At 44.2% G+C, this 144,179-nt stretch overlaps 1 protein-coding gene across 1 annotated transcript; it reads right to left on the bottom strand.

Moving 5' to 3' along the window:
- Positions 1-7,583: 7,583 nt before the first annotated feature.
- KCNC4 (potassium voltage-gated channel subfamily C member 4) lies at positions 7,584-116,026 on the bottom strand. The gene is made up of 3 exons (XM_069756317.1): positions 114,449-116,026; positions 108,015-108,945; positions 7,584-8,053 (listed from the first exon to the last, which is right to left on the bottom strand). The coding sequence occupies exons 1-3, from the start codon at positions 115,055-115,057 to the stop codon at positions 7,803-7,805; spliced, it is 1,791 nt and encodes a 596-aa protein (XP_069612418.1). The 5' UTR covers positions 115,058-116,026; the 3' UTR covers positions 7,584-7,802.
- Between the last annotated feature and the right edge of the window lie 28,153 nt (positions 116,027-144,179).

Below are 144,179 nucleotides of genomic sequence, written 5' to 3' on the forward strand. Positions count from 1 at the left end.
TGCATAGGCTGCGGATGCATACTCAGCTTCTGTAGATGACAAAGCAACAGACACTTGTTTTCTACTAGACCAGGAGATTGAACTTTCTCCAAGTTTAAATACATATCCGCTTGTGGATTTACGATCTTGCGAATCACCAGCCCAATCTGAGTCAACATAACCGGTGAGTTTTAGATTTCCTGCTGCAGATATTTTTAAATTTACACCTTGTGCCCCTTTTAAATATTGGAGAACTGTTTTAACGGCATTCCAGTGCTTTTCGCGCGGTTTCTCCACATATCTGCACAATATTCCAACTGTTGTTGTAATATCCGGTCGAGTCGTATTTGATATATATAGAAGTGCCCCCACTGCCTGTCGATATTTCTCATTGTTAGGCAACAGGTCATCATCTTCCAGTTTCAGATAGGATGATTCCATTGGCGTTGATACAGCTTTGGCTTCCGTCATTCCGAACTGATCCAAAATTGAATTAATCTTTGCACTTTGATTTAAAAGAAAACTTCCATCTTCCTCTCTCTGGATGTGGATTCCTAGATAATATGTCACATTTCCTAGGTCTTTCGTTTCAAAATGCTTGTTCAAAATTTTAGTAATTTTCCCAATTTCAGCTTCTTCTTGATGAACTACAATTACATCGTCCACATATAAGAGAATATACATCCATTTTCCATCTGTATATCTCGTGTACAGGCATGGATCCGCTTGACCTCTTTTAGATCCTTCTTCTAACAAGACTTTGTTCATTTTAGAGTTACATGCTCTCGCCGATTGCTTAAGACCATAAAGAGATTTTTGTAGTTTGCAAACAAGATTCTGTTCACCTTCCTTTACATAACCTTCAGGTTGAGTTATGTATAAGTCCTCCTCAATGTCACCATTTAAAAATGCAGTTTTGATATCCAAATGTCTGATAAACATCCTTTGCACTGCAGCTACCGCCAAGAATGCTCAAAATGTTGTCTGCTTAGCGACCGGGGAAAAAGTAGCATCATAGTCTTCGCCATATTTTTGAGAATATCCTTTTGCGACCAACCTTGCTTTAAATCTGTGGACTTTACCTTCAGAATCATATTTGGTTTTAAATACCCATTTACACTTAATTGCCTTTTTATCCTGTGGTAACTCAGTGAGCTTCCAAGTTTGAAGTTGATGAAGCGAGTTCATTTCTTCATTCGCGGCATTGATCCACTTTGTTCTTTCATGGGTGGGTAGTTTCTGCATTTCATCCCATGACTGTGGTTCTGACTCAGGCAGTGTCTTCACAATATAGCATAAACGTCTAGCTTGTATTCCTTTGTTTGATCTTGACGACCGTCTAATTTCAGGTTCACTTAGGCCTTTTGTTGTTCCTTCAGTGGTTGAAGAGTCCAGCCAGACTTCTACATTCTTTTCTTCGTTGTCTTGTAATTGTGATTGAGATTGTTGTTGTTGTTTCATCTGGACTACTGGCATAATGCCATAAAACTTGGGTGACACGAAGTTTTCATCAAACACTACATCTTTACTTATTGTGACCTTGTTTGTCTCTGGGTGTAAAATTCTATATCCTTTTTGGGTTTCACTGTAGCCTACAAGGATGCCTTCCTTGGCATGAGATTCCCACTTAGTTTGTTTTTCTTTGGGAACATGTGCAAATGCTTTACTTCCGAAAATCCTTATGTGTTGTAGTTTTGGTTTTGTACCATTCCATTGCTCAAATGGAGTTTTCTCTGTCGCTTTACTTGGTAGTCTGTTCTGAAGATAACAAGCCGTCATAATAGCTTTGCCCCAATATACTGTAGGCAAATTAGCATCAAATAACATACTCCTTGCGCTTTCACAGAGTGTCCGGTTCCTTCTTTCTGCTACACCATTTTGCTCAGGGTTGTATGGTACAGTAGTTTGAAATATGATTCCATTTTTCTTTAAAATGCTCTGTGTTTCATTACTTGTATTCTCAGTTCCATTATCTGCACGTAAAGTTTTTGGCATTCTTCCAAACTTGTTGTGTACTTCAGCTAGATATATTCCAAGTTTCTCTGGAACTTCATTTTTGCTGTGAAGTAAATAGACAACTGTATATCTTGAATTGTCATCAATAAATGTAAGAAAATATCTCTTCTTTCCAGGGGTCTGAGTACGCATTGGACCACAGATATCCGTGTGTACTAAATCTAGTGGTTGTTCTGTTCTTGTAGTACTTTTCTTAGGAAAGGCCTTTCTGGACATTTTCCCTTTGATACAGCATTCAGCTTTTAAATGACCTGGCTTCTTGCATACAAAACATTCACGTGTCTCTTTAGGGTGGTTTCTGCTGGTGGGCACATCATGTGTTTGTAAAGCAGTTTCCTTGTTACATATCTTGCTGCTCACATTTTCTGCCTTTCTCTTATATTCATCTACAAGCTTTCCTCTGACGTACTCCAATGTCAGCTCATCATCTGGGCGTGCATCTAGTGCAGTTACCAGAGTGTCATAGCTTTCTGGGAGACCACTAAGTAATAGTGCTGCTACATGGAAGTCCTTCATATCTTCCCAAATGCCCCGCAGGCGCTCTACGGTCTCCAGAATATTTCTAATGTAGTCCTGCATGTCCTGGTCATTGTGTAGCTTAGACTGATACAGCTTTCTCATTAGATAGAGTTTATTACTTAAATTTATTCTCTCATGTACTTTCTGCAACTGCTCCCACATTTCCTTTGCAGATTCACACTTACACACATGCACAATCTGATCATCCTCTATACTGAGTGATATGGTGCTCTGTGCTTTCTGATCCATTTCTAGCCATTCCTGTGGTACTGGGTCAGGCTTAGGGTCCTGAGTGTATTTCCACGTACCTTCTCTTATCAGCAGCATCTTCAACTTGAATTTCCAGGATTGGTAGTTCTGGTTTTTCAGGCTTGGCACTGTAAACTTTGTGGAGTTGCTGCTGGTGGCCATTTTACTTCTTCTCAGTTTGCTGTTGTCTTTCTATCTCTGTGCTCTGGAGGTTTGGGATTGCTTTGACTCCTGGGCCCATAACCTGTTAGCAGCGGGTTAATCAGCGTGATGTCCACAACGAGCAACAGAGAATGTTCATTTATTAAGAATTAAGAATATCCAGCTTAAAACATGAGAACAGGATCAATCTGGTTTCTGAGAGAGAGAGAGATCTGCTGTGAGTCCTTCTTATTTCAGCTCCACACAAGAAATGTGCTCACAGGGAAGGGGAGGAGGAACATCCTGTCTGTAAATGAGGACTTTTTTTTTTACCTTTGTTGACATGTGAACAATATGCATGCAGATATATAAATCACATCATATTAAGCAAACAATAGTTGTTACAATACATACAGATCAATATGCATTAGGCCAACAGAAAATGTACAATTAAGTAAGACAAGCAAAGAAATGGGAATAAAAGGAAAAACCACAAACATTGAAAATCCAGAAATAATGTAATAACAAAAATACTTCTATCTCAGAAACTTTATGAGATAGAGCAAAACTAAGCATATTTTTGAAATCAGCACATCAAACTCCATAACACAAATATATTACCTTTACTGATTATTTTTTTTGTTGACCAGTGTTAGAGGAATTCCAGTGAGACAATTCCTGAGAATACGTCATATCTGCTCAGACGATGATCTTTTTGAGAAACAAAGTAAAGACCTAAGCAAAAAATTCAAAGAACGGGGATATTCATCCTTAAATATAACACAGGGATATTCGCAAGCTAAGAGGATGAATCGTTCCAAGGCACTTAATAAACTGAAACCTCAACCACAGCCTTGGACAAGGTATGATACATCCACTCGTTCTAGATGGCGTGAGGCCAGTGAAATTTTGTCTGGACACTGAAAAGTGTTACAATTAGATCCAGTCCTTTTTGAATATTTACCACCTAAACCCACCATCACTTATAGAAGATCCCAGAACTTTTGTAATGTTTTAGTAAACACCCACTATAAGAAGAATGCTGAGTACTTATTCGAATTACGGGATCCAAAGTGGGGTTGTCGCCTGTGCGGGTCATGTGTTGCTTGTCTAAATATAGTGAGATGCACTACTTTCTCCAGTGCTGATGAGTCAGTGCTGAAGGTTAGGGGTATTGACTATTTTGAATGCTAGAGGTGGGGACCTTAAAGGGACTCTGTCACCTGAATTTGGCGGGACTGGTTTTGGGTCATATGGGCGGAGTTTTCGGGTGTTTGATTCACCCTTTCCTTACCCGCTGGCTGTATGCTGGCTGCAATATTGGATTGAAGTTCATTCTCTGTCCTCCATAGTACACGCCTGCGCAAAGCAATCTTGCCTTGTGCAGGCGTGTACTATGGAGGACAGAGAATGAACTTCAATCCAATATTGCAGCCAGCATGCAGCCAGCGGGTAAGGAAAGGGTGAATCAGACACCCGAAAACTCCGCCCATATGACCCAAAAGCAGTCCCGCCAAATTCAGGTGACAGGTTCCCTTTAAGAAACATTTTGCCCAAATTGAGGCAAGCTGGATCTTTAGGTTGGACACTCTAGCACCCAAAGGCCTCAACGAACAAATTTCTTACAGTGTATTTTTATGATTTTATTATTTGTTGTTTTTATCTTCTTTTTGTTTTGTCGTTTAGCTTCATCCTTGTCATCAAGCCTTCAAACAAAGCATTTCCATCCCATCCATACTTAATACATTTACATTTCGGTCTTCTCTAAATGTTTGTCCTTTGGTATACTTATACTTGTATTTACCTGTTCGGTGTATATATATGAATTTGCACTTTTCATTTATCTATGGTATTTATTACTTTTATTATTGTATTTTAATATATATGGATGGTATTGTCTTTTTTCTTTCCTTTCTATTGCTTTTCCTATTTTTAATTATTGATGCAAGATAACATTGCTTCTATTTTATTAATGTTTTCTTTTGCCAGTACAGTAATTGTTTCCAACTGTATCCCATTATAATCTTTAGTATTTCCTTATGGAAGATTATCATTTTAGCACTATACTTGTCTCTTCATTCATGTTCCTTCAGTTTGCGCAGTCCTCCAACCAATCATGTTATTTGTTTTTACCTCTTTGTCATAGTATTCCACGGGTTTTGTACGTTCCACCCTGGAGCACATGACCGCGGCATGTCACTTCCATTTCCCGGTGTGTTTTGGGTTGCGTGCGCTCCAGTGTGGAGTGCTCGCTACCAACTCCCAGCTGTATTTTTTCCTTCACCTCCTTTGAGTATTCCACACTCATCTCTACATGTCACTTCCTCTTCCTGGCGTGTCTGTCTGTGGCGTGCGTTCCATGGTGGAACTCATATACCACTTGAGTTTTTTTTTTCAAGGTTTTTATGGCTCAAATTGCTTATACTGCAGTGGAACACATGCTGCAGACAGACACCCCGGGAAGCGAAAGTGGCATGTAGACACGATGCGCTCCAGCATGGAACGCTCAAAGGAGGTGAAGGAAAAAATACAGCCGGGAGTTGGTAGCGAGCACTCCATGCTGGAGCACACGCAACCCAGAACACACCCGGAAACGGAAGTGACATACCGCAGCCATACTATATCCCTTGTCTATGCTCTTTATGCACTTTACCTCTAGACATGTATGTCTATTAGACTTTTGCACTATGCAGATTATTTAAAGGGAACCTGTCACCCCGAAAATCGTGAGTGAGGTAAGCCCACCGGCATCAGGGGCTTATCTACAGTATTCTGTAATGCTGTAGATAAGCCCCCAATGTTACCTGAAAGAGGAGAAAAAGACGTTAGATTATACTCACCCAGGGGTGGTCCCGCTGCTGGTCAGGTCAGATGGGCGTCTCTGGTCCGCTGCGGTGCCTCCCATCTTCATTCCAAGATGTCCTCTTCTGATCTTCAGCCACGGCTCCGGCGCAGGCGTACTTTGCCCTGTTGAGGGCAGAGCAAAGTACTGCAGTGCACAGGCGCCGGGCCTCTCTGACCTTTCCGGCGCCTGCGCACTGCAGTACTTTGTTCTGCCCTCAACAGGGCAGACAAAGTACGCCTGCGCCGGAGCCGTGGCTGAAGATCAGAAGAGGACGTCTTGGAATGAAGATGGGAGGCGCAGCAGCGGACCAGAGACACCCATCCGACCGGACCAGCAGCGGGACCACCCCTGGGTGAGTATAATCTAACGTCTTTTTCTCCTCTTTCAGGTAACATCGGGGGCTTATCTACAGCATTACAGAATGCTGTAGATAAGCCCCTGATGCCGGTGGGCTTACCTCACCGGTGATTTTCGGGGTGACAGGTTCCCTTTAAATGGGATTCTTTTATGCCTAATTATGTTATTTGGTCAGTATTCCCAATAATGAAATATCTCTATGCTGTGGTTTCTGTCTTTGTTCTTTGGTTCCCCTATTTTTTATGCTTTATTATGATTGAATAAAATTATAAATTTTATCTTTGATTTTTCTGGTTCATTCACTTATTCTGAGTACCGTAGGTTAAATATATTTTTTTTGCCTAAAATAAAAAGGAAATGTGTCATCTTTAACTTTAAATCTTTTAGAGATCATTTCGTCTTCAACTTGCTTAACTCTTCACAAAAATGACCAGTTGTGCCCAAACTTTTACATGCCACTGTAAGTAAGTAGAAGCAACTATCTCCTCCAAATGATATGGGGATTTCCTTTATGTCCTGCAGGTCCCTAGACCACGACAATGGAGGGTGTCCAGATACTCACAACCTAACAATAGCCTTATGACCTTAATCTCCCCATCCGTTTCCTCAAAGCTGATTCATCAGGGGACTAGATATGACTATCATCACAGTTCAAGCAAATAAAATAAACATCTCCATCAATGGTAAAATCCATATTGACCCTCCTAATCTAGTCATAGTATTGTTATTGTAATTGGAAAACATCATATCCGGACACTAAGGGTGTGCTGGAAAACACTGAGTATGCGAGACATCACTTCCGGGTGTCCTGTGGAATGCATCCTTGGACTGCATGAATGTCATTACCGGGTGCCATTAATTAATTATGTGCATTGTAGGCAGGAAAGGCTTTCACTTTGATTTTATTCATCAGTTACTACTGTATGTGGACCCGCTTCTTTTTAACTTACCTGCGATGTCTCATTCCATTGTTTGTTATTGTTGTTTTATATATTTAATAAAATTCAATTGCTTCATTATTATTGGCTTGCATTTTTGTTCCTATTATTGGTGTTCCGTGAAGAAATCGATATTCTTCTTCTTCTTTTTCTTGTTTGTTTTTGTTTTTATATTAAATGCTTGTATTTTTTTTAGTGTATATATCTGATCGAAACATTAACTTGTACAGTATGTACATAATTTACTGATTCAAAGCATTGCATAATTTTTACTTTGTGTGACAGATTTCTTGTTGAAAATATATGTTTATGGTAAATGTTATCTTAGTGGAACGGCCATGATCACAAAATATTAAGTAAATGGTATTGCTATCAATATAGTTCAAAGCGCCAAAAGCTGATGAACAGGAACTTAGTAAAGTGTTTGGTGAGCGGCTCGGCTATCGGACAAACGCTATGGTATGATGCTCTCAGCTGACATCTAAAAAGATAAAGTGGTAGCTACAAATCTAAGAATTTCAATAGAAAACAAAAGTCTTACTAAGAAATCTTTTATTTTCTTACACAGACTAAACTTTATTCAGAGATCCTCCAGACAAAGATGAAAGATACAAATAAGAAACATTTTACCACACAGGTGACCAGAGACAAACTGTAACACTTCACCTATGTAGTTTTCATCAGTTTTCTATAGGAAGACTATGAAATTGAGAGTTAATAGTATACATCGAGGTCAAAATTTCTATGGAATATGCATTTTATGAGGGACCTAGTAGAACCTGTGAGTCCATCTCTATGTCTATGTCTCGTATACCTTTCTTTATTCCTCCATCGGCAGCACAAGAATATTCTCCAGAACTCAGCCGAAAGCAGGAGGCCCCTGACTTGTTTTTGTCTTTGGCACTGGCTCGTCGTATGATTCTCTTGTCTTCAAGTTGTTGGAATGTAGTTGGGTCTTCGTGATCCTCATCTGACATTACCGTGTTGGCATCGCCATTTTGCTTCGAATCTGGGGAAAACATATTTCCTTTAGAATACGAATATTGCAATGCAAAAAGTAACTTTTTCTTTCTTCCAATCCTACTACATATATTAATGGAAATACAACATAATCAAAATGTAATTTTCTATGTAAATATCAAATTCGTTATCAGTAGCAAAAATACATTTAAACTCTATTTTCACTCTATTTTCACAGTGATATAACATTTTCCTATCTAAAGTATCTATTAAAAGCACCTAAATGAAAGGTATAGAAGAACCTAACAGAAGGCAATTCATGACTTGTATTAGAATCTTTTCCTCCATTGACCTTAACGATAAAAATAACAAGAACTTCAGGTTAACTATATTTTACCAGTGTAACAGACCGCTAACTATGCCTCAGCCAACATTCATCTGTAACAAGACAAAAATAGAAGGAATATGTTGACTTTTTGACATGAGTCATTTCTCTCTACAAAATATATATATTATATATATTATTCCTTTGAGAAATGGTCTCACCTTTGGTCTTGCAAACAACAATTTAGTTTCTTATCATTGAAGCATTTGAAATTGGGGAAGGTGCTTTTGTATTAACCCTTTTACTGTAAGGTTTATAATATTAATCTCTGGCAAACATAACGTTTTCCCGTCACTGCAATCAGAATTCTATGAAATCACTCTGTGCTACTGACTAATACAGAGAGGATGTTGGAGAGGGCAAAATTCCCCATTGGACATTGATGGCACTGGATGTAATGAGCCAAATTTCTGGCTCCCTGTCAAATGCTCCAACAATGATGATTAGCACGTAGTAATTCAATACTTCCTGTGTCCATGTCCTGGTGATATCACTTGCTTGGACTAATATACTGTACACCATTGATATGATTGGTAAATGCAGAAACTGCTTAACACTCTTATAGGAACATGTAGCCAGCTGGAAAGGATATGGAGGGATGTGACTGGTTGCCATTCTTATGGGCGCATGTGTCTGTCTTTGTCATATCTATGCAAATTGCCTCTTCAGTGAGGATGAGGACTTCTAGTGCCACCTATTGGAAATAGCAATTCTAAAAATTACCATTGACCCTTTTACAAGCCTTACCACATGACTTAGGATAAAAGCCAAACCAGAATCTCAACTATTTAACTCTAGTGCCACCTATTGGAACAAGAGCACTGCATGGCTTATAAGCCTCCTTACACTGGCATGTCACTCTCCACAAATAGAAATATTACCCCTTAGATCTGTGTTATATGTAACTATAAATTATTTTCATGATCAAAGAACATAATGAAACTAGAATTTTGGCTTTTCAAAATTCTGTAAACAGCACTGAATTCTGATATCTGAACCGACTCCGGAGTCCATAGCATTCAATAAGATTCACGATCATTGTTGTACATAGTGTCTTATGTGCTTGTACCCTTCTTCCATTGCTTTACCCAAAGCTTATATTTTCTTATTTATTGTTAAATATCAAATGAATAATTGCTGAAACATATTTATCACTGTTATCTCTAAGTAAAACATCTAAAAGGTCCCTGAAGCAAAAAAAAAAAATGTATAAAACCTAATGCAAAGAAAAACTGATTTGAGCAGTAATTTTCCTAAGCTTCGACGGTGAAAGTGTGAGTTGTGCCCCTGGCCATTTATACAAATTGTTCAGTAATCATTTTGTATCATACATTACCATGTATGATACAATAGCTGAGTAATAAGTGTGTTCCCCTTAAGGTTTACTTTAAGTGATACATGTTTTACTGGAGAAAGTATCTCTAAATATACGTTATTATTCACATTATATATTTGAAGATGTACAGTAGTGGCCAAAAGTTTCGTAGAGTGTCACAAATTTTGGAGTTCACAAAGTTTGGTCAGATGTTCCTATGGTTATTAAAGTACAATTATAAGCGTTTCATACATTTTTAGACTTTTATTGATAAATACATCAAATTTATGTAAAGACTTAATTTTTCCAATGTTGACCCTTATTTTTCAAGACTTCTGCCCTTCATCCTAGCAGTTGGATATCTGCTTCTGGGCCAAATCTTGACTGATGGCAACCTATTCTTGCTTAATCAGTGTTTGAAGTTTATCACAATTTCTGCGTTTTCGATTGCCTACTTGATTTTTCAGCATTCACCACAGGTTCACAATGGGATTTTGGTAACTTCAAAGATCAGAGTATTTTAAAAGCAATAAAATATTTTTTTAAATTTAAGATTTGTATAGTCATTACCGTATTGACCTGAAAAAAAAACAAGTTACCAGATAATTTTTACTGCACAATGAACAGGAGTGGATTAAGGGTAGCCAGGGCCCCGGGCTGTTCAGACACTGTGGCCCCCCCCGGTCATGTGACGGGGTCATGCGACGGTGTCGTCATATACCTGAACCAGATTATTCCAGAAAAATAGTTGCTGTGTGAAACTATAACCTGTCAAACATCCATTGATCTAGTCAATTTACCCTTCAGTTCAGTATATAGTATACAGTATATAGTGTCAGGGTATAGGTCACACTGACTCACCAGTGATGTCTCTAGGTGAAGTCCTTCATCTTTCATTCAGCACAGACCGCCATCACTTCATCCAGCCAGGACTCGTCTCTGCAGGAAATAACATAGTTATCTTGAACTCCGCTTGCAGAACACATTACTTAATTTTTCCCAACTTCTACATTACACCACATGAAGAAAAAGAGGCAACATAGTGTCACTCTACACAGTAACAGGCCCATCACTTTAGTAATAATATCCCTTAATTAGCCTGTTGTGAATTCTGTTGTCGAATTACCTCCTGTGGTCGTGAATGGTACTTCGGCGAGTTCTGTCCATGGACTCCCTCTGGTGGCTCTGAGTGAAGCTGCTGCTTCTGAGGTTCCTTACACAGGTGACGTGGTTTATCCTTTGGTTGGCTGCTCTATTTAACTCCACTCAGATCGTTACTCCATGCCAGCTGTCAATGTTCCTGCATTGGTTCAGTTCGCTCTTGGATCTTTCTGGTGACCTGTCTTCTCCAGCAGAAGCTAAGTTCCTGATAGTTATTATTTGTTCATTGTTTCCTTGTCCAGCTGGTTATCATGATTTTGTCTTGCTAGCTGGAAGCTCTGGGATGCAGAGTGGCACCGTGAGTCGGTGCGGAGGTCTTTTTGCACACTCTGCGTGGTCTTTTGTAGTTTTTGTGCTGACTGCAAAGATACCTTTCCTATCCTCTGTCTGTTTAGTAAGTCTGGCCTCCCTTTGCTGAAACCTGTTTCATTTCTGCGTTTGTGACTTTCATCTTTACTCACAGTCAATATATGTGGGGGGCTACCTTTTCCTTTGGGGAATTTCTCTGAGGCAAGGTAGGCTATATTTTCTATCTCTAGGGCTAGCTAGCTCTTAGGCTGTGAAGAGGCGTCTAGGGAGTGTCAGGAACGCTCCACGGCTATTTCTAGTTGTTGTGATAGGATTAGGGCTTGCGGTCAGCAGAGCTCCCACATCCCAGAGCTTGTCCTGTGTGAGTTTAACTATCAGGTCGTGCCGGGTGCTCCTAACCACCAGGTCCATAACATTAGCCCCTATGGTAACAATAATATCCCCCATCCTGGCCCCGTCTATCTCATTCCTGGCTTTAGCCATATGTTCTCCCATCCTGCCCTCATGAGTATCCATCCTGCCCCATATGACCTCCCCATCCTACCCCATCAGTCTCCATCGTATCCATCCTGCCCCATGATCCTGCACGATCTGTCTCCAATCCTGCCCCATGTCTTTCATTCTGCCCCATGTCTCCAATCATGCCCCGTATCTACATTCTGCCCATGTCTCCAGTCCTGGCCTCTGTGTGTCCAGCATCTCTGCCCCCCAGTGTTGTGTGATAGGATTAGGGCTTGCGGTCAGCAGAGCTCCCACATCCCAGAGCTTGTCCTGTGTGAGTTTAACTATCAGGTCGTGCCGTGTGCTCCTAACCACCATGTCCATAACAGTACAGCTGGCCCAAAGTATTAATGCATCTCAATAGAGGGATAAGAGAAGTTCTGAGACCATTTTTTTTTCTTTGCACTGTGTTTTGTCTTTCTTTTCCCCTAAACCTTTGGGTGGTTCAGTACACAGGTGTAGATATGGAAATTCAATGTCTGTCCTCTTGTGTGGATCATCTCACTGCAAGGGTACAAAACATTCAAGATTTTGTGGTTCAGAATCCTATGTTAGAGCCTAGAATTCCTATTCCTGATTTATTTTCTGGGGATAGATCTAAGTTCTTGAATTTCAAAAATAATTGTAAACTGTTTCTAGCTTTGAAACCCTGCTCCTCTGGTGACCCCGTTCAACAAGTAAAAATCATTATTTCTTTGTTGCGTGGTGACCCTCAAGACTGGGCATTTTCCCTTGCGCCAGGAGATCCTGCATTGCGTGATGTTGATGCGTTTTTTCTGGCGCTTGGATTGCTTTATGATGAACCAAATTCAGTGGATCAGGCAGAGAAAATCTTGCTGGCTTTGTGTCAGGGTCAGGATGAAGCGGAGGTGTACTGTCAGAAGTTTAGAAAGTGGTCTGTGCTTACTCAGTGGAATGAGTGTGCCCTGGCGGCAATTTTCAGAAAGGGTCTTTCTGAAGCCCTTAAGGATGTCATGGTGGGATTTCCCACGCCTGCTGGTCTGAATGAGTCTATGTCCTTGGCCATTCAGATCGATCAGCGCTTGCGTGAGCGCAAAGCTGTGCACCATCTGGCGGTATTCTCTGAGCATAGGCCTGAGCCTATGCAGTGTGATAGGACTTTGACCAGAGCTGAACGGCAAGAACACAGACGTCAGAATGGGCTGTGTTTTTACTGTGGTGAATCCACTCATGCTATCTCCGATTGTCCTAAGCGCACTAAGCGGTTCGCTAGGTCTGCCACCATTGGTACGGTACAGTCTAAATTTCTTTTGTCCGTTACTCTGATTTGCTCTCTGTCATCCTATTCTGTTATGGCATTTGTGGATTCAGGCGCTGCCCTGAATTTGATGGACTTGGAGTTTGCCAGGCGCTGTGGTTTTTTCTTGGAGCCCTTGCAGTATCCTATTCCATTGAGAGGAATTGATGCTACGCCTTTGGCCAAGAATAAGCCTCAGTACTGGACTCAATTGACCATGTGTATGGCTCCTGCACATCAGGAGGATATTCGCTTTTTGGTGTTGCATAATCTGCATGATGTGGTCGTTTTGGGGTTGCCATGGCTACAGGTCCATAATCCAGTGTTGGATTGGAGATCTATGTCTGTGTCCGGCTGGGGTTTTCAGGGGGTACATGGTGATGTTCCATTGTTGTCAATTTCGCCTTCCACTCCTTCTGAAGTCCCTGAGTTTTTATCAGATTACCGGGATGTATTTGAAGAGCCCAAATCCGGTGCCCTACCTCCTCATAGGGATTGCGATTGTGCTATTAATTTGATTCCTGGTAGTAAGTTTCCTAAGGGCCGTCTGTTTAATTTATCTGTGCCAGAGCACGCCGCTATGCGGAGTTATGTAAAGGAATCCTTGGAGAAGGGTCATATTCGCCCGTCGTCGTCACCATTGGAAGCAGGGTTCTTTTTTGTGGCCAAGAAGGATGGCTCTTTGAGACCTTGTATTGATTACCGCCTTCTTAATAAGATCACAGTCAAATTTCAGTATCCTTTGCCGCTGCTGTCTGATTTGTTTGCTCGGATTAAGGGGGCTAGTTGGTTCACCAAGATAGATCTTCGAGGGGCGTATAATCTTGTGCGAATTAAACAGGGCGATGAATGGAAAACAGCATTTAATACGCCCAAGGGCCATTTTGAGTACCTGGTTATGCCATTCGGGCTTTCTAATGCTCCATCTGTGTTTCAGTCCTTTATGCATGACATCTTCCGAGAGTACCTGGATAGATTCATGATTGTATATTTGGATGACATTTTGGTCTTTTCGGATGATTGGGAGTCTCATGTGAAGCAGGTCAGAATGGTGTTCCAGGTCCTTCGTGCGAATTCCTTGTTTGTAAAGGGGTCAAAGTGTCTCTTTGGAGTTCAGAAGGTTTCATTTTTGGGTTTCATTTTTTCCCCTTCTACTATCGAGATGGACCCGGTTAAAGTTCAGGCCATTTATGATTGGACTCAGCCGACATCTGTGAAGAGCCTGCAGAAGTTCCTGGGCTTTGCTAATTTTTACCGTCGCTTCATCGCTAATTTTTCTAGTATTGCTAAACCGTTGACTGATTTGACCAAGAAAGGTGCTGATGTGGTCAATTGGTCCTCTGCGGCTGTAGAGGCTTTTCAGGAGTTGAAGCGTCATTTTTCTTCTGCCCCTGTGTTGTGCCAGCCAGATGTTTCGCTCCCGTTTCAGGTCGAGGTTGATGCTTCTGAGATTGGAGCAGGGCCTGTTTTGTCGCAAAGAAGTTCTGATGGCTCGGTGATGAAACCATGTGCCTTCTTTTCTAGAAAATTCTCGCCTGCTGAGCGCAATTATGATGTTGGCAATCGAGAGTTGTTGGCCATGAAGTGGGCATTTGAGGAGTGGCGACATTGGCTTGAAGGAGCTAAACATCGCGTGGTGGTCTTGACGGATCACAAGAATTTGACTTATCTCGAGTCTGCCAAACGGTTGAATCCTAGACAGGCTCGATGGTCGCTATTTTTCTCCCATTTTGATTTTGTGGTTTCATACCTTCCGGGATCTAGGAATGTGAAGGCTGATGCCCTGTCAAGGAGTTTTGTGCCTGATTCTCCGGGTGTTCCAGAGCCGGCGGGTATTCTTAAAGAGGGGGTAATTTTGTCTGCCATCTCCCCTGATTTGCGGCGCGTGCTGCAGAAGTTTCAGGCTGATAGACCTGACCGTTGTCCTACAGAGAAACTGTTTGTCCCTGATAGATGGACTAGTAGAGTTATCTCTGAGGTTCATTGTTCGGTGTTGGCTGGTCATCCTGGAATCTTTGGTACCAGAGATTTGGTGGCTAGATCCTTTTGGTGGCCTTCTTTGTCACGGGATGTGCGTTCTTTTGTGCAGTCCTGTGGGACTTGTGCTCGGGCTAAGCCCTGCTGTTCTCGTGCCAGTTGGTTGCTTTTGCCCTTGCCGGTCCCGAAGAGGCCCTGGACGCATATTTCCATGGATTTTATTTCTGATCTCCCTGTTTCTCAAAGGATGTCGGTCATTTGGGTGGTTTGTGATCGCTTCTCTAAGCTGGTCCATTTGGTACCCTTGTCTAAATTGCCTTCCTCCTCTGATTTGGTGCCATTGTTTTTCGAGCATGTGGTTTGTTTGCATGGCATTCCAGAGAACATTGTCTCGGACAGAGGTTCCCAGTTTGTTTCGAGGTTTTGGCGGTCCTTATGTGCTAAGATGGGCATTGATTTGTCTTTTTCTTCGGCTTTCCATCCTCAGACTAATGGCCAAACCGAACGAACTAATCAGACTTTGGAAACATATCTGAGATGCTTTGTTTCTGCTGATCAGGATGATTGGGTGTCCTTCTTGCCTTTGGCTGAGTTCGCCCTTAATAATCGGGCCAGCTCAGCTACTTTAGTTTCTCCTTTTTTCTGTAATTCTGGTTTCCATCCTCGTTTCTCTTCAGGGCAGGTTGAGCCTTCGGACTGTCCTGGTGTGGATACGGTGGTGGACAGGTTGCAGCAGATTTGGACTCATGTGGTGGACAATTTGACATTGTCCCAGGAGAAGGCTCAACGTTTCGCTAACCGCCGGCGCTGTGTTCGTCCTCGACTTCGTGTTGGGGATTTGGTTTGGTTGTCATCTCGTCATGTTCCTATGAAGGTTTCCTCTCCTAAGTTTAAGCCTCGTTTCATTGGGCCATATAAGATTTCTGAAGTTCTTAATCCTGTGTCATTTCGTTTGGACCTTCCAGCTTCTTTTGCCATCCATAATGTGTTCCATAGGTCGTTGTTGCGGAGATACGTGGCGCCTATGGTTCCCTCCGTTGATCCTCCTGCCCCGGTGTTGGTCGAGGGGGAGTTGGAGTATGTGGTGGAGAAGATTTTGGATTCTCATGTTTCGAGACAGAAACTCCAGTACCTGGTCAAGTGGAAGGGTTATGGTCAGGAAGATAATTCCTGGGTTTTTGCCTCTGATGTTCATGCTGCCGATCTAGTTCGTGCTTTTCATTTGGCTCATCCTGATCGGCCTGGGGGCTCTGGTGAGGGTTCGGTGACCCCTCCTCAAGGGGGGGGGTACTGTTGTGAATTCTGTTGTCGAACTACCTCCTGTGGTCGTGAATGGTACTTCGGCGAGTTCTGTCCATGGACTCCCTCTGGTGGCTGTGAGTGAAGCTGCTGCTTCTGAGGTTCCTTACACAGGTGACGTGGTTTATCCTTTGGTTGGCTGCTCTATTTAACTCCACTCAGATCGTTACTCCATGCCAGCTGTCAATGTTCCTGCATTGGTTCAGTTCACTCTTGGATCTTTCTGGTGACCTGTCTTCTCCAGCAGAAGCTAAGTTCCTGATAGTTATTATTTGTTCATTGTTTCCTTGTCCAGCTGGTTATCATGATTTTGTCTTGCTAGCTGGAAGCTCTGGGATGCAGAGTGGCACCTCCGCACCGTGAGTCGGTGCGGAGGTCTTTTTGCACACTCTGCGTGGTCTTTTGTAGTTTTTGTGCTGACCGCAAAGATACCTTTCCTATCCTCTGTCTGTTTAGTAAGTCTGGCCTCCCTTTGCTGAAACCTGTTTCATTTCTGCGTTTGTGACTTTCATCTTTACTCACAGTCAATATATGTGGGGGGCTACCTTTTCCTTTGAGGAATTTCTCTGAGGCAAGGTAGGCTATATTTTCTATCTCTAGGGCTAGCTAGCTCTTAGGCTGTGAAGAGGCGTCTAGGGAGTGTCAGGAACGCTCCACGGCTATTTCTAGTTGTTGTGATAGGATTAGGGCTTGCGGTCAGCAGAGCTCCCACATCCCAGAGCTTGTCCTGTGTGAGTTTAACTATCAGGTCGTGCCGGGTGCTCCTAACCACCAGGTCCATAACATTAGCACCTATGGTAACAATAATATCCCCCATCCTGGCCCCGTCTATCTCATTCCTGGCTTTAGCCATATGTTCTCCCATCCTGCCCTCATGAGTATCCATCCTGCCCCATATGACCTCCCCATCCTACCCCATCAGTCTCCATCGTATCCATCCTGCCCCATGATCCTGCACGATCTGTCTCCAATCCTGCCCCATGTCTTTCATTCTGCCCCAAGTCTCCAATCATGCCCCGTATCTACATTCTGCCCATGTCTCCAGTCCTGGTCTCTGTGTGTCCAGCATCTCTGCCCCCCAGTGTCCAGCATCTCTGCCCCCAGTGTCCAGCATCTCTGCCCCCAGTGCCCAGCATCTCTGCCCCCAGTGTCCAGCATCTCTGCCCCCCAGTGTCCAGCATCTCTGCCCCCAGTGTCCAGCATCTCTGCCCCCAATGTGTCCAGCATCTCTGCCCCTAATGTGTCCAGCATCCTGCTCCCAATGTGTCCAGCATCCTGCCCCCAATGTGTCCAGCATCCTGCCCCAATGTGTCCAGCATCCTGCCCCAATGTGTCCAGCATCCTGCCCCCAGTGTGTCCAGCATCTTGCCCCCAGTGTGTCCAGCATCCTGCCCCCAGTGTGTCCAGCATCCTGCCCCCAGTGTGTCCAGCATATTACCCCCAGTATGTCCAGCAATCTGCCCCAGCATGTCCAGCATATTACCCCCAGTGTGTCCAGCAATTGGCCCCAGTCTCTGACTCCAGCATTGCCCCCAGTGTGTCCAGCAATTTGCCCCAGTGTCTCCAATCATGCCCCATGTCTTTCATTCTGCCCCATGTCTCCAATCATGCCCCAATATGTACATTCTGCCCATGTCTCCAGTCCTGCCCTCAGTGTGTCCAGCATCTCTGCCCCCAGTGTCCGGCATCTCTGCCCCCAGTGTCCAGCATCTCTGCCCCCAGTGTCCAGCATCTCTGCCCCTAGTGTCCAGCATCTCTGCCCCCAATGTGTCCAGCATCTCTGCCCCCAATGTGTCCAGCATCCTACTCCCAATGTGTCCAGCATCCTGCCCCCAATGTGTCCAGCATCCTGCCCCCAATGTGTCCAGCATCCTGCCCCCAATGTGTCCAGCATCCTGCCCCCAGTGTGTCCAGCATCCTGCCCCCAGTGTGTCCAGCAATCTGCCGTAGTGTGTCCAGCATATTACCCCCAGTGTGTCCAGCAATCTGCCCCAGTATGTCCAGCATGTTGCCCCAGTGTGTCCAGCAATTGGCCCCAGTGTCTGACTCCAGCATTGCCCCCAGTGTGTCCAGCAATTTGCCCCAGTGTCTCCAGAATTGCCCCCAGTGTGTCCAGCAATCTGCCCCAGTGTGTCCAGCATTGCCCCCAATGTTTCCAGCAATCTGCCCCAGTGTCTCCAGCATTGCCCCCAGTGTGTCCAGCAATCTGCCCCAGTGTGTCCAGCATATTACCCCCAGTGTGTCCAGCAATCTACCCCAGTGTGTCCAGCATATTACCCCCAGTGTGTCCAGCAATCTGCCCCAGTATGTCCAGCATATTGCCCCAGTGTCTCCAGCAATCTGCCCGTGTCTGACTCCATCATATTGCCCCCAGTGTGTCCAGCAATCTGCCCCAGTGTGTCCAGGATTGCCCCCAGTGTGTCCCGCAATCTGCCCCAGTGTGTCTAGCATTACCCCCAGACAATGTGTCCAGCAATCTGCCCCAGTATGTCCAGCATATTGCCCCAGTGTGTCAAGCAATCTGTCCCAGTGTCTGACTCCAGCATATTGCCCCCAGTGTGTCCAGCAATCTGCCCCAGTGTGTCCAGCATATTGCCCACAGACTGTTTCCAGCATTCCGGCCCGCCCGGGCCCCTGGATTGGCGTTCGCAAAAAAAAAGCAAAAAAAAAACGAGTTCCCCTCACCTGACCTGCGCTCCAGCGGCGAGCTCCCTCCAGCAGCGCGCATTCGCAAGCGACTCACAATGACGTCAGACGTGGCGATGTGTGCGCTGTGCCTGCGGCCGACTTCAGCTGCCAGCCTCCAATTGGCTGGCGGCGGTTGTTAACTATTGACGTGCGGGCGCGTGCCCGCACGTCAATAGGTGAAACTGCCGCAGCCCCCTCTGCCCACCGGGCCCTTATGCCAGTCAGGGCAGTAATGCCCTGATAGCGGCAGGCAATCTGAGCGGTAGCCCAGGGCCCCCCAAACCACTGGGCCCTGGGCTACCGCCCAGATTGACCCTATTATAATCCGAACAATGAATACATAAGAACCCCAAAAACAATTACACAATTGTGGGGTATTTCATTATCATTTCACCTAATCATTTTAGAATTATTTTCCTTTTATTCCTGTTTGATACTGACCTAAAAAATCATGATACCAAAAAAGTTTTACTGAAAAATGAATGGCATAAAACAAAATTCCAAAAAAATGGCCGAATGTGTTTTTTTCACTTTTCTTCCTATTTTTCAGTGCGTTATATGGCAAAGATTATGGTGTCATTCAAAACTACAACTCCTGCAGCCAAAAATATGTCTTCTTACAAAACATAGTCTGCATGTATGGGCTCATACTCATTTGCGAGAAAAACGGACGAGTGCAATCCGATAAAAAAATCGGATTGCACTCTGACCAATGTTGTTCAATGGGTTACATTTCATCTTTGATTTTTTTTAGCTAAAATCGGACTGAGAAAAAAATTTCAGCATGCTGTGATTTGCAGCATATCTTGGACTAGACTTGCCAATGTAAGTTAATGGATGCGAGAAAAAAAATCGCACAGCACTAGCACCATGCGAGTTCTGTCCGATTTTTACACACCAATCGCATTTGAAAAGCCGGTAATTCATATACAGCTGCTGTAAAATCACACTGTCATTTTCCCATGGTCCAAAAGTCAACGCAGTTCGGGCTGTGAGGGATCGCAGCTTCAGTGACGTCACCGCTAGTCACTGAAGCTGCTCTCGCAGCATCCCATTCACTAGTGGTTTTCAGCCAGGACGGTCGCATCTTGACACCGTCTAGGTTGAAAACTGTATGTTCCCCAGATATGGATTACTGCATTGGACACAACAATGGACAGGTATGGGTATATTGTCGGTTTGTTATTTTACTTACTTGAGCCGTGCCTACTGGGGTCCTTTCACGGTGACGCCAGGCTCCAACGTGCCACAGGTAAATATGGGCAAAGTCCATGAAATTCAATGCCCTCCAGTTCTGCTCTGTGTCTTATAGCCCACAAAAGCCCCGGATTTTCTGCGCACTGACGCTGTGGAGGCCTTCCTAGTCCCCTCCTGGAGTCCTGTATCTCCACTGTGCTCCGTCCCTGTCTGTCCTCGCACACAGACTGTCTGTACTAACTGAACTAACTCTGCCTCCAAATCAGGGTATTTATCCAGAGAAGCTGCCCTAAAACAGGCTTTTGAGCTCCCCCTCCAGGCCTGGATTTGGAAGGTGTTGTGTGTGTAATAACCTACCAAAGGGATTCTCACTTGTCTCCAGACATAGCACTACCCTCCCCGAGAGGAAGGAAGCACTACTGTGGTTCCCAAACTCCTACGGTGCCACACATGCACATTTGTGGCCTGCTGGAGGCCATTTTGCAGGGCTCTGGCAGTGCTCCTCCTTTTCCTCCTTGCACAAAGGCTGAGGTAGCGGTCCTGCTTCTGGGTTGTTGCCCTCCTATGACCCCCTTCACGCCTCCTGGTGTACTGGCCTGTCTCCTGGTAGCACCTCCAGCCTCTGGACACTATGGTAGCACCTCCAGCCTCTGGACACTACGCTGACAGACACAGCAAACCTTCTTGCCACAGCTCGCATTGATGAGCCATCCTTGATGAGCTGCACTACCTGAGCCACTTGTATGGGATGTAGAATCTGTCTCATGCTACCACGAGTGTGAAAGCACAGCCAACAGTCAAAATTGACCAAAACATCAGCCAGAAAGCATTGGTACTGAGATGTGGCCTGTGGTCCCCATCTGCAGAACCACTCCTTTATTGAGTGTGTCTTGATAATTGGCAATAATTTCCATCTGTTGTCTATTCCATTAGCACAACAGTATGTGAAATTGATTGTCAAACAGTGTTGCATCCTAAGTGGACAGTTTGATTTCACAGAAGTTTGATTTACTTGGAGTTATATTCTGTTGTTTAAGTGTTCCCTTTATTTTTTTGAGCAGTGTATATGTTTTGACGAATATTTCCTTTGAAAACGATGAGTAACTGACATAGAGAACTGCTGCATTTAAAAGCTCATGTTAAAATAACATTGCAATCGGATAGCAATCGCAATGCACTTGGATGTAAATTGGATGCTAGGTGTGAAAATTGCATAGTACTCACATGACACTCGCATGTCACTCGTCCGTTTTTCGGTCCCGATATCGGACCGTTTTTTTCTCACATATGAGTATGAGCCCTATGGAGGAGGCTCAGGAGCTGCCTTCACATATGGCTGATGTTGGCTATATTACATAGCCAACATCTGTCTCTAGTAGCCATGGCCGGAGCTTAGTATATTAATATTATATCAATAAAGCAAAATGAATGGTGTTATTTAAAACTACAGATTGTCTTGCATAAAAGTCCTCATATGTCTATCGATAGAAAACAAAAAAGTTATATTTCTTGGAGAGAGACAAGGAAAAATGGAAGAACAAAAATGAAAAGTTCCCCTGCACTTATAGAATTAAGCTTTGTTTATAGAAAAAAAAATGTAAGGATTTAAATGGGTTTTCTCCTTTCATCTCCTTTCAATAAACTTATACCTGCAAGCTCAGTTCATTGTAACAAAAAAAAATTCTGCGCTTTACTTACCACCCAATAGCGGTGGCAACAACTGTGATGTCATACTGAAACTGTTGCAACTTACGCTGAGCTCAGTGGCTCGTGCCATTTACATCAGCAGAGCTGCTGAGCTAAGTCAGTAGCTGCAAAATGGCTAAGTAGGTGGCATTACGATGCATTGACGCAGTCTTAGAAGGGCATAGCTCTCAACTTATGAAAGGAAAGGAGAGACATATGTTTTGTAGCACTTACACAGTAATTGCGTCCCTACTGAAGCCCCTTAAAGTTCTGACCCACTATGAAACCCCTTTCGTGTCGACCATATTATATGATGCCCCTAAAAATGCTTCCCCAATAAAGAATTATGTCCTCCATAGTTAACCCACACACATTATGAAGCCCTCACAACAACCCTCACACAGTATGATGCCTCCAAAAAACAGTATGATGGCCCTCACAGCCCACCATACAGTATGATGCCTTTACAGTCTTTCTACACAGTATGATGCCCCCATAGCATTCCCACACAGTATGATGGCCCTCCCAGTCCTCCCACACAGTATAATGTTCCCATGGCCCATCACTCAAAATGTGACCCACACACAGTATGATGGCACCCACATAGTAGGATGGCATCCAAAGTCCCTCCCACAGCTTCCACACATTGTATGTTGACCCCAAAACTTTATAATGACTCACACAGTATGATAGTTCCTATAGCCCCTCACATCTCACACAGTATGATGGGCCCCACATAGTATGATAATCTCAACATATAGTATGATAGCCCCCACAGCCTTGCCCACACAGTATGATGGTATGATGGCCGCCACCCTCCCACACAAAGTATGAGTATGAAGACCTCGACAGTATGATACTCCTAAAGCACTCTACACAGTATGATGCTTACTCAGCCTACAGCACAGTATGAAGTCCCTCACACTTTCTCCTTCAACAAGTACTGACTGGCAAAAAATATTATGCACCTTGCCCTGTTCCCTCGATGTGTTGCTCCAGTCTGTGTTGTGCGTGGACTGAGGCTCTGCACATCAGGCACAAGTTACTGGTGATATCACTCCTGTGGTCCTTTGTTCTATCATTGTTTGCGACTCTATCTACACACAGAGGATGCAGATACCATTGAAACTGAGCGTACGGGGCAGGGAGAGTGGCTGTTTCCATTCGGAACCAGACACCTCAACTCATGTGCCTCATAGTGTGGATGTGTGGTCTGCCACTATTTGCACTGTAAAAAAGGAGCTAAATGTGGTTTATCTGCAGGTAGGCAATGAAGATTCAAATTATCCAAAGTATAATAATGGAAAATAATGGATTTTTTATTTCAAGTTCTTTTAGTCAACGCAAGTCAAGACTGAAAAACCTGAATTAAAAAATCAGTTATTATACTTCCATTTGGCTCTTCATTACCTACCAGCAGCACGGATAAACCACATTTGGCTCCTTTTTTTCTCTTCTCTGGTTGGAAGAGCCATGGATCTGCAGCAGATGTGTTCATGTATACTATATGCAGTAGGCCACTTACAGGGCTTACATGGCAGCTTTGGTTTTGGCACAGATCATGCAGCTGAAGATTGGTATGTGCCGATGCCAGGGTTCCATGGCCATAATAAATCGCAAAGAGTCAGTCAAACCAAGTGTCAATGCAACCCTATTCACCTGTATAATGCTGAAACACATAGTGATCTATGGCTGTGCAACCTGTCACGGCCAAAATCTCCATGTAGCCTCGGATAAATCAATTCTGGAGCTTGCAAATTTATTTAGATCTTCACATTATCCACATAATTTGTTTTTTTGGCTTCTGTATTTACACATTTTTATTTTATTGCTAATTGCTTGGTTTTTTTTTGCTGTATGATTTTTTTTGTTTGTGTTATTTTATTTGTCAATTTGGCTTGTGCGCTGCACAGTATTAATTATGCGGAAAAGGGTTAAAAAACTAGACTGAGACAGGAGATGATGTCATTTGATTGACAGGTGCAGACAGGAGGACATCATTTAGAGAGAAAAAAGAAATTGCGCAGGCTGATTACAGAGGAAATAACTGTAATCATGCTACATAGTGTTAGATCTATTAAGCAAGTAATGTGCTGTTTTGTTACTGAATTTAGGTTTGACACATCTAAAAAGTACAGTTCCCTCCACTTTTTATTTTTCTACTTTTTATAGCACAAAGAAACACACTGGACTAAAGTTACAAAAACTGTCTAATAAAAAAATTGCCTTCTTGCCAGTAACAACCAATCAGATCTCTGCTTTTATGAGAATGTCCAATTGATTAAGCTGTACTAAATCTGAATATTGTAACTGCACTCATCAAAGTGACCAACGACCTCCTGACAGCAAAATGTAACGGTGACCACTCTCTGCTCATTCTTCTCGATCTTTCTGCAGCTTTCAACACTGTTCACCACCATCTCCTACTCTCTAGGCTCCAGTCACTTGGCATTAAGGACACTGCTCTCTCCTGGTTCTCCTATCTTTCTGACCGCTCCTTCAGTGTCCTGTTCTCTGGCTCCACTTCATCTCCTCTTCCTCTCACTGTCGGGGTACCTCAGGGCTCAGTCCTTGGCCCCCTTGTCTTCTCCCTCTCCACGGCCCCAATTACACAGGCCATCAGCAGATTTGGCTTTCAGTTCCATCTTTATGCTGATGACACACAACTATACACGTCATCCCCTGACCTTACCCTCGCTGTACTACAGAACGCCACTGACTGTCTGTCTGCAGTCTCCAACATCAGGTCCGCTCTCTATCTGAAACTCAACCTCTCCAAAACTGAACTTCTTCTGCTCCCGCCTTCTACTAACCTCCCTAAACCTGACGTTTCCCTCTCCGTGGGTGGCACCATAATAACACCCCGGCAGCAGGCACGCTGTCTGGGTGTTATGTTTGACTCCGATCTCTCCTTCACCTCCCATATACAATCTCTTGCCCACTCATGCCGCTTACACCTAAAGAACATCTCTAGAATCCGCCCTTTTCTCACCATAGAAACAACAAAAACCCTCACTGTTGCCCTGATCCACTCCCGCCTGCACTACTGCAACGCTCTATTAATTGGCCTCCCCCTTACTCGACTTTCCCCTCTCCAGTCAATCCTTAATGCAGCAGCCAGGGTCGTCCATCTGGCTAATCGTTACTCAGATGCATCCGCTCTTCACCAGTCATTACACTGGCTGCCCATTCATTACAGGATACAATTCAAAGTACTTGTTCTCACCCACAAAGCTCTCCACAGTGTGGCACCCCCTTACATCTCCTCCCTCATTTCTGTCTATCGGCCTAACCGACCTCTTCGCTCTGCAAATGACTTTCGACTAACCTCTGCACTAATCTGTACCTCCCACTCCCGACTACAATACTTCTCCCGTGCTGCGCCAATCCTCTGGAATGCTCTACCCCAAGAAAATAGGACCATCCACAATTTGCATAGTTTTAGGCGCTCCCTCAAAACACATTTGTTCAGAGCGGCCTATCATGTTCCCGAAACAGTTATTTTGTTTGTGTGTAGCCCATTCACTACTTCCATCTATCCCCCACTCCCTGAAGATGGCTGGACCATCATTGTAAATACATCATTGTAAATACACACCTTTACTTTGTATTTCCCCACCTTATTGTAGATTGTAAGCTCTCACGAGCAGGGTCATCTTATTTCGCTTTAATTATTGTATTGTTAACATTGTTACTTATGACTGTTGTGTTTGAAGCTGTTAAACTGTAAAGCGCTGCGGAATATGTTGGCGCTATATAAATAAAGATTATTATTATTATTTGTAGAATATCTCTTTATTAACAAATACTGTTTCTTTCCCCTAAAATGTAATTTATTAACAGGAACCTGTCACCTCCAAAAATGCTATTTTTGCAGATTTTGGGGTAATTTCTATGTAAATAGCGTTAAAATAATGTCTGTATGCCATACTTGAAGCATGTTGTTAGAGGAGAAAAGAGCCGAACGAGTGGTCTAAAAAGGTACAGAGGCATTACTTTAGAAAAGTGAAAAATGTATTTTATTGGACAAACAAGGTAAAAGTGGCACTATATATTTTCTATATTTATCGCCTGTGGTTTATAGGGAGTTATGATTAAGATGTACGATACACCAGGTAACCCGAGCGGCCTCTGGGTGTAAAGTGTCAACAGTATGCAAATTCCGCAATATGTGCCATATCTACTATATAATTGTCTAAGGGTCACTTCTGTCTGTCTGTCACAGTTATTCATTCGCTGATTGGTCTCACCAGCTGCCTGTCATGGCTGCCGCGACCAATCAGCGACGGGCACAGTCCGAAAAAAAAATGGCCGCTCCTTACAGTGCCTGTCGCCCACATACTCCCCTCCGGTCACCGCTAACACAGGGTTAATGCCGGCGGTAACGTACCGCTTTATGCCGCGGGTAACGCACTCCGTTACCACCGCTATTAACCCTGTGTGTCCCCAACTTTTTACTATTGACGCTGCCTATGAGGAATCAATAGTAAAAAATGTAATGTTAAAAATAATAATAATAATAAAAAAAAAACTGCTATACTCACCCTCCGTACTTGCTCGCGCCGACCGCCATCTTCCATTGCAGGTTCCGGTGGCAAAGATGGTATGGCTGAAGGACCTGCCATGACGTCACGGTCATGTGACCGCGACATCATCACAGGCCCTGCGCGCCTGCGCTAGAAAGACCTGCCATTACGTCACGGTCATGTGACAGCGACGTCATCATAGGTCCTGCGCTCAAACCTACCCTGGGACCTGAAGCTGCCGTGGACTACAAGGGGCCCTCGGAAAGGTGAGTATATGTTTATTTTTTATTTTTTAACCTGTGACAAACCTGGCTGGGCAATATACTACGTAGCTGGGCAATATACTACGTGACTGGCCAATATACTACGTGGCTCTGTGCTGTATACTACGTCGCTGTGCGATATACTTTGTGGCTGGGCAATATACCACGTGGCTCTGTGCTGTATACTACATCACTGGACAATATACTACATGGCTCTGTGCTGTATACTACGTAACTGGGCAATATACTACGTGGCTCTGTGCTGTATACTACATCGCTGTGCAATATACTATGTGGCTGGGCAATATATTACGTGGCTCTGTGCTGTATACTACTTCACTGGGCAATATACTACGTCACCGCGCAATAAACTACGTCATTAGGCAATATATTACGTATCTGGGCAATATACTACGTGGCTGCGCAATATACTACGTCACTAGGCAATATACTACGTAATTGGGCAATATAATACGTGGCTGGGCAATATACTACGTGGTTGGGCAATATATTACGTGGCTGGGCAATATACTACGTGGCTCTGTGCTGTATACTACGTCACTGGGCAATATACTACGTCACTGGGCAATATACTACGTGGCTGCGCAGTATACTACGTCACTAGGCAATATACTACGTAACTGGGCAATATACTATGTGGCTGCGCAGTATACTACGTCACTAGGCAATATACTACGTAACTGGGCAATACAATATGTGGCTGGGCAATATACTACGTCACTGGGCAATATACTACGTGGTTGGGCAATATATTACACGGCTGGGCAATATACTACGTGGTTGGTCAATATACTAAGTCACTGGGCAATATACTACGTAGCTGGGCAATATACTACGTGTCTTGGCAATATACTACGTCACTGGTTAATATACTACGTGGCTGGGCAATATACTACGTGGCTGGGCAATATACTACGTGGGCTGTGCAATATACTACGTGGACATGCATATTCTAGAATACCCGATGCTTTAGAATCGGGCCACCGTGTAGTGTAATATATTAGGGTTAGATAGTTAAATGCACAAATCAATGGATAACCTGTGCGGTATGTAAGTCTACAACAGCAACATACATGGAACACAATATGCTCCCCTTAAATATACACAATAGCCTCTAAGGGTAAATGACGATGGAACACCCATAATATTTCCGGAGGAGGTATAATGAGTATAAATTCAAGGATTATCAAAAGACAGATGACTCTTGCTTAACCCCTTAGTGACAGAGCCAATTTGGTACTTAATGACCGGGCCAATTTTTGCAATTCTGACCACTGTCACTTTATGACGTTATAACTGTGGAACGCTTCAACGGATCCTGCTGATTCTGAAATTGTTTTTTCGTGACATATTGTACTTCATGTTAGTGGTAACATTTCTTCGATATTACTTGCGATTATTTATGAAAAAAACAGAAATATGGTGAAAATTTTTAAAATTTTGCAATTTTCAAACTTTGTATTTTTATGCCCTTAAATCAGAGAGATATGTCACGAAAAATCTATATATATAATTGCCTAAGGGTTTTTCCGTCTGTCTGTCTTTCTGTCTGTCTGTCTGTCTTTCTGTCTGTCTGTCCTGGAAATCCCACGTCTCTGATTGGTCGAGGCCAGGCCTCGACCAATCAGCGATGAGCACAGCGACGAGCACAGCGACGATGATGTCATAAAGGACGTAGATATCCCGCGTCTCTGATTGGTCGAGGCCGCCAGGCCTCGACCAATCAGCAACGGGCACAGCGACGATGATGTCATAAAGGACGTAGAAATCCCATGTTTCTGATTCAGCGACGGGCACAGTATCGACGTAGATGTCATAATGGTTGCCATGGCGACGATGATGTCATAAAAGTTGCCTCGACCAATCAGCGATGGGCACAGCGACGATGATGTCATAAAGGACATAGAAATCCCGCGTTTCTGATTCAGCTACGGGCACAGTATCGACGTAGATGTCACTCATAATGGTTGCCTCGACCAATCAGCGACGGGCACAATCTGCCGCGAATTCTGGAATCATCATTGTCCATATACTACGGGGACATGCATATTCTAGAATACCCGATGCGTTAGAATCGGGCCACAATCTAGTAGTTAATAAATAACATTTCCCACATGTCTACTTTACATCAGCACAATTTTGGAAACAAATTTTTTTTTTTGTTAGGGAGTTATAAGGGTTAAAAGTTGACCAGCAATTTCTCATTTTTACAACACCATTTTTTTTAGGGACCACATCACATTTGAAGTCATTTTGAGGGGTCTATATGATAATAATGAAAATAATGAAGTGTGACACCATTCTAAAAACTACACCCCTCAAGGTTCTCAAAACCACATTCAAGAAGTTTATTAACCCTTTACGTGCTTCACAGGAACTGAAACAATGTGGAAGGAAAAAATGAACATATAACTTTTTTTTGCAAACATCTTAATTCAGAACCATTTTTTTATTTTCACAAGTGTAAAAACAGAAATGTAACCATAAATTTTGTTATGCAATTTCTCCTGAATACACCAATACCCCATATGTGGGGGTAAACCACTTTTTGGGCGCACCACAGAACTTAGAAGTGAAGGAGCGCCGTTTGACTTTTTCAATGCAGAATTGGCTGGAATTGAGATCGGACGCCATGTCACGTTTGGAGAGCCCCTGATGTGCCTAAACAGTAGAAACTCCCCACAAGTGACACCATTTTGGAAACTAGACCCCTTAAGGAACTTATCTAGATGTGTGGTGAGCACTTTGAACCCCCAAGTGCTTCACAGAAGTTTATAACGTAGAGCCGTGAAAATAAAAAATCGCTTTTGTTTACACAAAAATGATCATTTCGCCCACAAATTCTTATTTTCACAAGGGTAACAGGAGAAATTAGACCACAAAAGTTGTTGTGCGATTTCTCCTGAATATGTCGATACCCCATATGTGAGGGTAAACCACTGTTTGGGCGCACCGCAGAGCTTGGAAGTGAAGGAGCGCCGTTTTACTTTTTCAATGTAGAATTGGCTGGAATTGAGATTGGACACCATGTCGCGTTTGGAGAGCCCCTGATGTGCCTAAACAGTGAAAACCCCCCACAAGTGACCCCATTTTGGAAAATAGACCCCTTAAGGAACTTATCTAGATGTGTGGTGAGCACTTTGATCCCCCATGTGCTTCACAGAAGTTTATAACGTAGAGCCGTGAAAAAAAAAATCGCATTTTTTCTACAAAAATGATCTTTTTGCCCACAAATTTTTATTTTCACAAGGGTAACAGGAGAAATTAGACCACTAAGGTTGTTGTGCAATTTCTCCTGAGTACGTCGATACCCAATATGTGGGGGTAAACCACTGTTTGGGCGCACCGCAGAGCTTGGAAGAGAAAGAGTGGCGTTTTACTTTTTCAATGTAGAATTGGCTGGAATTGAGATCGGACGCCATGTCACGTTTGGAGAGCCCCTGATGTGCCCAAACAGTAGAAATCCCCCACAAGTGACCCCATTTTGGAAACTAGACCCCCATGGAACTTATCTAGATGTGTGGTGAGAACTTTGAATGCCCAAGTGCTTCACAGAAGTTTATAATGCAGAGTCGTGAAAATAAAAAATATTTTTTTTTCCACAAAAAAGATATTGTAGCCCCCAAGTTTTTATTTTCACAAGGGTAACAGGAGAAATTAGACTGCAATAGTTGTCCAATTTATCCCGAGTACGCTGATGCGCCATATGTGGGGGTAAACGACTGTTTGGGCGCACGGCAGAGCTCGGAAGGGAAGGAGCGCCTTTTTGGAATGCAGACTTTGATAGAATGGTCTGTGGGCATTATGTTGCGATTGCAGAGCCCCTGATGTACCCAAACTGTAGTAACCCCCCACAAGTGACCCCATTTTGGAAACTAGACCCCCCAAGAAACTTATCTAGATGTGTGGTGAGAACTTTGAATGTCCAAGTGCTTCACAGAAGTTTATAATGCAGAGTCATAAAAAAATTAAAAAAAATATTTTTCAACAAAAAAGATTTTGTAGCCCCCAAGTTTTTATTTTCACAAGGGTAACAAGAGAAATTGGACCCCAGAAGTTGTTGTCCAATTTATCCCGAGTACGCTGATGCCCCATATGTGGGGGTAACCCACTGTTTGGGCGCACGGCAGAGCTCAGAAGGGAGGGAGCACCATTTGACTTTTTGAGCGCAAAATTGGCTGTCGTGTTTGGAGACCCCCTGATGTACCTAAACAGTGGAAACCCCCCAATTCTAGCTCCAACCCTAACCCCAACACACCCCTAACCCTAATCCCAACCTGATCCATAATCCTAATCACTAACCCTAACCATAATCACAACCCTTACCCCAAAACAACCCTAATGTCAACCCTAACCATAACCCTAATCAAAACCCTAAATCCAACACACCCCTAATCCTAATCTCAACCCTAACCTCAAACCTAACCCTAATCCCAATACACCCCTAATCACAACCCTAACCTTAACCCTAATCCCAAACCTAACCCTAATCCCAAGCATAACCCTAATGCCAACCCTAACCCTAATACCAACCCTAATCCAAACCCTAACCCTAATCCCAACTCTAACCCTAACTTTAGCCCCAACCCTAGCCCTAACTTTAGCCCCAACCCTAACCCTAGCCCTAAGGCTACTTTCACACTTGCGTCGTTTGGCATTCCGTCGCAATCCGTCGTTTTGGACAAGAAACGTATCCTGCAAATGTGCCCGCAGGATGCGTTTTTTGCCCATAGACTTGTATTGCCGACGGATCGTGACGGATGGCCACACGTCGCGTCCGTCGTGCACTGGATCAGTTGTGTTTTGGCGGACCGTCGGCACAAAAAACGTTCAATGAAACATTTTTTTGTACGTCGCACCCGCCATTTCTGACCGCGCATGCGTGGCCGTAACTCCGCCCCCTCCTCCCCAGGACATAGATTGGGCAGCGGATGCGTTGAAAAACTACAGCCGCTGCCCACGTTGTGCACAATTTTCACAACGTGCGTCGGTATGTCGGGCCGACGCATTGCGACGGCCCCGTACCGACGTAAGTGTGAAAGAAGCCTAACCCCAACTTAGAAACTTAACCTCAAATTTAGCCCCAACCCTAACCCTAAATTTAACCCCAACTCTAACCCTAAATTTAGCCCCAACCCTAGCCCTAACCCTAACCCTAACTTTAACCCTAGCTCTAACCCTAGCCCTAACCCTAACCCTAGCCCTAACCCTAGCCCTAACCCTAGCCCTAACCCTAACCCTAGCCCTAACCCTAACCCTAACCCTAGCTCTAACCCTAACCCTAGCCCTAACCCTAACCCTAACCCTAGCCCTAACCCTAATTTTAGCCCCAACTGCTGTTCTCCTGCCAGCCAGCAGATGGAGACAGATGGCGGGCGCACTGCGCATGCGCCCGCCATTTTCTTTTGCCGGCGGCCAGGAGGAGCAGCAGGAGGATCCAGGGACACAGGTGAGTATGATAGGGTCCCCGAATACCCCTATTTCTCTGTCCTCTGATGTGCGATCACATCAGAGGACAGAGAATTACACTTTACTTTTTTTTTTTTTTTTTTTTTGCGGTCGCCGGTAAACAGTTAATTACCGGCGATCGCAAAACAGGGGTCGGTAAAACCGACCCTGATCATGCTCTTTGGGGTCTCAGCTACCCCCGGCAGCCGAGACCCCAAAGATTCTCGCGGGGCTGGCCGGCGGGCGCACTGCTTTTGAAGATGGAGGCGCCCACCGGGAGCCACAAGGTGCACCGGGGGAGACAGGTAAGTATTGGGGGGCTACCTGGGACCCCTTTTCTCTGTCCTCCGATGTGCGATCACATCGGAGGACAGAGAAATTAAAAAGAGATTGCGTTTTTTTTTTTTTGCGATCGCCAGTAAACGGTTAATTACCGGCGATCGCAAATGCGGGGTGGGTAAAAAAAACCCCGAATCATGTTCTCTGGGGTCTCGGCTACCCTCTGCAGCCGAGACCCCGGAGAAAATCCAACTCTGGGGGGCGCTATTTACTTTTTCCACAGCGCCGTTAATTAACGGCGCTGTGGTTTTAGTACCCTTAGCGGCCGTCGTTAAAAGGCGTATCGGCGGTCGCTAAGGGGTTAAAGGTATAGATAGTAAAAGGTGAAAGCAAAATATAGGTCCTTGGATCAATGTAGCATGGATAAACCAGTTCATCATTTAGTGTATATATAAGGTACATGCAAAATGGTTGAATACACCAAATGTGAGCAAATTTTATGTGTAATGAATGTGCATGAGATGTTCAATTCAGCCAGATAAGTGAATGCATACAGGGTTCAGCTGGGTGAACAGCATATGGAGTTGTGTGCCTTATCCTATATGATGTTAAGTACCATGTTAAGGTTTGCTGCCGACAGCATTCCTTGTGTTCTAGAGAGCACATCAATTGCTTCTTCACTTGTGTTCAGAGGTTTAATCCCATCCCATGGAAGTCAATGGGGAATCAAAGTCGGCAGTGAGTGGAGGACAGGAAAACACCTACAGTGCCCATTTTAATGCCAAAAACATCAATTTGTATTACTGAAGCTTGTCAATCTTAATTTACTTTATAATAATAGTTAGGCATTGAAAACAGGGGGTCATTTGGCTAAGTTGTGGGGTGATAAGGTTGGCTCAAGATTTTCGTGGGCCCAGGAAATGCGGAATACGTCACGGCGGTGGAGCAGGGAGAGGTAATTATTTCAACTTTGCAAGTGCTATGATCCTGAGCAAGCAGGGGGGCCCACTAGTTGCCACTGGCACAGGGCCCCTCATAGTATGGCGGTGTGTTTGACAGCGGGTGGCGCCTCCCACTGCCAGAGACACTTTTGCATACTATGAGGGGCCCTGTACCAGTGCCAACGAGTATGGCCCCCCCCACCTGATGAAGGAACCTGCACTTTCCTCTGCACCTTCCTCTTTGTCCCCGTGTAAGGTGGTATAGTATGCGGGAAGGGGAACCTGACTTTCAGCAGGGTCAGATTCTGGCTGTGTAGAGTGCAAGGGGAATGTAGTGGTCTGGGTCAATGTACCAGCAGACTCATGAAGCAGTGGCTGGGCAATGGGCAGGATGAGGAGGAAACACAGATATAGGCCCAAAATAAAAAAGTAGGCGAAATGCAGTTCAAAATTGGTAACAGGAGTACACAGGCGGCATTGCTTTGTTCAGTGGAGGAGGACAACTGTAATGAGTGGCTGACAGCCAGACACAGGTAGTAGGCCCAAACGATAAAGTAGGCTAAATGCAGTTCAAAATTGGTAACAGGAGTACACAGGCGGCATTGCTTTGCTCAGTGGAGGAGGACAACTGTAATGAGTGGCGCAGAGAGACTTAGTAGGCCCAAAATAAAAAAGTAGGCTAAATGCAGTTCAAGATTGGTATCAGGAGTACACAGGTGGCATTGCTTTGTTCAGTGGAGGACAACTGTAAAGAGTGGCGCAGAAAGACTTAGTAGGCCCAAAATAAAAAAAGTAGGCTAAATGCAGTTCAAAATTGGTAACAGGAGTACACAGGCGGCATTGCGTTGTTCAGTGGAGGACAACTGTAATGAGAGGCTGACACAGTTAGTAGGCCCAAAAAAGTAAGTAGGCTAAATGCAGTTCAAAATTGGTAACAGGACTAAACTGGCGACATTGCTTTGTTCAGCGGAGGACAACTTTAAGGAGTGGCTGACACAGTTACTAGGCCCAAATAAGTACCGTAAGTAGGCTAAATGCAGTTCAAAATTGGTAACAGGACTAAAAAGGCGGCATTGCTTTGTTCAGCAGAGGACAACTGTAATGAGAGGCTGACACAGTTAGTAGGCTCTAAAAAGTAAGTAGGCTAAATGCAATTCAAAATTGGTAACAGGACTAAACAGGTGGCATTGCTTTATTCAGTGGAGGACAACTGTAATGAGTGGCTGACACAGTTAGTAGGCCCAAATAATAAAGTGGGCTAAATGTCTGCCAAAAAATTGTTCATAAATAAACAGGTGGCATAGTTAGGTACAGGGGTGGGCTCCTCTGCTGAGTAGCAGACAGTGGTAGTTGGCGCAAAGTATTAACTGGTCTAAATGGAGGCCAGGGCCCCTGTATATTTTAACTATCATCTATCATTTCAACAAATTTGTATTGGCAGTGCCATTGAAGGATTTAACAGCACAGACTAAAGAGTGGTGGAGCAGGGAGAGGTAAGTATTGCAAGTGGTAGAGCACTGTTCGAGCTGGGGGGGAACACTCTCTCATGGGCGGCAGTACTGGCACAGGGCCCCTCATATTGCGACGGTGTGTCTGACGTTGGCTGTGCACCACCACCGTCAGAGACACTTCATTGTACTATGAGGGACCCTGTGCCAGTGCCGTTGCCCAAGAGTGGGCACACCCACCTGTCCAGGCAAACGGCACTCGCGCGGGTGCTTGCGCCAAGTGGTGACCACGGCCCTGTGTGGGGGAGTCCGAAACGCGTTGGTTATTCTTGGCTCCCACAGCGCTCCGTACCGCCGACAGGGGCACCACGTGACATATCGGACACGTGACCCGAACTTCACGCAGGTCCTGCCATCTTCAGCGTTGCCGAGCGCGGCGCGCTCTGTACACACGTTCTTTGGTTAGAGGCGGCTGTCACCGGCCGGGACAGCATGCCGTGAACCACCGCCAGCTATCCTTATCTTCGCAAGGTTAGCGAAGCCACGTAGACTTCTTTCAGCTCGTACTGGCATCTTGCACTTTTTACCACGTGTGCATCCTACGGCAGGTACGACTCTTTCTCTCTTTTTTTCCCAGTTTAGTTTGTATGTGCTTCTATGAGGATGGATTCACTTCACTGCTAGACTTGTATTAGGACTTCGGATAGCCGCTTCAGAGGATATATATCCCTTAATACATTTAATACATCTATCTACTTGTCTTTATCCTTAGACCTGGAATAGTGCATCTACTACTATATGCAAAGCAACTTTACTGCCAATTTTACATCGATTAGTGCTATTCCCTTCCTATCAGGTAAATTATTAACGTATATATATATTTTTTGGGTCTCATTTGCATGCATTTCCTAGCGCAAGTTTGATTGATTGTTTTATCATTCATATATATTATTTCCCTTTTTCTTCCCCCTATGTGGTAAGGGGGTAACTTGCTGCTGTTTATGCTGCACCACCAGCGCTGCTACACTATTATATATAAATGCAGTTCAAGATTGGTATCAGGAGTACACAGGCGGCATTGCTTTGTTCAGTGGAGGACAACTGTAAAGAGTGGCGCAGAAAGACTTAGTAGGCCCAAAATAAAAAAAAGTAGGCTAAATGCAGTTCAAAATTGGTAACAGGAGTACACAGGCGGCATTGCGTTGTTCAGTGGAGGACAACTGTAATGAGAGGCTGACACAGTTAGTAGGCCCAAAAAAGTAAGTAGGCTAAATGCAGTTCAAAATTGGTAACAGGACTAAACTGGCGACATTGCTTTGTTCAGCGGAGGACAACTTTAAGGAGTGGCTGACACAGTTACTAGGCCCAAATAAGTACCGTAAGTAGGCTAAATGCAGTTCAAAATTGGTAACAGGACTAAAAAGGCGGCATTGCTTTGTTCAGCAGAGGACAACTGTAATGAGAGGCTGACACAGTTAGTAGGCTCTAAAAAGTAAGTAGGCTAAATGCAATTCAAAATTGGTAACAGGACTAAACAGGTGGCATTGCTTTATTCAGTGGAGGACAACTGTAATGAGTGGCTGACACAGTTAGTAGGCCCAAATAATAAAGTGGGCTAAATGTCTGCCAAAAAATTGTTCATAAATAAACAGGTGGCATAGTTAGGTACAGGGGTGGGCTCCTCTGCTGAGTAGCAGACAGTGGTAGTTGGCGCAAAGTATTAACTGGTCTAAATGGAGGCCAGGGCCCCTGTATATTTTAACTATCATCTATCATTTCAACAAATTTGTATTGGCAGTGCCATTGAAGGATTTAACAGCACAGACTAAAGAGTGGTGGAGCAGGGAGAGGTAAGTATTGCAAGTGGTAGAGCACTGTTCGAGCTGGGGGGGAACACTCTCTCATGGGCGGCAGTACTGGCACAGGGCCCCTCATATTGCGACGGTGTGTCTGACGTTGGCTGTGCACCACCACCGTCAGAGACACTTCATTGTACTATGAGGGACCCTGTGCCAGTGCCGTTGCCCAAGACTGGGCACACCCACCTGTCCAGGCAAACGGCACTCGCGCGGGTGCTTGCGCCAAGTGGTGACCACGGCCCTGTGTGGGGGAGTCAGCCCATTTAGGGAGGTATAAAAATGGCCTATGGTGGACATTCAGCAGCTGCACATGGAGGAATTGGAGCAGTCAGTAAGAGGAGGCCAAAAGCAAGACATTTTTTAGGCAAGCTACATGTCAGCAGGGGAAGGTGGGGCAAAATAATTGGAAATCCATGATTGGTTCAGTTTAATGAAGGTTAGATCATCAACATTTTGGGTAGCCAGACGTGTCCTTTTCGGGTAGCCAGACGTGTCAATATTGAACCAGCAGCACTGAAGACTCTTTCTGATAGCACACTAGCAGCTTGGCAAGCGAGCTCCTGTAATGCATATTCTGCCAATTCAGGCCAGGTGTCTATCTTAGATCCCTAGTAATCAAAGGGGAATGACCTGTGAGGGAGAACATCGATAAGGGAGGAAAAATAGTTTGTAGCCATACCGGACAAATGCTGTCTCCTGTCACTTTGAATCGATGCAGCAGTACCTGTCGTGTCAAGGGTCATTGCAAAATCACTCCACAACCTGGTCATAAAACCCCTCTGTCCAAAGCCACTTCGGATTTGTGCACCTCTAACACCTCTGCCATGTTGCCCCCTACAGCTCGTGTGAGAACCATCAACGCCGCTGTGTGCTGGGAATGCCTGAACCAAACGGTCTACAAGAGTTGCTTGTTTGGTAGCCAATATTTGCTCAAGGTTCTCATGTGGCATGATATTTTGTAATTTTCCTTTATATCGTTGATCCAGGAGGCAGGCCAACCAGTATTTGTCATCGGTCATCATTTTTATTATGCGGGGGTCCCATTTTGAGGATACGCAAGGCATACTCAGCCATATGGGCCAATGTTCCAGGTGTCAATTCACTACTTATGCTGGGTTGAGGAGCACTTTCTTGCAAATCAACATCACTTGTGTCCCGCAAAAACCATGTACCTGACCTTGCAACGCCACCAGTTTCTATTGTCCCGAGAAGCATCCTCCTCCCATAAATATTCATCCCCATCATCCTCCTACTCCTCCTCTTCGTCCACCACCTCGTCCAGGAGAGTTCCCTGAGCAGACAATGGCTGACTTTTATCAAGGCTTCCCTCCTCCTCGGCTGCAGACGCCAGCTCCTTAATGTGCGTCAAACTTTGCATCAGCAGACGCATTAGTGGGATGCTCATGCTTATGATGGTGTCGCCTGCACTTACTAGCTGTGTGCATTCCTCAAAACACTGAAGGACTTGACAGAGGTCTTGTAGCTTCGACCACTGCACACCAGACAACTCCATGTCTGCCATCCAACTGCCTGCCCGTGTATGTGTATCCTCCCACAAATAAATTACAGCACGTCTCTGTTCGCACAGCCTCTGAAGCATGTGCAGTGTGGAGTTCCACCTTGTTGCAACGTCGATTATTAGGCGGTGCTGGGGGAGATTCAGCGATCGCTGATGGTTCAGCATACGGCTGGAGATGATAAACCATGGCTACTGGGCTCTCCGTAGGAAAAAGCTCAGGTCAGTCTTACACTCTCAGAGTTAACTTGTTGGAAAACCTGCAGCTCCTCAAAAGAAACAGATGTGTTAAGCCTTTGCAGAATTTTAATGCATTAATTTGTCTTTCTGGCATAGGATTCATGAACTGAACACACTCCCTCTAGTTATAGTTCGAGAGAAGCAAACTGGGAGATGCTGTTAATGTGACTCGGCAATTTCTGCCATAAGTCTAATATATCACAATAAAGATCATGTTTAATGGATTCAAAGTTCTTTCTAACTTTCCATGTAGGTTTTGTAGAACGTTTAGCCTCTTCAATGGACTGAGGATTAAACTTTGTACATTCTTCATCTCACCTTGCTTCTCTACTTCCTGAGGTCGAGAGGTCTACTAAAATGGTGCTAAACCAGAAGACCATTGTGGAAAATATGTTGAAAAAATTCCCATTAGACAACGCTAGTGGCAGGGGGCAAGCTTCCTTGCCCAACATAGGAGGAGAGGCAAAGGAGACACACACCGGGGAATAGCAGAGGCAGGGGTACACTGTCAAAGGCCTGGGCCAATTTCATGACACTCTCCCAGCGTCCTTGGCCTGATGACTGGGTATTTATGACAAGAAGGGAATAGTTTTTAAAGATGGTCAAGCAACACCTGGCGAACAAAACCAGTGTAATTCCTCTGCGACTTTCAACTGTATTGGGTCTCAAAACTAGACACCTGGCATGAGCTGTCCCTCTATGCCTTGGAGGTGTTGTTCTGCCCTGCAGCAAGCATCTTGTCTGAGCGGGTTTTTGTGCCACCAGGAGAGTTCATGGATCGCCCCCAGACACAGGGCCACGCGTTTCGGCACCGGGCCTCTCTGGTTCGGTTCTGAGGCTGTCACGGTGGCTAGACCCGGTCCGCGACCCTGCTAAGGGGCGTCCAATAAAGGTGGTGAAACAGTCTGTCAGGGGTTCGTGACGCCACCTGTGGTGTTCGGTCAGGGTGACCGACGCTGCTATGGGGTGATGGAATGGCAGCTGGATGGTATACCTTCCCACAGGTGAAGTATGTCCCCAGGGCTTCCCAGAGAGGTGGATGGTGATAGTGTGAGGTGCAGGCAATAACGAGGACACAAGGTTGCAGTCTCCTTACCTCTTTACTGAAGGCTTCAGGATCCTCTATCCAGAGTACGTTTAACAGGGCTCTCAGAGACCGGCCGGTCCGATGGGCACATCCAGAGTTTCCTTCACAGATGGAAATCGTTGCCTACCAATAGCGCCTGTGTGTTGTAGTCCTATCCTGCTGAGCATTCAGAATAGTCCTCACAACTGCTGTTCTCGTTCGTTCGTTCTCTACAGCTCTCTCTCTCGTTCTTTGGTTCCAGATGTTACTAGTTTCTAACGTCCCCCTAGCTATGTTATGGCTATGTTATGGCTAGGACGCCACCTGTATGACGGGAAGGCTTGGAGGTCTTCTGGGACCCTAGAGACGGCCCTCTCCCAATGTTGCCCCCTATGTCTTCGTAGGTGTAGAAGGTAGACAGCCAACCTATGACTGACTGTCCAGCGGAGTTTGAAGTAAGGCCTGAAGTCAGTTACTCCTATGGTGTTCCGACCACCGACTATGCGCCTCAGTAAGATACTGCCTTTCTTTCTCTCGGCACGACTCTTACTGACTCTCCTTTGTGCTTGATCTTGTTTACACGGTTCCACAATATCCTTCCCTTTGTGTCTCTTTCTTAGGATACCGCCGCAGGGTGTGCAGGCGCGTTCCGTTCCGTTCTGTTCGCTAGGCACCTGCCAGGTTCCCACACCGGACAGGGGCCCCCCTGTCCTTCTCCCTGCCACACCCCCTGCCACGGGATGTTGCCTGAATCCAACCCAGTCAGCTTCTGACTAACTTCCTCCCCAGCCCCTAATTTTACCAGTGTGAGGAGTGGCCCAATAAATAAAGCCTTTTTCTCCCCCTAGTGGCCGGAGTGTGAAGTGTAATGTGTTCTAGTGATACCTGGTCAGGAAAACTCCTTAGTGCCATCGGACGTACCGCTGCTCCCCTTAGCGGCAGAGCGCCATACTGCAACGACCAGGTCTCTGGGGCGCTGCACTCATAACAGACAGGTGCTTTCAGCTGTCAACAGAAAATGCTGACAGGCTCACTCTGATAAAAATGAACATAGCTTGGATTAGGCCTGACTTTTCCACACCACTAGATGACAGCAACACATGAAGTGTATTTAATCTTCAATATTTGAATGAGGCCCACCAGTTGTTGCCTTCAAGGGTCTATGGATGACTGGATGACCCTTCTTATCATTTTTTCCAGATTTTGCACTTTGTGCGAAACCTTTATGAGTGTAGGAGTACATCAACTACACTTTCAAAATATTTTAATGAGGCCTACAAGCTGTTGCCTTCAAGGGTCTATGGATGACCGTATGACCCTCTTTATATTTTTCTCCTGGCTTTGGATTGTGTGCAAAGCATTCATGAGTGTAGATCAGGGGTGTCAAACTGCATTCCTAGAGGGCTGCAAACAGGTCATGTTTTCAAGATTTCCTTGTACTGCACAGGTGATAATTTAATCACCTACACAAATAATGAGTTGGTGATTAAATTATCACCTGTGCAGTACAAGGAAATCCTGAAAACATGACCTGTTTGCAGCCCTCGAGGAATGCAGTTTGACACCCCTGGTGTAGATGTTCCACAACTAGACATTCTTAATTTTTTTTTATAAAGCACTCAGTTGGTGCCTTCAAGGGTCTATGGATGACCCTCCTTATCATTTTTTCAATTTTGGTTTACTTATTTTTTTAACTTTTTTAAAAATTTGCCTCATATACAAGTCATCATAAAGGAAAGAATGTTTATTAACATTTTTTCCATCTACTCCAATTTCTCATTGATTTTGAATGTTTTGTCAGTCCTTAAAGTGGAGTAAAATTGTTCTCAGCAGCGACCTGGGAGTCAGAGATGTTTCAAGCATTCTTCCCCATGCTGTCCTCCTTCCATTCAGCACTTTTTCCATCCATTTTAACATTTTGACCACTCCCCAAACCTCCTTGTTGGGTCTGGTGGAAAAATGCTTGGATTTCCAAATGACTTCCATTATATTCATTACTCGAAATGAGCATCCGAGCATTAGGAATTGCTTGGTTCAAGTAACGAGCAACCAAGCATTTTAGTGCTCGCTCATCCTACACATCAGTTCTCATCTGACTGGGCTAAAGTGTCATTTATTATCTCCCATGTTAGTGGTGAAGCTCTTGCATGGCTCAGCCCATTATGGGATGGATCCCCTAGTCTCCAACCACCAGACTATCCTAGAAGTCTTCTGCAAGGTCTATGATGAGCCAGGCCGTGTGTCCTCGGCAGCACCCTCCATCCTCAGATTGCGCCAGGGTAACCTCACTGTGGGCCAGTACGCCATATGTTTTCATACCCTGTCCGCTGTTCCTACCTGAACTAATGAGGCATTGGCAGCCGCCTTCTTGGAGGGCCTGTCTGGAAGAATTAAGGACGAGCTGACTGGTTGAGATGTTTCCACTTTTCTAGATTACCTGATATTCCTGGCTACCCGGATCAACCTTAGGTTTCAGGAGCTCTCTGTCATGATCTGCTTAGTTTGTGGAATTAGGTAGTTCAGAGGTTACTCTGAATGGCCTCAATCTGGGATTCTGGAAGGCTTCTTATAGCCTCATTGTGGGTCCATTCCCTGTTGCTTATACTTTGACCATTGGTCGAGTGTGTGACCCTGTTGTGCCTGTGCCTGTGCTTTGTGCCTGTGCTTCTTTATGCTTGTCTGGTTCTGATCTGTTTCTGTCCCCATTTAGAGTTTTGCCTGTCCCTCTTGTACTGCGCTGCTATCTCCGTGTATGGCTCCTTGCCTACGTTCTGACTATTCTCTGCTCACCCCTTCTGTACCACGCTGCCCTCTCCATGTATGACCCTCGCTTGTCCGACCTGAGTTCCCCTTTCCTCTGTTCCAGGGTCCCTGTAGCATCCTGCATTCATCTCTAGTAGCAGGATGCTAAGCCTCACCCCCTGTGGTCACATGATTGCAGGTCCTTCTGTTTTCTGCTATCCTCAGCGTCTCCTCTCACCACGCTGCTCAAGTCCCGTTTGCTTGAGTTTTCCCCGCGGCATCTGACCCCGGGCTCTCCCGCAGTGTGGGTGAGTCACCCTGCTCAGCCGTGGCATTTCGCAGGTGCTGACAGGATCCTGATACTCTCCAAGGAGGTGATCCAAGAGAAAAGACCTATGTGCTTGGCTCCTACCTTCCAAAGGCCGATCATGCCGAAAATATGCAAGTTGACCGAATGAAACAGGCCAAGCATCCTCAAGAGGTCCGTCGAGCCAAGGGGAGGTGCTTCTACTCTAGTAGTTTAGAACATCTAATTCACTCCTGTCCTGAGAAGATGGGAAAACACAAGACGTAGGATCAGTAGGAGAGACTACCCTGGATGAAAATTGCTCCTTTCCCTCGCTGACTCTGTTAGTGTCCATTTCCTGTGGCAACACCCATTTCCGTGAATCAGCTTATTTGGATTCTGGTTTCGCAGGAAATTTAAAACAACAGGTTATGGTGGATCGGTAACAGATCCCCATCTAATGTTTTCAGAGTCCTTTGATGGTATCTTCCGTGGATGGGAGGCCTCTATCCGACGCCATTCTTTTTGTTTTTGAACCTGGAGAACTGTGGGTAGAAATGTTGCACTCAGAGAACATCTCCTTTTATGTGTTACCAGGTCTGTTCCATCCTCTGTTTCTGGAACTGCCATGGCTACAAGCACACAAGCCTGTTTTGGATTGGAGATCCAGAGTAATACTTTGTTGGGGTCAGTCCTTTCAAGAGACATATCTTGCCTCATTCGTTTTGCTCGACCTCCAGGTACTTCATCAAATTTACCTGGCTTGCCTCCCACTTATTGGACCTATGCAGACGTCTTCGATAAGAAGGAGGTGAAGATGCTACCACCACACAGGCTGTACAACTGTCCTATAGACCTTAGAGTCTTCTCCCCATTGAGGCTATATGTATCCACTGTCTCAGGCAGAGACCCGAGCCATGTCTGAATATATAAAGGAGAACATAGCCAGGGTATTTATCCAGAATTCATCCTACCCAGCTGTAGCAGGATTCTTCTTTGCTAAGAAGGACAGCTCACTCCATCCCTGTATTGAATATAGGGGCCTCAACCAGATAACGATTATCTTGTTGCTTGATTGTCTCAGAGCTTCCAGAGTGTTTAAGAAACTTGATCTGTAAGGGGCATATAACCTAGTCTGAAAATAACAGGGGGATGAATGGAATTTTGCCTTTAACACCAGTGATGGGATGGCCATTATGAGTATCGCGTAATGCTATTTGGACTCTGCAGTTCCCCCGCAGTCTTCCAAGAACTAGTGAATTATATCTTCTGGGACCTACTCTACTCTTGTGTGGTGGTTTACCTGGACGACATATTGGTGTTCTCACTTGACCTGTCCACACACAGGAGGGATGTCTACCAGGTCCTACAGAGGTTGAGGAAGAACTGTTTGTACGCCAAGTTTGAGAAGTGATTCTTTGAGCAAATCTCTCTTTCGTTCCTAGGATAATCATCTCTGAGACCAGACTGAGGATGCATCCCGAGAAAGTGCTCGCCATCTGAAGTGGTCCTGTCCTGATGTCCTGAAAGCAATCTAGCGGTTTCTGGGATTCACTAATTACTACCACCAATTAATTCCCTATTTCTCCTTGTGAACCACTGCAATTTCTGCCCTGGCCTACAAGGGTACTAACCCTAGGGTAAGGAGACTGGAGGTTGAAAGTGTCTTTGCCTCCATAAAGCAAGCCTATTCTTCTGCTCTAATGCTGCACAAACTGGACAGTAAAAAGCAATTCTTCGTGGATACTTTGTTCTCTAGGCCCAGTGCCGTTCTTAAGGTACCTTCACACACAACGATATCGTTAACGATATCGTTGCTTTTTGTGACGTAGCAACGATATCGTTAAGGAAATCGTCCTGTGTGACAGCGACCAACGATCAGGCCCCTGCTGGGAGATCGTTGGTCGCTGAGGAAAGTCCAGAACTTTATTTCATCGCTGGATCTCCCGCTGACATCGCTGAATCGGCGTGTGTGACACCGATCCAGCGATGTCTTCACTGGTAACCAGGGTAAACATCGGGTTACTAAGCGCAGGGCCGCGCTTAGTAACCCGATGTTTACCCTAGTTACCAGCGTAAACGTTAAAAAAACAAACACTACATACTTACCTACCGCTGTCTGTCCCCGGCGCTCAGCTTCTCTGCACTCCTCCTGCACTGGCTGTGAGCGTCGGTCAGCCGGAAAGCAGAGTGGTGACGTCACCGCTCTGCTTTCCGGCCGCTGTGCTCACAGCCAGTGCAGGAGAAGTGCAGAGAAGCTGAGTGCCGGGGATAGACAGCGGTAGGTAAGTATGTAGTGTTTGTTTTTTTTACTTTTACGCTGGTAACCAGGGTAAACATCGGGTTACTAAGCGCGGCCCTGCGCTTAGTAACCTGATGTTTACCCTGGTTACCCGGGGACCTCGGGATCGTTGGTCGCTGGAGAGCTGTCTGTGTGACAGCTCTCCAGCGACCAAACAGCGACGCTGCAGCGATCGACATCGTTGTCAGTATCGCTGCAGCGTCGCTGAGTGTGAAGGTACCTTTACTCAAAAGTCTCTAACTGAATGTATTGTGCCCTGTGGTTTCTTTTCCAATGCCTTCTCAACTCCTGAACACAACTACTTGATAGGCAATTGAGAACTGTTGGTGAATGAATTGGCTTTTTTAGGAGTGAGGCTTTCTGTTTGAAGGAGCGGTTTATCCAGTTACTATCTATACTGACCACAAGAACTTAGCCTTTCTGCAGTCCGCACAGCGGCTAAATCCATGTCAAGCCAAGTGGTATTTCTTCTTCATACACATTGATTTTGTTCTCTATTTCTGGCCAGGGGACAAGAATGTCAAGGCTGATGTGCTTTGTAAGTTGTTTCTGTCTTCTGACCAGGAGGTGGAGCCTCAGCACATCACTGAGTTCTTCAAGATGCTTACTGTTGCTCCAGTGGACTTATCTCGAGTTCCATCTGGAAAGACCTTTGTCGCTGAAAGAGACAGGAGGTGGTTTTAACAGTGGAATCATGCATCTAAATTGGTTGGTCATGCCAGACAGAAGAAAATGGCTCTTCTGATTTCACAGCATTATTGGTGGCCATGCCTGCTCAAAGATATTGCTGATTTAGACTGTGCCCATAATAATGTTCCGGAACAGCTTCCGTCCAGTCGGTGACTTCCTCTGCCTGTACCATCAGCTCCCAGGCTGCACATTCTGATGGACTTCATTACCGATCTTCAAGCTTCGGTCAGCCGTCGGTCGGCACTTCTCAAAGATGGCCCACTTTACTCTGTTGTCCAGTGTCCCTTCGGCGCCTGTGCTTGCAGAGAAGTTCATCTAGCATATCTTCAGTCTTCAAGAGTTACCTCTCCATATAGTCTCTGATAGAGGCGTCCAGTTCACATCTCGGTTCTGTGGGGCTACCTGTAGGCTACTAAATGTAACCCTGGACTTATCTTCAGCCTACCATCACCATTCCAATGGCCAGGTAGCGTGGGTCAACCAGATCCTAACCAACTCCTGCAGCATTTCTTCAATGCTGGAAGGTTCCTGAGCAATGTGTTCCCTCTGCTTGCCTGCATGCTTGATAATTCTCAGGTCCCCTGTTCTAGTATACCTATCTATACCTGTCAGCACCTGCCATGCCTGCCTGTATACCAACTGTACCTTCCGTGCCAACCTACATCCCAGCAGTACCTGCCAGCACCTGCCTGTTTACCAACCATGCCTGCCAGGACCAGCCATGCCTAACTGTATACCAGCCGAACCCACCTGCACCTACAATGTCTCCCTGTATACCATCTGTGACTGCCAGTACCTGCTGTGCCTTCCAGTATACCAGCAGTGTCTGGCAGCACCTGCTGTTCCTGTATACCTGTCGTGCCTGCCTGTATCAGCCAAGCTTTCCCATTCATGGCCATTTCAGCTTCTTGCCTCTTTGGGCATCAGCTGCTGTGTGTCCAAGGATCAGTGGAGTGATAGTTAGTTGTATGCATAGGCTCTCTAACTGAGCACTCCACCCATCAGTCTCTGCTGGTTTTAATTACATCAGGATCCTACCTACCCATTTAAAGGTAGGCTATCAGCCTAGGAGAGTTATCACATTAGGTTTTGTCCCAGCACAAAGAATCGCTTTATGGCGACTGCTAGTTATACGTGAATTGGCTAATTTTTGCGCTAAATATTCCTGTCTTTCTAGATCCTTAATGCAATTCAAATTTCATATATTTCATCTTTACATGCTATAGTGTGCAACTTTATTTGTTAGTTATATACAGAGATATATAGCACAGCTGCATTAGCAGAGCTTCTGCTTGTAAAATTAGTTAACCCCTTCAGATGGATTTACATCAATGGACGTGACAGAACGACGGAAGGTATGGGATATTGTTGTTTTTTTATTTTACCTTTTTTACAGAATGAGGGTCTTCAGGTGGATTACCAGTATAATAAAATATTACAACAACCTGTGTATTTATTTCATTAAAATACTTTGTAATAATGTGTGTGTGTGTGTGTGTGTGTGTGTTTTAACCATTTCATACTATTGGATTAATAATGGATAGGTGTCATAATTGACGCCTCTCCATTATTAATCTGGCTTAATGTCACCTTACAATAGCAAGGTGACATTAACCCTTCATTACCCCATATCCCACCGCTACTGGGAATGGGAAGAGAGTGGCCAAGTGCCAGAATAGGCGCATCTTCCAGATGTGCCTTTTCTGGGGTGGCTGGGGGCAGGTGTTTTTAGCCAGGGGGGGGGCCAATAACCGTGGATCCTCTCCAGGCTATTAATATCTGCCCTCAGTCACTGGCTTTACTACTCTGGCGGAGAAAATTGTGCGGGAGCCCACACCAATTTTTTCCGCAATTTAACCCCTTAATTTACTAGCTAGAACGGCCAAATTTTGCATAGACACACTACTAACATTAGTAGTGTGGAATATGCAAAAAAAAGGGGGATATGAGATGGTTTACTGTATGTAAACCATGTCTCATATCATGTCGGGTTTGAGAAGGAGATGGCAAAAGCCGGCAATTGAATTACCGACTTTCAAGCTATCTAGCGCTGTATGAAATATTAATATATATATATATATATATATATGTGTCTCACTGACACACACATATATATACCCCTATACTATGTGTAGACATTTATTTTATCTATTCTATTCTAACCTGTCAGTGTGATTTTACTGTACACCGCACTGAATTGCCGGCTTTTCTCTCTAACACCGCTGCGTATTTCTCGCAAGTCACACTGCTGGTCCGTGTGTAATCCGTATTTTTCTCGCCCCCATAGACTTTCATTGGCGTATTTTTTGCGCAATACAGTGACAAACGCAGCATGCTGCGTTTTTCTACGGCCGTAGAACACCCCTTGAGAAAGTGGCACGGTGCTGCCGCGAAACGTGTGTCGGGGTCCATCTCCTGACCGTCTCCCCACCCTCCCCCTGCTATCGGTAAGCTCTGCACCAGTACCAGCCACCTTACTTTTGTGGTGACGTTATGGGGTCCGATGTTCGGACATTGGTCTGGGAACTGGGTGCCTTATCTGGGCTAAGCCCTTCTGTGGCCGTTTATTTGCACTTAGCACCTTATTAGGCTTTACTGCTGAGGGGGATGGGCTTGTATGCTCCCATTTTTGTGGAGTATTACTTGTGGGGTTGGGATGGGGGCTTTTTTCAGCATTTTATAGACATTCATGTTGCTCCTGTTACCTATTAATGCTATATTGCTATTGAACTGTATGTTTTTGCTTATGTAGTAAATTATGTAATAAACGTTATTTATATTTGGTTCATCGATGCTCCGGGTCGTTCTCCTTAATTTAATATGGTCTTTTTGGAGCTGATTTAGTGAGTTTAGGAGGTGCATGGTAAACTTATTTCCAATGGTCCTCCTTTCTCACAATATGCATCTGGGATTTTTGTTGGCCGTAGAACACCGTATAATACGGATCAGTAAAATCCGGCTGATAGGAGCTGGGGCATAGAGAAGCATTGTACCGTATGCAATCCGTATTTTCAGCACCTCTCTTACGTCCATAAAACACGCTAGTGTGAGGCCGGCCTAAGTGTGTATGTACAGTATGTAGCACAGGTGTTTGTGTGTATATGTGATTAGTTATATTATATAGAACATCTGTGTATGTATGTAGCAGACCTGTGTTTGTCTATATAGGACAGCTATGTATGTGTAGCAGAGCAGTGTGTATACATATATCAGATCAGAGAGTGCATGCAGCTCTGTTGTGTATATTTGTGCACTGCAGAAAGTGTACATAACGTGTGATGTAAAGCTAAATGTGAATAATGCATAGCTAAACACTAAGAATAGATCTTGAACCTTACTATTCTATGTTAGTGCATACAAATTGTTACCTGAAAAAGGAGAAAAAGACGTTATATTATACTCACCCAGGGGCGGTCCCGCTGCTGGTCAGGTCGGATGGGCGTCTCTGGTCCGCTGCGGCGCCTCCCATCTTCATTACAAGACGTCCTCTTCTGATCTTCAGCCACGGCTCCGGCGCAGGCGTACTTTGCTCTGCCCTGTTGAGGGCAGACAAAGTACTGCAGTGCGCAGGCGCCGGGCTTCTGACCTTTCCGGCGCCTGCGCACTGCAGTACTATCCTCTGCCCTCAACAGGGCAGACAAAGTACGCCTGCGCCGGAGCCGTGGCTGAACATCAGGAGAGGACGTCTTGTAATGAAGATGGGAGGCGCCGCAGCGGACCAGAGACGCCCATCCGACCTGACCAGCAGCGGGACCGCCCCTGGGTGAGTATAATCTAACGTCTTTTCCTCCTTTTTCAGGTAACATTGGGGGCTTATCTACAGCATTACAGAATGCTGCAGATAAGCCCCTGATGCCGGTGGGCTTACCTCACCCGCGATTTTCGGGGTGACAGGTTCCCTTTAAAACATCTTGTGGTTAGCTCTTCAAGATGTTTGGAACAACCTCCCTGCTTAGTTCTTTCAAAAAACTTTGTGCAAGTATGCCTAGAGGAATTGATGCAGTTTTGAAGGCAAATAGTGGACACACCAATTATTGATTAGATTTCAATTTCTCTTTTGTTCATTCACTTTGCATTTTGCTAGTTGATTTAAATATAATATTTACATTTCTAGTTTTGAAAGCATTCTTACTTTTCAGCATTTTTTCCTGTCCAAATCTTTTTTACAGTACTGTATATTGTGTAGGCCGGGTTCACATTGCGTTTGATCCCATCATTGATTCTGTTGGGGCTTATATCGGAAGCACTTGAAAATGATGCGGATGGAGTGAAGGTGTACTCTGTTGGACAACATTTTTGGCTGTATCCATTTATTTGAGATGGGCACTAAAATGCAGTCAAATATGTCTTGGTGCCTGCCTCAAATAGGTGGATATGGTTGAAAATGAAAGCCCTGATGGGACCACTGATATTGGGATAAAACGCGATCTGAAGTAATATTAGTGCCAAGATACACAATGATCAGTGACATTACTAGATGTCCACTGTATTAAAGGAGTTGTCTGGGCTAAAATGACAAGTCTGCAATCACTCTATGTGACTGCAGACTCCCGAATCTCAGTGTGCCCTCTGGCATAATTCCCCATTCCCGTGTATCTTCCATGTGACTGGTCAGTCAATTGACTGCATGTGCGAGATTTGCATATTTGCGCTTACACAGTGAGTAGTTTCCTGCCTCTCTCAATAGAAGAGAATTGAGAAAAGCAATATGAGACAAGTCAGCACATGGCTTCAAGTATTCAAATCACATACATGACCACTAACTCGCACAGAAAATACAATGGAATTGTGACAGTGCGCGTATCGTGATTCGGCAGTCTGAAGTCACATACAGTGACTACAGACTTTTAATTTCAGAGCAGGCAACACCTTGAACCAATTTCAAAGTCAACTGTAAATTAACAATCAGTTAATTTTATAGATGATCTCTACTTACACCCATGTCTAGGCAAGATCACACATCAATCAAGCTCAAAGTGCCTAAAAGCGCACCTTCCATTATTCCAAACATTTAGAGAAACACATGACTGAAAAGAAACATATAAATGACAATGTAATTATATTGATACTTTAATTTTTATTTACCTTTAATGGAAAGTGGCATTAACATTTGAAACATTTCAAACTACAAAATGACATCATAGTAATAAAAATAGTCCCATTTAGACTGTGTTCGTAGTATTGTCAGTCTTCTACATTTAAAGGGAATCTGTCACCTACCTTTTCGGTATATAAGCTTCGGCCACCGGCATCAGGGGCTTATCTATAGCATTCTGTAATGCTGTAGATAATCCCCCGATGTAACCTGAAAGATAAGAAAAACAAGTTATATTATACTCACCTGGGGGGATGTGGTTCGGTCCAGTGGGCGTCGCGGTCCGGGTCCGGCGCCTCCCATCTTCATGCGATGACGTCCTCTTCCTTGCTTCCTGTTGTGGCTCCTGCGCAGATGTACTTAATCTGCCCTATTGAGGGCAGCGCAATGTACTGCAGTGTGAAGGCGCTGGACTTTTCGGACCTTTCCCGGCGCCTGCGCACTGCGACAAAGTACGCCTGTGCCGTAGCCGTGACAGGAAGCAAGAAAGGAAGAGGAAGTCATCACGTGAAGCTATGAGGCGCTGGCTCGGACTGCGACACCCATCGGACCCAGACTGCCCCTGGGTGAGTATAATCTACCTTGTTTTTCTTATCTTTCAGGTTACATCGGGGGCTTATCTACTGCATTACAGAATGCTGTATATAAGCCCCTGATGCCGGTGGCCACAATTTATATAGGAAAAAGTAGGTGACAGATTCCCTTTAAATATAGAAGACTGACAATACTGCGAACACAGTCTAAATGCGGCTATTTTTATTCTTTAAAGTGATTTTCCAGGCTTATGAAATTGATTACTTATCCATAGTACAGATCATCAATAACAAATCGGTGAGGGTCCGACATCCAGCACCCCCACCACACATCTGTTTATAGTTCTGCGGCAGCTGAATGTAAATGAACAGAGCTGGAACAGAACTCAATAGCAGCTGAGCTGCAGTTCTTGACAATGTCCACACCAAAAGGAGGCACTGGAGAATAAGGCCAGGGTCACACTAAACATATGGAAAATCAGTTCGAGTCTCTCGGCTGAGAGTTGCACAAGCGTTCTCCATATGGTCATCTGTGTGTATTGCGTTTGCAATGCGATTATGCGATTTTCTCGCATAATCCGTATGGTGTCCGTATGCTGCGGTTTCACTCGCAAGCTGAATACACCAGAGAAAAAAATGGTGATGTGAGCTGCCCCATAGATTAACAGTGGTCCGAGTGCTATGCAATGTTTTCTCACATAGCACTCGTCCGTATTCTACGCTAGTGTGACCCCGGCCTTTATCTGAGTGTGGTTCCCTCTACCATGTGATTAGGTTTGTTCAGCTCTACTCTTCAATGATCAACTTAATGTGGCCGATCACAGTTGAAGGGACAGTCCGCAGCATGAACAGACATCATGAGCTCGCATAGAAAATAAAAGCCCCCGAAAAAAAAATATATGATAAAAATCTATATACAGTTACTCTCCCACATACATTCTTCCAGCTGATAGGTATATACACTTTAAAAGAGTCATTTTCAATTAATTTGTTTTTGAATAGATTGCAAAAAAATTGTGACAGATGCCACTGACCTACAATGTGATGATTTTTAGTAACTATTGCAGATTTTCACAAAAGTGAGTACACCCCTCACATTTTTGTAAATATTTTATAATATCTTTTCATGGGACAACACTGAAGATATGACACTTCGAAAAAATGTAAAGTAGTCAGTGTACAGCTTGTATACTGTAACTGTGTAAATTTGCTGTGCCCTCTAAATAACTCAATACACAGCGATTCATGTCTAAACTACTGGCAACAAAAATGAGTACACACCTAAGTGAATATGGCCAAATGGTGGCCAATCAGCCATTTTCTCTCCCCAATGGCATGAGCCTCATTAGTGTTACAAGGTCTCAGGTGTGAATGAGGAGCAGGTGTGTAAAATTTTGTGTTCTCACAAGGGTTGAGCGACTTTTGTTTTTTTAGGGTCGGGTCGGGTTTCACGAAACCCAACTTTCTCAAAAGTCGGGTCGAGTGAAATCGGCCGATCCTATTAAAAAGTCGGGGTCGGGGTCGGCCGAAACACGAAACCCAATGCAGTGCAATGGGATACTAATGGTTCCCAGGGTCTGAAGGAGAGGAAACGCTCCTTCAGGCCCTGGGATCCATATTTATGTGTAAAATAAAGAATAAAAATAAAAAATAGGGATATACTCACCCTCGGACGCGCCCTGGTACTAACCGGCAGCCTTCCTTCCTAAGAATGAGCGCGTGAAGGACCTTCGATGATGTCGCGGCTTGTGATTGGTCGCGTGACCGCTCATGTGACCGCTCACGCGACCAATCACAAGCCGCGAAGTCATCGAAGGTCCTTCACGCGCTCATTCTTAGGAATGGAAGCTGCCGGTTACAGCGGTTAGTACCAGGGCGCGTCCGAGGGTGAGTATATCCCTATTTTTTATTTTTATTCTTTATTTTACACATAAATATGGATTCCGATACTGCAAATATCGGCCGATATCCGATACTTGCGGTATCGGAATGAAACGCGACTTTTGCGCGAAGATCGCCGACCTCATGGCCGACCCCACACAGGGATCGGGTCGGGTTTCATGAAACCCGACTTTGCCAAAGGTCGGAGACTTCTGAAAATGGCCGACCCGTTTCGCTCAACCCTAGTTATCATGTTTACACTCTCTCATAATTGTGTAATGCCTGCTGCAGTGCAGTAGCACACAACCTCCACCAGGGTGTGCGGGTGAAGGAAAACAGGTACACTCGTAGTGAAATCACAGAGCAGCAGGCAGAAGCCACAAGGTGGGGAAAGAGTAGACAGAAAAAGCCAGGTTAGCAACAGAGAGGGAAACGAAGTACCAGAGGTCACAGCAGTACATGTGGTCAGGAACAAGCCAAAAAAGTCAGAGCCAATCGGGAGCAGGAAAGCTAGAGATGCAAGACAGTCAAACAGGTCAGAGGATAAGCCAAGTCAAATACCAAAGGGTCTCAAAACAGTGAGTACTAATGAACAAAGTCACAGGGGAACACAGGAACGGGACCTAGGTAAACGGGCAGAGGACAAATCAGGGTATAACAGGTCAGCTGCTCAAGCCAGACACAGGAACTATAAGGCTGGGAACACACATGCGAGAAATACGTCTGAGTCTCGCATGGAAATACCCAAAATTGCCGCTGTCTCTCTGGAGCGGAGCGTGAGGCTGCATAGCAATACATGCAGCCTCACGCTCTGCTCTAGAGAGACAGCGGCAATGGCGGCTATTACCATGCGAGACTCGGACGTATTTCTCGCATGTGTGATCCCGGCCTAAATGGCACTGCTTTCAGGTAACAGCAGACTTAAATAGCCAGACAGATCCCAAAACGAGGCATGGAAGATTAACCCCCGCATGACCATCCCAGGGAGAGAATAATCAGAAACAAACTCCAGACTGGATCATGACACTTGTCACTGGAAGTTCAACATGGCATCTCATAGCAAAGAACTCTCTGAGGACCTGAAATAAAGAAATGTTACCCTACATAAAGATGACCTAGGCTATAAGAATATTGCCAACATCTTGAAACTGAGCTGCAGGACGGTAGCCAAGACCATACAGTGGTTTAACAAGACAGGTTCCACTCAGAACAGACCTTGTCATGATCAACCAAAACAGTTGAGTGCACGTGCTAATCGTCATATCCAGAGGTTGTCTTTTCAAAAGAGACATATGAGTGCTGCCAGGATTTCTGCAGAGGTTAAAGGGGTGGGGGTCATCCTGCCATGCTCAGGCCATACACCGCACACTGCATCAAATTGGTCTGCATGGCTGTCATCCCAGAAGGAAGACTCTTCTAAAGATGATGCACAAGAAAGCCCGCCGTTTTCTGAAGACTAGCAGACTTAAGGCCCTGTCACACATAGCGACGCTGCAGCGATACCGACAACGATCCGGATCGCTGCAGCGTCGCTGTTTGGTCGCTGGAGAGCTGTCACACAGACAGCTCTCCAGTGACCAACGATCAGGGGAAAGACTTCGGCATCGATGAAACTGTCTTCAACGATGCCGAAGTCCCCGGGTAACCAGGGTAAACATCGGGTTACTAAGCGCAGGGCCGCGCTTAGTAACCCGATGTTTACCCTGGTTACCATCGTTAAAGTAAAAAAAACAAACGCTACATACTTACCTACCGCTGTCTGTCCCCGGCGCTCTGCTTCTCTGGCCTGGCTGTGAAGCACAGCGGCCGGAAAGCAGAGCGGTGACGTCACCGCTCTGCTTTCCGGCTGCCCGCCGCTCACAGCCAGAGCAGAGAAGCAGAGCGCCGAGGACAGACAGCGGTAGGTAAGTATGTAGTGTTTGTTTTTTTTACTTTAACGATGGTAACCAGGGTAAACATCGGGTTACTAAGCGTGGCCCTGCGCTTAGTAACCCGATGTTTACCCTGGTTACCAGCGAAGACATCGCTGAATCGGCATCACACACGCCGATTCAGCGATGTCAGCGGGACCTCAACGATCAAAAAATGGCCCAGGCCATTCCGACACGACCAGCAATCTCACAGCAGGGGCCTGATCGCTGGTACGTGTCACACATAGCGAGATCGCTACTGAGATCGCTGTTGCGTCACAAAACTTGTGACTCAGCAGCGATCTCGCTAGCGATCTCGCTATGTGTGACGGGGCCTTAAGGACATGGATTACTGGAACCATGCCCTGTGGTCTGATGAGACCAAGATAAAAGTATTTGGTTTAGATGGAGTCAAGCATGTGTGGTAGCAACCAGGTGAGGAGTACAAAGACAAATGTGTCTTGCCTACAATCAAGCATGGTGGTGGAGTGTCATGGTTTGGTGCTTCATGAGTGCTGCCTACTGTGGAAAGCTGCAGTTCATTGAGGGAACCTTGAATGCCAACATGTACTGTGACATACTGAAGCAGAACATGATCCCTTCCCTTCGGAAACTTTGTCACAGGGCAGTATTCCAATATGATAAGGACTCCAAACACACCTTCAAGATGACCACTGCCTTGCTAAAGAAACTGAAGGAAAAGGTGGTGGACTGGCCAAGCATGTCTCCAGACCTAACCCTATTGAGAATCTGTGGGGCATCCTCAAATAAAAGGTGAAAGTGTACAAGGACTCTAACATCCACCAGCTGCGTGATATCATCATGGAGGAGTGGAAGAAAATCCCATTGGAAACCTGTGAAGGTCTAGTGAACTCCATGCCCAAGAGAGTTTAGGCAGTGATTGAAAATAATGGTAGCTACACAAAATAACATTTTGGGCACAATTTGGCCATTTTAACTTAGGGGTGTACTCACTTTTGTTGCCAGCGGTTTAGGCCGGTTTCACATTAGCGTTGTGGACGGCTGCGGACTTCCTCCGTGAAGCCCGCCCTCGGCTGCACCTCCGCCGCTAGCTCTGCCTACTTCTGCATGCGGCATGCATGCGGCCTGCGTACCTATCTTTAACATTAGGTACGCGTTGTATGCGGATGCTTCCGCATACGTCATTTTGACAATGCGGCGACCAGCATAGAACGCAGCTTGTAGCAATTTTTTTTTTCTCCGCATCTTGCCTTGCGTAGGCGTGTACTACGGAGGACAGAGAATGAACTTCAATCCAATATTGCAGCCAGCATGCAGCCAGCGGGTAAGGAAAGGGTGAATCAAACCACCTGAAAACTCTGCCCATATGACCAAAAACCGGTCCCGCCAAATTCAAGTGACAGGTCCTTCACATAAAACTCACCCAATCATGTATGTACAGACTTTGCTTTGCTCTAGGGCACAGTAATGCTGAGAGAAAAAGGCCAGACCTGTTTCTGATAGATTGCAGGTGCTTTAACCCTGGATGTAAATTTACAATGGTGCAAGCTTAAAGCGCATGACTAAACTTGGTTAAACAAGTTTTTCAGGATTATAATACTGACGACTTATCTGTAGTAGAGTCAATTATTTTTGCTCATTTATCCAGAAGAGCTTTCCGAATTTTTTTTATTTATTAATTTACTCATTTAGGCCAGTCTCACACGTCCAGATAATTCCGGTACCGGAAAAATCGGTACCGGAATTATCCGTGTCCGTGTGCCGATGCGTTTCTATGGCACATCAGTGTGGCACACGTGCGGCACACGTGTGCCGCCCGTGTGCCCACTGGGTACCACATGCACCGTGCAGGAGACAGCGCAAAAGTTTAGCGCTGTCATCTGCATCTGGTGCTGAAGCCGCGATTCATATCTTCCCTGCAGCAGCATTTGCTGTAGAGAAGACATGAATAATCGTGTTTAAAATAAATATCCATGCGCCCCCCCCCCTTTCCCACCCTCTGTGCGCCCCCTCCCCCCCCCCCCGCTGTTATTAAAATACTCACCCAGCTCCCTCGCTGGCTGGCACTGCTTCCTGTCCTGCCGCATCTTCTACTGTATGAGCAGTCACGTGGGGCCGCTCATTTACAGTAATAAATATGCGGCTCCACCCCTATGGGAGGTGGAGCAGCATATTCATGATTGCAATGGGCGGCCCCACGTGACCGCTGATACAGTAGAAGGTGCGGCCAGGACAGGAAGCAGCGCCAGCCAGCGAGGGAGCTGGGTGAGTATTTTAATAACAGCGGGGGGGCGCACAGGGGGTGGGAGGGGGTTGGGCACATGGATATTTATTTTAAACACGATTATTCATATCTTCTCTACAGCAAACGCTGCTGCAGGGAAGATATGAATTGCAGCTTCAGCACCAGTGGGGGAGACAGCACTTACAGTAGCGCTGTCTCCTGCACGGTACACGGACTGCACACGGACAACGTCCATGTGCGGTACGTGTTTTACACGGACCCATTGACTTTAATGGGTCCGTGTAATCCGTGCGCTCCCATGAACACTGACATGTCTCCTTGTTTGGCACACGGAGACACGGTCCGCAAAAAATCAATGACATCTGCACAGATGCATTGATTTCACTGTGCTACGTGTGTCAGTGGCTCCGGTACGTGAGGAAACTGTCACCTCACGTACCGGAGCCACTGACGTGTGAAAGCGGCCTTATATAGCACCATTAATTCCACAGCGCTTTACAGACATTATTCAGACACTGATGTTGGATGAGAAGGACCTGGCTTGCAATCTCCAGACTAATTCATCCAAAAGGAGCTGTGATTAGAGCTCTGTGTGGGCCAGTCAAGGTCTTTCACACCAAAATTATCTAACCATGTCTTTATAGAAATTTCATGAGCTGACTTGTTGCAACAGTGGCATTTCATTACAGGACCATGCTCAAATTCAGAGACCTCTGAGTGACTCATTCTTTCACAAATGTTTGCAAAGGCAGACTGCATGACTAGAGTTAGATTTTTAATATACTTATGACAATGGGAATAAAAAAAGCAATAATATAGAAGTGTGTGCATTGATTTTTCCATATAGTGTATGTTACAACTCCCCAATACATAGAGCTAATTCCAGACACAATAGTACCATAGTACGTAAACCGGAATAGGGATTCAATATTAGTAAGGGGAAAAAATATTTTTTAAGCTTTGTTCAAGCTATCTTGCATTTTAATGTCACAATTTTGTCTTCAATCTGAGACCTCAGCTCTACAGAAGTGCTTCATTTAGTACTCTGAGACCCAAATTCATAATTTTTTTTGTCACCATTTTTCCCACCAAATTATTCAATTCCTGAATTGCATTCAAAATAAAAAATGGTCTTTATTTTTGTATTAGAGACTTTGTTGCGCAAAAAAGTCGCACATGTTGAAAAATGGTGTAAAAATTGTACCAAAAATATCTGCCCTACATGCAATCACTCCAGGGAGAAGTGAAGTACAATTGCACTAAATTTTGGTGACTTTTTAAAAAGTTGCAATTAATTACACAAAAGCATCTGGAAGCTCTAAATTTTGACCATGCAATAAAAAATAGAAAAAAAAAACATGTGAACACAAATAAAATAGACTTTAAAAAAGAGGTGTAAGTGAAAAGAAGATTTAGGTGCAAATGAAAAACAGACCAAAAAAGTCAGAAAGGCAATCATGCATTACACCTTGAATTTTTCTTTCAACTGGTTCCTCCCATTACTGTTGCAGCAGATCATGCACATTGCTGTATTACAACATACAATTTGGAGAAATAAATTTGCACCTACGTCAGGCTCTGCTGTTTCTCCATACCCCTACAATGTCATATACAGGTGTTTCTCAGAAAATTAGAATATCGTCAAAAAGTTAATTTATCTCAGTTCTTCAATTCAAAAAGTGAATGTCATCTACTATATAATTGTCTAAGGGTCAGTCCCGTCTTTCTGTCTGTCTTTCTGTTTGTCTGTCTTTCTGTCTGTCACGAAAATCCCAAGTTGCTGATTGGTCATGGCAAAACGGCCATGACCAATCAGCAACGGGCACAGTCCGGTGGCGAAATGGCCACTCTTTACTCCCCGCAGTCAGTGCCCCCTCCATACTCCCCTCCAGTCATCACTCACACAGGGTTAATGGCAGCGTTAACGGACCGCGTTATGCCGCGGTGTAATGCACTCCGTTAACGCTGCTATTAACCCTGTGTGACCAACTTTTTACTATTGATGCTGCCTATGTAGCATCAATAGCAAAAAGATCTAATGTTAAAAATAATTAAAAAAATAAAAAATCATTGTTTACTCACCTTCCGGCGCCTTTCCCGCTCCTCGCGATCCTCCGGTGACTGGTCCATGCTTTGCGGTCTCGCGAGGAGATGATGATGTAGCGGTCTCGCGAGACCGCTACATCATCATCTCGCGAGACCACAATGCACTCTTGGGACCCGAGTGACGCGAGGAGCATCAGTAAACACCTCGCCTGGATCTGGGGGGCCGACGGAGTGTGAGTATATAACTATTTTTTATTTTAATTCTTTTTTTCACAGGGATATGGTGCCCACATTGCTATATACTATGTGGGCTGTGTTAGATACTATGTGGGCTGTGTTATATACTACATCTCTGTGCTATATACAGTCATGGCCAAAAGTGTTGATACCCCTGCAATTCTGTCAGATAATACTCATTTTCTTCCTGAAGATGATTGCAAACACAAATTATTTGGTATTATTATCTTCATTTAATTTGTCTTAAATGAAAAAACACAAAAAATTATTGTCCTAAAGCCAAATTGGATATAATTCCACACCAAAAATAAAAAAGGGGGTGGACAAATGTATTGGCACTGTTCGAAGAATCATGTGATGCTTCTCTAATTTGTGTAATTAACAGCACCTGTAACTTTCCTGTGGCACCTAACAGGTGTTGGCAATAACTAAATCACACTTGCAGCCAGTTGACATGGATTAAAGTTGACTCAACCTCTGTCCTGTGTCCTTGTGTGTACCACATTGAGCATGGAGAAAAGAAAGAAGACCAAAGAACTGTCTGAGGACTAGAGAAACCAAATTGTGAGGAAGCATGAGCAATCTAAAGGCTAGAAGTCCATCTCCAAAGACCTGAATGTTCCTGTGTCTACCGTGCGCAGTGTCATCAAGAAGTTTAAAGCCCATGGCACTGTGGCTAACCTCCCTAGATGTGGACGGAAAAGAAAAATTGACAAGAGATTTCAACGCAAGATTGTGTGGATGTTGGATAAAGAACTTTGACTAACATCCAAACAAGATCAAGCTGCCCTGCAGCTGCCGAGTGTACCACAGTGTCAACTCATACTATCCGTCGGCGTCTGAATGAAAAGGGACTGTATGGTAGGAGACCCAGGAAGACCCCACTTCTTGCCCCGAGACATAAAAAAGCCAGGCTGGAGTTTGTCAAAACTTACCTGAAAAAGCCTAAAACGTTTTGGAAGAATGTTCTCTGGTGAGATGAGACAAAAGTAGAGCTTTTTGGGCAAAGGCATCAACATACAGTTTACAGGAGAAAAAAGAGGCATTCAAAGAAAAGAACACGGTCCCTACAGTCAAACATGGCGGAGGTTCCCTGATGTTTTGGGGTTGCTTTGCTACCTCTGGCACTGGACTGCTTGACCGTGTGCATGGCTTTATGAAGTCTGAAGACTACCAACAAATTTTGCATCATAATGTAGGGCCCAGTGTGAGAAAGCTGGGTCTCCCTCAGAGGTCATGGGTCTTCCAGCAGGACAATGACCCAAACACACACTTCAAAAACACCAGAAAATGGTTTGAGAGAAAGCACTGGAGACTTCTAAGGTGGCCAGCAATGAGTCCAGAACTGAATCCCATAGAACATCTGTGGAGATATCTAAAAATGGCAGTTTGGAGATGGCAACCTTCAAATATCAGGGACCTGGGGCAGTTTGCCAAAGAAGAATTGTCTAAAATTCCAGCAGAGCATTGTAAGAAACTCATTGATGGTTACCGGAAGCGGTTGGTCACAGTTATTTTGGCTAAAGGTTGTGCAACCAAGTATTAGGCTGAGGGTGCCAATACTTTTGTCTGACCCATTTTTGGAGTTTTGTGTGAAATGATCAATGTTTTGCTTTTTGCTTCATTCTCTTTTGTGTTTTTTCATTTAAGACAAATTAAATGAAGATAATAATACCAAAGAATTTGTGATTGCAATCATTTTCAGGAAGAAACTGAGTATTATCTGACAGAATTGCAGAGGTGTCAATACTTTTGGCCATGACTGTACTATGTGGGCTGTGCTATATACTACGTGGCTGTGGTATATATTACGTGGCTGGGCAATATACTACATCCCTGTGCTCTATACCACATGGCCTGTGTTATATACTGCACGGGCAGTGTTATATACTACGTCTCTGTGCTATATACTACGTGGCTGTGCTATATACTACATTGCTGTGCAATATATTATGTGGCTGTGCAATATACTACGTGGCTGTGCAATATATTACGTGGCTGGGCAATATATTACGTGGCTGGGCAATATACTACGGGTCTGTGCTATATACTACGTGGCTGGGCAATATACTACGTGGTTCAGCAATATACTACATGGCTGGGCAATATACTATGTGGCTGGGCAATATACTACGTGTCTGTGCTATATACTACGTGGCTGGGCAATATAATACGTGTCTGTGCTATATACTACGTGGCTGGGCAATATACTACGTGGCTTGGCAATATATTACGTGTCTGTGCTATTTACTATGTGGGCTGTGCTATATACTACATGGCTGGGCAATATACTATGTGGTTGTGCTATATACTACATGACTGTGCCAAATACTACGTGGCTGTGTTAGATACTATGTGGGCTGTGTTATATACTACGTGGGCTGTGTTATATACTATGTGGGCTGTGTTATACGCTACTTGGCTGTGCTATATTTCTCTGCTGTATCTGTGCATCATGAATCATGGTATGTGTTAAAGAGGGGCCCACTGAGATTCTTTCGCCCGGGGCCCTCAAAAGCCTGGAGCCGGCCCTGGCTTCACTGATTGTATGCACCCGGGAGTGACCAATCAGCGACAGATGCAGTCCGGCCGTGAATTGGCACGGAATTTGAATAACGCTTCACTAACTGGTCACGGCCGGCTGGCCGAATCCTGTGTATAAATTGCATTATTCTGAAAACTTCATAAATAAACTACATAGATATTCTAGAATACCCGATGCGTTAGAATCGGGCCACCATCTAGTCTACTATATAATCGACTAATTCTGTCTGTTTGTAACTGAAATCCCACGTCACTGATTGGTCGCCACATAGTCCAGTCACGTTTACTGAACAAGTTCTGTCACAGTGCTACGTAGTTCAGCCACGTTTAGTGAACAAGTTCTGTCAGTCACAGTGTGATGTAGTTCAGTCACGTTTACTGGACAAGTTCTGTCACAGTGCTACGTAGTTCAGCCACGTTTAGTGAACAAGTTCTATCAGTCACAGTGTGATGTAGTTCAGTCACATTTACTGAGCAAGTTCTGTCAGTCACAGTTCCACGTAGTTCATTCACATTTACTGAACAAGTTCTGTCAGTCACAGTTCCAAGTAGTTCAGTCACGTTTACTGAACAAGTTATGTCAGTCATAGTGCCTCGTAGTTCAGTCACGTTTACTGAACAAGTTCTGTCAGTCACTGTGCCACGTAGTTCAGTCACGTTTACTGAACAAGTTCTGTCAGTCACAGTGCGACATAGTTCACTCACGTTTACTGAACACATTCAGTCAGTCAATGTAGTGTACAAAAATATTTTGGTTTGATATTGTTAACAAATATATTACAGTGTCAATGTTCTTCTTTTGTTTGATGATTTTTTTAAATACAGTTAGATATTCAAGTAATGGTTTAGATATTTTGATGATCTATTTAATAATTTCGTTCAGTTGTATTAAGTTCTATGAGCAATAAAATATAATGATAATGTATATATTTTACCCGGAAAATCCTGTGTATTCATTGCATTATTCTTAAATCTTCATAAATAAACTACATACATATTCTAGAATACCGGATGCGTTAGAATCGGGCCACCATCTAGTATATTATATAGAGTCGACTCATTACAAACAGAGTGATCTATTTCAAGTGTTTATTTCTGTTAATGTTGATGATTATGGCTTACAGCCAATGAAAATACAAAAGTCATTATCTCAGTAAATTAGAATACTTTATAACACCAGCTTGAAAAATGATTTTAAAATCCGAAATGTTGGCCTACTGAAATGTATGTTCAGTAAATGCACTCAATGCTTGGTCAGAACTCCTTTTGCAACAATTACTGCATCAATGCGGTGTGGCATGGAGGTGATCAGTCTGTGGCACTGCTGAGGTGTTATGGAAGCCCAGGCTGCTTTGATAGCAGACTTCAGCTCTTCTGCATTGTTGGGTCTTGTGTCTCTCATCTTTTGATACATGTGGTCAATGCTATATACAGTGGGGCAAAAAAGTATTTAGTCAGTCAGCAATAGTGCAAGTTCCACCACTTAAAAAGATGAGAGGCGTCTGTAATTTACATCATATGTAGACCTCAACTATGGGAGACAAACTGAGAAAAAAAAAATCCAGAAAATCACATTGTCTGTTTTTTTAACATTTTATTTGCATATTATGGTGGAAAATAAGTATTTGGTCAGAAACAAAATTTCATCTCAATATTTTGTAATATATCCTTTGTTGGCAATGACAGAGGTCAAACGTTTTCTGTAAGTCTTCACAAGGTTGCCACACACTGTTGTTGGTATGTTGGCCCATTCCTCCATGCAGATCTCCTCTAGAGCAGTGATGTTTTTGGCTTTTCGCTTGGCAACACGGACTTTCAACTCCCTCCAAAGGTTTTCTATAGGGTTGAGATCTGGAGACTGGCTAGGCCACTCCAGGACATTGAAATGCTTCTTACGAAGCCACTCCTTCGTTGCCCTGGCGGTGTGCTTTGGATCATTGTCATGTTGAAAGACCCAGCCACGTTTCATCTTCAATGCCCTTGCTGATGGAAGGAGGTTTGCACTCAAAATCTCACGATACATGGCCCCATTCATTCTTTCATGTACCCGGATCAGTCGTCCTGGCCCCTTTGCAGAGAAACAGCCCAAAGCATGATGTTTCCATCACCATGCTTTACAGTAGGTATGGTGTTTGATGGATGCAACTCAGTATTCTTTTTCCTCCAAACACGACAAGTTGTGTTTCTACCAAACAGTTCCAGTTTGGTTTCATCAGACCATAGGACATTCTCCCAAAACTCCTCTGGATCATCCAAATGCTCTCTAGCAAACTTCAGACGGGCCCGGACATGTACTGGCTTAAGCAGTGGGACACATCTGGCACTGCAGGATCTGAGTCCATGGTGGCGTAGTGTGTTACTTATGGTAGGCCTTGTTACATTGGTCCCAGCTCTCTGTAGTTCATTCACTAGGTCCCCCCGCGTGGTTCTGGGATTTTTGCTCACCGTTCTTGTGATCATTCTGACCCCACGGGGTGGGATTTTGCGTGGAGCCCCAGATCGAGGGAGATTATCAGTGGTCTTGTATGTCTTCCATTTTCTAATTATTGCTCCCACTGTTGATTTCTTCACTCCAAGCTGGTTGGCTATTGCAGATTCAGTCTTCCCAGCCTGGTGCAGGGCTACAATTTTGTTTCTGGTGTCCTTTGACAGCTCTTTGGTCTTCACCATAGTGGAGTTTGGAGTCAGACTGTTTGAGGGTGTGCACAGGTGTCTTTTTATACTGATAACAAGTTTAAACAGGTGCCATTACAACAGGTAATGAGTGGAGGAAAGAGGAGACTCTTAAAGAAGAAGTTACAGGTCTGTGAGAGCCAGAAATCTTGATTGTTTGTTTCTGACCAAATACTTATTTTCCACCATAATATGCAAATAAAATGTTAAAAAAACAGACAATGTGATTTTCTGGATTTTTTTTTCTCAGTTTGTCTCCCATAGTTGAGGTCTACCTATGATGTAAATTACAGACTCCTCTCATCTTTTTAAGTGGCGGAACTTGCACTATTGCTGACTGACTAAATACTTTTTTGCCCCACTGTATCTCAAGTTAATCTAGTAGTGCGGAAACCATCCACAAATATCCCTTTATTTGATATCTAATGGTCACTGACTGACTCATGAATCCGCTGCAGCTGATGCTCACATTCCATGCTTTCCCTATGGATACATCAGGTTAGTCTAATCTAAAGTAATACCTTATTGTGTATATCTGATAAGACCATATTTGTGCTGATTTCTCCTACAGTCCTTTGATTACCTCAGTATTTGTAAGCCAAAATCAGGGTAGTAAAGATCGAGCACTAAAATGCTTGAGTACTTGGTACTCGAATCAAGCAGGTCAGTTGCTCGGACAGGCTCGACTTGAGTTACAAGTATAATGGAAGTCAATGGGAAACTCAAGCATTTTTCCAGAAAACTCAAACAGGAGGGCTGGGGAGGGGGGCAGGAAAATTGCTGAAATGGATGGAAACAGTGCACAAATATAATGGGAACATCATGGGGAAGACACCTGGATGCATCTCTGGCTCTCAAAGTTGCTGCTAGGAACAATTTTGTCAGAGTATTATTTCACTTTTACTGAGTAACTATAAAACATACAAACCTGAAGAGAAAATGGATTTTACAGGAAAAATGCTAGAAAGCATTCTCTCCTATTGACTTGTATATAAGACATTAAAAAAAGAAAAAAAAGAAAATGCCTCCTCCATCCATGGCCGAGGCCATCTTTCGCCGTATTTCCCAGTCGCCTATGACTACAAGCACAATCCAGAAGCACCAAAGTACGATGTATCTGAGAGCGACAAAATTCTGCTCTCCCCAAACACCAACAAGGTGTCCTATCACCGGGACCACTCCAAGCAGATATAAACACAAAGAAACAGAGTGATAAAGTCCACAAAGACATAATTATATTAAAAATGTCAATCGTAATTTTATTATAGACAAAATATACCAACAAACATATACAAAATGAGTCAAATGCCGCAAAAATGTGCTGTATGCACCATGCAGGCTAAGGAGGGTTCCCTGTTGAAAAAGCCATTTGGCGAAACGTGCGTTCGGGGGCTTTGAGAAGGAGGGGGTGTGCTTCCTGACACTTAAGATGGGTAAGCCTGCATTGTGTTACTAGTGGCATTTTGCCATTCATGCATATGGGATACCTGTGGGACCCTGTACAGTGTATGTGCACTATCACTCTGTCAGCTATGTAAAGGTACATTGTGAGTGTTTTCCCCCTCTTTGCTCAAATTCCGTCATGCCTTTATTTTGTGATTTTTTTTATATTTTTGCAATTTTTAATAACTTTTTCTTACTTTTTTACATTGTCCCAGGATTGGACATCAATTTTCCACTAACTGATCGCTGATCAGCATCATTCACACAGGGTTGAGGTGTTTCAGCTCCTGCTCTGAGCATGAGCTGATAGGTCACCGTCCCTGGGTGACTCTGCGACCATCTTTCGGCCCGGGGTCACCATGGAGACAATCGGTACAATGTCATCACAATCGTGTTTTGCCAATGGGAGCAGAGGGGGAGTTCCCTCCATCTGCAATGGCCCTCAATGTCGCTTTTACTACTGATAGTGCCATCAAAGGGGTTAAACACCAGTGATCGGTGCTAGCACCGATCATGGGCATTGCCACAGGGTGTCAGCTCTCAGGGCAGTCCCACACGTCCAGATAATTCCGGTACCGGAAAAATCGGTACCGGAATTATCCGTGTCCGTGTGCCCGTGCGTTTCTGTGGCACATCAGTGTGGCACACGGGCGGCACACGTGTGCCGCCCGTGTGCCAACTGGGTACCACACGCACCCTGCAGGAGACAGCGCTAGAGATAAGCGATGTCCCCTGCATCTGGTGCTGAAGCCGCGATTCATATCTTCTCTGCAGCAGCGTTTTCTGTAGAGAAGATATGAAAAATCCTTTTTTTTTTGTTTCTCGTGTTTAAAATAAAGATCCCTGTCCCCACCCCCCTCCCACCCCCTGTGCGCCCGCCCACTGTTATTAAAATACTCCCCCGGCTCCCTCGCAGTGTCTTGTCCTGGCCGCAGCTTCTCCTGTATGCGGTCACGTGGGGCCGCCCATTACAGTCATGAATATGCGGCTCCACCTCCCATAGAGGTGGAGCCGCATATTAATTTCTGTAATGAGCGGCCCCACGTGACTGCATACAGGAGAAGCTGCGGCCAGGACAGGACACTGCGAGGGAGCCGGGTGAGTATTTTAATAACAGCGGGTGGGCGCACAGGGGTTGGGAGGGGGGTGTTGACAGGGATCTTTATTTTAAACACGAGAAACAAAAAAAAAAAAGGATTTTTCATATCTTCTCTACAGCAAACGGTGCTGCAGAGAAGATATGAATCGCGGCTTCACCATCATGTGGGGGGGACAGCGCTTACTGTAGCGCTGTCTCCTGCATGGCACACGGACTGCACACGGACAACGTCCGTGTGCGGTACATGTTTTACACAGACCCATTGACTTTAATGGGTCCGTGTAATCCGTGAGCTCCCACGAACACTGACATGTCTCCGTGTTTTGCACACGGACACATGGTCCGTGAAAACACGCTGACATGTGCAGAGACACATTGATTTCAATGTGTCTACGTAAGTCAGTGTCTCCAGTACGTGAAGAAACTGTCACCTGACGTACCGGAGCCACTGACGTGTGAAACCGGCCTCATATAGAGCTGACACTCACATTTGATCTCGGTGGTGCTTAGCATGAGTTTGTCTGATCTTCATGCCATATATATACGGCGGTTTGAGGTAACGCACCTCCAGCAGCACCGTATGTATACGGTGCATGTTAGGAAGGGGTTAAGGAGTGGGCCTCCAAAACTGGTAAAGCCTATCCACTACATGCAAAGGCTGAAAAACATTTAGGCTATGTGCACACGTTCAGGATTTCTTGCAGAAATTTCCTGAGAAAAACTTAAAATTTTCTGCAAGAAATCTGCAAGAGATCTGCATGCGTCTTTTGCGTGTTTTTTTGTGCGTTTTTACCGCGTTTTTTGGTGCGGTTTTTTGCGGATTTTTCCGGACATTTCCCAATGCATTATATAGTGGGTAATCCGCAAAAAATCCGCAAAATTAATAAACATGCTGCGTTTTTTACTGTGATGCGTTTTTTTCCGCAAAAAAACGCATCATGTGCACAAAAATTGCGGAATTCATTCTAAATGATGGGATGCATAATGTATGCTTTTTTGCGGTTTTATAGTGCTTTTATAGCGAAAACCCCCCCAAAAAACACGAAAAATCAACAACATGTGCACACAGCCTTACAGCTGGAGGGTATACAGTATACTGTAATTGTAGAGGTAGGCCTCATACATATCCTATAAAAATTATGAAGGAGGGCATCACACACACCCTGGAAAAACTAAGAGTAAGAGCCGCATGATGACCCAATAAATGTTTTAATGAAGGCCGCCTGATGACACTATAAAGATTTGAGCGAGGGCCACCTGATAACCATATAAAGTTTTTGAGTTAGATCCACATGATGACCCTATAAAGTTTTTGAATGAGGGCTGCCTGATGACCCTCTATTTGAATTGGCTTTATGTTCTGCTGCTTTCATCCAGTGGAGTTGAGAAGTCTGGACCAATCCATGCCTTGTTCATTTTGGTAAGAGTCAGCCTGTCGGCATTTTCAGTTGACAGGCAGATGCATAGATCATATATTATGCCCTTGGCAACACTAAAAACCCACTCTAACAAAACACTAAAGGCAGGGCAGGCCAGCACCTCCAAAGTGTAGAGGGACAGTTCATGCCACGTGTCGAGTTTGGATACCCAATACTTGTAGGGTCGGTCAGGTACTCCTTCAGCATCTTCAAAAACCTATCCCTCCTTGTCAGATTACCCTGTGCATCAGGGCCAGGATGCTGGGAGGGTCTACTGCAACTGTCCCAGACCTTTGGTAGTGTTCTCCTGCCTCTGCTGGACCTGGTGTGTGTGTCGCTTGTCTCTCCTCCTTGGTTGCCAAAGAATCTATGACCTCTGCCGCCAGCATTGTCTGGTAGGAATTTTTGTATTAATTGTTCAACTAGGATATTCCACCATTTTACTAGCCCTAACGCCGGTGTGTTTGTGCCTTGTTTCCCCGGAGTTACTCTGCATGTCTGTGCTCTTACCCTTTGCTCCTTTCCCCGTAATCAGCTGGAATACTGTTGTCTGTTAGCTGTATGGATGCAGCTCAGTTCCCTGCTCTGCTGCGTAGGCGAACATGTGTTGTAGAGTCTTTGCTCCGCTGCATGACCATCCGCGTGTGCGGTCCCTGGCTGCCGCTGTGGAAGCTGAACGCGGGTTGTAAGGTCCTCTGCAGCCGATGCATGACTTTCCACGTGTGTCCTGGCTTGCAGCCGCTGCCAGGTCCCCCAGGCCGCAGTTCCTGTGCTGGCTATGCTGTACTGGTTTCTATCTGTGCTTAGGGTGCACGTTGCCACACCTTCTTTTATTAGGGGCAGTATGTGATCTTGAATTGCTGTCCTCAACCTATTGCTGAGGGGCTGCTCCTATTTAAAGTTTCTCTTCCCTGTTGGGCATTGCCAGAGGTTCTCATTAGGTTTCTGAACCTAGCCATGTGTGTTTGGTCCTCCATGTTGCTCCTGTTCTGTCTGGTCTTCAGCTCCTGTTCTGCCTGCTATCAGTTCTAGGAAAGCTGATGTCTTTGTCCGTGGACCCGTCCTGTCTATGTGTTGGTACCAAAGTCCTTGCCTTGAATGTGAATTCCTGCTGTGTGATGTTCCTGAAGTCCTTCTGTGTCTTGAACCATGTATCCAGTGACTGTGAGTTTCTTGTAATCTGTGTCTTGAAAATTAAACCTGTCTTTTGAAGATGGAGTCCGGTGTTCCTGCTGAGCGTCTACTACGCTGTGCTCAGCCTACTATGTGGTTCTAGATCTGTCCAGCACTGGTTGGATCCTGCGGCGCTTGCACCATACCACTTGAATTCCTTTCCAGGATGTGTCTGATATCTGGAGTCTGGCGCTGTCTGGTGCCTGGAGCCTGACGACCGCTGCTCAATGTCCTGCTGGTGTTTCTGAAGTTCTGCCGGTGTCTCTAATGTCGTGCCAGGGTCCTGATGTTCTCTGCCTGGAGCCGTGTCTGTTGTCCGGAGTCCAGATGTCCTGCCTTTGTCCTTGATGTCCAGCCTATGTCTAAATATCCAATCCATTGTCTTGGTGGACCAGCAGGTGTTTTTAGAGTCAGTCTTCTCGTGTTCCTGAAAGGGCTCCTCCCCCCTGTGTTTCTGGGGAGTCTCCAGTCTACTCGCGTTCTTCAGTGACAGCTTTGCCTGTGTGTCCTGGATCTGACTAGCCGATGTCTTGAGCCTCCATGTCAGTATTCCTGGATCCGTACTGTCTGTGTTTTCCTTGTGTCCTGATGTCTGGCCTGTTCCCTGGGGTTGATCCCATGATGACGTCTGTCCGAGGGCGGTGTCTGATGTTCTCCTGCTGTGACTGTGCTTCGCCTGAGGCCTTAGAGAGAGGCTCTCCTGATATGCCCGTGCCAGATGACACTGCACTGCATCAACCCATTTTGACCTCTTGCCATTGTCTGACGTCTGTGGACCTGTGATGTTCACCCTTCCTTGATGTGCGGAATCAGGATCCTAGCATTATGTCTTGTGCTCTGTATGATGACTTTATGTACTAAACTTTATGTTTCTTCATACCTGAAGTTGTGTGGTGTCATCTAGTCCTGCATGTCACCACCTTGCCCACATGCTCAGCTGCCACAGACCCCGATTGCTGCCCTTCCCTAGTCTGCGTTTGGGTCCACATTCTATTACCACCTGGGGCGCATGCCCCATGTTGTTGTGGCCTGGCGGCGTGGGATTGTAAGCTAACTAAGCTAGGCTCATCCTTCCGTTACACTATCCTTCTCCACCTCAGGAAGGAGAGGTGTAAAGTTCTACTTGTAGTGTGGGTCGAGAAGAGTGAACAACCAGTAATCAGTGTTGGCCAGCAGGGTATGCTGTTTACCACCTAAACAAAATAGTTTCAGCAGAAATTGTTGCCACTTCACTGAGGCAGTGCTGCAGTGCTACCAGTTTGTGACTGACATGGCCAATATGCTCCGAGATGACAATTCAAAGATGGAGGAGAGGGTGCAGGAACTGGTATTGGTGGTGGAGGAAACACTGATGGAGCTGGGGCCCAAAATCCATGGCATTAGTTTCACCCAGTGTGCCATCAGGGAAATGTAGCATCACTGGCCACAAGCACTTGTCGATCATTAAGTGGAACTTCCCTGTAACTGCATTAGTCAGGAATTATGTGCTGGTCTAAGGCAGGGATGGAACACCGGGAAGAATAGTGGCAGCTGGGGACTGAGTAACGAGGGACAGATGTTCACATTAGGTTGCAGAAAGCCTCAGTGTTCAGAAGCCTAAACGGCAAACACATCCAGTTTAAGCAGTTTGGAATTGTGCCTGTTTAGTGTTTGAGCCTGTAGGTGTAAGGCCTGGGGTAGGGAAAGCTGAATGCTGCACTGAATGAAGAAATTGAACGTGGTTTCTGATGGTCCTTGGGAATGTGCACTGGCCCAGGGTGGGAGGCATCTGCACTTACATCCTGGACGGGGGTGAACCCAGGCATTTGGCCCACCTCATCAGGTGCTTTGATGACATGTGCTTGAGCATGCTGGTGGTGGTCAAGTTGGTAGTGGTCAGTTCCCTGCTGATCTTGGTATGGTACAGGTAGGAAATGACCATTTTATTATCATCTGCACTTCCTTTAAAAAAAGCGCTAGACTGGGGAACACTTAACCCATGGGCTGGGAACTTGATGCATATGGGTGCTCTGGGAAACAATTGCATGTCTTCTCCCTCTGGCCACACCACTGCCTCATCCTGCCTGTTGTGGTACTGTGGATTCCTCCCCCTCTGCGCTGCTGGCCTCATTCTGTATAGCACCTTCCCAGGTTGGGTCAGTGAAGTCATCGTCCACCATGACTTGTTGACTTAACAACATCACATGAGTATATGGTTCAGACTCTAGGCTAGTGAAACTGGACCGTGTGGGACACAGGGTGGTGCTGGGAAATATTATCGGTCATCCATCCAACCACCTGACTGCACTGTTCTGGCTTTAAGAGTGGTGTCCCATGCCCCCCCCTGCAAAGTGGGACAAGATGCTAGGTTTCGTGGATTAGCGTGTTTGTTGTGCTTCTGCAGCAGGCAAAGTTTCACCTGGTCTACAGCCCCGAATTCTGAGTGCATCAGCAGCAGCACATCCACTTCCTCGTCCCTTACTGCTCGCATTGTGCATTTTAAATTAGGTATACAGTATATGCTTGCAAACATTCTGGTATTAATAGGGAAAAGAAAATATTTAGCCCTGGAAAAGACTTTTGTTTTAACGGCACAGCTGTATACAAATACTGAAATAGCAATATTAAATCCTGCCTAAATGCCTCTAAGGCCGGGATCTCACATACGCAAGATACGGCCGAGTCTCGCAGGTGAAATCCCAGCTCTGACGCCGGCGCTCCATTGCTGTGCGGCTGCACGCTCCGCTCCGGAGTGCCGATGACAGAGCTGGGCTTTCACCTGCAAGACTCGGCCGTATCTCGCGTATGTGTGATCCCGGCCTTATCCAAATCTATCCCTCCACTGAATGCAGGTAACAGCAGTTTTTCTACATAAAGGAAAATATTTAGCCCTGAAAAGGACTGTTACTTTAAGGTTATGTTCACAGTTTTCCATGCGGTCTACAGTACCATGTAAACCTATGGAAAACCAAATCCGCTGTGCACATGCTGCTGAAAAAAATGCGCGGAAACGCAGCGTTGTTTTTTCAGCAGCATGTCAATTCTTTGTGCGGAACTGCAGCGTTTCTGCACCCATTGACTTGCATTGAGTCGGGCACTTCTGCAGCAAAACCGCAGATGTAAAAAAGATCTGCGGTTTAGCTGAGGAGAAAACACTGCAGTTCGGGAGGGGGGAAGAGTGTGGGCGGAGTGTGTGTGTGTGTGTGTGTGTGCGGGCGAAGTCTGTGAGCTCTCCGTGCCGGGTCTGCGGGCTGTCCGGGTGGTCTGCGGGCTGTCCGTGGGTCTGCGGGCTCTCCATGCCGGGTCTGCGGGCTGTCTGGGTGGTCTGTGGGCTGTCCAGGTGGTCTGCGGGCTGTCTGGGTGGTCTGCGGGCTGTCCGGGGGGTCTGCGGGCTGTCCGGGGGTGTGTGTGTGTGTGTGTGTGTGTAATGACCAGAGGTCCGAATATGATCCAGTGAGTCACAAACCAAGACCAAGGCAGAAATCTCCAACGGTATTTACTCAAAGGCAAAATAATCAAGGTAATATGGAGAATATTAAGGCAGATGCACCCCAAAGATACACTAGCTCAGCAGCAGCTGAAATCACTGTGCCACTCCAAGGTCTCCTGAGAACTGTATACTACAACAGACTAGTAAGAAATTTACCTAACAGGCAACTAAAAACAGGAACAAGTGTAAATTGAATGTAGTGTTATTAAGGGAGCCCCTGGAATGGCACATTGAGTATAACTTACACAACTCTAATATAAGATACACCTCTAAAGTAACAACTTAACACTCTGAGCAGAGATACCCGGGTATCTATAACTATGGTACCGTATCCTGAGATAGATTTCCTCTCAGGCAGGAATCCGCACAGGCTGTAGCCAGTCCATATCTTCAGCGCCAATAAGTTACAGCAAGCTCCTCTTGTCTTGTCGGCCGATGCCGAGCCCAAACGCCGGGGACTTAGTTAGTGGTCTCACGATGTTGTCTCTGCTTCTGTAGCTCCTAGGAATGCTTCCACGACAATCCGTCCGTCTCTGTATCAGCCGTCTGTCCAGACTTGTTTCTCCACTCAATGCACAGGGAATCCACAGACTTCCAAATTCGTACTGGGTTCTTAGTAAAGTCTCAGTCTTTTCTTAGATAAAGGGTTAGCTCTTCTCCAGGAAACGTTAGCAACACAAGTCTCTCACAGAGTTAAACAAAAGGTTAGCTCTTCTCCAGGGGAACGTTAGCAACAAAAAGTCTCTCAAAAGCTTCTTTTCCTCCAAAAACACTTGCAGTAAATCCACACATAGTCTCTTTTTTTAAGATCTCACAGCAGCTTCTCCTTTGCTTCCCGCCTTTTCTCTCTCAGCTCTCACTTCCTAGTTTCACTTCACACACGAGACACTAGACCCCACCCCCCAGCACACATTGTCTCTGGGAGTTTTGCACTGTCTGTCTTCTGCTGCAACAGGCAAAAACCACAGGGTCCTAGTGCCCTCTCAGTGGGACTATAGTTCACCCTCTTAAATGTGTGTGTGCGTGCGTGTCGGCATCGTCCAATGGGACTACAAGTCCCATTGGGCGATGCCTGCTACAGTGACAGTGATTGACACATTAGCCAGTAGTAGTCACATCATCCGGCTAATGTGTTGAATGTATAAAAAAACACAAACATACAACATACATACAACATATTAAATACAACATGCATACTACATACATACAACATACTACATACATGCAACATACCACATACTACATACATGCAACATACATACAACATGCAACATGCATACAACATGCAACATACTACACACATGCAACATACTACATACATGCAACATACTACATGCATACTACATACAAGCACCGTGCAACATACCACATACATGCAACATACAAACATGAAACATACTACATACATCCAACATACTACATACATACAACGTACTACATACATACAACATATTACATACAACATACATACAACATATAGACATACAGTACATACAACATAGAGTACATACTCACCATCACTTGTCACTATGATCCCCGAAGCCAGTGTCACCTGTAAAAAATATTAAAATAATAAACAAAGACTATACTCCCTGATCCGCAGAAATCCAATTAAAACGAGTGTCCCACGACGATCTCCCATGGAGAGCAGCCACATCAGCTGATGCGACAGATCCTGCAAATAGTGAAAAACTGATGCAACTGATCCGTTTTTTTGAGAGAACGGAAAATGTGCATGATTTCAATGGAAAAAATGAATGAAAAAACGGATTCGGAGGCAGAATTCATAATTTCACATCTCCGTTTCACACATTTTTCGCCGGATCCGTCGCTGTACATTTTTTCACCGGACAGAAAAAACTTTCCTCTGTACGTTTTCTCCGTCCACAGGAAAGTTTCTTTTGACAGATCCGGCAAAAACCGGATGAAAAGTGAGGCCATCAGGCACAATCCGGCGCTAATACAACTCTATGAGAAAAAACAGATCCGTTTTTTTCAAATCTCGCCAGATTATGCCTGACAGCAAAAACCTGATGTGTGAAAGTAGCCTATCCATATATCTATCTGTATCTATCCATAGATATATCTATCTACATCTATCTATCTATCTCATTCCATCTATCTGTCTGTCTGTCTATCTATCTGTCTGTCTATCTATGTGTGTAATGGAGTGTGGGCTGGACAAATGTAAAAGAGGAGGTTGGACAAGACATGACATCACAAATCTTTTTTTTTTGTTCAATAATACATCTTTATTTAGCTTTCAAAAACGCATACAAAACCGCATCAAAACAGTGCAGAAAAATACGCAGGCAAATCTGCAACGTGTGCACATACCCTAACGGTGCAGCAATGGTATACAAGTATTGCAATTGCAATGTTAAATCCTGCCTAGATGCCTCTAATCCTAAACTTTCTCTCCACTGAATGCAGGTAACAGTGATTTTACTACAGAAAGGAAAATCTTCAGAACTGTTTTTCAATGTTGCAGCAACAATATACAAGTACTACAATAGCAATATTACTAAACCCTCACTATAAACTATGCTCTCCTCCTACAACAACTCTCACTGAACTGCTTCCTCAACACAGTGTATCGAGCATCAAGTCACCGGGTCGAATATTAGACCCCATCATGGCTATGGCATTACCGTGAATGGCGAGCATTCCCCGCATGTTCATTGGCTGTCTAACAGGCGTCAAACATGCTGGGGGGGACTCAAGCATGGTGCTCAAGCACCTGCGATAATTGATCGAGTTTCATGCAGTGGAAAGCACGCTCGCTCATCACTAGAGAGGGACAATCAGAGGAAAAGTATAATACAAACACATGCATCACTTCTACATTTTACCCACTCCCGGTTTTGGCTTACAGATACTGAGGTAAAAAACTCACCAAATACTCAACGTGTGCACGTGGCCTTAGATGTCAACCATTACAAACAGCGATATCAGGTAAAAGATGGCACCAGAGAAAGAAAAGTGTTTGCTATCAATACAGTGTGACATGTGAGTAGAATTATTGAACATCATACATTGGGATACTGCGGATAGGTGTCATTTTTTCAGCACTGTCAGGTCATTAAGAAACAAATTATGTGATTCCTTTCTCTCTCAAGAAAATATAAATAAATACAAAATGAGCATACTGTACCTACATCATGGGAATAAGTCATTGTGGTATCGGATCAATTAGTTGTGCTCATTGCTTTTATGGCCTAATTACTGTACCATTAAGAAGAAAAATCCTTTATCATTTCTATAAGTGCTCCTAGCATAATTCTGGGCACTGTGACTAATATTTTTATATTACTCATGATGGGAATTAAAGCTGACAATTACTACTGTTAGTTTTATTACCCTAGATGCAGTACATGACTCAATCTTACACGTGTCTTCTAGGCACCTGCCTTAATAGCAGCACACAAATGGCTTATAACATTGCTTTCAGTGGATATTGCTTCTGGCATATTCCTGGATTTGGTAGTGTGTATGCATTTATAAATTAGCATCTGAACTGGCATGACTTGCAGCTCCGCTATTGTTGTTCTCTATGCTGCCTGTGCTGCCAGTGATTCAGATGTTAACAGCAAAAACTTTAAAAAATTGTCGTGTGTGGAAATGTTCTGAATTGCGGTGCTTTATACTATAAATAGGGTTTGGCATGTAAATCAAGGCGAAGTCATGCAAATATGGCAAGGTATTATGCTACGCTGGAAGCCCTCTGTGAGATATACAAATAAGCATCACGCATAATGTTGCATCTGCTGACAACACGTTTAGTCTGGGCAGCAGCAAATATAGGTAATGATGATCGAATTGTATTTATTGTCTGATTGATTAAATGAATCGAATAAACACATCAATAATTGAACAGTTTAGGCTTTTATACAGAACTGTGCAAAAGTTTTAGGCAGGTGCAGAAAAAATGAATGAACAAAAGAGAAATTTAAAGTAAATCAATATTTGGTGTCACCACCCTATGCCTTCAAAACAGCATCAGTTCTTCTAGTTAAAATTGGATATAGTAATGAATTTCGTAAGATTATGGTCAGATGTATGAGTAACCAATTATAGCAAACAGGCACTAATAATCATTTTCATATACAGGTTGAAACACGGTCAAGAGGCTTACAACTACATGGGGAACAGCCTGATACAAAGGTGAAGTTGTAGAAGACCGTTTCATACCATAGGTCACACACCATGGCAAGATCGAGCAAGGCAACAAGACACAAGGTAGTTATACTGCATCAGCAAGGTCTCTCCCAGTTAAAAAATAATCAAGCATTCTTGGGTTTCAAGATGTTCTGTTCAAGCTCTTTTGAAACACAGCAAGAAATATTGAGGTATGTAGCCACAGAGGTCAGCCAAGGAGGAAAGACACATAATCCTTACTTCCCTTCAAAATCAACACCTGTCCGGCAGTGCCAGTAGATCAGAACTGACAGCAATAAGTGGGACCATTTAGATGAATCTTTGTTCATTCACTTTGCATGTGGCTAAATTATAAAAATAAACTACTAACACTTGTATTTGTTAAAGCATTCTTACTTTGCAGCATTTTTCCATACCTGCCTAAAACTTTTGTACAGTACAATATACATATATATCACTAATATAAATGTTTTTCCTAATTAATCTCACCTTTTTATTTCATTCTCAAGTTTACACCAAAAGGTCCTAACAGGAGTACTAACATGGCAAACCTAGAGACCATTATTATATTCCTGGAAGCCATGATAGCACATCGGAATCCTTCAAATGAGCTGAAAGGGCTGAAAGGGCGAGGGCGCAATAGCAGTGGCTTACCTTCAATGGCAGCAGGCCACACCACTGCTATAGGCCCAGGAGCGCACGCCCTCTGCCCATCAGCACAGAATGATAGGGGTGGAAGCATCTGCTGATGCTCCCTCCTCCACCATCACTGCTCATGTTATATTGTATGGAGGACCATGGGGAGTGCATTATATTGTATAGGGGACCATGGCAAGTGCATTATATTGTATGGAGGACCATGACAAGTGCGTTATATTGTATGGAGGACCATGGCAAGTGTGTCATACTGTATGGAGGACCATGGAGAGTGTATTATATTGTATGGAGGACCATGGCAAGTGCATTATACTGTATGGAGGACCATGGTGAGTGCATTACAGCTCTGGCAAAAAATAAGAGACCACCACATCGAAACCCTGTCATGGCCAGTCTAATCTCCAGACCTAAACCCCATTGAAAACCTCTGGAATGCAATCAAGAGGATGATGGATAGTCACAAGCCATCAAACAAAGAACAACTGCTTACATTTTTGCACCAGAAGCCGAAAGACTGGTGGAAAGCATGCCAAGACACATGAAAACTGTGATTAAAAATCATGGTTATTCCACAAAATATTGATTTATGTACTCTTCCTGAGTGCAAACATTAGTATTGTTGTTTCAAAATGATTATGAACTTGTTTTCTTTGCATTATATGAGGCCTGAAACCACTGGGTTTTTTTTATTTAATTTTCACCATTTCTCCTTTTCAGAAAAAAAACCCCAAAATCTATTGCTTGTAAATTCAGAGACAACTTGTCAGAAGTTTATAGAATAAACGAAAAATTTACATTTTACTAAAAATATACCTATAAAGAGAAAAATCAGACAAACGGAACATTTTGCAGTGGTCTCTTAATTTTTGCCAGAGCTGTATATTCTATGGAGGACCATGGGGAATATATTATATTCTATGGAGGACCATGGGGAGTGCATTATATTCTATGGAGGACCACAGGGAGTGCATTATACTATATGGATGATTATGGGGGGCGCCTTATATTATATGGGGGTTATGGAGGACCACTATAATATTTTGAGGGTTATGTGGGGGGCCATTAAACTGTAAGCAAGCAATTATACAGTGTGAAGGTTTGTGTGGAGTTCATCATACTGTGTGGAGGGCTAGTGCAAGCCATAATGCAGTGTGGGGCTATTATACTGTATGTAGGCCCATTAAACTGCATGGAGGGCTTTGTGGGGGTCACAGTTGGGGATCATACTGTGTTGGGGTCACCATACTGTGGCTTGGTAGTACAGTAGTGTCATTATGATGTGCTTGTAGAGGCTATTGTGGAGGACTTCTGGTGGTATCATACTGTGTTTGGGGGGCACTTTTGTTGGCATTATACTTTATTAGAGCAATGAAAGAGGAATCTAGGACATCAGCAGGAGTAAAATTAATATGGAACGGTTGGAAAGTTGTGAGATATACTCTTCAGTGACCCGGCAACTATTTATTGGGGGTAGCCCAATTAGAACTTCTGCTATGGGGCCCCATGATTTCTATGTACGCCCCTTAGCAATGGGGTGAGTGAAGGATCCCCCTTTCTCCATCTAACTGTTTAGGATTATAGTTACCTTTGATAACCTTTATCCTTATTAGTGTATTACCAGAATGCAGTAAGCTAACTTCTAACTACAACGTAGTGAAAGCTGTGTGCTGTGATTGTTCAGCTTTAAAACAGGTTTTTAACGTGTATAAAGTGAAAAAGTTAATTAACGAATACACTTGTATTATGAAAGTTGCTCTTGAGAGGATAACCTCCATTCATAGCTTTGTTTCAACATGGAAGAGCATTTCCTATATTGGCGCGGCTTGCTGACATTTCAAAAGCTACTCCAGCTTTCTTCTCTCTCATTTTTTTAATGGTAGATAACTACAATAGAAGGTTTGCCCTGGAAAATCAAGAGTTATCACCTATCCGTCCGCTATGTACTGTGTAGATGGTAATTGTGGATCTATGTTAGTCTGACCACTCGGACCCGCAACGATCAGGAGAAATGGAAACTATTATTCCCATTAGAACAGAGTAGCAGTCTGCATGCTCAACTTGTGCTATATGAATTTCCTATGGGGCTGCCAAGCGCTGCAATCTGCTTTTTCCGGCTGGTCCATATGGAATACATGGACCGGTGTTCGTCCGTCCATCCTGTTGTGCCACGTTGGTGCTAAAATTTCCCTGAACTACCAATGGGTGCAAGTTCCGATGGTGGGAGACCTACTGATCAGCAAGTTATCTCATATCCTGCATAAACAGTAGGTAATAACATATTTTTAATATACAACTCCTTAGTCTAAGTTTATTCAAAGGATTTGGTACTCTGCAGTACAATTACAAAAGAAACTATAAGAGTATATGATATAAGGGTATATTAAGAAATATTCGGCACCAGGGCTGGACATACCGGGGCCCTGAGGTGGAGAGGGGCCCCTGCAGGGTGGCTAATAATAAGGGCAATCTGGCCTTTTTCTCCTGCCTTATGCGCAGCAGGCTGGGAGCAATCCTTGCAGATATGCTGCGGAGAAGAGCTACAGGTATCCAACCTCTGCTTCCTGCCCCGTGCTTCCTGTCTGACACAGGCGCGCGGCTGGATGACAAAGAGAAATCTGCTGGCGACAATAATGCAGTGGGGAATGTGAGGAGGGGTGAGTGGTGGTGTTTTGGTTTTTTTTCACAATAAATTGGGGTGAGGTGGAGGAGGACAATGAGGTACATAGGACCCTTTATAATGATTTGAAAGGTGGGAGAAGACACTGTCAGGGACTTCTAATGAATTGGGAGGTGGCGTAGAATGCTCAGTACCTGATATTGGTAGCCCCCCCGTAAACATAAAGAAATAAAGGGGGGTGGTCTCATGGCTTCACAGACCATGAATAACATTTCTGGTTTTGCTCAGTTTTTCTGTCACCTTGAGCTCAAATAAAGGTCAATATGATGCTTATGGTCATCGCTTAAGCAGTTAAAACTGGTTTTTACCAGTTTTGATTGGTGCCTTTTTAACGGTTTTTCATTGGTGGTTATTGTGTTTGGTGGGCTTTTCGAAGATATATATAAAGCCCTGTTTTAGCATTTTTGAACCATTCTGAGGTACCTGAGAAGAAAAGAAGATCCCACCGTCCCTTCCTTTATTTATTCTTGCCTTGTCTTGATGTGGGAAAATCACCCAGTCTATGGGTGGATTGGTTTTATTGGTGTTTGGATTATTTGAACATTTTTCTGAATATTTTATCTGGTATTATTCTGTTTGGTTTTAAGTTACCCATAATAGACATCACGGACAATTTTCATCCAACAAAAATGTCTAGTGTTTTTCTTAATTTGCATGAATGGGTCTTGTGTGGCCATTAGGGTTGAGCGAAACGGATCGGACAAATTCAAAAATCGCTGACTTTTGGCAAAGTTGGGTTTCATGAAACCCGACCCAATCCTAGTGTGGGATCGGCCATGAGGTCGGCGATCTTTGCGCCAAAGTCACGTTTTGTATGATGCTTTCAGCGGCATTTTTCAGCCAATGAAGGAGGACGCAGAGTGTGGGCAGCGTGATGACATAGGTCTCGGTCCCCACCATCTTAGAGAAGGGCAAGACAGTGATTGGCTTGCTTTCTGCGGCGTCACAGGGGCTATAAAGGGGCGTGCACGCCGACCGCCATCTTACTTCTGCCGATCGTAGCATAGGGAGAGGTTGCCGCAGCTTCATCAGAAGAAGGGATATAGTTAGGGAGGGAAGATTAAGCCCTGAAACTGCTTGTGCTGTAGCGATGTCCACTGTCCAACACCACCATTTGTTTGCAGGGACAGTGGAGGCTATATTTTTGTGCATCACTCTGTAGCTTACTAGGCTGCCTTATAAGGCTCCCTGATAACTGCATTGCTGTTTGCACACCGCTGTGCAAACCACCTGCTTTTTTAAAAGCAAAAATTCTGTTGCTCCTTTCTGCACAGTTATCTTGTTTATTTGTCCACACTTTTGTGTGCAGCAGTCCTTTTTATTGCTGCCATACTTTTCCTGAGATCATTGTAGGGAGATTGAAATTGTACTACAGTCCTTGTATTTTTTCATATATCTTCCAGCCACTTTCTGCCACTGCATCGATTCAAAGTGACAGGAGACAGCATTTGTCCAGTATGGTTACGAACTACTTTTCCTCCCTTATCGATGTTCTCCCTCACAGGTCATTCCCCTTTGATTACTGGGCATCTAAAATAGACACCTGGCCTGAATTGGCAGAATATGCATTACAGGAGCTCACATGCCCTGCTTCTAGTGTGCAATCGGAAAGAGTCTTCAGTGCTGCTGGTTCAATACTGACCGAAAAAAGGACACGTCTGGCTACACAGAATGTTGATGATCTAACCTTCATTAAAATGAACCAATCATGGATTTCAAATTATTTTACCCCACCTTCTCCTGCTGACACGTAGCTTGCCTGAAAATTTCTTGCTTTTGGCCTCCTCTTACTGACTTCTCCAATTCCGCCATTTGCAGCTGCTGAATATCCACCATAGGCCATTTTTATACCTCTCTAAATGGGCTGACTTTCCCACAGGGCCGTGGTCACCACCTGATGCAAGCACCCGTATGAGTGCCATTTGCCTGGACAGGTGGGTGCGCCCACTCTTGGGCGACGGCACTGGCACAGGGTCCCTCATAGTACAATGAAGTGTCTCTGACGGTGGTGGTGCACAACCAACGTCAGACACACCGTCGTAATATGAGGGGCCCTGTGCCAGTACCGCCGCCCACGAGAGAGTGTTCCCCCCTAGCTTGAACAGTGCTCTACCACTTGCAATACTTACCTCTCCCTGCTCCACCACTGTGTAGTCTGTGCTGTTAAATCCTTCAATGGCACTGCCAATACAAATTTGTTGAAATGATAGATGATAGTTAAAATATACAGGGGCCCTGGCCTCCATTTAGACCAGTTAATACTTTGCGCCTACTACCACTGTCTGCTACTCTGCAGAGGAGCCCACCCTAGTACCTAGCTATGCCGCCTGTTTAGTCCTGTTACCAATTTTGAACTGCTTTTAGCCTACTTTTGTATTTGGGCCTACTAACCGTGTCTGCGCCACTCATTACAGTTGTCCTCCACTGAACAAAGCTAGGCCACCTGTTTAGTCCTGTTACCAATTTTGAACTGCATTTAGCCTACTTTTTTATTGTGGGCCTACAAACTGTGTCTGCGTCACTCATTACACTTGTCCTCCACTGAACAAAGCTATGCCGCCTGTTTAGTCCTATTACCAATTTTGAACTGCATTTAGCCTACTATTTTCTCAGTTGGGCCTACTAACTGTGTCTGTGCCACTCATTACAGTTGTCCTCCACTGAACAAAGCTAGGCCTCCTGTTTAGTCCTGTTACCAATTTTGAACTGCATTTAGCCTACTTTTGTATTTGGGCCTACTGTGTCTGCGCCACTCATTACAGTTGTCCTCCACTGAACAAAGCAATGCCGCCTGTTTAGTCCTGTTACCAATTTTGAACTGCATTTAGCCTACTTTTTTATTTTGGGCCTACTAACTGTGTCTGCGACACTCATTATAGTGGTCCTCCACTGAACAAAGCTATGCAACCTGTTTAGTCCTGTTACCAATTTTGAACTGCATTTAGCCTACTTTTGTATTTGGGCCTACTAACTGTGTCTGCGCCACTCATTACAGTTGTCCTCCACTGAACAAAGCTATGCCGCCTGTTTAGTCCTGTTACCAATTTTGAACTGCTTTTAGCCTACTTTTTTATTTTGGGCCTACTAACTGTGTCTGCGTCACTCATTACAGTTGTCCTCCACTGTACAAAGCTATGCCGCCGGTTTAGTCCTGTTACCAATTTTGAACTGCATTTAGCCTACTTTTGTATTTGGGCCTACTAACTGTGTCTGCGCCACTCATTACAGTTGTCCTCCACTGAACAAAGCAATGCTGCCTGTTTAGTCCTGTTACCAATTTTGAACTGCTTTTAGCCTACTTTTTTATTTTGGGCCTACTAACTGTGTCTGTGCCACTCATTACAGTTGTCCTCCACTGAACAAAGCTATGCTACCTGTTTAGTCCTGTTACCAATTTTGTACTGCATTTATCCTACTTTATTATTTGGGCCTATATCTGTGTTTCCTCCTCATCCTGCCCATTGCCTAGCCACTGCTAAATGTGTCTGCTGGTACATTGACCCAGACCATTACATTCCCCTTGCACTCTACACAGCCTGAATCTGACCCTGCTGAAAGTCAGGTTCCCCTTCCCGCATACTATACCACCTTACATGGGGACACAGAGGAAGGTGCAGATGAAAGTTCAGGTTCCTTCATCAGGTGGGGGGGCATACTTGTTGGCGACGTCACTGGCACAGGGCCCTGAATAGTATGCAAAAGTGTCTCTGGCAGTGGGAGGCGCCACCCACCCGCCGTCAAACACCGCCGTACTATGAGAGGCCCTGTGCCAGTGCCAAGTGCCAATGAGTGGGCCCCCCCGCTTGCTCAGGATAACAGCACTTGCAAAGTTGAAATACTTACCTCTCCCTGCTCCAACGCCGTGACGTATTCCGCGTTTCCTGGGCCCACGAATATCTTGAGCCAGCCCTACCCTCCCACAACTTTAGCCAAATGACCCCGTGTTTTCAATGCCTAATTATTATTATAAAGAAAATTAAGATTGACAAGCTTAAGAAATAAGAATTGATGTTTTTGGCATTAAAATGGGGACTGTAGGTGTTTTCCTGTCCTTTACTCACTGCCGACTTTGATTCCCCATTGACTTGCATTGGGTTTCGTGTTTCGGTTGGCCCCCGACTTTTCAAAATAATCGGCCGCTTTCACCCGACCCGACTTTTGCCAAAGTCAGGTTTCGCAAAACTTGACTCGATCCTAAAAAAGTAAAAGTCGCTCAACTCTAGTGGCCATGTCTTCTCCCATCCCCAAATTCACTATGATACTATCAAGGACTTATGCTGAATGAAGGGACACAGGACAAGGTCTAAGGCTATGTGCAGACGTTCAGGATTTGCAGGAGAAAATTCTACAGCATATCATACTGTGTTGGTAATAAGAATGCTGCGTAAAATGCATTTACCGTATACACTCGAGTATAAGCAGACCTGAGTATAAGCCGAGGTACCTATTTTGCCACAAAAAAATAGGAAAACTTATTGACTCAAGTATAAGCCTAAGGTGGGAAATGCAGCAACTATTGGTAAATTTCAAAAATAAAAATAGATACCAATAAAAGTAAAATTAATTGAGGTTAAATGTTTTTGAATATCCATAGTGAATCAGGAGCCCCATAAGATGGTCCATACAAAATACGCCCCATATAATGCTCCATAAAGTTCATGATGGGCCCCATAAGATGCTCCATAAAGTTCATGATGGGCCCCATAAGATGTTCCATACAAAACTTGCCCCATATAATGCTGCATAAAGGTTAATGATGGCCCCATAAGATGCTCCATACAAAAATATGCCCCATATAATGCTCCATAAAGGTTAATGATGGCCCTATAAGATGCTCCATTAAAAAAATGCCCCATATAATGTTGCATAAAGGTTGATGATGGCCCCATAAGATGCTCCATACAAAATTTGCCCCATATAATGTTGTATAAAGGTTAATGATGGCCCCATAAGATGCTCCATATTAAAATATGCCCCATATAATGCTGCACAAAGTATAATAATGGCCCCATAAAATGCTCCATAGAAAATTTGCCCCATATAATGCTGCATACAGGTTGATTATGGCCCCATAAGATGCTCCATAGAAAAGTTGTCCCATATAACGCTCATCATATCAGTGCGGTTTATGCTGATATGATTACTGTATATCTGCTGCTGTTGCAATGAAAAAAAGACATACTCAGCTCTCGTCACTGCCCGCTGCTCCTCAGCGTCGCCGGTTCTCTGCAGTGACTGTTCCGGCAGAGGTCACACTAACCACATCATCGCTTTCTCTGACCTGAACGTCACAGCCACAGGAAGCGGAAGACACAGCGCGGTGGTGGAACGGGGACAGGTGAATATCACATGTGCCGGTGTCCTAAGCAAGCAGCCGCACAGGCACCTGGCCCCCATAGCGTGAAGGTGGCCTGCTCAGGACACCAGCAATTTTCCCAGTACCATCGGCAACATTCGGTCCTGTCAGCAGCCACCGGAACACTTACCGAGGCTGCAGGGGAGTGCGGACATGTCCCCGGAGACACCGGGGACCTCAGCACTGGGACCGTGACTCGTGTATAAGCCGAGGGCGGTCTTTTTCAGCCAAAAAAAGGGCTAAAAAACTTGGCTTATACAAAAGTATATACGGTATTTTTTGCAATTTTTTTTTTAACATGTTACGTTATCCCCCCACTCATTAGTATGGGTGAAATACGCTGCAAGAATTTACATTATGCAGATTTTAATCTGCTGCAAATCTGAAAGGAAAAAATAAGCAACGTGTGCATGAGAGTTCAGGGACCTCATTCACTTTGCGTGTGCTGTAAAACCTTGCATATATTCCATGAGCACATAGCCTTACAGTTAATTGGGGAGTAATAGACTGAATAATTTATATTATTGGGTGTCAGAGATTATAGTTAATGGAGAGTACAGTGCTGCTTATCACTTTATATTTGTAATGGTAAGGAACATATCTGTATTCAGGGGTGAGACACATGTATGTATACAATTTATGTGATCTTGTTATTTTTAGGGTTGCGACAATCATCGTGACAAGAAAAGTAGTGGCTGGGAGATGTTGACATTAAGGTCTGACCAGATGGAGAAGAAACAGCAGAAAATGGCTCTGATTAGATGAGACGTCAGCAGTAAGTTCCTGGACGTAAATATTATTCTGTATCTGCACTGTGTGACTTGAAGTGATAATATTATCTGTAAAATCTCTTAGGTCACATTCTCACATTTGGGTAATATGTCTGTGCGACGCCAGAATTTTATCAGACGGCAAATAGACTCGTAGACTTTTGTAGATCAATTCACAGATCCGTGAAAATTACAGATCTGAGAATGAGATCCATGAGGGTTAGAGAATGTCCTCTTCTGATCTAATTTTGAGGATCAGAATAGGACATGCGCAATGTGATTGTTAAAGGGACTCTGTCACCTGAATTTGGAGGGAACAATTTTCAGCCATAGGGGCGGGGTTTTCGGGTGTTTGATTCACCATTTCCTTACCCGCTGACTGCATGCTGGCTGCAATATTGGATTGAAGTTCATTCTCTGTCCGCCGTAGTACATGCCTTCACATAAGTGTACTCACTTATTATGTATAGCACAGTCCCTTAGTATGTAGTGTACTCACTTATTATGTATAGCACAGTCCCTTAGTATGTAGTGTACTCTCTTATTATGTATAGTGCCATCATTACTTAGATAGTTTCCTCTTTTATTATATATAACACCGTCCCTTATTACGTACCATCCTTTCTATTTATATATTGTGCTGTCCCTTATTACATAGCTTCCTCTTCTGTTATGTACAATGCTGTCCCTTACATAGTGTACTTTTGCTATTCACAGCGCCCTCTTTAATTACATAGTATTCTCTCTTGTTAGATATAAAATAACTGCTGATGGAGGAAACCGTGACCAGACGACCAGTCCATCAGCTGCCCTATTAGAAAAGAAGCTTTGCCATGCTCCATCATCCATCATTGCATTATATTATCTAACAAGAGAGGTCGGTATATAATAAAAAACAGGGTGCTATATAATTTGATATGTAGGGGACAGAGCTGTACATAGCAAGACTGTTTAATAAGGTATGGCAATATACATAATAAAGGAGACAATGTTAGATATAGGTATGTATGTGTCTATATATACAGTACAGACCAAAAGTTTGGACAAATCTCATTTAAAGATTTTTCTGTATTTTCATGACTATGAAAATTGTACATTCACACTGAAGGCATGAAACCTATGAATTAACATGTGGAATTATATACTTAACAAAAAAAGTCTGAAACAACTGAAAATATGTCTTATATTCTATGTTCTTCAAAGTAGCCACCTTTTGCTTTGATGACTGCTTTTCACACTCTTGGGATTCTCTTGATAAGCTTCAAGAGGTAGTCACCAGTAGTCAATCTTGAAGGTGTTCCCAGAGATGCTTAGCACTTGTTGGCCCTATTGCCTTCGCTCTGCGGTCCAGCTCACCCCAAACCATCTCGATTGGGTTCAGGTCTGGTGACTGTGGAGGCCAGGTCATCTAGCGTAGCACCCCATCTCTCTCCTTCTTGATCAAATAGCCCTTACACAGCCTGGAGGTGTGTTTGGGGTCATTGTCCTGTTGAAAAATAAATGATGGTCCAACGAAACACAAACCGGATGGAATAGCATGCTGCTGCAAGATGCTGTAGCAGCCATGCTGGTTCAGTATACCTTAAATTTTGAATAAATCCCCAACAGTGTCACCAACAAAGCACCCCCACACCATCACACCTCCTCATCCATGCTTCACGGTGGGAACCAGGCATGTAGAGTCCATCCGTTCACCTTTTCTGCATCACACAAAGACACGATGGTTAGAACCAAAAATCTCAAATTTGGACTCATCAGACCAAAGTACAGATTTCCACTGTTCATTCCTTGTATTCTTTAGCATAAACAAGTCTCTTCTGCTTGTTGCCTGTCCTTAGCAGGGGTTTCCTAGCAGCTGTTTTACCATGAAGGCCTGCTGCACAAAGTCTCCTCTTAACAGTTGTTGTAGAGATGTGTCTTGCTGCTAGAACTCTGTGTGGCATTGACCTGGTCTCTAATCTGAGCTGCTGTTAACCTGTGATTTCTGGGGCTGGTGACTCGGATAAACTTATCCTCAGAAGCAGAGGTGACTCTTGGTCTTCCTTTCCTGGGGCGGTCCTCATGTGAGACAGTTTCTTTGTAGCGCTAGATGGTTTTTGCCACTGCACTTGGGGACACTTTCAAAGTTTTCCTAATTTTTCAGACTGACTGACCTTCATTTCTTAAAGTAATGATGGCCACTCGTTTTTCTTTACTTAGCTGCTTTTTTCTTGCCATAATACAAATTCTAACAGTCTATTCAGTAGGACTTCTGCACAACACAACTGATGGTCCCAACCCCATTTATAAGGCAAAAAATTCCACTCATTAAACCTCACAGGGCACACCTGTGAAGTGAAAACCATTCCCGGAGACTACCTCTTGAAGCTCAAGAAAATGAAAAGAGTGTGCAAAGCAGTCAACAAAGCAAAAGGTGGCTACTTTGAAGAACCTAGAATATAGGACATAATTTCAGTTGTTTCACACTTTGTTGTTAAGTATATAATTCTGTATGTGTTAATTCATAGTTTTGATCCCTTCAGTGTGAATGTACAACTTTAATAGTCATGAAAATACAGAAAAATCTTTAACCCCTTTCTGACCTCGGACGGGATAGTACGTCCGAGGTCAGATCCCCTGCTTTGATGCAGGGCTCCGCGGTGAGCCCGCATCAAAGCCGGGACATGTCAGCTGTTTTGAACAGCTGACATGTGCCCGTAATAGGCGCGGGCAGAATCGCGATCTGCCCGCACCTATTAACTAGTTAAATGCCGCTGTCAATCGCAGACAGCGGCATTTAACTACCATTTCCGGTTGGGCGGCCGGAAATGACGTCATCGCCGCTCCCCGTCACATGATCGGGGGTCGGCGATGCTTCAGAATAGTAACAATAGAGGTCCTTGAGACCTCTATGGTTACTGATCCTCGGCAGCTGTGAGCGCCACCCTGTGGTCGGCGCTCACAGCACACCTGCAATTCTGCTACATAGCAGCGATCTGATGATCGCTGCTATGTAGCAGAGGCGATCGTGCTATGCCAGCTTCTAGCCTCCCATGGAGCTATTGAAGCATGGCAAAAGTTAAAAAAAAAAGTTTAAAAAAATGTGAAAAAAATAAAAAAAATATAAAAGTTTAAATCACCCCCCTTTCGCCCCAATCAAAATAAATGAATAAAAAAAAAAATCAAATCTACACATATTTGGTATCGCCACGCTCAGAATCGCCCGATCTATCAATTAAAAAAAAAGCATTAACCTGATCACTAAACGGCGTAGCGAGAATAAAATGCGAAACGCCAGAATTACGTTTTTTTGGTCGCCGCAACATTGCATTAAAATGCAATAACGGGCGATCAAAAGAATGTATCAGCACCAAAATGCTATCAATAAAAACGTCATCTCGGCACGCAAAAAATAAGCCCTCAACCGACCCCAGATCACGAAAAATGGAGGCGCTACGGGTATCGGAAAATGGCGCATTTTTTTTGTTTTTTTTAGCAAAGTTTGGAATTTTTTTTCACCACTTAGGTAAAAAATAACCTAGTCATGTTTGCTGTCTATGAACTCGTACTGACGTGGAGAATCATAATGGCAGCTCAGTTTCAGCATTTAGTGAACCTAGCAAAAAAGCCAAACAAAAAACAAGTGTGGGATTGCACTTTTTTTGCAATTTCACCGCACTTGGAATTTTTTTCCTGTTTTCTAGTACACGACATGCTAAAACCAATGATTTCGTTCAAAAGTACATCTCGTCCCGCAAAAATTAAGCCCTCACATGGCCAAATTGACAGAAAAATAAAAAAGTTATGGCTCTGGGAAGGAGAGGAGTGAAAAACGAACACGGAAAAACGAAAAATCCTAAGGTCATGAAGGGGTTAAATGAAAATGTGTGTCCAAACTTTTGGTCTGTACTATATATACAGTTATGCTCAAAAGTTTACATTCCCCTGCAGACTTTGTGCTTTCTTGGCCTTTTTTCAAATAATATGAATGATAACACCAAAACTTTTTCTTCACTCATGGTTAGTGGTTGGATGAAGCCATTTATTGTCAAACTAGTGTGTTTTCTCTTTTTAAATCATGACAGCCCAAAACATCCAAATGACCTTGATCAAAAGTTTACATACCCTGGTGATTTTGGCCTGATAACATTATTATTATTTATTATTATAGCGCCATTTATTCCATGGCGCTTTACATGTGAGGAGGGGTATACATAATAAAAACAGGTACAATATTATTGAACAATACAAGTTACAACTGGTACAGGAGGAGAGAGGACCCTGCCAGCGAGGGCTCACAATCTACAAGGGATGGGTGAGGATACAGTAGGTGAGGATAGAGCTGGTTGTGCAGTGGTTTGGTCGATCAGTGGTTACTGCAGGTTGTAGGCTTGCCGGAAGAGGTATGTTTTGAGGTTCTTTTCGATGGTAGGTGAGAGTATAATATGTTGTAGAAGAGAGTTCCAGAGTAGGGGTGATGCGCGAGAGAAATCTTGTATGCGATTGTGGGAAGAGGAGATAAGAGGGGAGTAGAGAAGGAGATCTTGTGAGAATCGGAGGTTGCGTGCAGGAAAGTACCGGGAGACGAGGTCACAGATGTATGGAGGAGACAGGTTGTGGATGGCTTTCTATGTCATGGTTAGGCTGTTGTACTGGGGTCTCTGGGTAATGGGGAGCCAGTGAAGGGATTGGAGGGGTGTGAGGGTGTTTTAGGGGAGGCCACAGAGCAGGAGGTTACACTAGTCGAGGCAGGAGATCATGAGGGCATGGACTAGGGTTTTTGCAGATTCTTGGTTTAGGAATGTACGGATCTGTGAAATTGAGGGATTCTGGTTAGTAGAGTGGTGATATCTGGTCCAAAGATGTAGATCTGTGTGTCATCAGCATAGAGATGATACTGAAAACCGTGAGATTCTATGAGCTGTCCCAGCTGAAAGTGTAAATGAAGAGCAGGGGCCCTAGAACTGAACCTTGCGGGACACTGACAGATAGGGGGTGAGGTGAGGAGGTGGTGTGTGAATGGGAGACACTGAATGTTCGGTCAGTTAGGTATGACGAGATCCAGGATAGGGCCAAGTCTGTGATGCCAAGGGATGAGAGGATCTGTAGTAATAGGGAATGGTCCACTGTGTCAAAGGCAGAGGACAGGTCCAGGAGGAGGAGGATAGAGTACTGTCGCTTGCTCTTGGCGGTTAATAGGTCATTTGTGACCTTAGTTAGGGCAGTTTCAGTGGAGTGGTGTGACCGGAAGCCTGATTGTAAGCGGTCGAAAAGGGAGCAGGTTGATAGATGGGAGGACAGTTCAAGATGGACGTGTTGTTCCAGTAGTTTTGAGGCATAGGGGAGATGTGATATAGGGCGATAGCTAGATACAGGGTCAAGAGAGGGCTTTTTGCGGATAGGTGTGATTGAGGCATGTTTAAAGCTTGAGGGGAAAACACCAGTTGTTAGTGATAGGTTGAAGAGATGGGTTAGAGTTGGGATGAAGACTGTGGCAAGGTTTGGGATGAAGTGGGAAGGGATCGGGTCACAGGTGGTGAGATGCGATCTTGAGAGTAGAGTGGAGAGTCGATCTTCTGTAATGGTGGAAAAATTGGTTTTCAAGGTGGAGGGCTGGGTAGTTGGGAAGAAGGGCTCTGGGGGTTGTCGACTAAAACTGTCTCTGACGTTCTCAATCTTCTGCTTGAAAAATGAGGCAAAGTCTTCAGCTGAGATGAGTGGGGAGGGAGGAGCTGCTGGGGGACGGAGGAGAGACTTGAAGGTGTTGAATAACTGTTTAGGGTTGTAAGACAGGGAGGATATGAGAGACGAGAAGTAGGTTTATTTACCTGTGGCGAGTGTGGTCTTGAAAGTAGTGATGGACTGTTTGAATGCGATAAAGTGCTCGCTGGAGTGGGATCTTTTCCATCTCCACTCTGCAGCCCTGGAAGCTTGCCTCAGTTCTTTGGTCAGGCTGGTGTGCCAAGGCTGTCTGTTGATTTTGCAACCTTTGGTATGTGTGAGAGGGGCAGGAGATTCCAAAGCTGCAGCTATTGTGGTGTTATATAGAGCGGCAGCGTCATCCGCATAGTTTAGGGAACTTATGTCTGTGAGAGGGAGGAGGGATTCAGAGAGTGAATGTAGATCAAGGTGTTTAAGATTTCTGTGAGGGTGTGCAAGTTTGTGGGGTGGGGATTGTAGACATGGAGTGGAGAGGGAAGAGAATGTGAGTAGATTGTGGTCAGAAAGAGGAAGAGGTGAGTTAGAGAGGTTAGATAGGAAGCAGAGGCGGGTGAAGATGAGGTCCAATGTGTGACCATCTTTGTGAGTGGCTGCAGAAGACCATTGAGTGAGGCCAAAGGAGGAAGTGAGAAATAGAAGTTTAGTGGCAGCTGAGAGGGAAGTGTCAATGGGGATGTTGAAGTCACCCATGATGATAGTGGGGATGTCCGCAGAAAGAAATGAAGTAGCCAGGTGGTGAAGTGGCCAAAGAAGGTGGTGGCTGGCCCTGGGGGGCAGTAAATGACAGCCAGTTGGAGGTTGGTGGGGGCATAGATGTGCACAGAGTGCACCTCAAAGGAAGGGAGAGTAACAGAGGGTGGCAGTGGGAATGAGGTGAAGGAGCAGTTATCTGACAGGAGAAAACCAACTCCTCCGCCATGCTTGCTGCTGGGGCGGGGTGTGTGAGAAAGGTGGAAGCCACCATAGGAAAGTGCAGGAGGAGAGGCTGTGTCAGAAGGGGTGAGCCAGGTTTCAGTGATGGCGAGGAAGGAAAGTTTGGTAGTAACAAAAAGATTGTGGGTGTAGGAAAGCTTGTTGCAGACAGAGCAAGTGTTTCACAGAGCTCCTGTTAGTGGGACTGGGGAAGTGGGGGCTGGGCGAATGGGTATAAGGTTAGTGAGATTACGGAAATTTGTGATAGAGCGTGGATGGGAGGTAGAACTGACTGTGGGGATGTGGTGAGGAGGACAAGGATTTGGAGAGATATCACCAGCAGTGAGAAGGAGCAGAGAAAGTGTTAGCAGGTGGGAGCAGGAGAGGGCATGAGGTGGCTTTCTGTGTTTGGAGATAGAGGATTGTATGTTGAGGAACAGTTCTGAGGAGGAGGTGAGATGGATGGGGAGGATTGAAAAGGAGATGAACAGTTCTTTACTAGGAGAAGGGATTATGGGAGTTTGCAGAAAGTGAAGAATTATAGGGGTGAAAGTGAAAACAAAGAGAAACATTGTTTACAGTGACTGGCCAGTTACCTTCAGTTCCCTTCTGGTTCAATTCTGGTTTTAATTCTAAATTAATCGTCACACTTCTAGGACACACTTATAGGAATCACACAGCAGACTAAAGTCATTGCAGACTTATACTATGCAATATATGTACAACTAAGTGCATTCAGGTGTGAACCAGGAGTGGTCTCTGCTCATCTTGGTCAGAGAATTAAAGGTGGACTAGATACATACAATCAAGCACTGAGTAAACAAGGTCATAAATAACACTGGGGTAAGCTGGGGTTAGCTGAAAGGCATAGGAATGTGAATGCTAGGAACAGAAGTTGACACAAATGCGTTTTAATGTCTACTAAGGGTAACATACTCACCTGTGACCTGTGACAAATGGCATGAAAATTGTTTGGTATGCAAAGAAAAACTCACAAATAACATCAGTTGAAATACTGGACTTGAAAACTAGCGGTGTGGCTGTTTCAAGATGCACAATAAGGAGGCACTTGAAGAAAAATGGGCTGCATGGTCGAGCTGCCCGGAGAAAGCCATTACTGCGCAAATGCCACAAAGTTTCTCACCTACAATATACAAAACAGCACAGAGACAAGCCTCAAAACTTCTGGAATAAGGTAATATGGAGTGATGAGACCAAAATTGAACTTAAACGCAACATTTAGAGATAGGTCAACAAGGCCCATAATGAAAGGAACAGCATTCTCACTGTACAGAACGGAGGTGTATTGCTGATGTTTTGGGGGGGTGTGAGCTACAAAGGCACAGGAAACTTGGTCAAAGATGAAGGAAAGATGAATGCAGCACGTTATCAGCAAATACTGGAGGCAAATTTGTAATCATCAGCCGGGAAGCTGCGAATGGGACGTACTTGAACATTCCAACATGACAACGATACAAAGCACAAGGCCAAGTCCACTTGTTGGCTACAGCAAAACAATGTGAAGGTTCTGGAGTGGCCATCTCAGTCTCCTGACCTCAATATCATTGAGCCTCCCTGGGGAGATCTCAAGCACGCAGTTCATGCTAGACAGCCTGGTAATTTACAGGAACTGAAGGCTTTTTGCCAAGAAGAGTGGGCAGCTTTACCATCTGAGAAAATAAAGAAGCTCATCCACAACTACCACAAAAGACTTCAAACTGTCATTGAGGTTAGAGGGGGCAATACACGGTATTAAGAAATGGGGTATGTGAACTTTTGATCAGAGTCATTTGGCTTTCTTCTGGCGACTCCACCATGCAGCCCATTTTTCTTCAAGTGCATCTTGAAATAGCCACATCGCTAGTTTTCAGAGAGTCCAGTATTTCAGATGAAGTTATATGTGGGTTTTTCTTTGCATCCCAAACAATTTTCCTCGCATTTGTCACAGGTCACTCGTGAGGATGTTACCTTCAGTAGCCATTGAAACCGATTTGTGTCAACTTCTTTGCATGTTATCAGGCCAAAGTCACCAGGGTATGTAAACTTTTAATCAGGGTCATTTGGATGTTTTGGGTTGTCATTATGATTTAAAAAGAGAAAACACAGTAGTTTGACAATAAATGGCTTCACCCAACCACTAACCATGAGTGGAGAAAAAGTTTTGGTATTATCATTCATATTCTCCGAAAAAAGCCAAGAAAGCAAAAATTCATTTGGGGTATGTAAACTTTTGAACACAAGTGTATACAGTACACAAGTGTATATAGTACACGCCTGCGCAAGGCAAGATTGCCTTGTGCAGGCATGTACTACGGAGGACAGAGAATGAACTTCAATCCAATATTGCAGCCAGCATGCAGCCAGCGGATAAGGAAAGGGTGAATCAAACACCCGAAAACCCCGCCCCTATGGCTGAAAATTGTTCCCTCCAAATTCAGGTGACAGAGTCCCTTTAACTCCTCATGTGGAGAAAAAGCTTGAATTTATACCCGTGCCTATTTGTGGGTTACACAGAAAATTGAGAGAATATTCATTTGTGCAAATGAAAAAAACATTTGTACTTTCAAATATTCTTCTTTTATTATTATTTTTAATAACACAGTACATTTGGCAGTAGTATGGAGGTAAGGAATGGCATGCTTACAAAATGAGGTGCATAGACGTCATTATTATAATACAAGAAAGGCATTATCTGAATTTAATTAGAATAAACGGTGGGTATAAAATTAGAACTTTTATTGCGTACGATATCACATGTCCAGGGTCATTCAGTAAATAATACAAAACCCGGCACTCAACTTTGTGGTGTGAAGAAACGAAAGATTTATTATCCCAAATCAGAAAACGTTTCGGTCCCACAACTGGACCTTCATCAGTAACGTTTACTGGGACAATGTATAGATTCAAGTGGCTATATGGCCTGCCCGGAGGTTGCTACCAATATAGTATTGGATATCCAGAGAGAAAAGTTACAGCCTATATGGGTGCTGTCATCGCGGCATCCACCGCTGAATAGCAAGTCTAGTCAAGGACTTGCTATTCAGCGGTGGATGCCGCGATGACAGCACCCATATAGGCTGTAACTTTTCTCTCTGGATATCCAATACTATATTGGTAGCAACCTCCGGGCAGGCCATATAGCCACTTGAATCTATACATTGTCCCAGTAAACGTTACTGATGAAGGTCCAGTTGTGGGACCGAAACGTTTTCTGATTTGGGATAATAAATCTTTCGTTTCTTCACACCACAAAGTTGAGTGCCGGGTTTTGTATTATTTGCTGATTACGGTTTGGGAACCTACCCGTGCACCTCATACGGTTGTGCACACGTGTTTCTAACTACAGGGTCATTCAGTGACATTTGCTCATAAGGCACAATCGGGTAGAAATGAATATATATCTGGCAGGTGTAGATAGTTTTGTACATGAGAGTAGTTCTAAAACAACATTGATTGGACAGGATAACAGATTACTGCACAAAATTAATAATCAGAATTGCTTAACACTGTAATTTGCATTGTCTCCAGGTATCAGAGATTCATTCTTAGTTCTCCCCTGATTTGCCTTTTTTTCTACTGTTTTTTGTTATGCCCTTCTTCATGTTATATTGGAAAATGTGTATAGTATATATGTGCAGTGAAACTAGATCAGTGACATATTAATATAATGGATGGCAAACCTATATGCAAACCTATATGCTAAATACAGTTGTGCTCAAACGTTTACATACCGTAGCAGAATTTTTGCTGTCTTGGCCTTTTTTCAGAGAATATGAATAATAACACCAAAACTTTTTCTACAGTCATGGTTACTGGTTGGGTGAAGCCATTTATTGTCAAACAATTGTGTTTTCTCTTTTTAAATCATAATGACAACCCATAACATTCAAATGACCTTGATCAAAAGTTCACAAACCCCTTTTCTTAATACCGTGTTTTGCCACCTCTAGCATCAATGACAGCTTGAAGTCTTTTGTAGTAGTTGTGGATGAGGTTTTTTATTTTCTCAGATGGTAAAGCTACCCACTCTTCTTGGCAAAAAAAACCTCCAGTTCCTGAAAATTCCTGGGCTGTCTAGCATGAACTGAAGTGCTTGAGATCTCCCCAGAGTGGCTCAATGATATTGAGGTCAAGAGACTGAGATGGCCACTCCAGAACCATCACTTTGTTCTGCTGTAGCCAATGACAGGTCGACTTGGCCATGTGTTTAGGATTGTTTTCATGTTGGAACGTCCAAGTTCGTCCCATGCACTGCTTCCAGGCTGATGAGTGAAAATTTGCCTCCAGTATTTGCTGATAACATGTTGCATTCATCTTTTCTTCAACTTTGACCAAGTTTCCTGTGCCTTTGTAGCTCACACAACCCCAAAACATCAGTGATCCACCTCCGTGCTTTGCAGTAGGAACGGTTTTCCTTTCATCATAGGCCTTGTTGACCTCTCTTCAAATGTGATGTTTATGGTTGTGGCCAAAAAGTTACATTTTGGTCTCATCACTCCAAATTATCTTGTTCCAGAAGTTTTGAGGCTTGTCTCTGTGCTGTTTTGTGTAATGTAAGCGAGATACTTTGTGGCATTTGCGCAGCAATGGCTTTCTTCGGGCGACTCGACCATGCAGACCATTTTTCTTCAAGAGCCTTCTTATTGTGTATCTTGAAACAGCTACACTGCTAGTTTTCAGAGAGCAATGTATATCAGCTGATGTTATGTGTGGGTTTTTCTTTGCATCCTGAACATCCCTGGCAGTTGTGGATGACATTTTTGTTGGTCTACCTGATTGTGGTTTTGTTTTTACAGAGCCCCTGATTTTCCATTTGTTAATCACAGTTTGAACACTGCTGACTGGCATTATCAATTCCTTGGATATCTTTTTGTAACCCTTTCCTGTTTCATACAGTTCACTACTTTTTCCCATAGATCCGTTGACAATTCTTTTGTTTTCCCCATGACTCACAATTCACAATCCATAAATGTCAGTGGCTGGATGAAAAATGCAAGAGCCTGTCCGGATCCTAGAAACTCACTCAGCTTTTATGCACACAGACTGATTACAAGCAAACAGGTCATAGGTGAGGATGTTACATTTGATCAGGGTCATTTGGATGTTTTGGGTTGTCATGATTTAAAAAGAGAAAACACAGTAGTTTGACAATAAATGGCTTCACCCAACCACTAACCATGAGTAGAGAAAAAGTTTTGGTGTTATCATTCATAAATCTTTGATAAAAGGCCAAGAAAGCAAAAATTCAGCTGAGGTAAGTAAACTTTTGAGCACAACTTTATGTTTTGCTAATTCTACATAGTGACAGTCATGGCAACTACTCCTTTGGAAATATGGTGCAAGACCAGCAATAAAAGGGAATCTGTCAGGAGGATTTCATATGCACATGTAGCTTTTTCATAGACAAGTCCAACAATACCTTTACAGGACCAGTCAATTTTTCTGCTACTGAGCAATCAGTGTTTGAATTGATATGCAAATGAGGCTGAAAATCAGAAGCCTCTGTCACTCCAGCTCTATTCCCCACCAAGCACCTCCTCCTCTTTGACTGATGGCTCCTTTGACTGAAGTCACAGAGCATAGAGGCTGTCAGTCAAAAAGGAGGAGATGGCGCTGAGTGAGAAAACAAAAGAAAATATGGTCACCTGTTGACCAAAATCAAAATCTAACCATAATAAGCTGGAAATGTCCTTTTATTTCAGTGGTTTCATTTTAGAACCAAATACGTTACATTCATTTTTTTATGTTTTCAAAAGAGGCAAGTTTTGCCACTCATATTGTCATGATCCATGTTTGGATCTGTGGCAGTTCTGGCCCCTCAGATTAAAATTTTTTTCCTTTCAGGCTATCGGGGGTTAATGCAGTTTTTGCCCGGGGGGCCGCTGGTGTAATTGCATTGCTGCTACTTCTGCTGATGTGGGTGGTGACCACTCCCACCTTCCTTTAAAAGGTTACCTGATGCATGAGCTGACTTGGTTATACAGGTCCTTTTTGAGAACAACCTAGCTGGAGACAGGAGCTTGCTGAGTGCATTGGTTCTTCAGTTGAATGCCGGAATTTGGTGCCGTACTCTGCTGTCAAACTCAGCTGTTCAACAGAGAAAAGCTAAGTGTGGTTTTGTGTTTCCTTTTCCCTGTGGTGTTTGTCTTACCTTACCTCGTACTGTATTAGTGCAGCGGTGGGACCAGTGCTCTCACCTGCCTGTTCCCTACTCAGGCTACTTTCACACATCAGGTCTTTTGTTTCAGGCTAAATCCGGCGAATGTTGGAAAAACTGGATCCGGCGCAGATTGTGAAAAACTGATGCGACGGATCCGTTTTTTTGACGGATCCAGGTAGCCTATCTAGATTATTGGATAAAAAAAAATGGAGCATGCTCAGTTTAAAAAACTGGATCAGGCTGCCTGATCTGCCATTTTCTGCATCCGGCACCTTCTGGCTCCCATAGGCTTCCATTCTAGCAAACAGCCAGAAGTGCCGGATCCAGCACTTCAGGCTTTTTCGCCAGAGACAAAAAAGTTACAGTAGACTTTTTTTCCAGACGTCGGAATCGAGTGTACGCCGGATCCGGCATCAAACCGGAAGGAACGCTGGGCCATCCAGCGCAATCCAAGTCAATAGGGGAAAAACCGGATCCGGTTTTTATTTTTTCCGGTTCTGGTTTTTCTCCAGAGAGCCGGATTTAGCCTGAAACAAAAAACCTGATGTGTGAAAGCAGCCTTAGGGAAAAGAGCAGGGCAAATGAGGGACTAGGTATCCTGCTCGGTGACGGGTTGAAAGAACCCATATAGGGACGCTAGTATAAGCAGGGCACATCCTTAGGTGATTGCAGGACATGTCCATTCCCCGTTCCCTACCTACATGGCCCACCGTTGTTAAAGTGTCCCAGGTGTACCTTGTGTGCTTCAGCGTTTTGTGACCGTCCCCTCATGGGGTCAAGTCACACCAGGACAGTCACTTCGTGACATTTATTTCCAGCAATAAAAACAGACACAAAGACAAATGAGGATCTTTACATTTCATTATAATTAATCATTATATTTATTGTATTGTATGTTTAGATGAACAATGATTTAATGATTCTCAAAAGTCCTTAAAGGATATAACAACTTATCTAATAAATATTCTATTTTTTTTCTTAGCTCAAGCAGAAGACCAGTGATGTCCCATGCTTGCGATTATCACTGTTGCTGAAAATTAAGTTCCTATATAAATTCCAAAGATGAATACTGGACAGCTGTCCACCTAGTCCTGCCAATCAGAATTCAACTATCAAACAAGGCTCTCATCATCATTACATAAACCTAAAGTCATGCTCTGGTTTTATTACACTTATGGAGATATCTGAAATATATAACAATTTGTTAATAAAATTTCATTATTAAAGACATAGATAATACTTTTTGTATAAGGTAGTTTATGTCAAGGCACTAATGCTAACTTCTAAAGGCAGTGATACCAAAGGAAACCTTAAAGAGGAACGGTCACCAAATGTAAATTTGCTAGCTTTTGCTCTTATTTTATTCCCTTTCTTTTCGTGATTATTCTGGTTTTTGATTTTTCATGAATTTTTGGTTCAGTTCACCTTTTATTTTAAAGAGGACCTGTCACCATCTGAAACAAGGGCAGTGTTGCTTTTATTTCTGATGTTCCCCTGAGTATTTAGATTTTTTTTAATCCACTATATGGTTCCAGATATATGGGCCTTTTTATGTGGTGCCAATTTTTGATCTTAACTAAGGGGGGCGACTCACAGAAATCTCTGTAAGGGGGCGTGACTCACAGAAGTCTCTGGAGGCGTGGATCACAGGATTCCCTGGAGGCATGGCTCATATGGTAATAATGCAGAGCAGCCAAATGACACGCCCCCGCAGAATCCTTAGTAATGACCAAATAAAGACAGTATAGTAAATTAGATACTCAAGGGGACAGTAGAAATAAAATAAGACTGACCGTGTTTGACATTGTGACAGGTCCTCTTTAACATAAAAGGAGCACTGAACCTAGAAATAAATGATAAAGTAAATGGAAAAAAGTTGATCACATTATTTGACTGGGAGACATTTTGATTTAGACTGCGTTGTAGAAATCTCGTATACTTTAATAGTTGTCTATGAGGTTGCATAGGTGTTATTTATTGCAGTTTTTTACTTTCCAGGCATAATACTGGACACTGTCTTTATTTTGATGGCAATACAATGATATAAAATATGATCAAGATAGAGGATGATACTAAGGGGGAAATTGTTGCTTTTTATCTTTTCTTTGTTGTGTAACTTTATGCCACTGTGACCCCTATTTGTACATAGAATATCATGTTGTGACATAATTTCATGCTATTTCAAACTTCAAGTTTAGTGGTTGGCAGTGTTAATAGTTCTTAATATAAATGGTAGAGAAATATAAAACTTTAATCAAAATATACATTGCTTATAGAATGGCCATGCTATAACAACACATATGGGTTATATAGAAAAACACAGACTTAGATTACAATGTAATATTAGCGTAATGGCACAATACAATGATCATTAGTTAGACATACAGTACCATAGAATGAGAATACACAAAGTATTTCAGAATTTTTAGGCAATTCAAACACTTAACATCGAGAAGATGAATGTTACAGAAATCTAGACAGAGACATTGTATGGAAGACCTGGTACTGATGCCCTCAAAAGTCTGAAAATTACTTTTCTTTTAATTTGTAATGCTCTACATTCCCAAAGACAATCATGCTTAAAAATATTGTCATCTACAAAATTTTCAACGGTCTAAAAGTATTTGAATTTTTTGTTTTTGCATTTCTATTTTTTTACTCCCCTTCTTTTACTTTTTTTTTTTTTTTATTTTCCCGCCAACTTTGCTATCTGAGGGCTTATTTCCAACTAAATAGTTTGTCTTTTTTATTTATTGCAGCCTTTTTCTAAGATCAGGATCAGGATCATTTTTATTTTGTGTCGATGGAGCTGTGTGAGGGCTTCTTTTTTGGCTTGGAAGGTGAAGCAAACAAAAATAAAATGCAAATGTTTTGTTTAGATTTTATTTTTATCGTTATGATATTTACTGTGGGGGTTAATTAAGTTTGTATTTTTGTAAGATTAGACTTTTGCATGCAAGTCAATACCAAATGTGATTTTTTTTTTCATTATTGTTAACTGGGTGGTGACATTTTTATATCTTTTTTTACTTTTCATACCTTTAGAAACTTTTTTTAGTTTTATTTTGACTTGAACCTACATTTGATCAACTATACTATATGCCGCAATACAACTGTATTGCAATATACAGACAAAATAACATTCTTCTATGAAGTACAGTCACAGACTAGGATCTCCAGAATCCCGAGAATGGGGCTTTCAAGAGCCCTGTCTCAATGTGCCGGAGGTCGAGCATGGACACCTCCATTCTACGCATTCTCATTCGGAGAGCAGGAGGTAGCTGATCTCAAATGTCGGATCACCATGTGCAACGCTCTGCATCATAGAAGTGGAGGAAAGCACAACGATTAACTAGTTCAAAACTGAGCCATTTATCCCGTCCTTCCCCACTTCAGGTACGTTTTAAGGGTTTTTTTGCACATGTGGCTTAAAGAGCTGTAAAATTCTCACTCAGAGTCATGTAATTTTTATGTAATGCAGCCTCCTGGTAATCGTCGAAAACTGAAACTGCGCAGGCACGGACAGCGCGATCTTAGAGGAGGACATTTTTTTTCTTCTCTAGTAAGATGGCGCCGCCAATAGCAGCTATCAGACGACATCTATATACACTGATAGCTGCTACTGCGAAGGCACGGCGGGTGCCATTTTCAAATTTTTTTTTTTGCTATACACCTCAGGAAAAGCTCAACCACAAGTAGTAACCACACATTAAACATGCGATTATGTAACCAGGGGGCAGATCAGTGAGGGATCAGTGACCAGTCAGCAGTCTGCATTATGAATAGCTAATCACCACATGAATACCCCCCACAGGCCGCCCCGAGGCACAAGCATATTATTTAACTAAAAGCCGAAAATAAATATTGTACACAACAACCACAAGACGGAGTTCATCAACCCAGTTATCATTTTATTCAGTATAATGGCGCCGACTTGACGCTGTATGTAGGTTATTGTGCACAATCCTGCTGACACATTCCCTTTAATAGCAGAGCTATCTAGGTCTCCTATGACCCTGCAGCTGTTGCTGCCTCTTTATTCATAGCGATCACATAACCACTGAGTAAGGAGGAGGAATCACTGTCAGTGCTTCCTATTATTGCATTTACAGCCCTTGTTCAGTACTGTGTGTACAATAAGGCACATACTTAATAAACTACAGTTAGGTCCACATATATTTGGACAGAGACAACATTTTTCTAATTTTGGTTATAGACATTACCACAATGAATTATAAACAATACAATTCAGATGCAGTTGAAGTTCAGACTTTCAGCTTTTATTTGAGGGTATCCACATTGAAATTGGATGAAGGGTTTAGGAGTTTACGCTCCTTAACATGTGCCACCCTGTTTTTAAAGGGACCAAAAGTAATTGGACAGATTCAATAATTTTAAATAAAATGTTCATTTTTAGTATATGGTTGAAAGCCCTTTGTTGGCAATGACTGCCTGAAGTCTTGAACTCATGGACATCACCAGACGCTGTGTTTCCTCCTTTTTGATGCTCTGCTAGGCCTTCACTGCGATGGTTTTCAGTTGCTGATTGTTTGTGGGCCTTTCTGTTTGAAGTTTAGTCTTTAACAAGTGAAATGCATGCTCAATTGGGTTGAGATCAGGTGACTGACTTGGCCATTCAAGAATATTCCACTTCTTTGCTTTAATAAACTCCTGGGTTGCTTTGGCTTTATGTTTTGGGTCATTGTCCATCTGTAGTATGAAACGACGACCAATCAGTTTTGCTGCATTTGGCTGGATCTGAGCACACAGTATGGCTCTGAATACCTCAGAATTCATTCGGCTGCTTCTGTCCTGTGTCACATCATCAATAAACACTAGTGACCCAGTGCCACTGGCAGCCATGCATGCCCAAGCCATCACATTGCTTCCGCCGTGTTTTACAGATGATGTGGTATGCTTTGGATCATGAGCTGTACCACGCCTTCGCCATACTTTTCTCTTTCCATCATTCTGGCAGAGGTTGATCTTGGTTTCATCTGTCCAAAGAATGTTCTTCCAGAACTGTGCTGGCTTTTTTAGATGTTTTTTAGCAAAGTCCAGTCTAGCCGTTTTATTCTTGATGCTTATGAATGGCTTGCACCATGCAGTGAACCCTCTGTATTTACTTTCATGCAGTTTTCTCTTTATGGTAAATTTGGATATTGATACGCCGACCTCCTGGAGAGTGTTGTTCACTTGGTTAGCTGTTGTGAAGGGGTTTCTCTTCATGGAGATTATTCCGCGATCATCCACCACTGTTGTCTTACGTGGGCGCCCAGGTCTTTTTGCATTGATGAGTTTAACAGTGCTTTCTTTCTTTCTCAGGATGTACCAAACTGTAGATTTTGCCACTCCTAATATTGTAGCAATTTCTTGGATGGGTTTTTTCTTTTTTCGCAGCTTAAGGATGGCTTGTTTCACCTGCATGGAGAGCTCCTTTGACCACATGTTTACTTCACAGCAAAACCTTCGAAATGCAAGCACCACACCTCAAATCAACTCCAGACCTTTTATCTGCTTAATTGAGAATGACATAACGAAGGGATTGCCCACACCTGTCCATGAAATAGCCTTGGAGTCGATTGTCCAATTACTTTTGGTCCCTTTAAAAATAGGGTGGCACATGTTAAGGAGCTGAGACTTTTAAACCCTTCACCCAAATTTAATGTGGATACCCTCAAATGAAAGCTGAAAGTCTGAACTTCAACTGCATCTGAATTGTTTTGTTTAAAATTCATTGTGGTAATGTCTATAACCAAAATTAGAAAAATGTTGTCTCTGTCCAAATATATATGGACCTAACTGTACATGTGTCTTCTATATGGGGTCTCTGAAAATCTCTGACAACTAGTTTCCTGCTCCTGCAGCTACACGATCACTTGTAGCTGTGCTACTATACAGTCATGGCCGCAAGTGTTGGTACCCTTGAAATTGTTCCAGAAAATCTGGCATTTTTTAATTTTTTTTTTCTCATTAAAGCGTTTCTTGATCTGGTTAATTAATTTAACATTTTGATCAATCAGACTTCTATGGAAATGGAGATACAAAATATGGTTTTTATGTGGAGGTGATTAAAAAAGATTTTTTCAAAAAATGATTAAATATTTTTTTTTATCTTTTATTCTCCTTAGGGAACCTGAGCCTTACATTGCTATTCAGTATACAGCAATACCACAATATTGCAGTATAAGGGAAAAAATACATCTGCTGTGAAGACCAGCAATGTGCTGGTTTTCACAGAAGTACCGTTATGACAGGCACTAGGTCCTCCAGCAGACCCCTGGCTCCCATGGCACCCTATGATGGCATCGTGTGGAGGCCGAAGAAAGTGCAGAACACCCCCCTGAAGGTTGCTATCAGAGATTGGCAATGACATTTTAAAGGTTAACAGCAGCAGGAAGAGCTCAACTCTGTTCCCTGCTGTTAGAGGTAGATGTTGGCTGTGTAACCCATCTGTCATCTGTCCTGAATGATGCAAGCTCACCTCCTAAGAAAGCATCAAAAATGGGAACCCAAGAACTTAAATAAAGTACATCATGAGTCTAGAAGGGATTAAAGGAATGAACAGGATTACTTCAGCGATAATTCAGATCTGAGGATTTAACGCTGTGCTACAAGCACTATTGAAAATCCTTTCCATAAACATTAACATTTTTCATTCAAACACTGTTTAGACATAACCTTTGCCACAGCCATTCTATCTAATATGTCAAAATAAAGCTGAACTCCACCAGCAGCCTATCTTGACACTTGTGGGTCACAATGCAACATCTCCAACAGGGCTTTCATCACAGGTCTTTAATAGTATTGGTCATCTCTGATGAGTCAAAGGGACGTTTTCTTTTCCTACCTAATCTCAAGGGCTCGAGTGTGACTGCAACCCCTGCACCCACTATAGATAGGTACATCTCTGGATTTCACAAGACTGTTTTATGTGTCCTGTGATATCTGTCAAAAATGTTAATAGACGGTCCTTTAAGTCCTACAAGATGTAAGGTGGGGCCTATGTGGATCAGAAGTGCATCAGTGATCCTTGGATGCTTATGAACCCATCAACAATTTGTTCACCAGTTGTCCTTTCTTGGCTCACTTTTTGCCATCACTAACCAAAGATACCCCACAAGAGCTCTGGTTTTGGAGATGTCAAGAATCATCTAGCCATCACAGTCACTCAAATGCTTATGTTTACCCATTTTTGCTGCTTGAAGCTATCAGGAAACTTGTCACCTCATAAAACACTATTTACCTGCAGATATAGTGTTAATCTGCAGGTAGAGCGTGTTACAAGGCCACCCCACTGAAAGTGCTGCTACTAGGAGAAAATGAACTTATTTCCTCCCAGGAGCTGCTGGCTTTCAGTTGGAGTGGGTTCAATAATGCTTGCAGCATTGCTCACTATACTGTTATCGGTAGTTGTAAGCATGCCCCGGCACTTTGATTGACAACCATTTCTGCAGCGTGTCTGTGAATAGCGAGCGGTCATTCAGTCTGAATTTTGCCTAGTATAAATTTTAGGCTGCAAAAGGGATGTGGTTGACGTAAATGGCCATTTACGTCTTGCTGATCATGGGATTCTTACTGCTAGGACCCTCACCAATCAGCAGAACAGGGAATTTGTATCCCCGACACATAACTTTTATCCATTTTAGAAAATGACACAGCAGTTTGGACACCTGACTGGCGCTCCATTAATTCTCTATGGGTTTGCTGGACAAAAAATAAGTGCAGCAGCCAGCACCCCACAAGGAGAATAAATTGATCAGCAGTCAAGCATGTGCACTGTGTTCTATTCTTATCAGGCTAAAAGTACGGGTCCCAGCAGTTGGACCCTCAACAATTAACAATATATAAACTATAAGTGATATATACCCTTTAATGCCATAGTAAACGTTCGGATGCTCCAACCCAATTAGGCAGTGGGGAGCCGACTTTCAATCAGCATAACACCAGTAGTCCCACCCAGTTAGCAACACGAGAAACTGCCGCTCTGTTGAGGTGACGTGAGCGGAAGTCTGTGACTATGGCTTATCTTTGTGCCAACCAAAATGGTGTGCCATTGAAATTCAATAGATTAGATCCTTCTCTGCTTCAACATCATCTGTTGGGGTAGACTTTGGAGACCCCTATACATTTTAGAGAGTTGCACAATTCCACTGAAATCGGCAAGTTTGGATTACTTTTATCTAATGTGTTTGGGGTCGTGAAGGGTAGGCCATGGACACTGCATTCCCATAAAACTCCTTTAAAGGTACAGTAACGAGCCAAACCACTTTTAGTAAGAGCCCACTTTAAGCACTAAATCTTTCAATTACAGTAATGCCAATAAGCATGGTATTCCTGAGTATGGATCATAGGGAAAACTAATTTCATAGTCAATGGAGATTCAGAAACAGCCAAAACCAAGTCTAATGAACATTCTTCCAGCTAGCCATTCATTGTATCATCGCACATGTCTGTTGTGCATCTTACCTGTCCTCTTTTCCATGACATCCTCTCCAGCCAATGGGCAGGATTCACTTTGAGTGCTGTTACGATGTGATGTGTCTTCAGATTTAGCAGTAACTGGAGAGTCCAGCTGCATAGGTTTAGGAACATGTTTCTTTTTCTTCTTAGGAAGCTTTTGTTTGGCCATAGCAAGAGAATAATACATTCCAAAATTATTCACAATGACTGGAACAGGCATTGCAATGGTAAGCACACCAGCCAGGGCACATAAAGCCCCCACTAGCATGCCAGACCAAGTCTGTGGATACATGTCCCCATACCCAAGTGTTGTCATGGTTACCACGGCCCACCAGAATCCTATGGGAATGTTCTTGAAATGCGTATGGTTGCTTCCAGTTGGGTCTGATGCACTTGCACCTATTCGTTCTGCATAATAGATCATAGTGGCAAAAATTAGGACCCCTAGAGCTAAGAAGATGATTAGAAGCAGAAACTCATTTGTACTGGCACGAAGAGTGTGCCCTAAAACTCGCAGTCCAACGAAATGTCTTGTCAGTTTGAATATACGTAAAATCCGGACAAAGCGTACAACACGTAGGAAGCCCAGAACATCTCGTGCAGCTTTGGACGATAAACCACTGAGGCCCACCTCGATGTAAAATGGCAAGATGGCCACAAAGTCTATAATGTTCAGGAGGTTCTTCACAAAGACCAACTTATCTGGGCAACAAGTAATTCGGACAATGAATTCAAGTGTGAACCAAAAAACACAAACCCCTTCTATGTATGTCAAAATGGGTTCTGTTTCCACCTCCTTTACCACTATGATCTGTGTCATATTTCCCACAATTATCAGTTCTGTTACATTTATGTCCACAATGAAAGCCTCATGGGTCTCCAAGCAGAAAGTGGTGATGGACATCAGGATGAAGAAAAGTGAAATAAATGCCACTACCTGCAAGAGAAATGAAAGGAGAAGCACAGATTTCCCATTTGCACAAATTCAAATTATGTAAAACGTACCGTATATATGGAACATAGACCTGTCTGCATGAGGTATCAGTAAGCCATGTGTCCTATTTACATGTCCTAAAGTGAACTATTCCTAATTTGCAGGTTTAGTCCGCCTATTTCCATAGCAGTCACTTAGGCCATTCAGACTGCTGGGCATTCAGCCAGTAGTAAAGACAGATTCCCAGAGTCTGTTTCAATGTTTTTGTCTACGTAAGAAGAACATCAGGACTATTTGCTTTTCAGGTCAACTCATCCATTCTATGTTCTTGGTATGGAAAGTTAGAAATGTTTTTGAGATTTTTTTATGGAAACGTTTGCTAAAGAGAATCTGCTACCATCTGGATATTAAAACAAGATGTTTTCTAAGATGTACTAATAATAATAATAATAATAAGGGCTCTTTCAAATGTCCCTGATAAATGGTCTCCTGAGTCCTGACCCAAGCGTCCCAGCTTCATATATTTCTTTGATGCTGTCATGCCTGGGTCAGACTCAGGAGATGTGCGGCTTGTCTGTGCATTGCTATCTGACATCGGACCGATTATCATGGACATCTGAAACATCCCAAAGTTTATGTTTGGCTTTTGCTCTCCAAACAACAGTTTCCAAAATCTCTGGATGTACACTACGCTAAACATTGCTTCCCTCTTATCTAGGATCACATGTACGGCCCTACGGTGCCGCACATGTCAAAGGGTCATGAAAGGGCTATGTGACTCCGACTGACCAATTAACTCATGGTGTATATTGATGACTCTCAGTTAACTCATGACTTGGCAAAGTTGCCTACTGCAAACAATGGCACTTAGCACCTGGGGCTCACCCCGAGGATCTAGGGCACAAACTCACTCCCAGCTACTCCGACGGTTAAAGGGAGACTAAGGCTACTTTCACACTAGTGTTTTTTGACATACGTCGCAATGCCTTGTTTTGGAGTAAAAACGCATCCTGCAAAGTTGCCCGCAGGATGCGTTTTTTCTCCATAGACTTTCATTAGCGACGCATTGCGACATATCGCCACACGTCGCATCCGTCGTGCGACGGATGCGTCGTGTTTTGGCGGACCGTCGGCACTAAAAAAGTTCTATGTAACTTTTTTGGTGCGTCGAGTCCACCATTTCCAACCGCGCAAGCGCGGCCGGAACTCCACCACCTCCTCCCCGGACTTTACAATGGGGCAGTGGATGCGTTGTAAAACTGCTGTTCTTTTTTTTCGCAGTTTGTGTCGGTACGTCGGGCCGACGCATGGCGACGGCCCCGTACCGACGCTAGTGTGAAAGTAGCCTAAGAGAAAGCCTAAACCTTGTTTAAAACTACTTACAGTTAGGTCCATATATATTTGGACAGAGACAACATTTTTCTACAATGAATTTTAAATAAAATGTTGTTGAAGATGTAGTTGAAGTTCAGACTTTCAGCTTTCATTTGAGGGTATCCACATTAAAATTGGATGAAAGGTTTAGGAGTTTCAGCTCCTTAACATGTGCCACCCTGTTTTTAAAGGGACCAAAAGTAATTAGACAGATTAAATATTTTTAAATAAAATGTTAATTTCTAGTACTTGGTTGAAAACCCTTTGTTGGCAATGACTGCCTGAAGTCTTGAACTCATGGACATCACAAGACGCTTTGTTTCCTCCTTTTTGATGCTCTGCCAGGCCTTCACTGCAGTGGTTTTCAGTTGCTGTTTGTTTGTGGGCCTTTCTGTCTGAAGTTTAGTTTTTAACAAGTGAAATGCATGCTCAATTGGGTTGAGATCAGTGACTGACTTGGCCATTCAAGAATATTCCACTTCTTTGCTTTAATAAACTCCTGGGTTACTTTGGCTTTATGTTTTGGGTCATTGTCCACCTGTAGTATGAAGCGACAACCAATCAGTTTTGCTGCATTTGGCTGGATCTGAGCACACAGTATGTCTCTGAATACCTCAGAATTCATTCGGCTGCTTCTGTCCTGTGTCACATCATCAATAAACACTAGTGACCCAGTGCCACTGGCAGACATGCATGCCCAAGCCATCACACTGCCTCCGCCGTGTTTTACAGATGATGTGGTATGCTTTGGATCATGAGCTGTACCACGCCTTCGCCATACTTTAATCTTTCCATCAATCTGGTAGAGGTTGATCTTGGTTTCATCTGTCCAAAGAATGTTCTTCCAGAACTGTGCTGGCTTTTTCAGATGTTTTTTAGCAAAGTCCAGTCTAGCCTTTTTCTTCTTGATGCTTATGAGTGGCTTGCACCGTGCAGTGAACCCTCTGTATTTACTTTCATGCAGTCTTCTCTTTATGGTAGATTTGGATATTGATACGCCGACCTCCTGGAGAGTGTTGTTCACTTGGTTGGCTGTTGTGAAGGGGTTTCTCTTCACCATGGAGATTATTCTGCGATCATCCACCACTGTTGTCTTCCGTGGGTGCCCAGGCCTTTTTGCATTGATGAGTTCACCAGTGCTTTCTTTCTTTCTCAGGATGTACCAAACTGTAGATTTTGCCACTCCTAATATTGTAGCAATTTCTCAGATGGGTTTTTCCTGTTTTCGCAGCTTAAGGATGGCTTGTTTCACCTGCATGGAGAGCACCTTTGACCGCTGTTTACTTCACAGTAAAACCTTCCAAATGCAAGCACCACACCTCAAATCAACTCCAGGCCTTTTATCTGCTTAATTGAGAATGACATAACGAAGGGATTGCCCACACCTGTCCATGAAATAGCCTTGGAGTCAATTGTCCAATTACTTTTGGTCCCTTTAAAAACAGGGTGGCACATGTTAAGGAGCTGAAACTCCTAAACCCTTCATCCAATTTTAATGTGGATAACCTCAAATGAAAGCTGAAAGTCTGAACTTCAACTGCATCTGAATTGTTTTGTATAAAATTCATTGTGGTAATGTCTATAACCAAAATTAGAAAAATCTTGTCTCTGTCCAAATATATATGGACCTAACTGCATATAGTCCTATCGGAGACTCCTTTAAACTTTGTACCCACAGAACAGATTTTACTTCTTTAGTTGTAAAGAATAACGTTTTTACTGCATATGCAAATGAGGGATCATTGACGCACCCTTCAGGTGGCCGAGGGCTCAGTGCACCATCCTATCCTCACACCTTCCATTACATTGAATGACAAAATTGGCTAGCCCGAGTGTGCGATGCCTGACTTGAATCCCAACACTATACGTGTGCACTGACACTGCAGGAGCTGAACAAATGGACACATAGTGACTGTATGACTCTATGTGTCATGCAACACAGAATCACACAGCAATGAGCGGCCACCACAGACAGGAGAGAGAGATGGAAGCACATTTGTACAGATTCTGTGCCTGTCTGTCCTTGATGGGCTTCTACTGTGTAGTGTACGCTGTCCAACTATCTAAGGTTAGGTGCATGGCTTGTTGATTGAGGGGATGGAATGGTACACTGAGCTCTTGGCCACACCAAGGGTGCACCAAGGTTGGCTCATTTGCATATGAAATAAAAACATTTTTCTGTACAATTAAAGAAGTGAAATCTATTCTGCAGATATTACTTTCATAAGAGCCAAGTCCCGTATAGGACTGTACTAGTAGTTTTAATCAAGTTTTGCAGGTGACAGACTAAGCATGTGCCCTTGCTGCAGAGTGCGAGTGGTGGCAACAAGCCACATTGCATTAGCCAGTCTATTGAGATATCGGGCCAGGGCAGTGAGATGTATGTTTTCCCCAGGTAAAAGACTCTCATCTTCTAGCTTACTGTAACATTGGAGCTTCTAATAAAAAAGAGTTCTGGCTGTTCAATTCTTTGGTACAGAACACCAAAAAACATAAGATATGCTGGCCATGGAAATAGCAATATTTCATGAAGAGCAAAAAAATATGTATTTCTATGGTAAAAAAAATAAAGATCCACTAATTAAGATTAATAGTTTGTCATATGTCCAAATCTATTCTGATGTAAGTGGCAATGTGTCTGGTAGAAGCAAGATATCACTGTGAGGCACATTACTGGTCTGTGGCAGCTAGTCAACATTGTAAGGCTGGTTTCACATTTGCGGACGAGGGCTTTGCGGAGGGCTGCGTAGTTCGTCTGGTAAGCCCCGCCCACTGCCACACCTCTTCCATTCAGCTCCGCCTACGTCAGCATGCGTCCTGCGTACTTATCTTTGCCATGTGAATGTATGCTGATGCCTCCACATGCATCGTTTTGATGCTGCGCCAACCACAACCAAATGAAACATGTTGCGTTCGACGCAGTACGGCACAGCATCAAAACGACGCATGCGAGGCATCCACATACATTCACATGGCCTGCATATCCAATGATAAAGATAGGTACGCAGGACGCATGCCGACATAGGTGGAGCTGAATGGAAGAGGTGCGGCAGCGGGCAGGGCTTAACAAAGGAACTACGCAGCTCCCCGCAGCTCTGCCCTACGCAAATGTGAAACCAGCCTAATTCTGTTGTTCTGCACTCTCATAGGGGCAGAAAAAATTTATTAAAAGCAGTGCTGTACCGCAACAGATTCCAGTGACGACAATGGTCTCCACAAGGTCATATGACTCAGCATTTTGCCAGAAAAAAATAGAGCAAGGAGCTGCACAATTTTGTATGGCATTTCTGGCTAAGGGTAAGTTCACACTAGGCGTTTTTTCAGAGATTTTTTTCTACAGCAAAACTTGAGTTCTTGACAGGAAAGAAGCATGTTTACCTTGCATTATTTGATGAGTTTTTGGGGGCACTTTTGGCATGCTAGATTTATCTCTTCTGCATGCTGATAAAGTTTAGTATTAAACAAACAAAGTCCTATTCCAGAGAATAAGGTTTTGGCACAAAAAAACATAGCAAAACCTGATACCTGCCTTTTTGGTGCGTTTTTTCAGCACCCATTCAAGTCAATGGGTGAAAAACGCTGAAAAATGCTAAAAGAGGTGACATACTCTATGTCCAAAATGCTATGCAAAGCACAAAATCCTAATGATAAAAAACCAATGTGTGTGCATCAGATTTCTGAAATCTCATAGAGATAGCTGGTACTGGAAAACACAGCTGAAAATTAGCATAAAAAAGTAGCAAAAACGCATAGTGTGAACTTAGGCTAAACCCTGTGATGGAGGCTCCAAGAAGCGCCTCCCATTCGGATGTGAACAGAGCCTCACAGGCAGGTTTGTTTTCATAGGTTTGAACTGTCGTAAATATTTTGCTATAATCTTGTGGATACAAAGAGTTGGATTATTTATTAATCATGAAGTGCTACATTTATGGTCAGTAAAAGCCAAGAGTGAAAGAATCAAAGTCCTTGGGGGCAGGTCCAGGTATCAACAAAATGTTGCTTTTTTAACATAAAAATATTAATGGGACTGAACTAAAATCAAAATCTCATCATTACATTACTTTGGGTTGTAGCATTGCTCTCTAAGATCTTAAGGAGGGTGATCAAGAAGAGAGCAAAGCCCCAAACTTACCCTGGCAGCTCTAGAGGAGTAGGGGTCCTCAAACAGTGCCCACATCTTGGACATCCATCTCTTCCAGCTACCCCTGGACCTGTCTGGCCTCTCCTCTATACAAAGTAGTTCGGGTGTGGAGTCCTTTTCTTCATCACCATCATCTGCTTCTACATTTTCAAAGATATCTAAAGCCTCCTCTGCTTCCCGGTGCTGTCTGTATGTCATCCAACAACAGGGCTCCACATCTGTCTCATCGATGCCCCAAAATGCCAACTCCTCCTCAAAGAGAGGACCACAGATGTCCGCCGGGCAGTGCAGCTTCCCTGTGCGGTAGTAGTTGAGGACATAGGAGAAGATCCCTGGGTGCCTATCAAAGAAGAACTCGGTTTGTTGGGTGTCAAGATCCAACTGACTAGAGGTGTCAGGGTCTGCCAGCCATGCCAGGCGGGTGCCAGGCAGCGTCCTCAGGGTGCTCTTATAGGTCTCATGGCGAGTGCCCCCCACATTGATGGTGATCTTGCCAGAGTCTTCCCCCTTTGCCATCTCCTCCTTCAGACATGTTTTGGAGGGAGGTTTGTTCCCAGACTTTCGTCCACGGTAAGATGAGACACACACCGAACTAATCATAGATTTCTCCTGGTAAGACCCCTTTAGACAGTCTCAGGGGTTTCCAGAGAGACTGTCTGGGGATATGAGACAGCACGGATCTTCCAACAGGTGACGGAGAGAGGAGGAGAGAGCTGCAGAGAGCAGGGCGCTGGGGATGGGAGTGACTGGGATGATGATGAGGAGGAATTGTCTACAGCAATTGGAGAATTGGCTCAGCAATCATGGGCACGACTGAAAACAAACACAGGATGCATCGGGCACCTTGTGGGTGAGGAGGTGGTGGTGCCCTGTCCTGGACCCCTGGTGCTGCACCCGTGCCACGACTTGTTCACGGGGCTGCAAGGTTAAGACAATTATTGACTCTGCTGCTCCACCTGGAATAATACAATTGTCTCCCAGTGATGCTGCTCCACCTGTTCCAGTACCATTATTGCTATTATTCACCTGTCCTAAGACAATGCTGGACCTTCTGCAGCAGGAGCTCCTCCACCTGGATGAATGCCACAATGGGAGCTTTATCTTCTACACCTTAAGCCAGCTGTGTTCTTCTGATCCCTTCCCACACACATATTAAGACCTTTCCTCCCAGGCAGAGCGTAGGCCCCTTCTTCCTAGGTAGAGAGCAGGATGGAAGTTGCTGAGCTGAGAAGAACACGTTTCCTTGACGCTGCTGCTGCTGCTGGATCAACAATTGGTCTTCTGCCCTAAGTAATGAAGGTTCTCCTGCTGCCTGATGTCCACCATCTCCCAAGTCCTCTATTCCATGATGGATCTATCATCTAGCTGAAGTTTGTCACCAGCAGAGACCCTTGGGCGTTTCATGCCATCACCTGAGGAGCAGCAGATGATGTCCCTCTTCCAATGTCACCCTTCCTGGGTAATCTGAGCAGGGAGCTAATAAAGAGAGGAGCTGCTTGTCCGGATCCAGCAGGTGGAGGCAGACTCTTGTCTCTGTAACCCTTTCACCCAGGCAGCAGCTTCTCCTGTGCTTCCAGGATTGCTGGCTGTCATTTATAGAAACACAACCTGTGGGAGGACCCCAGGAATTCTGCAAGAGCAGGCAGATCCTGCAAATCGATGAATTGTTGTTATGATAAAGTGGCCTGTATTCATTAGTAAAGCTTTTAAAGAGGAGACTGAAGTTTAACGTGAGTCCTGGTTGGATGGTAAGAAGTCTACACCATGGTCTCCTGAGGAGAAGAGCAGGGAGCATTGGTGCAGTGTATAGGGAGAGATGCACTTAGTGTGAGGAGAGTGCAGGACAAGAAAACAAGTATGGAAGTTACATATATATATATATATATATATATATATATATATATATATATATATTCTCTCTGCACTCCTCCCATCACATCAGCCTAAGGCTGTTTGGGATTAATGCTAGATTATACCTGCACATTACATTTGTAGGGTTTTAGCCTGGTAGAGGCATCATATTAGATTAGGGTCCCATCAATGAAGGACGTCTGGACATGGCTCTCATGAACTAGCCAATTTATGCACAATGTACCTTCATTTTTATATGCATATTCTATATAGCAGTAATGCAGTTCACATTTCATGTGATCAATCTTTGCATACATCTTAGCTCTTACAGAGTGCTGCTGTATTTTTTATATATATATAAAAACATTATATGCAATATATACACATATATATATATTGCATTCACGTAAAAACATCACATGTATTTTTTTATTTTTTATTATTTTTTTTATAAATATATATATATACTAGCTGAAGAGCCCGGCATTGCCTGGGCATAGTAAATATCTGTGGTTAGTTATAGCACCTCACTTCTCTTATTTTCCCATCACACCTCTCATTTTCCCCCTCACATCTCTCATTTTCTCCCTTACACCTCTCATTTTCCCCCTCACTCCTCTTATTTCCCCCCTCACTCCTCTCATTCCTCCCTAACACTTGTCATTTCGACCTCACATCTGTCATTTTCCGATCACTCCACTATTTTCCCTCACTCCTCTCATTTTGCACTCGCACCTTTTCATTTTCACCACACACCTCTCATTTTCCTCTCAGTATATACATGTTTGTCATCTCCCTTATATATAGTATACACCTGTATGTCATCTCCTGTATATAGTATATACCTGTATGTCATCTCCCCTGTAAATAGTATATACCTGCTGTATGTCATCTCCTCCTGTATATTGTATATACCTATGTGTCATCTCCTCCTGTATATAGTATATACCTGTATGTAATCTCTTCTGTATATACTATATACCCGTATGTCATCTCTTCCTATATATAGTATATACGTGTATGTCATCTCCTGTATATAGTATATACCTGTATGTCATCTCCCCTGTATATAGTATATACCTGCTGTATGTCATCTCCTCCTCTATATACCTATGTGTCATCTCTTTTATATAGTATATACCTGTATGTCATCTCCTCCTGTATATAGTATATACGTGTGTCATCTCCTCCTGTATATAGTATATACCTGTAAGTCATCTCCTCCTGTATATAGTATATGCCTGTGTGTCATCTCCTCCTGTATATAGTATATACCTGTGTGTCATCTCCTCCTGTATATAGTATATACCTGTGTGTCATCTCCTCCTGTATATAGTATATACCTGTGTGTCATCTCCTCCTGTATATAGTATATACCTGTGTGTCATCTGCTCCTGCATATAGTATGTATCTGTGTGTCATCTCCTCCTGTGTATAGTATATATGTGTGTCATCTCCCCCGTATATAGTATATGCCTGTGTCATCTCCTCCTGTATATAGTATATACCTGTATGTCATCTCCCCTGTATATAGTATATACCTGTGTGTCATCTCCTCCTGTATATAGTATATACCTGTGTGTCATCTCCTCCTGTATATAGTATATACCTGTGTGTCATCTGTTCCTGCATATAGTATATATCTGTGTGTCATCTCCTCCTGTGTATAGTATATATGTGTGTCATCTCCCCCGTATATAGTATATACCTGTGTCATCTCCTCCTGTATATAATATATACCTGTGTGTCATCTCCCTGTATATAGTATGTACCTGTATGTCATCTCCCCTGTATATAGTATATACAGTGTGTCATCTCCTGTATATAGTATATACCTGTATGTCATCTCCTCCTGTATATAGTATATAACTGTGTGTCATCTCCTCCTGTATATAGTATATACCTGTGTGTCATCTCCCCTGTATATAGTATATACCTGTGTGTCATCTCCCCTGTATATAGTATATACCTGTGTGTCATCTCCCCTGTATATAGTATGTACCTGTATGTCATCTCCCCTGTATATAGTATATACCAGTGTGTCATCTTCTGTATATAGTATATACCTGTATGTCATCTCCTCCTGTATATAGTATATACCTGTGTGTCATCTCCTCCTGTATATAGTATATACCTGTGTGTCATCTCCCCTGTATATAGTATATACCTGTGTGTCATCTCCCCTGTATATAGTATATACCTGTGTGTCATCTCCCCTGTATATAGTATGTACCTGTATGTCATCTCCCCTGTATATAGTATATACCAGTGTGTCATCTCCTCCTCTATATAGTATATACCTGTGTGTCATCTCTTGTATATAATATATAGTATATACGTGTGTGTCATCTCCTCCTGTATATAGTATATACCTGTAGGTCATCTGCTCCTGTATATAGTATATACCTGTGTCATCTCCTCCTGTATATAGTATATACCTGTGTCATCTCCTCCTGTATATAGTATATACCTGTGTGTCATCTCTCCTGTATATAGTATATACCCATGTGTCATCTTCTGTATATAGTATATAGCTGTATGTCATCTCCTCCTGTATATAGTATATAACTGTGTCATCTCCTACTGTATATAGTATATACCTGTGTGTCTTCTCCCCTGTATATAGTATATACCTGTGTGTCATCTCCCCTGTATATAGTATATACCTGTGTTTCATCTCCCCTGTATATAGTATGTACCTGTATGTCATCTCCCCTGTATATAGTATATACCAGTGTGTCATGTCCTCCTGTATATAGTATATACCTGTATGTCATCTCCTCCTGTATATAGTATATAACTGTATGTCATCTCCTCCTGTATATAGTATATACCTGTGTGTCATCTCCTCCTGTATATAGTATATGCCTGTGTGTCATCTCCTCCTGTATATAGTATATACCTGTGTGTCATCTCTCCTGTATATAGTATATATCTGTGTGTCATCTCCTCCTGTATTAGACCGCGTTCACACGTTATTTGGTCAGTATTTTTACCTCAGTATTTGTAAGCTAAATTGGCAGCTTGATAAATCCCCAGCCAACAGGAAGCCCTCCCCCTGGCAGTATATATTAGCTCACACATACACATAATAGACAGGTCATGTGACTGACAGCTGCTGTATTTTCTATATGGTACATTTGTTGCTCTTGTAGTTTGCTTATTAATCAGATTTTTATTTTTGAAGGATAATACCAGACTTGTGTGTGTTTTAGGGCGAGTTTCATGTGTCAAGTTGTGTGTGTTGTGTTGCATGTGGCGACATGCATGTAGCGACTTTTGTGAGATGAGTTTTGTGTGGCGACATGCGTGTAGCAACTTTTTGTGTGTCGAGTTGCATGTGACAGGTTAGTGCAGCAAGTTGTGTGCAGCAAGTTTTGCACATGGCGAGTTGTGCATGTGGCGAGTTTTGTGTGTGGTGCATTTTGAGTATGTGCAAGTTTTGTGTGAGGCAACTTTTGCATGTGTTGCAACTTTTGTGCTTGTGGCAATTTTTCCGCGTGTGCAAGTTTTGCGTGTGGCGAGTTTTCAATGAGGTGAGTTTTGCACGTGTGGCGAGTCTTGCGTGAGCCTAGTTTTGCATGTGGCGAGTTTTGCACGTGGCGAGTTTTGAGCGGCGACTTTTGTGTTTCGACTTTTATGTGGCGAGGTTGGTGTATGTGTGGTGAAATGTGTGCTGAGGGTGGTATATGTGTTCAAGCACGTGGTAGTGTGTGGCGCATTTTGTGTGTGTGTTCATATCCACATGTGTGGTGAGTATCCCATGTCGAGGCCCCACCTTAGCAAATGTACGGTATATACTCTTTGGCACCATCGCTCTCACTCTTTAGTCCCCCTTGTTCACATCTGGCAGCTGTCAATTTGCCTCCAACACTTTTCCTTTCACTTTTCCCCCATTATGTAGATAGGGGCAAAATTGTTTGGTGAATTGGAACGCGCGGGGTTAAAATTTCGCCTCACAACATAGCTTATGAAGCTCTCGGGGTGCAGACGTGTGACTGTGCAAAATTTTGTGGCTGTAGCTGCGACGGTGCAGAAGCCAATACCGGACATACACACATATACATACACATACATACACACACATTCAGCTTTATATATTAGATATATATGTAAAGTGAGGATAAATATTTGAATCTATTTTCCAGTGTGTAATTAAATCTTGCATGTAACTGTATTGGATCTTGGATGAGAGGCCTGGTAAGTAGAATATTTTGATTAGTTAACCTCTTTCATATAATAATCATCAAAACATTAAATGACAAGGTCACAGTTGTGTATCACGTCCCAGACCTCTGTCTTTGACATTGCATTAGTCTCTCTAGATAAGATGGATGGTGCAAACCCTGGAATTACCCAGCCTCGTAACACCGACTCATTAATGCATATAATTTGTTCTGCCTCCTTGTAAATAATCCTAATAATCCTCTGTTGGGCAGATGATTGACATGTGCGCTCATATCCATTCTCCATACAGAAAGCATCTCTCTTCTTCATCTCTCTTCTTCAGTGAATACAAGTAAGTGTATTCTATTCTGAATGCTCTTTAAAACTCAACAGCTTATGTTTCCTTTAGGCTATGTGCACACATTGCAGATTATTTCCGGTTTTTTAGCGTTTTTGCGCTATAAAAGTGCTATAAAACCGCAAATAATCTGCATACATTAAGCATCCCATCATTTATAATGGAATCCGCAATTTCTGTGCACATGATGTGCGTTTTTGCGCATGAAAAACGCATTGTGGAAAAATAATGAACCTGTTCATTAATATTGCGTTTTTTTCGCGGATTTCCCACTGTCTAATGCATTGGGAAATGTCTGGGAAAAACCGCGCAAAAAACACGCAAAAACTGCATCAAAACCGCGCCAAAACCGTGCAAAAAATGCGCAAAAAAACGCATGCGGATTTCACGCGGAAATCTGGCAGAAATGTCCGGATTTCCACAGGAATTTTCTGCATGAATTCCTGAACGTGTGCACATAGCCTTACATGGAGGGCGCCCAGCATCAGAGATACTTACAGTACATTGACATGTTTAAAACATACTACTGTGTCTTAAGTCCTTTATTTTTTTAATACCCTTCTCTCTGTATCCTTGCAGGTGATTTGTAGGTGGCCAAAAGTCATATCCAGGTTATTATGCAAACATGTTTGTACTTTTATATTTCATGTTATTTTATTTATTTATTATGCTTGATTGTATGTAGCATATGGCGATGCTGAATTCACTTTTGGTTTCTACTATCTATTGTAAAGGACATCATTTTTCATCAACATTACGTTGCAGATTTGCCTGTGGAATTTTCTGCGCTGATTCTGCATCTCTTGGCAGAAAACGCAGGTAAAAATCCGTGCTGATTTGTTGCGTTTTTGTAAGCTAAATAAAGATCTATTATTTAACACACAAAAAGGAATTGTGATGTCATTTCTTGTCCAACCTATTCATTTACATACTCCATTGAAGAATGATGTTTACACACACAGATAGATAGATTTATAGATAGATAGATAGATCTATAGATAGATAGGTAGATATGGGATAGATAGATAGATGATAGATCTATAGATAGATAGATATATCGATAGATAGATAGATAGATAATACCAAGCCCAATGTTTAGTAATAAACATAATAAAATGGTACATAAAGACTTAAGGTACCGTTACACTAAACGACTTACCAACGATCACGACCAGCGATACGACCTGGCCGTGATCGTTCGTAAGTCGTTGTGTGGTTGCTGGGGAGCTGTCACACAGACAGCTCTCTCCAGCGACCAACGATCAGGGGAAAGACTTCGGCATCATTGAAACTGTCTTCAACGATGCCGAAGTCCCTGGGTAACCAGGGTAAACATCGGGTTACTAAGTGCAGGGCCGCGCTTAGTAACCCGATATTTACCCTGGTTACCATTGTAAAAGTAAAAAAAAAAACACTACATATTCACATTCCAATGTCTGTCACGTCCCCCGTCGTCACCTTCCCTGCACTGTGTAAGCGTCGGCCGTAAAGCAGAGCGGTGATGTCACCGCTGTGCTCTGCTTTACGGCCGGCCGGCGCTGACACAGTGCAGGGAAGCTGACGGCGAGGGACGTGACAGACATCGGAATGTGAGTTTGTACTGTTTTTTTTTTTTACTTTTACAATGGTAACCAGGGTAAATATTGGGTTACTAAGCGCGGCCCTGCGCTTAGTAACACGATGTTTACCCTGGTTACAGGTGAACACATCGCTAGATCGGCGTCACACACGCCGATCTAGCGATGACAGCGGGGTAATCAGCGACCAAAAAAAGGTCCTGATCATTCCCCACGACCAACGATCTCCCAGCAGGGGCCTGATCGTTGGTCGCTGTCACACATACAGATATTGTTAGGGGGATCGTTGCTACGTCACAAAAAACATGACGTTGCAACGATATCCTTAACGATATCGTTATGTGTGAAGGTGTCATTAGGCTGCCGTCACACTAGCAGTATTTGGTCAGTATTTTACATCAGTATTTGTAAGCCAAAACTAGGAGTGGGCGATAAATGTAGAAGTGGTGACTTGTTTCTATTATACTTTTCCTCTAATTGATCCACTCCTGGTTTTGGCTTACAAATACTGATGTAAAATACTGATCAAATACTGCTAGTGTGATGGCAGCCTTAAAGACACATACATACACAAAATCTGTGTTAGGCCGAGATCACACTTGTGAAAAACTTGCACGAGTCTCGCACCTCAATACCCGGCACTGCGACCAGCACTCGGACTGGAGCATTCAGCTGCATAGAAATACATGCAGCTGCACACTCCGGTCCCAAGTGCCGGCGGCAGACTCGTGCGAGTTTCTCGCAAGTGTAACCCCAGCCTTAAACGTAATATCTGTTTAATTTTTTAAAAAGGGAAAAAAAATGGCGTGGGTTCCGACGCAATTTTCGAAACAAGAGAGGGGAAGCCAGCGACTGGGGGCGGATGTTTAAAGCCTGGGAAGGGGCTAATACCCATGGAGCTTCCCACACTATTAATATCAGCTCACAGTTGTATATTTAGCCTTTACTGGGTATTAAAATAGTGGATTAAAATCATTAAAATGATGTCTGGTCCCCCTATAGTTAGTAACCAGAAAAGGCTATGCAGACAGCTGCGGGCTGATATTAATAGCCTCGGAAGGGGCCATGGATATTGCTCCCCCTGGCTACAAACACCAGCTCTCAGCCGCACCAGAAATGACGCATCTCTAAGATGCGCCAATTCCGGCACTTAGCCTCTCTCTTCCTATTTGCCCTGTAGTGGTGGCCAGTGGAGTAATAGTTGTGGGGTTGATGTTATATTTGTATTGTCAGGTGACATCAAGCCCGGCTTCGTAATGGAGAGGCGTCAATAAGACGCCTATCTATTACTAATCCTATAGTTGTTATCTACTATATAATTGTCTAAGGGCCACTTCCATCTGTCCTTCTGTCTGTCTGTCACGGATATTCATTGGTCGCGGCTTCTGTCTGTCCTGGAAATCCAAGTCGCTGATTGGTCGTGGCAAAACAGCCACGACCAATCAGCAACGGGCACAGACAGGAAGAAAATGGCCGCCCCATGCTCACTGCAGTCAGTGTCCCCGGTGCCGCTCCATGCTCCCCGCGGTGCAGTCACTGTCCCCGGCGCCGCTCCATACTCCCCGCTCCTTACTCCCTGCGGTGCAGTCAGTGTCCCCGGTGCCCGCTCCATACACCCCGTGGTGCAGTCAGTGTCCCCAGCGCCGCTCCATACTCCCCGCTCCTTACTCCCTGCAGCGCAGTCAGTGTCACCGGCGCCGCTCCATACTCCCCGCGGTGCAGTCAGTGTCCCCGGTGCCCGCTCCATACTCCCCGCTCCATACTCCCCACGGTACAGTCAGTGTCCCCGGCGCCCGCTCCATACTCCCCACGGTACAGTCAGTGTCCCCGGTGCCCGCTCCATTCTCCCCGCTCCATACTCACCGCGGCGCAGTCAGTGTCCCCGGCACCGCTCCATACTCCCCACTCATTACTCCCTGCGGTGCAGTCAGTGTCCCCGGCGCCACTTCATACTCCCCGCGGCACAGTCAGTGTCCCCAGTGCCCGCTCCATACTCCCCGCTCCATACTCCCAACGGCGTAGTCAGTGTCCCCGGCAACCCGCTCCATACTTCCCGCTCCATACTTCCCACGGCGCAGTCAGTGTCCCCGGCGCCTGCTCCATACTCCCCGCTCCATACTCCCCGCGGCGCAGTCAGTGTCCCCGGCGCCCGCTCCATACTCCCTGCTCCATACTCCCCGCGGCACAGTCAGTGTCCCCGGCAACCCGCTCCATACTACCCGCTCCATACTCCCCATGGTACAGTCAGTGTCCCCGGCGCCCGCTCCATACTCCCCGCTCCATACTCCCCGCGGCGCAGTCAGTGTCCCCGGCGCCCGCTCCATACTCCCCGCTCCATACTCCCAACGGCGTAGTCAGTGTCCTCGGCAACCCGCTCCATACTCCCCGCTCCATACTTCCCGCGGCGCAGTCAGTGTCCCCGGCGCCCGCTCCATACTCCTCGCTCCATACTCCCTGCGGCGCAGTCAGTGTCCCCGGCGCCCGCTCCATACTCCCTGCTCCATACTCCCCGCGGCACAGTCAGTGTCCCCGGCAACCCACTCCATACTACCCGCTCCATACTCCCCGTGGCACAGTCAGTGTCCCCGGCACCCGCTCCATACTCCCTGCAGTCAGCGCCCGCTCCATACTCCCCTCTGGTCACCACTCACAGGGTTAATGCCAGCTGTAATGGACCGCGTTATGCCGTGGGTAACGCACTCCGTAACCGCTGCTATTAACCCTGTGTGACCAAGTTTTTACTATTGATGCTGCCTATGCAGCATCAATAGTAAAAAGATGTAATGTTAAAATTAATAAAAAAACAAAAAACCTGCTATTCTCACCTTCCGTCGTCGGACAATGCGCTCGCGCCGGCCGCCATCTTCCGTTCCCAGAGATGCATTGCGAACTTACCCAGAAGACTCAGCGGTCTTGTGAGACCGCTAAGTCATCTGGGTAAGTTCGCAATGCATCCTGGGAACGGAAGATGGCGGCCGCATCGCACAGCTTCGCTGGATCCCAGGCGTTAGTAAATAACTATTTTTTATTTTAATTATTTTTTTTAACAGGGATATGGTGCACACACTGCTAAATACTGCGTGGGCAGTTTTATATACCTACGTGTCTGGGCAATATACTACGTGACTGGGCAATATACTACATGACTGGGCAATATACTACGTGGCTAGGCAATATACTACGTCGCTGAGCATTATACTACGTCACTGGGCAATATACTACGTCGATGGGCAATATAGTACGTCGCTGGGCAATATACTACGTGACTGGGCAATATACTACGTGACTGGGCAATATACCATGTGGCTGGGCAATATACTATATGACTGGGCAATATATTAAGTGCCTCTGTGCTGAATACTACGTCGCTGGGCAATATACTATGTGGCTGGGCAATATACTATGTGACTGAGCAATATAATACGTGGCACTGTGCTGAATACTACGTCGCTGGGCAATATACTACGTGACTGGGCAATATACTATGTCGCTGGGCAATATACTACGTGACTGGGCAATATACTACATCACTGGGCAATATACTACATCGCTGGGCAATATACTACGTGACTGGGCAATATACTCCATGGCTCTGTGCTGAATACTACGACGCTGGGCAATATACTACGTGGCTGGGCAATATACTACGTGGCTGGGCAATATACTACGTAACTGGGCAATATATTACGTGGCTGGGCAATATACTACGTGACTGGGCAATATACTACGTGACTGGCCAATATACTTCGTGACTGGGCAATATACTATGTCCCTGGGCAATAGACTATGTCGATGAGCAATATACTACATCGCTGCGCAATATACTATGTGACTGGGCAATATACTACGTGACTGGGCAATATACTACGTGACTGGGCAATATACTACGTCGCTGGGCATTATACTACGTCACTGGGCAATATACTACGTCGATGGGAAATATACTACGTCGGTTGGCAATATACTATGTGACTGGGCAATATACTACGTGACTGGGCAATATACTACGTCCCTGGGCAATAGACTATGTCGATGGGCAATATGCTACGTCGCTGGACAATATACTACGTGACTGGGCAATATACTACGTGACTGGGCAATATACTACGTCACTGGGTAATATACTACGTCGCTGGGCAATATACTACGTGACTGGCCAATATACTACGTGACTGGGCAATATACTACGTCCCTGGGCAATAGACTATGTCGATGGGCAATATACTATGACGCTGGGCAATATACTACGTGACTGGGCAATATACTACATGGCTTTGTGCTGAATACTACGTCGCTGAGCAATATACTATGTGGCTGGGCAATATACTATGTGGCTGGGCAATATACTACGTAACTGTGCAATATACTACATGACTGGGCAATATACTACGTGACTGAGCAATATACCATGTGACTGGGCAATATACTACGTGACTGGGCAATATGCTATGTGGCTGTCCAATATACTATATGACTGGGCAATATACTACGTGACTGGGCAATATACTACGTGGCTGGCCAATATACTACGTAAATGGGCAATATACTACGTGACTGGGCAATATACTATGTGGCTGGCCAATATACTAAGTGACTGGGCAATATACTACGTGGCTTTATGCTGAATACTACGTCACTGGGCAATATACTACGTGGCTGGGCAATATACTATGTGGCTGGGCAATATACTACGTAACTGGGCAATATACTACGTGACTGGGCAATATACTACGTGACTGGGCAATATACTATGTGACTGGACAATATACTACGTGACTGGGCAATATACTACGTGGCTGGGCAATATACTACGTAACGGGGCAATATACTACGTGACTGGGCAATATACTACGTGACTGGGCAATATACTACGTGGCTGGCCAATATACTACGTGAATGGGCAATATACTACGTGACTGGGCAATATACTACGTGGCTGGCCAATATACTAAGTGACTGTGCAATATACTACGTGGGGCTTTATGCTGAATACTATGTCGCTGGGCAATATACTACGTGGCTGGGCAATATACTATGTGGCTGGGCAATATACTACGTATCTGGGCAATATACTACATGACTGGGCAATATACTACGTGACTGGGTAGTATACTATGAGACTGGGCAATATACTACGTGACTGGGCAATATACTACGTGACTGGGCAATATACTACGTGGTGCTTTATGCTGAATACTATGTCGCTGGGCAATATACTACGTGGCTGGGCAATATACTATGTGGCTGGGCAATATACTACGTATCTGGGCAATATACTACATGACTGGGCAATATACTACGTGACTGGGTAGTATACTATGAGACTGGGCAATATACTACGTGACTGGGCAATATACTACGTGGCTGTACAATATACTATGTGACTGGGCAATATACTCCGTGGTTGGGCAATATACTACGTGGCTGGGCAATATACTATGTGGACATGCATATTCTAGAATACCCGATGCTTTAGAATCGGGCCACTACCTAGTAGGTTAAATAAACACACACCAGAATAAAGTATTTTAATGAAATAAAACATTAAACAGTTTGCCATCTTTATTATCCAGCTAATCCATGCGACACCCTCGATCTCCTGTAATAAAAATAAAATAATAAACCAACACAAATACTTCCTGTTCCGATGTAATCCATTTAATAATGACTGTCCCACGATGATCTCCCGTGTAGAGCTATCACATTGGGAGATGTGACCACTCTACAGGAGTTTCCGATGATACACTGACTGGAGGTAACACTCCCGCAGTGTATTTCACCGTAGTTCATACATTCACTTGCAGCACCGATGCGTGAGAAAATTCTCACGCAGTGGTAGTGCCGGAAAGTGAGAGCACGAATTCCGATGAACTACACTGTGGGAGTATTACCTTCAGTCAGTGTATCATTGGAAGCCCCTGTAGAGTGGTCACATCTCCCGATGTGACAGCTCTACACGGGAGATCGTTTGTGGGACAATCGTTATTAAATGCATCACATCGGAACAGGGAGTATACTGTTGGTTTATTATTTTACTTTTTATGCAGGCGATCAAGGGCATCGGGGATTAGTTGTTTGGTGAGTATGTGCTGTATGTGTATATGTGGAAGGTTTTATTACTATTCAACACAGTAGCCGGATGATGGGACTACTACTGTCCCATGATCGGCTAATGCTGTCACTGTTCTATGTGAAAGCAGACATAGCCGGATGGGACTAGTAGTCCCATCGGACGATGCCTGCCTACACACACCCGCACACACACACAGCTGCGCACACACCCGCAGACCCCCGTATACACAGATACACACAGATTCACACAGACACCCACACACAGACAGACACGCACATCTCCGCCCACACACTCTTCCTCCTCCCTATCTGCAACATTTATCGCAAGCAGCTCCGCAGTAAAACTGCAAACCTTTTTACACCTGCGGTTTTGCTGCATATTTGACTGACTCATTGGAAGTCAATGGGTGCAGAAACGCTGCAGATCTGCAAAAAGAATTGACATGCTGCGGGAAATAAAACACTGCGAATCCGCAAGGATTTTTCCGCAGCATGTGCACACCAATTCTGGATTTCCCATTGACTAACATAGCTTGTGAACTACACTGCAGATTGATGCAATTCCGCACATCCAAATACGCTGCACATACCCTCAATAATGCTGTATAAATAAAAACACAGAGCTCTTGGTAATACTGTTTTTTATCTAAATTAGCATAAAAGCCATCCCACCGTCGACAAGGTGACCCTGATCGGGACGGTCCTACACTGTCTAATATTAAAAACCTTACCATGTGTCAGAGCTGACCTCAGTGTGTGAATAAGGGCAGACAAAAGGACCGGGTCCCAACCAGGGAATGCTGTTATGGACGTGGTGGTTAGGAGCACCCGGAAAGACCAGATGGTTAAACTAACACAGGACAAGCTCTGGGAAGTGGGAGCTCTGCTGACCGCAACCCCTAATCCTATCACACACACTAGAAATAGCCGTGGAGCGTACCTAACTCTGCCTAGACGACTCTTCACAGCCTAAGAGCTAACTAGCCCTAGAGATAGAAAATAAAGCCTACCTTGCCTCAGAGAAATTCCCCAAAGGAAAAGGCAGCCCCCCACATATATTGACTGTGAGTTAAGATGAAAGTCACAAACACAGAAATGAAACAGGCTTCAGCAAAGGAGGCCAGACTTACTAAACAGACTGAGGATAGGAAAGGTATCTTTGCGGTCAGCACAAAAAACTACAAAAAGACCACGCAGAGTGTGCAAAAAGACCTCCGCACCGACTCACGGTGCGGAGGTGCCACTCTGCATCCCAGAGCTTCCAGCTAGCAAGGCAAAATCATGATAGCAAGCTGGACAAGAAAACAATGAACGAATAATTAACCAGCAGGGATTTAGCTTCTGCTGGAGTAGACAGGTAACCAGAAAGATCCAAGAGCGAACTGAACCAGTACAAGAACATTGACAGCTGGCATGGAGTGACGATCTGAGTGGAGTTAAATTGAGCAGCCAGCCAAAGAATAAACTAAGTCACCTGTGGAAGGAACCTCAGAAGCAGCAGCTCCACTCACAGCCACCAGAGGGAGTCCATGGACAGAACTCGCCGAAGTACCATTCATGACCACAGGAGGGAGTTCGATAACAGAATTCACAACAGTACCCCCCCTTGAGGAGGGGTCACCGAACCCTCACCAGAGCCCCCAGGCCGATCAGGATGAGCCAAATGAAAGGCACGAACTAGATCGGCAGCATGAACATCAGAGGCAAAAACCCAGGAATTATCTTCCTGACCATAACCCTTCCACTTGACCAGGTACTGGAGTTTCCGTCTCGAAATACGAGAATCCAAAATCTTCTCCACCACATACTCCAACTCCCCCTCGACCAACACCGGGGCAGGAGGATCAACAGAGGGAACCATAGGCGCCACGTATCTCCACAATAACGACCTATGGAACACATTATGGATGGCAAAAGAAGCTGGAAGGGCCAAACGAAATGACACAGGATTGAGAACTTCAGAAATCTTATACGGACCAATGAAACGAGGCTTAAACTTAGGAGAGGAAACCTTCATAGGAACATAACGAGACGACAACCAAACCAAATCCCCAACACGAAGTCGGGGACCAACACAGCGCCGGCGGTTAGCGAAACGTTGAGCCTTCTCCTGGGACAATGTCAAATTGTCCACCACATGAGTCCAAATCTGCTGCAACCTGTCCACCACAGTATCCACACCAGGACAGTCCAAAGGCTCAACCTGCCCTGAAGAGAAACGAGGATGGAAACCAGAATTACAGAAAAAGGCGAAACCAAAGTAGCCGAGCTGGCCCGATTATTAAGGGCGAACTCAGCCAAAGGCAAGAAGGACACCCAATCATCCTGATCAGCAGAAACAAAGCATCTCAGATATGTTTCCAAAGTCTGATTAGTTCGTTCGGTTTGGCCATTTGTCTGAGGATGGAAAGCCGAAGAAAAAGACAAATCAATGCCCATCTTAGCACAAAAGGACCGCCAAAACCTCGAAACAAACTGGGAACCTCTGTCCGAGACGATGTTCTCCGGAATGCCATGCAAACGAACCACATGCTGGAAAAACAATGGCACCAAATCAGAGGAGGAAGGCAATTTAGACAAGGGTACCAAATGGACCATCTTAGAGAAGCGATCACAAACCACCCAAATGACCGACATCCTTTGAGAGACAGGGAGATCTGAAATAAAATCCATGGAAATATGCGTCCAGGGCCTCTTCGGGACCGGCAAGGGCAAAAGCAACCCACTGGCACGAGAACAGCAGGGCTTAGCCCGAGCACAAGTCCCACAGGACTGCACAAAAGAACGCACATCCCGTGACAAAGAAGGCCACCAAAAGGATCTAGCCACCAAATCTCTGGTACCAAAGATTCCAGGATGACCAGCCAACACCGAACAATGAACCTCAGAGATAACTCTACTAGTCCATCTATCAGGGACAAACAGTTTCTCTGCTGGACAACGGTCAGGTCTATCAGCCTGAAACTTCTGCAGCACCCGCCACAAATCAGGGGAGATGGCAGACAAAATTACCCCCTCTTTGAGAATACCTGCCGGCTCAGGAACACCCGGAGAGTCAGGCACAAAACTCCTTGACAGGGCATCAGCCTTCACATTCTTAGAGCCCGGAAGGTACGAAACCACAAAATCAAAACGGGAGAAAAACAGCGACCATCGAGCCTGTCTAGGATTCAACCGTTTGGCAGACTCGAGATAAGTCAAATTCTTGTGATCCGTCAAGACCACCATGCGATGCTTGGCTCCTTCAAGCCAATGTCGCCACTCCTCGAATGCCCACTTCATGGCCAACAACTCTCGATTGCCAACATCATAATTGCGCTCAGCAGGCGAGAACTTTCTAGAAAAGAAGGCACATGGTTTCATCACCGAGCCATCAGAACTTCTTTGCGACAAAACAGCCCCTGCTCCAATCTCAGAAGCATCAACCTTGACCTGAAACGGGAGCAAAACATCTGGCTGGCACAACACAGGGGCAGAAGAAAAACGATGCTTCAACTCCTGAAAAGCCTCTACAGCCACAGAGGACCAATTGACCACATCAGCACCTTTCTTGGTCAAATCAGTCAACGGTTTAGCAACACTAGAAAAATTAGCGATGAAGCGACGGTAAAAATTAGCAAAGCCCAGGAACTTCTGCAGGCTCTTCACAGATGTCGGCTGAGTCTAATCATAAATGGCCTGAACTTTAACAGGGTCCATCTCGATAGTAGAAGGGGAAAAAATGAAACCCAAAAATGAAACCTTCTGAACTCCAAAGATACATTTTGACCTCTTCACAAACAAGGAATTCGCACGAAGGACCTGGAACACCATTCTGACCTGCTTCACATGAGACTCCCAATCATCCGAAAAGACCAACATATCATCCAAATATACAATCATGAATCTATCCAGGTACTTTCGGAAGATGTCATGCATAAAGGACTGAAACACAGATGGAGCATTAGAAAGCCCGAATGGCATCACCAGGTACTCAAAATGGCCCTCGGCCGTATTAAATGCTGTTTTCCGTTCATCGCCCTGTTTAATACGTACAAGATTATACGCCCCTCGAAGATCTATCTTGGTGAACCAACTAGCCCCCTTAATCCGAGCAAACAAATCAGACAGCAGCGGCAAAGGGTACTGAAATTTGACTGTGATCTTATTAAGAAGGCAGTAATCAATACAAGGTCTCAAAGAACCATCCTTCTTGGCCACAAAAAAGAACCCTGCTCCCAACGGTGATGACGACGGGCGAATATGACCTTTCTCCAAGGATTCCTTTATATAACTGCGCATAGCGGCGTGCTCTGGCACAGATAAACTGAACAGTCGGCCCTTAGGAAACTTACTACCAGGAATCAAATTAATAGCACAATCGCAATCCCTATGAGGAGGTAGGCCACTGGATTTGGGCTCATCAAATACATCCCGGTAATCCGACAAAAACTCAGGGACTTCAGAAGGAGTGGAAGGCGAAATTGACAGCAATGGAACATCACCATGTACCCCTTGACAACCCCAGCTGGACACAGACATAGATTTCCAATCCAATACTGGATTATGGACCTGTAGCCATGGCAACCCCAAAACGACCACATCATGCAGATTATGCAACACCAAAAAGCGAATATCCTCCTGATGTGCAGGAGCCATGCACATGGTCAATTGAGTCCAGTACTGAGGCTTATTCTTGGCCAAAGGCGTAGCATCAATTCCTCTCAATGGAATAGGATACTGCAAGGGCTCCAAGAAAAAACCACAGTGCCTGGCAAACTCCAAGTCCATCAAATTCAGGGCAGCGCCTGAATCCACAAATGCCATAACAGAATAGGACGACAAAGAGCAAATCAGAGTAACGGACAAAAGAAATTTAGACTGTACCGTACCAATGGTGGCAGACCTTGAATGTCCATATCTACACCTGTGTCCTGAACCACCCGGAGGTTAAGGGGAAAAGAAAGACAAAACACACTGCAGAGAAAAAAAAATGGTCTCAGAACGTCTCTTATCCCTCTATTGAGATGCATTAACACTTTGGGCCAGCTGTACTGTTATGGACCTGGTGGTTAGGAGCACCCGGAAAGACCTGATGGTTAAACTAACACAGGACAAGCTCTGGGAAGTGGGAGCTCTGCTGACCGCAACCCCTAATCCTATCACACACACTAGAAATAGCCGTGGAGCGTACCTAACTCTGCCTAGACGACTCTTCACAGCCTAAGAGCTAACTAGCCCTAGAGATAGAAAATAAAGCCTACCTTGCCTCAGAGAAATTCCCCAAAGGAAAAGGCAGCTCCCCACATATATTGACTGTGAGTTAAGATGAAAGTCACAAACACAGAAATGAAACAGGTTTCAGCAAAGGAGGCCAGACTTACTAAACAGACTGAGGATAGGAAAGGTATCTTTGCGGTCAGCACAAAAAACTACAAAAAGACCACGCAGAGTGTGCAAAAAGACCTCCGCACCGACTCATGGTGCGGAGGTGCCACTCTGCATCCCAGAGCTTCCAGCTAGCAAGGCAAAATCATGATAGCAAGCTGGACAAGAAAACAATGAACGAATAATTAACTTCAAGGGACTTAGCTTCTGCTGGAGTAGACAGGTAACCAGAAAGATCCAAGAGCGAACTGAACCAGTACAAGAACATTGACAGCTGGCATGGAGTAATGATCTTAGTGGAGTTAAATAGAGCAGCCAGCCAAAGAATAAACTAAGTCACCTGTGGAAGGAACCTCAGAAGCAGCAGCTCCACTCACAGTCACCAGAGGGAGTCCATGGACAGAACTCGCCGAAGTACCATTCATGATCACAGGAGGGAGTTCGATAACAGAATTCACAACAAGATGCCAGTCTTGGGAAGCCTTTGAATGTTCTTTCCAGCTCAGGAGAGGGAGGCCACACCCCGACTTACACAGAATGAAAAAGTACAAAGAAAAAACTGAAAAATTGAGCTTGGTTTGAGTTGGTATACATGCAGCACATAAGCACATGTTCACATTGGCCATTAAAGATTCAAAACCTGCAAGAAACAAAATGAGCAAAAACCCTCCTGTAGCTAAGTAAGTAAAAAGCAAAAGTGCATTTAAATTACACAGACGTCTTAGTAATACGGTTTTTGATGAAAAAAAAATAGCATAAAAGCCATCCTGCCGTCGACAAGGTGACTCTGATCGGGGGACGGTCCTACACTGTCTAACATTCAAAACCTTATCATGTGTCAGAGCTGAAATAATGCTGTATAGTACTTTTAATTACTCATAATTAGCTAGTGTAGTTCATGGGAAACCGTCAGTATGGAAACGCTGTGAGATCTATGGGCAGATTATCATAGAGCAGGGGAAGATGAACAGATTGATTTATAGCATTGTTAACAAACATATCTCGTATTTTATTCATTGAAATCCCTGATCATTCTGGGCTTATCAGTCAATGGAATCATTATATACAGAGATCACTGTTTAAGTGTGCATCCAGAGATAGCTGTCAATCATTTATGAGGACTACCCTGTTGACTGCTAAGCAGTTTATTAACTGGATAAAAATACAAATTATACTTAATCCTTTCCCACAAACCTGTATCACAAGATTCTCAGTTTCACCTTCTCTATGGCATCCCCCCCACAGTTTAGATTGTGTATTAACAGGGACTCTCTCAGCACAGAATGACTGTTCAAACCAAGTGCAGGAGCTCAGTGCACTCATGGCGGTGGTCAATCATTTATACTCACCTTCTCACCTACTTGTTTTACATCTATCTCCACCCTTCTCTGGCTCTGTGGGAAACCAGATTTTATCATCATTATTGGTCTTCTAGGAGGGTTATCTCTGGTGGTTTAGGCCAGTGAAGAGGTAATGTCATCATACCTGCTGGTCTTGGTCAGTGCAATACATGATGGCACCATCACTGAAGCTCTAGACAAAGAACTAAAAGTGTTTTCCATGCAAAGAAAATTATAAATAATTAATTTATCACCCGACAATGCATATACATCTTGGATCCCAGTGCAGCACGAAGAGAATGAAAGCAACAGGGCAATCCCTGGTGGCCTAGAGCAATGAGTGCATGAACCTCTCACTGACCATGCAATCTTCTGTTTTTGTGCTTTCATTTTTTTCCTCGACATACGTATCTGTAAGGAATATTTTTTATGAGACATGTTAAAATTGTATCATTCACTGTACTGGAAGATTGGCAAAAGATTAAACTTGGGGTCAATTTTAAAACCTTTCCCCCCACAATTCTAAAATTGTTTTTTCAGTTTCATTTTTACAGTATTCATTGTGCTATAAAATTGATTTGGCAATATGATTGTCCAGGTCAGTACAATAATGGCGATACTAAAATTGTGCATTTTTTTTTATATTTGACTGTTGAAAAAAATTTGAAAATTCATAAAGCAAAAAAAAAAAAATTCTGTTTGTGTCATTCTATTTTTTGAGACCTGTAACGGTTTCTTTTTTACATTGATGAAGCTGCGTGAGGGCTTCTTTTCTCTTTATGGCCTTTACTGATTGGGTTAATTAATTTTATGTTTTGATAGATCAAAGTTCTATGGACACCTTTTATATTTATATTCTATATTTTTTTTTATTTGAACCTGAGACTGCTTATACTACACAGTGCAATATCAGAGTATTGTGTATACAGTAAAAAAAATCAGTCTTTGGTGAACACCAGCCAGTGGTTGGTCTTCACAGAGCACTGTCTTTGGCCAGCATGGGGACATTTTTGCAGACATGGGAACTGTTTCCATTCCTAACCCTTTACCGCAATTTTCGCTTAAAATGGCATGCTCTTAGATCATGCGCTGTAGTCAGAAATTGGCAGCAGCATTTAATAGGTTGATGTTTAATCATTCAAATGAAGTTGCTTGTTGCACCTTTGGTGTGGCGAAGAAGATCAGTGCACAGTTTTGCCCACTGGTTTTGCATGCCCCACGCCTTCCTTACTTGTGAGTGACAACGCTGGCGTTGTCAATTACCAGTGAGGGAAGCATGGGGCATGCAAAATTGGTGAGCGGAATGGTGCACTGAGTTTTTTGACCACACCAACAGTGCACCATGCAGCATAATTAGCATAATTGCTTAAACCTCAGTTTCTGTAGAACAAAGGCAACGATTAGATCACAAAAGGGGCTATATCACCTCCAAGGCTATTTATACTGTCTGTTTGGGAAATCTCTTTTTAAAGTGAAAACATTACAGCAACAACAATTGCTACCCCCCCCCTAAAATCAATTGCAATCGTCCTAAAAGCAATTCCCTTAAAAATATATATATATTTGTTACATATAAAATCATAATGTATAGTCATAAAGCTCTTTATATTGTACATATAAAGCAGCATGGTGACTCAGTGGTTAGCACTTTAGTCCTGCAGCGTTGGGGTCCTGCGTTTAATTCCCACCATGGACAACATCTGCAAGGAGTTTGTATGTAAGAGTACTGAATTTAGATTGTGTGCCCCAATGGGGAGAGCGATGATAATGTCTGTAAAGCGCTGTGGAATTAATGGTGCTATATAAGTGAGTAAAATAAATAAATATTGGTACATAGTTATGGAAGTTTTTTTCCTTCATTTTTGCATAATTTTCACTTCCACTATGTCACATATAGTCAATTTGGAGGAGCAACGGTAGTATCACGTTTAGTTTGGGCAGCCTTTTTATGTATTTGCAATACATTTCATGCATTATACATATTTTAAATAGGGGAAGCACATTATTTGCATTTCAGTGTCCCAATAGCAACAATTAGATATAAAAAGTAAGCAAGAAAAATTTTGTTTTAGGGAATCATTTTTTGAGCAATTGTAGTTATTGCAATTGTTGCACTTTAATATATAAATTAGGATACAGTGGATATAAAAGGTCTACAAATCATACCAAAAATAATAATTTCAGAGGTTTTTCCTCCTGTATGTCACCCATAATTTATACAAATTCATCAAGAAACAAACTGACATTTTTTTGGGTGGATAAAGAAAGCTAAAATAATTTGTTTGCATAAATATGCACTCCCTTATAGCAAACCTGTCAGCAGGATTTTGCTAAGCAAAACTACAGGCACTGTCAGGTTGGCACTGTTAAACTGATTGAAATGATACCTAGGGAGAAGAAATCTGTCTTGTGGTTCTTGTGTAATCAGGGTTAGAAGTTTTCAGTTAATAAGATGCCCATGCTTCGGGGTGGGTCTGTAGGCAGAGACTTATCGTGGTGCTCTAGGCCAGAGAAACCAAGGAAAGACCTGACCAAAGGACACCCTGAAGCACAAACATGATCCTCATCAAAGACAGACAGAGAGACAGACTGTTTGTGGAGCGCCCCCTTAGGGCTAGGGGTACTCGGAACAGGGCCCTTCGGTTCTCAAGGGGATGTCATGGTGGCTGACCCGGTCCGTGGCCCTCGGGAGGTCCGTTGAAAAAGGGGGGAAAGGTTTTTAAAGGGATAATGTTCGTGACACCACCTGTGGTATTCAGTCAGGGTGACTGACGCTGCTTAGGGGTCCTCTGGGGTTATGTTTTGGCAGCTGGATGGTATACCTTCCCACAGGTGAAGTATGTTCCCAGAGCTGGTGGATGGTGTATGGTGTGAGGCGCAGTGAAGAACGAGGACACAAGGTTGCAGCCTCTTTACCTTTACTGAAGGCTTCAGCGTCCACAGTCCAGAGCACCAGATCACAGGGCAGGCAGAGTCCGGCCGGTCTGAAGGTAAATCCAGAGTCCCCTTATCCAGGTGGAAATCAGTAGCCTTCCTCTAGCACCTGGATGTTGTAGTACCTTATTGCTGAGCCTCTCATAAGGTCCTCACAACTGTTGTTGGTATTCTAGATGTTATGTCTTTCTCTCTGTCCCCCAGATGGATAGGAACACCCCGCATGACTGATGGCCTGAGGCTTTTTACAGGGACTCTAGCATGCCCCAGCCCCCACAAGTTGCCACCGTGTCTCCTGGGTATAGGTTGGGCAGGTAACGTGGAATTATCTGTCCTGCCGGTCTCTGGAGCAAGGCATAGAGACGATTGCTCCCTCGGTGTTCCGGCCACCGGATTCTGCGCCTCAGAAGGAGGCAGCCTTTTACAGGGCAGAACTCCTTCTGGTTTCCTCTCCTTTTGCTATGACTTTGTTTCTCACCCGCTACAATACAATTCTCTTTTGTGTCCTTCCTTAGGATACTGCCGCACGCCGGGCCGACGCAGCTCTGTGGCCTTCGGTCTAGGCCTCTGACAGGATCCCACACCTGTCAGAGGCCCTCGTGTCTGCAGCTGTTAGCTGTTCTTCCTTAACCACTGGCTGCCTGACAGGTGCTGCCTGGGTGAAGCCCAGTCAGCTTCTGCCTAACTTCCTATTCAGACCACCAGTTTTTCCTAATTGTGAAGAGTGCCCTAATAAATAGGAGCATGGCTCCCCCTGGTGGACTGGAGTGTGAAGTGTGTTAAATGGTTTGTGATACCTGGTAAAGTGATCTCCTGTATTGCCTTCAGACGTAACATCACTCCCCCTGGTGGAAGAATGACATTACTGCAACGACCAGGACCCTGGGGCGCTGCATTTGTTCTTCAGGGGCGGCCTGTGGGCAGTTCTTTCCTACCGCTATTACCACTTTGACACATATGGTACCAGAGAGATCACACAGATCCCATTGCTATCAGTAGTTGTCAAGGGAATGCAACTCTCATCAGGGCAATTGGACAAGACTGCAGCTGCTTCCACTACTAGGCCGGTTATTGGGGAACTAACAGTGAGCATGTGGTATATACACCTTCAACTCCAATGCATGGAATATATATATGTAGTCCCCATATGGTCACTACCAGCTCCACAATAACAAAAGAACTACTAGCTGCCATTACCAATCATTTATACAGGCCGATTGGACTCCCATTCAAAGTAACGTATGGCTTAAGAGGTGTGGCTTACAGAACAAGAGAAACAGCGCTATTAAATTTGATAGATATGTTTAATCAAGAAAGATAGGCAGTGGTTATAAAAAATATACAAGATGATACAAAATGGAACAAAACAATACAGTATGCACAACTGCATGTAGTAAAAAGGAATAGCGAAAGATAACTACTAAACCTGGTCACAGAAATGGCTCAGAGTTAGCGGAGGGAAGCACTCCAATTGGAAAAATGGACAGAACACCCAGCGAACTATATCTTCCAAGGACTGACAAATGACCCAGACCCAAACACTGCTTTTTATTAGCTCATGGTTACGCCCACATACCTCCTCTTGATGAGCTCATGTAGGGGTGCATTATGGGATATGCTGGGCCTCAACTTACAGGATATCTTTCCCCTGATGGTTCCAGGAAGTAGATATTAATGTCATGTTTCTTATTGTGATCAAACATGGCCTGATTTGCATCATCTATTGGATGGTTAATAAGTTGGAGGGGTTCTAGTGGCCCCAAGATGATGTGAGTTAATGTGTTCTGTTCCTCCCTTCGCACCGCTGCCAAAAATCTACATCCCATAAATATATGATCGATAAAAAATGTGTTCCAAATATTTATGGACAATGGAGACACGCTCAGAAAAATCCTTCAAACCCAGGATGATTCTTCCTTGGAACAAAGGCAGCCCCTGCACGTTTACTCCCCTACGTAAACAGATCTCAAACATTACTCTCTTCCCTAGCAGATATCCTGCTGTAATCACTTGGACACTGCAGGAGGTCTTTGCTTCAAAAAGGAGATGAGTGAGTTTAAAGGGAACTTGTCAGGTCCCCCATGCCCTCCAACCCAGTAGCATTCACCTATGTATGAGTAAATTCCCTGCCTAACCAGGCCTTTGTAACGTTATTCAGTGAAAATGGGGTTTAAAAAAGCATTTTAATGTGCCTTTTTCCTATGCTAATGAGGGCTTTGACTAGTCGATGGGGACCTGACAGGTTCCCTTTAAGAACATTAACCCCTTCCCGACCTTTGACGCATACGCTGCGTCATGAAAGTCGGTGCCATTCCGACCCATGACGCAGCATATGCGTCATGGAATGATCGCGTCCCTGCAGATCGGGTGAAAGGGTTAACTCCCATTTCACCCGATCTGCAGGGACAGGGGGAGTGGTAGTTTAGCCCAGGGGGGGTGGCTTCACCCCCTCGTGGCTACGATCGCTCTGATTGGCTGTTGAAAGTGAAACTGCCAATCAGAGCGATTTGTAATATTTCACCTAAAAAAATGGTGAAATATTACAATCCAGCCATGGCCGATGCTGCAATATCATCGGCCATGGCTGGAAACACTAATGTGCACCCACCCCACTCCTCCGATCGCCCCCCCAGCCCCCCGATCTGTGGTCCGCTCTCCTCGGTCCTGTGCTCCGCTCCCCCGTCCTCCTGCCCGCTCCCCCCGTGCACCAATCACACCCCCCGTGCTCTAATCAAACCCCCCCGCACTCCGATCACCCCCCCCCGCACAGCGATCACCCCCCCCCCCGCACAGCGATCCCCCCCCGTGCTCCGATCCGCCTGCCCGCACAGCGTTCCCCCAGTCCGTGCTCCAATCCACCCCCCCCGTGTTCCGATCCACCCCCCCCGTGCTCCGACGCCCCCCCCGTGGTCCCCCCCCACCCCATCATACTTACCGATCCAGCCGGGGTCCCGTCCGTCTTCTGCCTGGGCGCCGTCATCTTCCAAAATGGCGGGCGCATGTGCAGTGCGCCCGCCGAATCTGCCGGCCGGCAGATTCGTTCCAGAGTGAATTTTGATCACTGAGATATAATCTATCTCAGTGATCAAAATAAAAAAAAAAGTAAATGACACCCCCCCCCTTTGTCACCCCCATAGGTAGGGACAATAAATTTTTTTTTTTTTTTTTTTTCCACTAAGGTTGGGGTAAGAACTAGGGGTAGGGTTAGGGTTAGGGGTAGGGTTAGGGGTAGGGTTAGGGTTAGGGGTAGGGTTAGGGGTAGGGTTAGGGGTAGGGGTAGGGTTAGGGTTAGGGGTAGGGTTAGGGGTAGGGGTAGGGTTAGGGGTAGGGTTAGGGTTTCGGTATGTGCACACGTATTCTGGTCCTCTGCGGATTTTTCCGCTGCGGATTTGATAAATCCGCAGTGCTAAACCGCTGCGGATTTATGGCGGATTTACCATGTTTTTTCTGCGCATTTCAATGCGGTTTTACAACTGCGATTTTCTATTTGAGCAGTTGTAAAACCGCTGCGGAATCCGCAGAAAGAAGCGACATGCTGCGGAATGTAAACCGCTGCGTTTCCGTGCAGTTTTTCTGCAGCATGTGTACAGCGATTTTTGTTTCCCGTAGGTTTGCATTGAACTGTAAACTCATGGGAAAATGCTGCGGATCCGCAGCGTTTTCCGCAGCGTGTGCACATACCTTTAGAATTAGGCTATGTGCACACGGTGCGGATTTGGCTGCGGATTGGCCGCTGCGGATTCGCCACTGCGGATTCGCAGCAGTGTTCCATCAGGTTTACAGTACCATGTAAACATATGGAAAACCAAATCCGCTGTGCCCATGTTGCGGAAAATACCGCGCGGAAACGCTGCGTTGTATTTCCCGCAGCATGTCAATTCTTTGTGCGGATTCCGCAGCGTTTTACATCTGTTCCTCAATAGGAATCCGCAGGTGAAATCCGGACAAAAAACACTGGAAATCCGCGGTAAATCCGCAGGTAAAACGCAGTGCCTTTTACCCGCGGATTTTTCAAAAATGGTGCGGAAATATCTCACACGAATCCACAACGGGGGCACATAACCTTAGGGTTAGGGTTGGAATTAGGGTTGTGGTTAGGGTTAGGGGTGTGTTGGGGTTACGGGTGTGTTGGGGTTAGGGTTGTGATTAGGGTTATGGCTACAGTTGGGATAAGGGTTAGGGGTGTGTTGGAGTTAGAATTGAGGGGTTTCCACTGTTTAGGCACATCAGGGGTCTCCAAACGCAACATGGCGCCACCATTGATTCCAGCCAATCTTGTATTCAAAAAGTCAAATGGTGCTCCCTCACTTCCGAGCCCCGACGTGTGCCCAAACAGTGGTTCACCCCCACATATGGGGTACCAGCATACTCAGGACAAACTGCGCAACAATTACTGGGGTCCAATTTCTACTGTTACCCTTGAGAAAATAAAAAATTGCTTGCTAAAACATCATTTTTGAGGAAAGAAAAATGATTTTTTATTTTCACGGCTCTGCGTTGTAAACGTCTGTGAAGCACTTGGGGGTTCAAAGTGCTCACCACATATCTAGATAAGTTCCTTGGGGGGTCTAGTTTCCAAAATGGGGTCACTTGTGTGGGGTTTCTACTGTTTAGGCACACCAGGGGCTCTGCAAACGCAACGTGATGCCCGCAGACCATTCCATCAAAGTCTGCATTTCAAAAGTCACTACTTCCCTTCTGAGCCCCGACGTGTGCCCAAACAGTGGTTTACCCTCACACATGGGGTATCAGCTTACTCAGGAGAAACTGGACAACAACTTTTGGGGTCCAATTTCTCCTGTAACCCTTAGGAAAATAAAAAATTCTGGGCTAAAAAATTATTTTTGAGGAAAGAAAACGTATTTATTATTTTCACGGCTCTGTGTTATAAACTTCTGTAAAGCACTTGGGGGTTGAAAGTGCTCACCACATATCTAGATAAGTTCCTTTCGGGGTCTAGTTTCCAAAATGGGGTCACTTGTGGGGGGTTTCTACTGTTTAGCAACATCAGGGGCTCTGCAAACGCAACGTGACGCCCGAAGAGCATTCCATCAAAGTCTGCATTTCATAACGTCACTTCTTCACTTCCGAGCCCCAACATGTGCCTAAACAGTGGTTTACCCCCACATATTTGGTATCAGCGTACTCAGGAGAAACTGGACAACAACTTTTGGGGTCAAATTTCTCCTGTTACCCTTGGGAAAATAAAAAATTGCGGGCTAAAAAATCATTTTTGAGAAAAGATTTTTTTTTTTTTTCATGGCTCTGCGTTATAAACTTCTGTGAAGCACTTGAGGGTTAAAAGTGCTCACCACACATCTAGATTAGTTCCTTTGGGGGTCTAGTTTCCAAAATGGGGTCATTTGTGGGGGATCTCTAATGTTTAGGCACACAGGGGCTCTCCAAACGCGACATGGTGTCCGCTAATGATTGGAGCTAATTTTCCATTTAAAAAGCCAAATGGCGTGCCTTCCCTTCTGAGCCCTCCCGTGCGCCCAAACAGTGGTTTACCCCCACATATGGGGTATCAGCATACTCAGGACAAACTGGAAACAACATTTGTGGTCCAATTTCTCCTATTACCATTGGCAAAATAGGAAATTCCAGGCTAAAAAATCATTTTTGAGAAAAGAAAAATTATTTTTTATTTTCATGGCCCTGCATTATAAACTTCTGTGAAGCACTTGGGGGTTTAAAGTGCTCAGTATGCATCTAGATAAGTTCCTTGGGGGGTCTAGTTTCCAAAATGGGGTCACTTGTGGGGGAGCTCCATTGCATAGGCACACAGGGGCTCTCCAAATGCGACATGGTGTCCGCTAACAAATGGAGCTAATTCTCCATTCAAAAAGTCAAAAGGCGCGCCTTCCCTTCCGAGCCCTGCCGTGTGCCCAAACAGTGGTTTACCCCCACATATGAGGTATCGGCGTACTCGGGAGAAATTGCTCAACAAATTTTAGGATCCATTTTATCCTATTGCCCATGTGAAAATGAAAAAATTGAGGCGAAAAGAAATTTTTTGTTAAAAAAAAAGCACTTTTTCATTTTTACGGAACAAT

Source organism: Ranitomeya imitator, chromosome 3 (assembly GCF_032444005.1).
Source record: "Ranitomeya imitator isolate aRanImi1 chromosome 3, aRanImi1.pri, whole genome shotgun sequence".
In the NCBI taxonomy this organism is placed as follows: Eukaryota; Metazoa; Chordata; class Amphibia; order Anura; family Dendrobatidae; genus Ranitomeya; species Ranitomeya imitator.

Excerpts from the sequence above, each read along its gene's own strand:
- KCNC4 (XM_069756317.1), bottom strand. The coding sequence starts at position 115,057 with ATGATTAGTTCGGTGTGTGTCTCATCTTACCGTGGACGAAAGTCTGGG. Across the intron at positions 108,946-114,448 it reads ACTCCTCTAGAGCTGCCAGG|GTAGTGGCATTTATTTCACT; the intron begins GTAAGTTTGGGG and ends TTTCTCTTGCAG. Across the intron at positions 8,054-108,014 it reads TGTCATGGAAAAGAGGACAG|ATTCGAAGCAAAATGGCGAT; the intron begins GTAAGATGCACA and ends TGTTTTCCCCAG.